The 121183-nt window shown below is 33.3% G+C and overlaps 16 protein-coding genes and 1 long non-coding RNA gene across 22 annotated transcripts; 8 read left to right on the top strand and 9 right to left on the bottom strand.

Annotated features, from left to right (window-relative positions):
- Positions 1 to 22115: 22115 nt before the first annotated feature.
- LOC123701836 (BSD domain-containing protein 1-B-like) lies at positions 22116 to 28592 on the top strand. Of its 2 annotated transcripts, none has more exons than XM_045649414.1 (9): positions 22116 to 22271; positions 23317 to 23413; positions 23775 to 23891; positions 24210 to 24267; positions 24407 to 24504; positions 24905 to 25110; positions 25412 to 25534; positions 26767 to 26840; positions 27227 to 28592. In XM_045649414.1, exons 1-9 carry the CDS (start codon positions 22261 to 22263, stop codon positions 27559 to 27561), a joined length of 1119 nt encoding a protein of 372 aa, XP_045505370.1. In that variant the 5' UTR covers positions 22116 to 22260; the 3' UTR covers positions 27562 to 28592. The 2 variants fall into 2 exon arrangements, with proteins under 2 accessions (XP_045505370.1, XP_045505371.1); XM_045649415.1 differs by having other exon boundaries at positions 27230 to 28592.
- A 1073-nt stretch (positions 28593 to 29665) lies between these two features.
- On the bottom strand, positions 29666 to 37724 carry LOC123701957. The gene is made up of 10 exons (XM_045649592.1): positions 37657 to 37724; positions 33806 to 33976; positions 33343 to 33420; positions 32980 to 33121; positions 32482 to 32713; positions 31293 to 31482; positions 30971 to 31070; positions 30622 to 30750; positions 30339 to 30463; positions 29666 to 29821 (listed from the first exon to the last, which is right to left on the bottom strand). Exons 1-10 carry the CDS (start codon positions 37657 to 37659, stop codon positions 29666 to 29668), a joined length of 1326 nt encoding a protein of 441 aa, XP_045505548.1. The 5' UTR covers positions 37660 to 37724.
- Positions 37725 to 37883: 159 nt separating this feature from the next.
- LOC123701958 (vesicular inhibitory amino acid transporter) lies at positions 37884 to 38819 on the top strand. Its single transcript, XM_045649593.1, has one exon. It carries the CDS (start codon positions 37884 to 37886, stop codon positions 38817 to 38819), a length of 936 nt encoding a protein of 311 aa, XP_045505549.1.
- A 3841-nt stretch (positions 38820 to 42660) lies between these two features.
- On the top strand, positions 42661 to 47273 carry LOC123701840. Its single transcript, XM_045649422.1, has 10 exons — positions 42661 to 42723; positions 43038 to 43208; positions 43765 to 43842; positions 44081 to 44213; positions 44636 to 44867; positions 45124 to 45313; positions 45576 to 45675; positions 46050 to 46160; positions 46487 to 46611; positions 47107 to 47273. The coding sequence occupies exons 1-10, from the start codon at positions 42661 to 42663 to the stop codon at positions 47251 to 47253; spliced, it is 1350 nt and encodes a 449-aa protein (XP_045505378.1). The 3' UTR covers positions 47254 to 47273.
- A 5889-nt stretch (positions 47274 to 53162) lies between these two features.
- On the top strand, positions 53163 to 60056 carry LOC123701827 (piggyBac transposable element-derived protein 4-like). The gene is made up of 3 exons (XM_045649406.1): positions 53163 to 53377; positions 58106 to 58278; positions 58362 to 60056. The coding sequence occupies exons 2-3, from the start codon at positions 58158 to 58160 to the stop codon at positions 60002 to 60004; spliced, it is 1764 nt and encodes a 587-aa protein (XP_045505362.1). The 5' UTR covers positions 53163 to 53377; positions 58106 to 58157; the 3' UTR covers positions 60005 to 60056.
- A 29-nt stretch (positions 60057 to 60085) lies between these two features.
- Positions 60086 to 62009, bottom strand: LOC123701835 (DNA polymerase interacting tetratricopeptide repeat-containing, protein of 47 kDa). The gene is made up of 3 exons (XM_045649413.1): positions 61750 to 62009; positions 61251 to 61441; positions 60086 to 61050 (listed from the first exon to the last, which is right to left on the bottom strand). Exons 1-3 carry the CDS (start codon positions 61897 to 61899, stop codon positions 60240 to 60242), a joined length of 1152 nt encoding a protein of 383 aa, XP_045505369.1. The 5' UTR covers positions 61900 to 62009; the 3' UTR covers positions 60086 to 60239.
- A 389-nt stretch (positions 62010 to 62398) lies between these two features.
- Positions 62399 to 63414, bottom strand: LOC123701845 (NADH dehydrogenase [ubiquinone] 1 beta subcomplex subunit 9-like). The gene is made up of 3 exons (XM_045649427.1): positions 63261 to 63414; positions 62795 to 62940; positions 62399 to 62685 (listed from the first exon to the last, which is right to left on the bottom strand). Exons 1-3 carry the CDS (start codon positions 63353 to 63355, stop codon positions 62507 to 62509), a joined length of 420 nt encoding a protein of 139 aa, XP_045505383.1. The 5' UTR covers positions 63356 to 63414; the 3' UTR covers positions 62399 to 62506.
- A 292-nt stretch (positions 63415 to 63706) lies between these two features.
- On the top strand, positions 63707 to 71170 carry LOC123701828 (N6-adenosine-methyltransferase MT-A70-like protein). The gene is made up of 13 exons (XM_045649407.1): positions 63707 to 64058; positions 64276 to 64459; positions 65284 to 65408; positions 65714 to 65805; positions 66111 to 66237; positions 66805 to 67012; positions 67431 to 67519; positions 67939 to 68040; positions 68515 to 68659; positions 69282 to 69429; positions 69901 to 70012; positions 70211 to 70277; positions 70857 to 71170. Exons 1-13 carry the CDS (start codon positions 63875 to 63877, stop codon positions 70981 to 70983), a joined length of 1710 nt encoding a protein of 569 aa, XP_045505363.1. The 5' UTR covers positions 63707 to 63874; the 3' UTR covers positions 70984 to 71170.
- A 155-nt stretch (positions 71171 to 71325) lies between these two features.
- Positions 71326 to 79377, bottom strand: LOC123701826 (dual specificity protein phosphatase CDC14B-like). Of its 3 annotated transcripts, none has more exons than XM_045649403.1 (16): positions 78969 to 79377; positions 78715 to 78890; positions 78574 to 78637; positions 78287 to 78407; positions 78018 to 78143; positions 77893 to 77945; positions 77618 to 77808; positions 76802 to 76874; positions 76504 to 76615; positions 74998 to 75087; positions 74762 to 74918; positions 74447 to 74632; positions 72283 to 72422; positions 71965 to 72026; positions 71785 to 71880; positions 71326 to 71487 (listed from the first exon to the last, which is right to left on the bottom strand). In XM_045649403.1, exons 1-16 carry the CDS (start codon positions 79343 to 79345, stop codon positions 71385 to 71387), a joined length of 2127 nt encoding a protein of 708 aa, XP_045505359.1. In that variant the 5' UTR covers positions 79346 to 79377; the 3' UTR covers positions 71326 to 71384. The 3 variants fall into 3 exon arrangements, with proteins under 3 accessions (XP_045505359.1, XP_045505358.1, XP_045505361.1); XM_045649402.1 differs by having other exon boundaries at positions 78287 to 78416; positions 78499 to 78637; XM_045649405.1 differs by lacking the exon at positions 71785 to 71880 and having other exon boundaries at positions 78287 to 78416; positions 78499 to 78637.
- On the bottom strand, positions 73272 to 74263 carry LOC123701841 (protein NDUFAF4 homolog). Its single transcript, XM_045649423.1, has one exon. It carries the CDS (start codon positions 74146 to 74148, stop codon positions 73483 to 73485), a length of 666 nt encoding a protein of 221 aa, XP_045505379.1. The 5' UTR covers positions 74149 to 74263; the 3' UTR covers positions 73272 to 73482.
- Positions 79378 to 79705: 328 nt separating the features above from the next.
- LOC123701844 (40S ribosomal protein S12) lies at positions 79706 to 82631 on the top strand. The gene is made up of 5 exons (XM_045649426.1): positions 79706 to 79857; positions 80067 to 80201; positions 80918 to 81020; positions 81651 to 81752; positions 82509 to 82631. The coding sequence occupies exons 1-5, from the start codon at positions 79841 to 79843 to the stop codon at positions 82569 to 82571; spliced, it is 420 nt and encodes a 139-aa protein (XP_045505382.1). The 5' UTR covers positions 79706 to 79840; the 3' UTR covers positions 82572 to 82631.
- On the bottom strand, positions 82541 to 85621 carry LOC123701832 (zinc finger MYND domain-containing protein 10). The gene is made up of 10 exons (XM_045649411.1): positions 85508 to 85621; positions 85314 to 85422; positions 84991 to 85104; positions 84783 to 84922; positions 84580 to 84702; positions 84337 to 84491; positions 84118 to 84269; positions 83864 to 84025; positions 83535 to 83773; positions 82541 to 82704 (listed from the first exon to the last, which is right to left on the bottom strand). The coding sequence occupies exons 1-10, from the start codon at positions 85609 to 85611 to the stop codon at positions 82635 to 82637; spliced, it is 1368 nt and encodes a 455-aa protein (XP_045505367.1). The 5' UTR covers positions 85612 to 85621; the 3' UTR covers positions 82541 to 82634.
- A 332-nt stretch (positions 85622 to 85953) lies between these two features.
- On the top strand, positions 85954 to 90415 carry LOC123701839 (60S ribosomal protein L7). Its single transcript, XM_045649421.1, has 7 exons — positions 85954 to 86032; positions 87072 to 87216; positions 87989 to 88108; positions 88574 to 88663; positions 89178 to 89321; positions 89735 to 89884; positions 90254 to 90415. The coding sequence occupies exons 2-7, from the start codon at positions 87076 to 87078 to the stop codon at positions 90392 to 90394; spliced, it is 786 nt and encodes a 261-aa protein (XP_045505377.1). The 5' UTR covers positions 85954 to 86032; positions 87072 to 87075; the 3' UTR covers positions 90395 to 90415.
- A 1380-nt stretch (positions 90416 to 91795) lies between these two features.
- Positions 91796 to 92594, bottom strand: LOC123701853. Of its 2 annotated transcripts, none has more exons than XR_006752790.1 (2): positions 92278 to 92594; positions 91796 to 91892 (listed from the first exon to the last, which is right to left on the bottom strand). It is a non-coding gene; the product is annotated as an uncharacterized LOC123701853 (long non-coding RNA). The 2 variants fall into 2 exon arrangements; XR_006752791.1 differs by having other exon boundaries at positions 92209 to 92594.
- Positions 92595 to 94644: 2050 nt separating this feature from the next.
- Positions 94645 to 110649, top strand: LOC123701834 (kinesin-like protein KIF20B). The gene is made up of 9 exons (XM_045649412.1): positions 94645 to 94735; positions 102520 to 102592; positions 102680 to 102834; positions 103906 to 104169; positions 104680 to 104772; positions 105160 to 105542; positions 106969 to 107148; positions 108016 to 108178; positions 110474 to 110649. The coding sequence occupies exons 2-9, from the start codon at positions 102583 to 102585 to the stop codon at positions 110564 to 110566; spliced, it is 1341 nt and encodes a 446-aa protein (XP_045505368.1). The 5' UTR covers positions 94645 to 94735; positions 102520 to 102582; the 3' UTR covers positions 110567 to 110649.
- LOC123701847 lies at positions 96065 to 102517 on the bottom strand. 2 transcript variants are annotated; one of them, XM_045649431.1, is made up of 4 exons: positions 101718 to 102517; positions 100989 to 101201; positions 100546 to 100564; positions 96065 to 96469 (listed from the first exon to the last, which is right to left on the bottom strand). In XM_045649431.1, the coding sequence occupies exons 1-4, from the start codon at positions 101761 to 101763 to the stop codon at positions 96445 to 96447; spliced, it is 303 nt and encodes a 100-aa protein (XP_045505387.1). In that variant the 5' UTR covers positions 101764 to 102517; the 3' UTR covers positions 96065 to 96444. The 2 variants fall into 2 exon arrangements, with proteins under 2 accessions (XP_045505387.1, XP_045505386.1); XM_045649430.1 differs by lacking the exon at positions 96065 to 96469 and having other exon boundaries at positions 100142 to 100564.
- Positions 110650 to 112375: 1726 nt separating the features above from the next.
- Positions 112376 to 117623, bottom strand: LOC123701959. Its single transcript, XM_045649594.1, has 4 exons — positions 116959 to 117623; positions 115284 to 115291; positions 112886 to 113928; positions 112376 to 112576 (listed from the first exon to the last, which is right to left on the bottom strand). The coding sequence occupies exons 1-4, from the start codon at positions 117615 to 117617 to the stop codon at positions 112376 to 112378; spliced, it is 1911 nt and encodes a 636-aa protein (XP_045505550.1). The 5' UTR covers positions 117618 to 117623.
- Between the last annotated feature and the right edge of the window lie 3560 nt (positions 117624 to 121183).

The raw sequence follows: 121183 nt of genomic DNA on the forward strand, positions 1-121183 counted from the left end.
TTTCTCTATGTCTTGAACAAAATAAAAGTACATAAATCGTTTCAATATCGCTAGCGGCTTGGCTATATCTTCCAAACTTTGTCGCGGGACTATCCACCTAACTACTCCAATCATAGTCACTCTACACGTAGTTACGTAAAGAGGCTTTTAGCTGAAAACCCCAAGTAAGCGCTCAAAGCATCCCTCCTATGTTAATGGCCTCGAATGCCGTCCTAGCTCTAATATAAACTGTATACTGAATTGTACAGTCAGCTGATGGTGTGCAAATAGTTTTAACGAGATAATTGAATAAATTGTAATAATTTACTGTAAAGTTTGGAATATTATCTGACTCAATTTGTTTACTACGGATTAGATTAACAAATATATAATTTCGATGAGGAAGAAAAATAAAAATTCATAAGTGACATTTGAAACGTTATCTAACTTTATCATGGCAGCATAAGGCATTATCAAAATTACCTACTTATCCAAAAGAAAACAGAAATATTTATTATTATGCTATATTTATTTCAGAAGCCTTTATAAAGGAAGCTTATTCCAGTCAGTCTAAAATAAATTAAAATAAAATTCCCCACATTACGTAAATGTTAAAGCAAAGAAATTGACTGAAGACCTAAGTCCCTAAGATCTTTAATGAACTGCATGTAGATAATTGGATAATATATTAATGTGTAAATTTTACTTACCTATTTGTAAATTTTCCTTACATATGCTTGGAACAAAAAAAAATCGTAGCGTAAAATTGCTACTTAACTACATGTCCTAAAACATAAACCATAAACGTAGGGGTTGCTTTCACAACACATAAACAAATTAACAAACAGTTAAGGATATATCAACAATTACGATACAGATAATACAATAATTTATTAACAAAATATAACGTGAACTTATCACAAATTCCTTGCCAACAGCTAAAAACTCTTCATTCATACATTATTCGAAGTGTAATACAAAAAAGTAAAAAACTCCAAGTAAGTCATAATTTAAAAAAAATAACACAATTTAGCCCGCGGGTGTACGTCGTCATTATTTTATTTATCGTTGGCCGTTATCAGAGATATCTGGGCCTCGATAGCCGAGACGCAGGTAAATGAGGGTTGCACTCATTTATTAATAGTTTTTTAGACTAGAGTCTAGACCAACGTTGTAAATACTAACTAATACTAAAGTTGCTGTTGTAGTATTTGCGCATGAAAATGTGTACAAAATTGGAGGATATATTTATTGTTGAAATTCTGGATAACAACTGGTTTTTAGAGATTAATGTAGAGATGGAAGTTGGAACTGAATATCATCCTCACTTATATTATAGATGCGAAAATGCGTCTGATTGTTTTAATGTAATTCCAGAAGAAAAGTTCCCATTCCTAGATAGAAGTTTTTAATGAAAGGTAAATTTTTTGATTGACCCATTTTTTGATTTGCATTAAATGCAAATTGAAAAAATCTATACCCGCGCCACTTGCCTCACCTTATATACATACATATGTATACACCTTTACGACTACTATAATATTTGCAGTATATACTTTTATATCAAAAAAAATTTTTTTCATTCTCTTTAGTCCAAGATATTATTTTTGTGTAAAGATCATCTCATCAACCAGCAATAGACCATGACAAAACATTATTCAACCTTTAACGTCGAAATAAAAGGATTAAGTAGATTCTCACGATACCCTAACATTTCCTCACCTACTTATAAACAACCATTACCTTATTAATTCCACAAAATTATTTCACCAATATATTATTTAGCTATATAAATCGCCATACTACCTCGGCACTGCAGTAGCATGTCACCTGTCGAGTTGACAGCACTTTGTGGGCACCCGCTGCGCGTGCGCATATTATGCCCATATACATACGCCGTACATTTTGTTTTTATTTATTTACCTTCCTTTAAGGTGTGTTTTACTAACGATTTGTGGTTATGAGTTCGTGTAGAAAAATTACGTTTTACAGCGTCGTAAAATGCCTAGGAAAAGCAGATGGCTAATCGGTGTGCTAAATAAGGTATAGGACACTTAGTAGACTCGAGAACACGCATGGCATTATCAAATCCTGCTCATTTTGATGTTATACATATGTGCATATATGAAGGTATATATGAAATTGTGTTTGATCCATCAAATAAAAAATAGAAAAGCCGATTTATTTATGCCTTTTGTTTGTTCACGAATATCTAAAAGGCCCTTCAATCAATGATACATAGATATTGTGAGATATTGTATGCTATGTCAATATAGCAATCTGCATATAAATCATTTATTAAAATAACACGATTATTTAAAGCCCTCGGTAGTGTGAACTTAATAACAAAGCAACAGTTGAAATTAAGATGGATAACCAAAATCATTTTAGGTACATATCTAAAATGTCTCGTCATTTTTTCCCACACATAACATTTGAAAAACCCGAATTTTCTGTCCTGATATTAAAACTGAACAAAACACCATGGTTAGGGAGCCAGGTGCAAATTTGGTTAATTATTTCCTCTCAAGAGATAATTCGTCAGACGCATCAGAGTATAGTATTATAAAGCCTCGTGAACGTCAGCTGGCGCTCGGTTGGGGGGGTGAGCGGTTGTAGCCTCCCACGCACGTAGGAAAAAAAAATACATTCATTCATTTCCTCTCAGCTAAAAATTTGTCAAATTGTAGCTAACCCAATATCTCAACGAAAAAAAATAATCAGCTGGTTACAACATGGTGTATTATACGTCAGCTGGTGTCTCGAACATGAAAAAAATAAAATTATTTTCCGTGATTTCCTCTCAAACAAAAATTTACCTGATGATAGCTTATATGTAACTGTGGATATATATATAGGTCAGCTGGCGGTATCTTGGTGGAAAAACCGTCAGCTGATACTTTGAAAGTTATTACATAGGAGTTAGACAGAAGCATCTATTGCCAATTTATATGCATCAACTGACTAGGTTTTCCTCGAATTATTGCTAGCTGATTTTTTTTATTTATCGCATCAGTATATTAACAATCAGCTCACAAATTTTCATATGAGATGAAATGACGTATCTTTAATTATTATCGTTATTTTTAAAAATTCAAGCAACACACGCTAGCATAATAATATTATAGATAGTAATAAGGTACTTGGAGGTGGTTAGTTGTGCGCATGATCGGGGTACTACGTACATTCAGCCACATCGGTAAACATGTTAAATTACAAATATTATAAACTGCATTTAAAAATAACTATCATATCATCAAATTCACATAACTACCTAAAAGTGTAACAAATATGAAATAACCCACTAAAAACATTAGTTAACTATAATTATTAAAAAAATAATAGTATAATATATAATTAATAAAGTTATTACTTATCTTTTACGGGGACTTATGTTGATGGAATTCCACGTATCTCGATGATTTTGTTAATGTCTCATTATATTCGAGACACCAGCTGACGTATAATACACCATGCTGTAACCAGCTGATTATTATTTTTCGTTGAGATATTGGGTTAGCTACAATTTGACAAATTTTTAGCTGAGAGGAAATGAATGAATATACTTTTTTTTCTTACGTGCGTGGGAGGCTACAACCGCTCATCCCCCCAACCGAGCTCCAGCTGACGTTCACGAGGCTTCATAATACTATACTTTGATGCATTTTACTAATTATCGCTTGAGAGGAACTTGGTCATAAAATCTGCTTCTGGCTCCCGGACCACCAGCAAATAAAACTCCCGCCCCGATACATCAGCCTTATTCAACTTATCAAGGCTGACATCTACAGCACATCTCCAATTTGATCTAATTAATTGAATCCAGATTGAAGAGGTATCGAAAGGATTGTCTTGTGTGATCCGATTTGAGATGTTATCCCACCCGCGAATAAATTTACTGTCTCTTGTGTTACTGGATTGTTTACATCTTTTCTACTTGATTCGGATATCTTACTTGGCATGTTTTACATGAAAATCTTTAGGCGGATGGATACAAATTACAAAATTTTCATATGGATCTTTCAACTCCCTTAATCGGGAGTTATTCTCTATAATTAAATATTAGAATCGTAGCAGCTCAAATAGCATTTCTCTTTCAGTATTATTTCTAACAAGGAAATAGTAAAAAGAAAAAAAAGTAGTAGCACGTTTCCTTCTAAACCAGTCTACTCCTAAGTCAGTCTTAACCCATTCAGCCCCGAGCGGCCCGATCGGTCCACGACACAATAGATTTTCTACCTATTGTGTCTGTGATTCCGGGGCCTGAGTTATTACATAATATAAAAATACATATTATTAAAGGATTGATTACTTATTTAATTGAATCATTTAAGTTTTCACCGTAAAGGAATGCTTCGTAATTTTTTTACTTTTGATAGCATCTTTTAAATTTATGATCACCAGGATATTCACCTGCGTCCATTGCATGCATTGCTATCAAATTCAAACATAATCTACACTAATATTATAAACTTTGTTTGTTTGTTTGTATGATTGTTACGAATAGGCTCATAAAGTACTGGACCGATTTTGATGAAATTTGGCACAGACAATCTTTAGACCCTGAGAAAGAACATAGGCTACTATATATTTTTTATTGCGGAATATGTACCACGGGCGAAGCCGGGGCGGACCGCTAGTATTAGGTATATTTAATAAATATGCATGTTAATGCGAAAGCAGAAAGCTAGGAAACAAAATCATGTATAATCTCAACACGTGGAGAACATTCATATAATGTAGCTGGCCACTACTTTAATAATTCAGGCCCCGTAATCACAGACACAATAGAAAATCTATTGTGTCGTGGACCGATCGGGCCGCTTAGGGCTCAATGGGTAAATAAGTTGATAAAACAAAGGTCAATGAAGTTCCCGCTTTATAACACTAGAATGCTCACTTCTGGAACGCTTCAGTGTCCAGGATCGAATTAACGAGACATAACTATATCATTAAGTGATATGAAACGGCGGTGCAATAGCTATCGGCTAATCAGGGGCTTTTGCGAGTATCTCCGCTATCAGATACAAGGGCATAAAGATGCTGCGGATAGCCGTATCTCAGATGATAGCGATAAATGGCGCGCAGCCGAAATACGAAGGAATTGTACAAAAAGGTGCGCGAGCGCAGGATGGGGTCATGCAAGAGTGTTTTATTTATGAAGTCTTTTAAATTATTGTACTGTTATGTTGTAGTTTTTGGGGAACGTTAAATTATGATAGTGTCTTTTTGGGACAGTATTATGGTAACTATAATAATTATTAGTGATGGTAATGTTTGTACTATTAAATCTAAATTTTTGTAATTAATTCTGTATGCAACTACCTATAACAGTAAATTTATGAACGTAAACAACATATTGATTTCTATGAATTCTATCAACTTTTATACTTACCACTTGATATATTTTTTTTTTTACTCAGTAGCTACTAGCAGAATCTATCCATGGTACATAACATAGTCAACCACTTTACATTCCCTATAAAATAAATTGCTAAGAACTTCACCCTCTTGCATAACACATCCCGGCGGTGTTCGCAAAGGCTAGTGTGACACTGTTATTTAGTATCGTCGCCGGTAGCACACGGCAGTCGACCAACACGCTTCCATATACTTAAAGTTTAATACCATATTAGTGTAACTTTATCTATAACTTAAGGTATCTATAATCTACTGTAGATGAAAGTTTTTAACGGTTCGAGACGAGATTGGGAGCAATTTGGTTTGTGATGGTCAAGTGTGTAACTGTGGTTATGAAGTGAAATAATTTGTAAACTGAATAAAAATATACTCTTTTTTTATTTAACATACATATTTTGAACTTAATTTATATTTTATTTCGGAATATGAAGTCGATTAAAAATTGGGATTTGCTGAAACACCAAAAAATATTTGACATGCTCAAATGTCCACAAAAATAGAGTCTCTGGGATATAATTTTTTAATCTCTTCAAAAAATGTATCCTTACATCATTTTCTGTGTTCTAGCAAAAACAATAATCCTTTCTTAGATATCTAACTATGTGATAACAAAATCCATCCTGAGTCACTAATACCATGAACTCAAATCGCATTTATCGTACTGATAATTTGACTTCCAAAGTCCTAACAAAGTAAATATCGACAAACAAATAAAGTTGACTTATCTGCTGTCGTTCCGTTCGCTTTACCGAACTAATTACAAATATCTGATCGGATCGGTTTTGCCTTTCCGTAACGATATGTGTACCGATAGCATAATAGGGATATGACAGAAACTTAAAATTTTATTAAATTTGATTATAAGTACCCCTTTATCGCACGATTCTGCAAGTGGACATCGCGAAGGGTATTTGAGATTGAATTTTTGATGTGAAACTTCTTTAGGAGCGTTGAGAGTAAAATTTAAAGGTGGCGTCTTGGCAATACCGTCACGTCATGGAATAATTTGACGATTTTGGTATCTTTAAATCTTTAAGTTTCATTTCTGAAACTTATGCGTGCCGAGCAACACGATATTTTTTGTGTTTTGTTATCTACCGCACGTCGATGCAATCATCAGTACCTATATGCATGAAAAAATATACTTTGAAATTTACTTTAAAACTAATCGCGCATAAATTTATCTTAATACGTTTCATTACATGTGGTCCGTATTAATGTATTTTATTTAGTTCGTAGACCATTGAGAATAATCACAGCAAATTTATGTCACGTCTGACAACTTATTTTTGCCGCAGTTACTATTAACACACATTTAATTATTTTCTTTTTTACTTAGATACAACCCACGGAATACTCACCCACTCAACTCAATCGACAGAAATTCTGTCACAGAATGAGTTTCCATTTTCGCACGAACCTCATATAGGTACCTACCATTGGAAAACCATACCTCAGTAATTGCCAGGATAGCTACGCTCCCCGGGGGTATATATGCAAGATTTTCCCACTTAAACAAAAGGATACCTTCACGTTGTAAGTATTTACTACACTAATTCATCCAATTCCATCCCATTTATAATCTCAAATAAACTTTTTTCATATTCAAACCGGTGTGGCGTATCCATATAAGTATAACGTGGATCAATTAAGTAAGTACAACTTTTTTTCCTGCGACTTCCCTCGAACTGTTTTTTTTTTTTTCATTTTTTTCTTAATCAGACTTGCTGACTGATTAATTCTGAAATTAAAGGAAACACAAATAAATGTCAAAATATATATAGTTATCATCTTATATCATCTACTAAACACTCACTCTGCACAAGGACATTTAATAAAATCCGAATACCTAGGTACCCACGTGACTGATATAAACAAAATTTAAAGACAATCCATTCACTCTTATCTACATGAAACTCGATTCCACCAATTGAAATTCAAATCCAAATAATCTTTAAAAACATTTCCTGTGAAAAAACAATAAACATATGAAACACAGCTAAAATCACGATGCAAAAGCGTACTCCTCCAAATACGGACATTTCATGGTTTAGTAAGATTCCATTATAAATCAAGCATGGAGGTCGATGCCGTGAGCGACCGCGTAAATAATTAGATAGCACTAATTAAACGCAACTACTTAGCTGTGGATCGGTGGTGCAAATCGTTAAACTGTGGTTAATCCTAGGAATGGTTAGTACTAAATCGTCAGTTTAACGGTTTTGTCCTACGTAGCTTTCGTAACTTGGTTGGTATATAATATAATAATTAATATAATAACAGAGTTGATCATAAGGCTGTATGTATCAACTAATTGTTTTGTAATGTGACCCTCACATTACATAGAGTGAAATAATTATAATAATCAATTGGATGATATAAACACTAAAATACAGCCTACAGCTAATACAGCTACATGTACAGGGATTTAATATGTAAATGATGTAATAATCATTACCAAAGAAGAAAATAGGTAGCTATTTTCTCCTAGGCAAAATAATTAACAATTATATCAACGGCGAAGGTGACACGGTACTTCAGTGTCCAGCAGAACTGTGTAAACTTCATTATGCTGTATAATTTTATCACTTTCTTCGTTTAATCACCGTTTATAATTTATTGTGTAACTGACCATTGCTCAAATGCGGCGGTAATGTAGTCTCCGTCGCGCTTATACCTATCTACCTTTATTATTATACTTACGTTAAATGCAAACTTGAATTCTATTTCATTAATAAAAATAAATCTTTGCATAAAATAACATTAACATTAGCACTGGCGTGTGATAGTAAATTCGAATGAAACACTGAAACGAACACAAGAAAGCACTTATTTATTGACTAAATTCACATTGATATTAATTATTTGTGTAACAAGTTACGTTTGAATAAATGAATGAATGAATGTTTGATTGTTAAAAAAAAGACGTAAGTAGGTATGGCACTCGGGGACTGCCGCGTAGAGCTATTGCATAGCATGCCTTCAAGCCACACCTCCGAGCCCGTTGGAGTGGGGAGCGTGAGGTTTTTTCGTTACGGAATTTCTCGATTCGGTCCCCGCGCTCAAGGCCCGCAATAGAAGCTAGCTAATACCTACGAATAAAATTGTAAAATGAAAGAGATACCACTAGGAAGGAATGCATCCAATTTATGTTATGAAGACTATATGGGTTTATTTATCGTAAATTATTTACTAACCTATTACAAATATTATAGCATCGTTAAACAAATGCTTCCGATACGCTTGTAGGTACTTGTTATATGATGATTGAAAAGATCAACAGATATTCGTTAGGTACTGTTGAAGAATTTCTACAAAATAATGAAATCAATACATTATGATAAGATAAATGATGCAACCAAACAATACTAATCTATTTATACCACTTTGATGTTTTAATTGAAGCTGTATGTCTTACAGAAATAATAATAATCATTTGAACAGGATAAACTTCAAAGTTGAACGGAATTCCGAAGAAATACTTATTATCCACACCACTTCAGTTTATAATAGAACAACGACGAAAAAGTTAATTTATTACCTTAATTTCTCCGCCATTGCCCACCGGCTACCAAGATGGAGCTCTGAAACACAAATCTAATATTCTATATTCTAATATGTATCTTATATCTACACTAATATTATAAAGAGGAAAACTTTGTTTGTTTGTTTGATTGTAATGAATAGGCTCATAAACTACTAGACCGATTTTAAAAATTCTTTCACTATTCGAAAGCTACATTATTCACGAGTAACATAGGCTAGGTTTTATCCCGGAAATCCCACGGGAACGGGAACTATGCGGGTTTTTCTTTGAAAAACGCGGGCGAAGCCGCAGGCGGAAAGCTAGTATATTATAAAGGCGAAAGTTTGTATGGATGTATGGATGTTTGTTACTCTTTCAAAAACTACTGAACCGATTACAATGAAATTTAGCACACATATAGGTACTATAGAGGGTAACTTGGATTAACACATAGGATAGTTTTTATCCCGGAAATCTCACGGGAACGGGAACTATGCGGGTTTTCCTTTGCAAACGCGGGCGAAGCCGCGGGCGGAAATCTAGTCTATCATAAACAAATAAAATTCATATAGATATTAAACCATAAAAAAAAATATAATCAGATTATGTCACCTTGAGTCCACAATTTTATTAACACTTCAAAGTTCAAAGTTTTTACAACCAAATTAAATTTGGACGTAAAGAGTGATAAATAGCCGACGTTAGCTGGCTGACTCGTCAAAATGAACTTATTTGTCAAAACCGAGATGCGACCCCATTGATAACAGAGCAGGAAATTGAAATTTGTATCGCCCGTCAAAAATCAGGCGCGAACCGCCATGTTGGGATGCTAATCGTTGATGGCTCCGATTTGAATATGAGTGTTTTTATTCTATTTTTTTTATTAGTTAGCAGTTAATAAAAAAACAAACGAGCATTATATTATTATACTAGCTTCCACCCGCGACTCCGTCCGCGCGGATGTCGGTCTTCGCGTGGATGGTTTATATTTTCTCCATTTTGAGTAACTCTGAAAATGATATCTTATAAATATCTATTGGACCCAAATACGGCTAGGCCTATAATAATACGCAACGTGTGTTCGCGGTTCTACGGAACAACGTCTATGGATAAAACTGAAAAATTAAGATTTTTTTTTCTACGTATTTTTCCAGGATAAAAAGTATCCTATTTTACGCCCAGGATAATAAGGTATAACTATACCAAGTTTCATCGAAATCGAACCGGTAGTTTTCACGTGATGTCTTCACATACAGACAGACAGACAGACAGACAGACAAATTTTTTTTAATCACATATTTGGGTTTGGTATCAATCCAGTAACACCCCCTGCTACTTATTTTTTTAATATTTTCAATGTACAGAATTGACCCTTCTACAGATTTATTATATGACACTTTACTGTTAACTACTAAAGTTAAAATGCCTTCAGCCTTTTTCATTCATTTCATTTCTCTGTAGCTACTTGAAAATGTATTTTTAATTTGTTTGTTCATGCAGTAAACATGACCGGGTAAAAAAAGCTGCCAAAATTAAATTTGAATAAGACTTTTTTTTATCAACTCGCGTCATTTTCAGTTCTATACGTAATTATAAAAAAAGAAGAACCTATAACCTTCTGTAGGTAGTAAGATATGCATACTTTTTTTTGGTCCAAGCCTACCTTATTTAACGTTTTATTTTGTGTTAGGGCCTACTTAAGTATGTACAATAATTGTCTTAGAAACAGTATTAATTTCAGAGTATGCAAATACAAAGTTCTCGGCGCAGTAAAGGCTATCAAATGGATAATACGGCGGCAATAATTACGACATACCCGTTTGAATCAGGAAAATTTATTGCACTACCGTTTAACATGAATTTTATGAATAGGCCGGGCATCATCAGTATAATAATTATTGATAAGTAGATATTATAGATTATCAGCTGTTCTTTGTCTTAAGGTACCGGGTCTACAGAACAATATGACGTTTTTTCCTACCAGAAAAATAATTAAGATTATTCTATGACAAATAATAATTGGAAAAGAATAGCGAAATACCCTTTCTTGTTCAACACCAATACTTACATTATTATTTTGAGCTATAATCTATTTGAAATGGTGGAACGATGGAAGAATAAATTGGACAAGATTTATACGGGTACCTAAATAATGCAGTCATGTTAGAGGCAGAATAAAGATGCAAAATATCTATAGCAATTTGAACTCTATCTTCATAGTAGAATATAATGCATTAGAGAAAACTTTCGTACACAGGGGAATGTTATGGAAACTTCTAATTATTATTATGAATTGGCTTATCAAAGAAACCACGACAATTCATAAAAACTTATTTGTGAATGAGGAGAAATAAAATTTCAAGTCAAACCAGCCAGAGTCAAGATTCCAGATACCAAAGTACCAGGCGAGCATACGCGTAGAGTGGTGGCCGCTCGACCGCTGTCGACATGTCATCGAAGTCGCGCGCTCGCATAAATCCACCGGCGACATTCTTTGCGACCGCCGCCGCGTCTTTGCGCTCCTGGTACTTTAGACTGGCTTTTATATAAATACTCTGCATATAATGAATAAAATGTCTTCCGCGTGTTTTTATTAACGTCACCTTAAAATTATTGCTTCATGATTTCGAATATGCAAATGTTTGTCCGCATGTTGTGAGATATTCATTTTAGGTGCTGCTAAGAGCCTAGGTACCTTTTGCGATGAATTGTGATATGGACGGATGGAAACTTCCAAGGAATATGCTGTGGAACAGTGAAGGCTACTTTTATCAAGTACCTACTACGCAATTTGATCAAAAGCGAAATAAGGGCTGGCATGACAATCTGCTTAAGATTTTATTTATTTTTCTAACGTTTCTCTCAAGAAATGATAATACCTCTCAATTCGCAGTTTTTTTATATATCTTCAAGATTTACATTTTTCATATAATTATCTATTAATTTTAAGACGTTATATTTTCATTAACTGCCTTAAATCCATCAGATTATCCATCATTAAATTACTGACTTTAAAATTTTAACCTATGTAGTTTTCATTGCCCTACAATTAGATATTCATTTATAATCACGATTAGACCGTATAAATAACAAAATTAAACAGTAATAAATGTATTAGGTCGCGGGTTGCAGCGATCAAATTTTAATACGAATCATAGATGCGCACGAGTACCCACGCTTCGCCCACTTGTAGGGTGTCTATGGATACCTAAAAACATGGATAGTACCGAAATATCCTTATTCTGCAATAGAAATAAATATGACTTATGATAATGGTTTTCTTTTTCTTAATCGACACTATTTTTTAGCTAATAGGTAATATAATTAAAAAAAACTCTGTCAAAGTAGGCTATTGACCTGTACGATTTATCAACGTCAATTAAATTATATGCGATGAAGAATTATGTTTTTGTAGAGAATTTTCGTGGGTCCACGGAAATATTTTTTTTATATTAAAATATTTTTTTTTCCAAAGGATTTTTATTTAAGGATTAAGCTACCGAATGAATCAATGTTATCAAACATTATCTTCAATATTTGGGCAACCGATTGATAATTACAATTGAACAGTTTTAAAAGATTTATTTTTGAGACTCAAGCTTGATTTTTAAAAAGTTATTATTTGCTTTTTTTCATAGAGGATGGGCTTCTAAATGATGGTCACCCTCACTAACGAGGCACGATTTTCTACCAATCAATAAAACAATCGCCAAGCGCTTGAAACAATCATTCCGTCTTGCACCGAATCGATAAAACATTTGCTATTTTATTGCCATAAAAATATTATGCAATCAGCAATGCTAACAGATACCTACTTCAATAATAAATAAATTCTTTTATTTTATTTTATTTTTTTAGATTTAATGAAATGTTTAGTTAAGCTAACCACGGACTGGCTTTAATACCGATTACCGCACAAATCAAACGAACAGAAAAATTATTTCAACTCCCTATACAAAATAATTATCCGCATAATCCAAAAATTAATTAGTAATACTAAGGCCAAATAAAATAAAGCAATTTTTTACAAATTAAATACAACGATTAGAATATTTCCCACACACATTGCTCAAGTTTCATCCACAGATTGCATAATATGAAAATCACAAAAAGTTCCCATTAACTACTTAGCATTAGACACACCAACAATGGAACAATTTACCTACATTTCACATATTAAGTCATATTGTCTAATACGATGTGAGTATTGAGAAGGTGTATGGCTTGTAGATGAACCAACTCAAAGCACTTTTGAGGCGTGGTGACTCACGACCATGACGCTCTGATTGAGAGATGAGCCCGTGTCGATCACGCTACGTTATTATTAAAGGTTATAAGGATTATCCGTTGCTTATACAGGATGTTAGACATTGATGAGTTCATTTTGCGCAATTTAAAAACTACTTTCATCCTTATAAAATACGAATTTTCACTAATTAAAGAGAGCTCATAAATCCTAAATTCTAGAATTCTCTAAAAATTTAAAGCGGGTAGACTACGGTTTTTTACAATTATTATTATTATAGCAAATGTTTTCATTCTTTACGAATTCAACCTAACCGTTAACCAATAACAACCTCAAAACATTTAATTTATGGTAACATTATCTCTATATAGTAATGTTAGCGTTTGCTACTATAATATTATACTATAGTAATAGTAATGTCAAAACAATTTTGAAGCACTCTATATATCCTTGGGCCGTTAAGATATGTTTCGCAAGCATTTATTAATAACATGAAGAAAGCTGAGCCGAATCTGATCGAAAACTAACAGTGGGAGTGCTCGGATGCAAGTACGGTGACGCACATAAGTTGTAGTGTATAAATAATAAATAAATAAATATTTCAGGACAATTTCCACACACGGCACGATCTGATCCCATACTAAGCTTTCGCTTGTGTTATGGAAACCAGATGGCTGATAAACATACATACCTATATCATTTTAAATAAATACTTTTATAGATAATTCACACCCAGACACAGAGCAAACATCTATGTTCATCACACAAATATTTGCCCCGGGTGGGATTCGAACCCACGACCTCTGGCTTGGAAGGCAAGGCCACTACCAACTTACCAAGCCAATCGGTCAGTCAATATGAGAGAATAATAAAACTAAATGTGCCCTACAGATTAGATAGGTAGGTACTTGCTTTATCTGTACCGCGAAAGGCTTTAAATTCTAGATAATCTATTCGGTATAGGTATATGGCTGTGGTATATGGTATATCCACGTAAATATGTGCTTACAAACGCAAATCTGAAAAATTTATAAGTGCATTATTTAACAAATTACCTTACTTTTCCACACATTTAAATAAATTTTGAGTCTTTTTATCACGCTTACATAATACAAGATATTTATATGAAATTCTGAGTAAATTAATAAAACAAACTCACCAATTACGATAATTTTGAGACTTTTATGTAGGTACATGCCTTACATACTTCTGTCTGTCTCTTCAGGATAAACTGAAAAACTACAGCACCGATTTTTATTCTTCTTTTCTGTTTCCGCATAAGGTTTTTGTATATTTTTCATTAGTTAATTTTTGTACAACGTGCGCCTAGCTCGTAGCTACTGGCTAGAATTAAATAAGACAAAATCTTTAATAAACTAAATACAGGTTCACACAAACGTCAAACACACTCATAAAATATGATTGTACGTCTAATGTGGGCTCCGGATAAATTATGTAACTACCCAGTGCCGGATTAGCCACGTAGCAAGAGTAGCAAATGCTACGGGCCCCGCGACTCGGGGGGCCCCGCGGTCTAATACCTGTCTGACCGTAAAAAATTATCAATTTATAATACAAGTACCGTAAAAAAAATACACGTACCTACCACGAGAAACGTTGGTATCAAAATCTACAACAATAATTTAAAATTTTACCACGTTTCTACAATTGAGCGCTGGCTACACCAAAAGTTGTGTTGTACTGCTTGCACTGCGCTACACGCAAGTTGGTAGCACGGCAAAACTAACGGGGGAATCCCCTGATATTGTCATCGAACGAGCTAGTCGTAACAACCCGATCAAATAAAATAGGATTCTATCGACTATAAAACCTTAGATTACAAAATAAAAGGCAGATGGAGCATGACAATCATCCATCGCCCTTGTCAAAGAAAATACGTAAACAAAAACTGTGACAAAAACGAATACGAACCTCCGCCAGTGCTATAGCGATTATAGTGTCAAAGGAGTTTGCTATTTTAGTAAAAAAATGCTGTCTTGTGATATTAAAACGCTGTAAAATTTGTTTCCGAAAACAAACAAAAAGATAAAACATACCAATAATAATTATACATATACGAATAACGAAGGAATACAAAACTTCAACGTATGCTGCCAGTATTTTGAAAATGAATTTGCCATTTAATGGGTAAAACGGTAAAATCGTTAAAAGATCTTCGAGGTAGTGCTGTTGGATTTTTCGATCGTGAATGTGATTATTTGTATAGTGCAATAAAGGTTCATGATCATTATAAGATAATTTTAATAAGCATAATACTTTTTTTTGTTACTTTTATATAGCTTAAAAACGTCAGAGTCGTTTTCTCCCGCGATTTAATTCATTTGAACTCCGTGATGGATATGACAAAATTATTATTATTCAGGAATTATATTTATTTATTATCCAGTAAAGCAGCTGACAATGTGGATGTCGTAAGGTGTCACTTAAAATCAGTGTTAAGGTATTATGCCTCAGGTATCCTGAGTGGCTTCCTTTTTAAGCGCAAGCAACCATACATACATTTATGTTTTCTATTACCTATTATTCATAATTTACAATGCTATTGTTGTATGTTTGTGTGTATTGGAATAAATGGTTTCTTCCTTCTTTCTTTCTAAAAATAAAATGTCCCGTGTTCTAGACTAAAAACTACCGCTATCCGCATTCATATATTTTGAAAATAAAAAATAATATAGGTAATCATTGTAATTTTGAAACATTTTTTATGTAATTTATTTATCGTTTATGTAACAAAAGAATTTTTACAATATTATAAAAAATTATCATATACAAATTAAAATAATTAAACCCTGACAGCTAATTTATGTAGAACGTCACTAACACCACTACCATAATAATTCAGATGATTGCAATGTCACCTCATAAATCAAAATCGGTTCAGCGGTTTATACTGCAGGGCGTGCCAAAGAAATATTATACATAGATACACTCGAAAAACATAACCCTCTTTCTTCCGTAGTCGGGGAAAAATTTGGGAAAATTTTCAATATCTGGTAACATAACACCCACACAGAAGCACCGTGTACGTACAGTTTTATTTAATACCCTATAACTTGAGAAACTATAGCAAACGAAGGGCCCCTTGACAGAATTTGCTACAGGCCCCGCGCTGGCTTAATCCGGCACTGTAACTACCCTACGTCAATTAAATATTGATTCACCAAGCCATGTGATGGTGTTTACAAAATGCACATTATAATCTATACATATAATAAATCTGTAGAAGGGTCAATTCTGTACATTGAAAATATTGAAAAAATAACTAGCATGGGGTGTTACTGGATCGATACCAAACCCAAATATGTGATTAAAAAAATTTTTGTCTGTCTGTCTGTCTGTCTGTCTGTCTGTCTGTCTGTATGTGAAGACATCACGTGAAAACTACCGGTTCGATTTCGATGAAACTTGGTATAATTATACCTTATTATCCTGGGCGTAAAATAGGATACTTTTTATCCTGGAAAAATACGTAGAAAAAAAATTAATCTCAATTTTTCAGTTATCCATAGACGTTGTTCTGTAGTAGGTACCGCGAACACACGTTGCGTATTATTATAGACCGAGCCGTATTTTGGTCCAATAGATATTTATAAGATGTCATTGTCCGAGTTACTCAAAATGGAGAAATAAACCATCCACGCAAAGACCGACATCCGCGCGGACGGAGTCGCGGGCGGAAGCTAGTTTATAATATGTTTATACGAATGTATAGGTAATTTAATACTTCTAATTATTAAGAAAAATTCGGAAGGCCAACATTAAAATAAAAAACGACGTGTGGCACTCGGGTACTGCCGCGGTAAAGCTATTGCATGCTATGCCTTCAAGCCACACCTCCGCCGCGCCCGTCGGAGTGGGGAGCGTGAGGTTTTTTCGTAACGGAATTTCTCGATTCAGTCCCCGCGCTCAAGGCCCGCAATAGAAGCTATGCAATAGCTTAAAAATAATCATCAGAATCGGTCTACACAAACAAAACACTTGAGTCACAGTCTTTCCTTTTATTTGTCAGTTGAAAACATGCAAAGCATAAGTATTTTCACCTAAAAAAATTTTCGATCTTATTGTATAATCATAAATAATAATATCTAATATATCGCACACTGTGTGCCCTAGGGTACCAATAAACAAACATTGCTCTCCTATATCATAATGCCGACATCTTTCAAGCATGGCAGAAATAAAAATTAAGTGCTCAGTACTTATTGAATTATATATTGTATCGTAGCATGCTAATTGTTAGTTTGATAATTGTTTTAATAATTCATTTTAATTATTAGTTAGGATTATTAAGACATGTTTTAAATGTTGCTTAATTGCAGGATTGTGTACAGTATGAATATGAAATTATATTTATAAATTGTATTTCTGACATTTCAAGAGTTATTTCAAAGAAACTTCTAAAAAACATAATCTCGAGTAAGCTCGAGTAATACTTTAATAAAAATAATTAGGAATGGAATGTGTGTTCGTAGTGAATTAACTTAAAATCTACATGTTACCGGTTTGGAAAATTATTTAATCATACGATTGTTTTATTAGCTGCCTGCTACGGTATTCCTGTGTACTTATAAGTTGATCTTTACTTTATAAGTAGGTACTTAGTGGTAAACTTGTAAATTGTAACGTGTTTTGTCATCACCGTATTAAAAGTATAAGGCCCCGTTTCCACCTGCAAGAAAACTTCCGCGAGAAATGTCCGACAGTCTGTCTGACAGCAACTTGCAAGTCTAATTCCGCGTTTCCACCTGCAAGTAGACGTGCAAGTTGCTGTCAGACAGACTGTCGGACAGTTCTCGCAGAAGTTTACTTGCAGGTGGAAACGGGGCCTTACAAAATAAGTTTAAACATGTACATAACTAAAATTTTCAAATTTTCAAACGAATTTAAAAATTTACGAGCACGCACTCACGAATCGTACGCGTCAAATTTTGTCTCCAGCTAGGTATTCTACACATCCGAAGCTTTAAGCACAGAATACTCAATAGTAGCTAACCACTAGCTAACACTACCTACTTGCCTGCCATCTAGGAATAACTATCTACTCTAAATTTTTGCAGAGTTGCGGTTGCAGAGCTTGACCGACCTTCAGTGCGTACCGTCGGTCCTGACGATACGCATCAACAATTGTATGACTATGACACTAATGCGCATGACAATACGCGTGCGTATGGTCGGTCTCGTCGGTCTAGCTAGAAAGAAAAAAAAATAGAAAAAACAGAAAAAATAGAAAAAACTTTCTATGAACGGTTTTATGAATTTCCATACGTCATATGACAAGCGCGACTGACGTACGCACTGATGGTCGGTCAAGCTCTGCAACCAGCCAGTTTATGCCCATAGTGTATTATTACAATATCTATATTATAATGTAATACTGTGGTATTATCTATGTTTATGCCATTGCTGGCCAGAAATAAATTTTGAATCATTATATTTAAAGATAGGAGGAATAATGTATACGCATTTATAAGTTGTAAATGACGAATCAGAGTAAATTGTACCTTTTTTCTATATAAAATAAAGTTAAATCAGAAAACTAATATTAAGGAGGATAGAGTTCATACATAAAGTTAAATTTTAAATGTGCCGAAAGTTCCATTTTGATGTGAGTTGAATACGTAAATGTTCATGTTAATAATATTATATACCCACTAGCGACTCGAGCGCCATTGTGGAAGATTTTTGAACTGTTTAGATTTACATTGATAAACAAAACCAAACGCTCAAAGGGATAGAAATTAGGATAAAGCATTGGCTCTTATGTTTATAGATAGTATTGAAATAATTAATTCCTAGCTTGCTATATAATCGTATTTTTATTAGCAAATTTTAACTCACCTGAATAAGTTGTATTATTCTGATTTGAATGTAGCCGAACAAGAAGCTTATATCTAATACACTGGAGATTGCACTATGACCATTGACTTGTCACAAGAAAATATAACCTTGAATGACGTCAGTGTTGTTTTTTGTCTCTTTCTGTGGGTGACCACACTGGTTTGTATATTCAGGATTTTTCGAAATAGAAAAAACTAAAAATCATGGTCTATAAATAATAACGACATGTATTTTTAACAGTATTAATTATATTATAATATTACTGGCCATACTTTATAGGTACATACAATTTTAATTGGTATAGAATGATAGTTTTAAATAACTCTTGGCTACAAAGCCTGGATATGAACCGATATATAGCATTAACATCCTTTGTAAATAGAGGAAAGTTGTGTTTTGCATCAGATGCTGTTTACCAAATTGTAAGCTACTCAGATCTTCTTTTTAAACGCGTTGCTTCGACGGGTCAATTTCAAGCCAAAATCATCAAAGAAAAACTGTTTATAATAAACGCCTTGCACAAATTTCAGCTAACTTTACAAAGTTTATTTTTCAAAAGGTATTTTTTTCTGGGTCGTAATCCTCAGTAATTTTACCCTTGATGGGCACATATTATATTTCTTTTTATTTTACTTTTTGGAAAGCTGAAATACCTAAAACAAAAAATATGAGGTAAGTTAAAAAAGTATAAATTTCAATGTAAAAACGAACAATCTTATAACTACATGTGAGTGCAATACCGATGTCGAGTGTTGTTTCATTACTAGTAAAAATCTTGAAAATGGTGTTCTAAATTTCATCATAATATTGTTATTACAATATATTCTCTTCACTATCCATAAAAACTCGTCATCATGGTTACCTTACTTGTTTTTTGTTTATTGAAAACTTGTTGAAAAATTATAAAGTATTAGGAAAATAACAAATTTAACATGACTGCTTTCTAAAATGATGCAAAATTTTACAATTTTTGCCATTGAAATGATTCTAAACAGGTAAATGCAGGAGTATTGAGGAATATTGTAAATAACGTAAATATACACTTGCCTGTGAAATTCTATGCCAGAATTTGGTGTCCAAACACTTCTGCAATTTTTCACAATGCAATACATTATTTATATTCGGAAAATATTTATTAAATACGCAACAATATTAACTTAAATATTCGAAGCGACGCAATTTTTTTGACACTTATGCCATATTGTCAAAGTGAGAGTTGCTACAATATAATTATGGTAACTACCCATAATCAGGGAGTATCGCTTTTTAATAATTGGTCCAGATACTTATTTTATTTAGCATAAATAATAATTGTCTCATCCAACAATGCTTCTGAATGACGTTGTTGGCAATTTATCAACAAACTCATGTACAAAAACTAACCTTTTGCACAGAATATTACGGCATACATAGTAGTAGCCTTGGGAAAACTTCGTATTAACAGTGGCAATACCAAGTTAGGTGTGAAAGTGATAAAACACAACAATTTTCTTGTTACACGTCAAATGTTCATACCGAAATCTCCAGTGTATAATATTCTAGGAGGTAGCAACGTTGACAAGTGAGCATTTTAGTATAGTTGGTTCTTTGATATGCTGTTCCTCTTGCTATTTCGGTTACAGTCCGGGCTGTCTGGCTGGCCGCAGTGGTTGCGTTTATTAGTGCGCATCTTATCTGCACAGGAAAATATCCTTAATTTAAAGTCATTTTTTAACGCGTAATTTTTAATCTTTTGCCTTTAGATAGATCCATTAGACATACATTTTTTATTGCAAGACGTTTTTTTCGTTGTTAAATAGGTGCCAGACGCAATTTTTATTTCAATATAATTAAAATATCATCGAAATAAGTGAAATTCCATCAACATGAGTCCCAGTGAAGGATAAGTAATCACTGTGTTACTTATACTATATATAATATTCATTTTACTATTTACAGTTTTTTTGCAACAATCTACCATATCGCCTCCTTTTTCCCAACGAACCTCAAATAGGACGTTAATGTAAACTTGATAAAAACCAAATTTCATCAAGAAATTAAAGACTTTTTAACGGATTTTAAACGCGATTTATTCATTGTATTATTTTCCCAAGTCTTTAATTTCAAAATGTATAATACTCGCGTAAAATCAAACACTAGAAAATACAAATATCATCAAATTCATATTTATACCCAAAAGTGTAATAAATATGAAACCATCTATTAAAAATATTAGTTTACTAATTATTCAATATAAGTATTAAAAAAGGATAATATAATATAAATAATAAAGTTATTACTTACCTTTTAAGCGGACTCATGTTGATGTAATTTCACTTATTTCGATGACATTTTAGTTACTATTGAAATAAAAATTGCGTATGGCACCTATTTTACAACGAAAAAAACGTCTTGCAATAAAAAAATTATGTCTGATGGATCTATCTAAAGGCAAAAGATTAAAAATTAGGCGTTAAAAAATGACTTTAAATTAAGGATATTTTCCTGTGCAGATAAGATGCGCACTAATAAACGCAACCACTGCGGCCAGCCAGACAGCCCGGACTCTAACCGAAATAGCAAGAGAAACAGTATATCAAAAACCCAACTATACTAAAATGACTTTTTTTTAAACGTTGCTAGCTCCCGTACTATAAGATATAAGCTTCTTGTAGCCGAATGATTAACCGACCGGCAGGCAATAGTAGAGTATCGACTGCGTAGATACTAGATACCAGCATATCTTTTAACAGTTTTGATGAATGCGTATTGAAATGCACATTACTACATAATATTATTTTATTACACACAATTTGTAATTATGTAGGTATTCAAAATTCATATAACGCTGATTCCAAAATACCATTTGTGGCCAATGTTGCTAGTTGTAATTAATATCGTGTGCCGTGTGCACTTCACTGTCAACAATATTTAGATCCTTATGTGGATCCATAATAACCAATTCAGAATAATCTGGATATTTATCGCATCATTATATAAAACAAAATAAATTAAAAAACAGTGCTCATAGAGTAAAATAAACATTATCTGTGTCACGACCTTTCCATCGAATATTTTACGTTATCTGTAGTTGATAAAGCAAAATAGAACCTTCTGTCAACGCAAACAAAATTAAGTCAAAAATATTTCTAAATTCTCTGTAACAACAAAAACAAATCCGTCTGATAAATTATTTTACTAAAATCCATGTTCTCTAATTATTTTTCCATTAATTGAAAAAGTTGGCGAGATGGCTGAAAAGTAAGTACAAGTTCTGCCTTTGTTTATCAACACGCTTCTAAAAATATTACATAAATAAATAATCTCTGTTTTCAATTAATGCGAATCGAATCTTTATCACGTTGTAATACAAATGCGTGTTTTGATAGATTTGAGGTCATTTCGAATAACAATTACCTTACTTCAAATTCGTGTTATGAAGTCAATATATTAGCAATGCTGAACCTACTTAAACCAGTCTTTATTGGATAAATTAGCCTACCTATGCACTTGTTCCATTTAATACTTTGATATTGAATTGTATTAAGTACTTTGCTCCTAAATTAGTAACTAGATGGCAGATGCAAACTATTTTTATTTTCTTTCTAAAAACAAATAATCTGACAGGAATGTACTATGCAAACTGGTTTCATTTTCTAACATTTTCAATGGTACTCAATATTTAAATAATAATGTATTCAATGAAGTAGATTTAGTATGTTCATTTAAGATGAACAAACAAAGTCTTGAATCTTCAAAAGGTCAAATAGAATGTTTATTGTCTAATTAATTTATAATACTACTTTAAAATTCATGATGCAATGAATAAGAAAACAATAAAGATCTTCAATCAAGTCTAGAGTTAAACATTCAAAATATTCTTAAAATATTCTATCTCTAATTGTAATGATGCAAATTTATATTCCAAATTATATATTGGAATTGAGGAAGTATATAGTTTTTATAATAAATGCAGCTTTTGTGACAACATAATTAAACTGTTGGAAGCAGGATAACTACCCATCACTACATAGTATAAAACAAGTTGCTTTCTCTGTCCCTATGTCCCTTTGTATGCTAAAATCTTTAAAAGTACGCAACGGATTTTGATGAGATTTTTTTTAATAGATAGAGTGGTTCAAGAGAAGGTTTTAGTATATAATTTATTAGGTTTTAGACAAAGCAAGCGAAGCCGCGGGCGGTAAGCTAGTTTTATATAAACCGGTTTTAAATCCTCACATTGAACAAATAATGAACACACAGAGTTTATTATAGAATATTAAACTAAATTTATCATCATATTTAGGAGTGATCAAAGTCCTACTGATGCTGTCACTACTCCAAAGGAAGAAAAGTCCTCTGGGAATTGGTGGGACTCCTGGCTGACATCAGCTAAGAGCAAGGTATCTATAATTTTCTATAGTACATATTGCGAGACTTTGTATTAAGTAAAGAAGTACAGTAACTATCTCTTTTTAATCATTTGGTTATTTTTAAGTTTAACATTAACTAAAGATGAATAGCGTTACTTCAACATAAAGTATTTGTGTTTCTTATAAGACTATTCTTCCTATTTGCAATTATGATTCACTTGTCAATTTTAAAGTTTATTAATAATTGCACTTTCCCTTTGATTCTTTAAAACTTATTTCTTTGTTTTTCTGATAATTGGCTCAAAATTTAATTCCTGTTTCATTAGCTCATAGGCATAGCTATTGATTTATACATATATCTTTTAAAAATGTATTTAACTTTGATTTACAGTCAGTTGAAGTATATTCAATGGTGAAGAAGGATTTGGATGAGATTGGCACAGCTGTTAAGAGTGAAGCGAGCCACGTCTTCAATTCTACGTCCACTGTAATTGGAAACACTTTTAAGGTATGGTATTAGAACTAGAAATATGTGTATGTGTGTGAAATAAGGAAATTGTGTTTGTATAATATGTGTATCTTGGTGTGCTATTCTTCGAAAGACTGTAAAGGTATTAAAGTTTAGAGCTGTATATACTTGTATGTGTGTGCGTGTGAACTTTTGTGTGTGGGTGTGAAATAGAAAGTTTATATGTGTGTGTATATGTTGGTCTTTGATAGACAAATGATATTGAAGAGAATAATATAGGTGTGTGTGTGTGTGTGTTTTATGCATTGGGCAACAGAAAATAAAGATTTTAATGTAATAAATTGTTTTTATTTGTAGCTTGATGATGCAGAATCGCCGGCTAATGCAATGAAGAAAAGTTTTAGCAGTTTCATTGGTAAGAGCTATTTTTGATATTTCTAACACAATATTGACAATTTTTTTTTTTTGTTACAATAACACCTGTCATAGTGACATTTCATCATTATGAGTTGCCATATACATTATAAATCACATACTTTTTTTTTCTAATCAAGGTCAAGTGAGTACAGTTCTGAACCCTGAGCCTGACGATGAAGACGACACCGAAGTTATCCTATCATCTGGTGACACGACAATGCTCTCCACTTACAAGGTAAATAGTAAAAATATTTCTAAGAGTCTAAATTGTACACTTTAATTACTGTTATGGTGTTATAATTATAAAATTTATAATTGAATTTTATAAAAAAAATATCTGGAATAAAATAGTATAAAAAAAAATTTCTTAATCCAGGATTATTAACTTACATGGCGAATTTTTTTATATTGTCATATTTTGATCTGCTATCTATCACAAGTGTATGATACTAGTTGTATGACATAGACATGTTGATTTATATGTTACTAGGTGTTGCTCCTGACTTCGCCCGTGTGGCAAGGAATATTAACACTTGTCATGCATGTTATAAATATAGCGCTATCTATTGGAATTTATAAACTTTGGAGTGCTTCAAATGAAAATAATTCTTATATTTTTTCCTTTATCCCTACAGAAAGAACTCGAATCCCTCCAACGGGTAGACGCAACGTACATAGTGCCAGCGGACAGCGCACAATTCGACGCTTGGAAAGCGAGTCTCGACGGTGATGTCATCTCACCGCTAGCGGCCCGCAAACGTATGCAGAGCAGTCCATTGCTGAAGACGCAGTACGACAAGCTGGTGCCGGACGCTGTGTCGCACGAGGACTTCTGGGAGAGGTGAGTGCGGTGACGTCACCATGCTCGTGACGTCATCCCGCCCCTAACAAACACGGAAGTTTAAGATGAAATTCTACTCCTTCATTTTACACCGATAGTTTTTACCAAGTTTAAATTGAACTGCCGTATATTTCACAATTGAATTTATTTGATTGTCTGAAAAATTCTGAGTACCTTATTTTTCCATTCATACCACAGAACAAGATGAACACAGATTTTTGTCCTATGACAAAAACAGCATTTAATACTGTGGTATTTTTTACACAAAACAACATATTAGTTCAGTTACACATTCTTTCAGGTATCTCTTCCGAGTGGCTCTCTTACAAGATAGACTAGCGGCGTCATCCCGTAAACAACCGTTAGTGGAGGAACAAACGGACCCGGTGCTCGCTCACTTGCCACCCACCGAGCCTATACAGACGTAAGAATATAATAGGGTAAAAGATTTGGTGGAAGAGTACAGTCAGCAAAAAAAAAAATTTTTTCGTTTAATTTTTTAAACCAATCAGAGTAAGATTTATAGGTGAGTTTTAACAGTCAGCAAAAAAATATATTTGAACTGTGTATATAAATTTCTTTAAGAGACGAAAATACCTTCACATTTTTTTTTCGCAATACTTGTATAAAGTTTATGGCTTATAAAAAATGCATAGTCAACAAAAAAAATACATTTATACTCTGTGGAGTATCTTCAGAGATAAATAAGGTTTGAAAATTGTATTGCTTTATCAGATATAACTCGACTAACTTAACATCAGGTGCCTCGTCTGTCATTTTCCTGCTTTAAAAAAAATTGTAAGAAATAACATATCGAAATCTCGAAAAATAACATCCATTTACTAATTCAAGCTAAAAAAAATATGAATTTAATGTCAACAAAACTTTTTATTCTAGTGAGGCCGGCAGCTCCAAAGGGGAATAATCGCAATTGAATCAAATTTATTATGAAATTAAATTTTGAATGATTATTATTGTTTTTTTTTTTAATTATTATTTTGCCTGACAGGCATTCAGTCATTTAGTATTAGTTGTAGTAATTTATTATTTAATGTAAAAACTTAATAACTTTTTATAATATTTGAAACATAATACTGCTTTCCAGAAATATGGTTATGTTTTAAATTATTTTTTTGCAATGACTAGTATTAATTCACAAACTACAATGCTCTTTTCTATTAAAAAAAAAGACGGGTTGCACTCCGGGAGTGCCGGCAGAAGTGAAAACATGATTATTAACGTTCAGCATGTTTGATATTTTGGAATGGTATCCGTCTTACGCATGGAATATAAGGGCTAAAAAAAAATCCGTCTTACGCTTTTTCGATCTGGCCACGTGTCCTGACGCCAGTTTAAGATTTTATACCCAACGCCGCTAAAGAAGTTTTCACTTCAAAAATGTATATTTTCATAATAAAACAATACCAGCATTACTGTTAAATGATTCCATACACTAGAAATATAATGACGTAACTTTTAAGTCCACTTTTGTGCTAACAACATTTCGGACTACAGCTTACAACTGTAAATACATTTTATAAAAACTCTTGCCACCACCGATACATACAGATTTTACTAAATACAGAATATTTAGTAAAATACACTTAAATTGGAAAAAATAAATCGGTGTACAGTCTATGAATGTTTCCCTTACAGAAGTCCCAAAAAAGTTCTCTCCGGAATAATAGCAGAGACGCCAGAAATCGACAACGTCGTCGCGTGGGAGGATGGTAAGTTATGATTGTGTTGTGGCTTTTTTGCTTTAATATGAGAAAAAATATATAAATAATGATAAATCCAATTATATAAACATATATAAAAAGTACCGAGTTTTACGTATGTTCCTTAATGATGATGTATCTATTAGAGAGTTACTTAAAATAATAATTTTAAATAATAATCGGACAAATTGATTTTATGTACACATTATGTAATTTTTACTCAAATAAATATTTGTTTGGAGGATTAGGTAATCCTAATAATATATAAAAATGCATGGTTTCATTGCATGAATGCGATATTTTTATATGAACACAGAAAAGCAATGCTTGCTTACTAAGCTTCTAGTGTAGTTTTATCTATCAAGAGAATAAAATCACATTTCTCAACTCGACAGAAGATTTCGCAGATGACCTAGAACTAACAGAGGAACAACAAACCCTACTTTTAGAAGAATATGAAAAGGAAATAACATCGAAAAAGTTAAAAACGCCCAAAGACATAACTAACAACAACGCAGACTCGCCAAAAAAGAGCATAGACAACAAAAAAATTGCCATGGACAAAAATAAAAATAAATCACCGAGAAAAACTAAATCCGACGAATGTGGCAACTTAGTTGAGGATTATTTTGGTGATAAGGAAGTCAAGGATGACGCTAGTGCAAATTCTGATGAAAGTTGGGAAAAAGAATTTGAAATTGATGAAAAAGAGACCGTTCAAAAGGCCTGACTCTGGGCCCACTTTCTTAGACCATAGATAAGAAATTAGTCTAGAAAACCATAGACTTGGAAACAGTACTGTGTATTCAAATAACAGCTTATATAAAACTGTATAAGGGAAATATAAATGCTATTTTTACATATTACATACATATATGGTCATAGCTTAGTCATAATGCTAGTGTCACACAATAAAAAATGCCGGCAAATTGGCATGACATGGGGCTTGTTCATAATTAAAAAAAAAACAGGTAATAACTAGTTATTATTTAAAAGAAAATTTAGTAAAGAGAGTCATAATACCTTATTTAGAGGACATTTTTACAGCCATAGATAAAAATGTTGCGCCATGATACGTTTTGGCGCGAAATATATTCAGTATAGGTTATAAACGCACCTTTATTTTACGCTTCCATTTTGAATTAAAATAATTTAGAGATAATTTTGTCGACGTTTTCTTTTGTTATTGTTAGGTTAAATTCTTGTTTTTATCAAAAAGTCTTTATTTTATATTGTAACTGTCTATTTAATTTTAAATTTAAATACTTTTTATACATATATTGCCTTTAAGACTTTGAGACAAAGCTGTCTCACTACCTCCCTTGTTGAATATTTTTAAAAATTTGATCACATTTTTGTACAATGTAAGTTTTACATTATTTCTTTTTCATTCCTCGATGAATTTTATGATTTTATATTTTATTTACTTGTACTTTTTATTATTTGTGTATTTCCAACCAGAGACGTATGTGTTTTATTACAATAAATGTTTATAGTATATACAGGGTGGGCTTAAATAACCGATGGATTTTAACTGATTTTTAACCTATAGACCCGTATAATTTATATCAAATTAGGTTAAATTTGAACATTCAGTAAAACAGATAATATAAGATCGATATCTATGGTAGTAATTATGACAATTTTAATCCATCAGTTGTTTATGACACCCTGTATATACAACCCGTTATTGAGTAAGCTAAATAATAAGTATTAGAATGAAACAATTGTAATTTTAATATACATTAAATTTTTAAGTTATGCATCGTTTTAATATAGGTGGTGTTCGGCAAAAAGTATTAAAGTACTATTATGGGTGTCTCTGTTTATACTGAATATGTAAAAATCTGTATAAAAGATGACAGTAGGGTGTCCATGAATATCCATATTTTTTTTTCTTACCTAGATGTCTTTTATAACACAGCCCTAAAGATAATTTAAGTATAAGAATTTTGTTTGACTATTGTTTGTTTAAATACCTGTTAAACTTATCCTAGCACTCGCCAAATTCATGGACACCGTGGATGTACGAAATTTTCAGCATTATATTGACAATACAAAAATATTTGGCTTCAGTGCAATATGACATTGTGTGCATGTGGTGTGGAATTTAACGTACATAAAATTTGTAAAACATAACAGTTGTCTAAACCTTTTAAATTACTATAATATAACGAAACCATTCTGCTGAAGCATAAAATAAAAACAAATCTATTGAAACTTCATTACAAAGATATCTTACATCGCTACATTGTTTGCTATCTTCGATGTGTAAATTAATATAATTTAAAAAATGTTGAAGAGAAGAGATAGTAATGCGAAATAATGAAATTGAACCAAACATAATAATATTATGATACGCCATCTTGCTCACACAAAGTTGATTCGTATTTCGTGTGCGATTCATAAAAAAAATTGCAAATGTTACAAAAAAATAAAAATTGCAATAAAATTGATATTTATTCTGATTAAATATAATGTTTTAATCTACGTTAAATTTTACACCACCATTAAAATTTATTATAGTGCTATAAGTGTAACTCACATTTGAGTTAAAATTAGACTTCGTTATGTTTGTGTAAATTATGATTATGATATTAATAAAAGTTATTAAAAATCGTAACTGTCGTTTTATTTTACTTCAGCCAGTATTTATTGTCAGCTACAGACTAACTCGATAATAATTTAACTTTCTAGTGTCTTCAAATTGCAAATACAAAAATATTTCTCTCCGGGTGCTCCGGGCCCATTATCAGTATAAGTGGATTGCTGGTATCCTATACTAAAGTTTGTTGTTATAAGGTAAATGAAACAAAATGTTCGCTGTGACAAGTTTATTTCTGTCCGGGCGCGTTAACACTAAGCGGTGGGTTGGCCAGGTGCGGGTAGTAGGCGGCGGATAACGATCCGGGCGCGGGGGGCGAATCGCCGGCCTGCGGGCGCGGGTGGTGGGGGGGCGCGCCCATCCATTGCGGGTACCAGTAGAGACCCTGTTTGTTTTGAATATTACAGTTTATCTTATGGAAATGTTTTTGCGGGAATTAAATGTAGATAGTGTTCATATTTTTAAGCTATTGCATAGCTTCTATCGCAGGCCTTGAGCACGGGGACCGAATCTAGAAATTCCGTAACGTAAAAACCTCACGCTCCTCACGCTCCCCACTCCGACGGGCGGAGGTGTGGCTTGAAGGCATAGCTATGCAATAGCTTTACCGCGGCAGTCCCCGAGTGCCACACGTATTTTTGTTTCTTTATATAAAGCATACTACATGGTAACAATATCGCAAAATGCTTGCATCTTGCGTAGAAAATTATAATATCAGTCAAAACCGTGTCTACGGAGCGGCAACGTCGCGTCAGTCGCCCGTCATGCGTTTGTCGTGCAGCCGTGGACAAAACACCCATTTTAGATTATTTCTACGTATCGTCAATAGCAAAGGAGTACGTAAGCCTTCTATATTGAACTTAAGTTCACACTGCCTTCTTTCCATATTTATACAACATTACCTTATTATTATTAGCTCCAGAACAAGTGTATCTATACTCGTTAACAGTGAGTGGATCTAAGTAGCTGATTCCAGCAATCGACCCATAGTTCGGCGGGAACATGAACCAGCAGCCGTCGAGGGAATCTGTATTATATTAAAAATAACTACGTTAAAAAAAACCGACTTCAAAATGGGAAAAATAAAAAAATAAAAAGATTTGATATTATTAATTACTACATATTATTTAGATGTGCTATTTATTAAATAGGTTTGATTTCGGCGCCGCACATAAGTATACTTACAGGTAATATTAGCGAACTCATGGCCCGGTGGTTCCGTAGAGTGTATGTTGTAGGGCTCAGTCGTTTGTTCGATGAAAGGCGGTATTGGAGTCAGACCCGTGCCCGGATCACCGGGGATTATAAATGGACCTATTTATAAATAAAAAATAAGAAAAGCTCTTAAAAAAAATGTTTATCCTTATTTTAGGTTTCCAACAATTGGTTTAACTAGGTGTGTTTTTTAGCATCGTCGATTAGTGCTTAAAGGATCTTAAAGATGAGACACGTAACTTCGAAAGTATTTCACGTAATAGGATACTTTGTTTCAAAAAGTGGGTAGTTGTTAATATGATATTGATTGAATACATACCTCCGTAGAAATTAGTATTATTCCATTCACATACATGGTGATCGCAAGCCAAAGGAGAGGATTTTTCTTTCGTGTAATATGAGTGACCATTTGGCAGAAACTGCAAATAAGTTTTCAAATTTATCTTTAGTAATTTGAGACCATGTTGATAAAATAAAATTTGTCTCTTTTGATCATAGCTGATAGATACCTACGTTGACATAACGTAAATGGCAACTTTATAAGAAGGTCGAATTTCAACTCCGGGATTCGAGCAAATCCAATTTATTTAGTTCATAGAATGTTATGGATATAAAACATAATATAGCTGTGAATAACTTACCAGCATATAATCAAAATGGCGGAACCGTATCCCCTGAATGTTAAAGTCCAAAATAAAAGAGCCAGAAGTGATAATACATGATGCAGCAGTAAGTGGTGGCAGCTTATACACCTCTGTACCGCATTTGACGATCGCCTTAGGAAGGGTGGAGACGTCACGGATGTGTTGTAGGTTCTTTTTGAAGGGGAACCTATGATATGAGTTTTGTTTATTGATCACTAAGAAACAATAGCATAGTAATGCCTCCCTAGCCGATTTCGGCTTAGATGACTCGTATTTCCTATCTACAGTACTGCCAGTGAAGAATTATGCAATTTGAATCGCTCATGGCATTTTTTCTAAGCAAGACATTCGTTACCTTTGGTCAAACCTGGCCAAAGATAACATAATATCTGTTCTTGGTTGGATTTGTATTTATTCTTTAATTTAATAATATTTACCCTGTATTAACAGATGTCGCATAAGTTTGTAACAGCAATACATTTTACTTGACATCGTGGCAAATATCCAACACAATATTCTGTTATGTGTTTTGTAGCCTGTCGACCTATATTCCGTTATATGAAATGTTTTCCTTCATTTTTATTGGTAGGTACTCTTTCAACACTACCTGTTATTGCTTCAATATTTCCATTCTTAAATGCGTCTTTTTTTTATTTACAAAGATATACTTGTGTGTTCATCTATGAAGTCGTATAAAAATATTGGTAGGTCATTTCATTTTCATTTTCATTTTCATTACAATATACTTGAAGTTACAATAAAATTTCAGCCAGTTGTGAGATGTGACTTATCCTACTAATATTATAAATGCGAAAGTTTGTATGGATGTATGGATGTATAAATGAATGGATGTTTGTTACTCTTTCACGTAAAAACTACTGAACCGATTACAATGAAATTTAGCACACATATAGAGGGTAACTTGGATTAACACATAGGATAGTTTTTATCCCGGAAATCCCACAGGAACGGGAACTATGCGGGTTTTCCTTTGCAAACGCGGGCGAAGCCGCGAGCGGAAATCTAGTTGTCTATAATGTATTCCACCTGACCTGGTTCAGCTTTTAGTTGACTAAGTAGATTTTTATATACATATTTTGTTCTTGATACCTACCTAAATGGCTACATGTACATGGTTAATAATTCAATTTTCTCCTTACTAGGAAACATCACAGATTAGACCTACCTATAAATACATAAACCCACATGGCACTCCAAACCATGTATATAATTGTCCATCTGGAACACAATATTCGGGTCCTCTTCCAGGAAGTATTTGTTGTCATCCATAAAATGTACGAAGCCAAGGAAATGGAAGCCACGATCCTTGCAATATGGGGAGGTGCCGCGACCCATCTCGTAGATATCGCTATAGAGTTCAGACACGAAGAGATAGACGTTCTTACCGCAATAGTATTCTGGAATATGGAATAGAAGCATTTTCACAGGCAGAAGAATGTTCAGTTTTTATTACTACTAGGTGAAGAAAAATATCAAGCTAGGAAATGAATGTAACTGAAACAGAACTATTACTTTAGAAAGATTAAAATATCCTTAAAAATTATTTTCGACTTTCAATAGATGAGATTCGAGAGGCTCTCAAGAAAACTTCTTTTGGTCTATAATATTGTTCAGCTTAAATACTATTGGTCCATTAATGGTAGATAAGGTTCTTTTGTCTTACCTTGGCTCAAATAAAACTCCATAGGAACAGCACCACCCGCCCCTGCGTTATAAGTTGCCACTCTTTCTGTTTTTATCGCGTTATGATTATCATACATGGTCAACATGTTGTCTATAACATCGTCTAGAGCTATTAGCAGTATCTACAAAGATGAATGAATGAATGAATGAAAATACTTTATTTGCACCAACACAAGGAGACAATATGAAAAAACACATGCAAACAAACACGTACAAAAAGGCGGCCTTATCGCTAAAGCAGCGATCTCTTCCAGGCAAAGATCAGGTTTTCAAAAGTACTGTTATGGGCTTTTTAAATGAACGAAGCATTTACAATCGATATAATATGTATTTTATTAGGTACCTTTAGTTCTTTGATATGCATGTTTATAAATCTTCCTAGGTGATCGGTAGCTATGTGAACATGTTCATTTATGATATACTGAAACAACAAATGCCTTCTATACTACTTTTATATAAACAGAACAAATCACTTATGCGTTTCAAAATTCCAACTTGTGAAAAAATAGCTTCTAACGCTTAGAGCATTCTATGTTCTAACGCGTCGTGGTCATCGTAAAAAGTCTACATTGCGTTATGGATCTTGAAAATGCTAACGCCGCGTTGTGATAATCCTAGGAAGACACAGCAAAATCGTGTCACGGCTGCGGCTGACATGCCATTTGGCCACGACGCGTCGCTATGAAGAAAGGACATGACGTGTTTTGAAAATGAATTGGTTTATCTCTTTACGGACAGGCTTTTATTACGTAAAACTCGTATTTAATATTTAGCATCACCAATCTCTGTATTGTACTGCCCATTACCTGATCTGGAGCTCGTTTAATCTTCATCATTTCTATCTGAAAGTGCGCCAGATGGTCCAGTTTGTCTGTCGGGTCGTGGCCATATATCTCATACGCATCTATTATCATGGCCAGGGTAATGTTGTCACTAGGCTCTTGGCAGCAGGGGTGGTTGCGTATGTCATAAGCATTCTGGAAGATTATTGGTATTAGTGTGGTATGGCGTTCTGTCTTTAATAATTGATTGCCAGAATAATAAGATGTTCTGTATCACGCAATAATTGTTGTTTGTTACAGTAGTTATGTAACTCAATCATATTAAAATTGTTTTCTTAAACTATGGATAACTAAACTTAAACTATATTAGAGCCGGAAATTTCATGTGTACAGAGTTTATTATAACAAATTAAATTTATTCGGAATCGAAAGTACTTACTATGATAGTAAAATAACATATTAAAATAAACTCTAGCCACCTCCTGCTCAATAAAACCATATCGGAGTCAGTATTGTTGCGAAATACCTACAAAACATAAGTTATTAAATAATTGCCAATTATATTTGATTTCTTTTCAACAACGAAATAATAATTGCTTACAAAATAACAGCCAATAAAACTCACTTGTTCACGCAAAAAGGTACATAAAATGTTATGCAAATGTCTTAAATTCTTAATTCCTTGGCTTATAGTATTTCTCCTTCTAGACTGCTGGTCATAAACAATGCTACCATCTCATTAGAATATGTTAAAATAGGAACACTTTTGGGCAACCATTGTTTAGAAAAATAAGCAAACTGAAACCAAAACTACTCATTTTATCCTAGATTCCGTTCTTACAAATATTGCCCCCGAATCTACTACAAATAGGTACCTGAGTTAACGTAGTAACAGTTTAGAAAACTGTGCCTATGTTGCAGTTCTACTCGAAACTAACTATTGCCTATTGCTTAATTAACTGAAATTAAAAAAATATTAAATATAAATGGATTATGTTTATGGAAATGAAATGAAATGAAATGAATTTATTCGCAAGAAAAGTGGTAATACATTGGTGTTATGAGAGAACATGTTCTACACAATTCGCCAGTCTCAGCTGGCATGCGAATAGTTACATTAACTAAATTTTACAGTGCTTGTTAAATTTTAAATTTTAATATAAATTATAAACATTTTATTAGCGATGATGACAGAGATTCAAATCAAATTATAATAAATTATTACATATTTGCATCAAAAAATTCATTTAAATTATAATAGCATTTGTCAATTATCCAGTTTTTAAGCTTAAACTTAAATCTATTTAACGGTAGCTCTCTTATATTTTTAGGTAAGGCGTTAAATATATTTATGGCCATGATATATGCATTTTTTTTACATAAAGTTGTTCTGTGCTTTGGTATTATCAACCTGGTCGGGTCTCTCTGTCCAAGTTGACAGTTCTCCCCTGCACTATTGAAGATCTTGTAATGTTTTTTCACGAAGGAAGGGTTAATAGAAATATAAAGAAGAATAAATCAGGATAAAATTCTGATGAGCTAGAACTCTCATAAAGGCCGTTTTTACCAATTTATGTTCTTACATAGCCTGGCGCTAGTATAGTAGTGTTTGATACTTGATAGATTTTTTTTTACGTATCTCGTTCGTTCGTATCTTTATAATTAATTATTCGAAATTAATATTGATCTAGTTACGAATGAAACAATATTTCTAAGCTCGATATATATTTTAGATTATGTTTCAACTGGAATAAAAGTTGTACTAACAAAACGCACTCGTAAGAAAAGACACCGAAGTTCGAATGTATTTTCAATAGGTAGGTAGGTAGAGCTTATATTAGATAAATCGTATTATTTATATGTACGTATTTGTACATCCATTAGTAAAAATAATACTTATAAGAAAAATCTTATTAAGTAGTATTATTTTTTAATTAAAAAATATAGATAGGTAGATATGTAAAAGTTATGCAAAGCAGTAGTTTACACTATTTCAAATAAATTTCAGCTTCGTAAATATGCCTTTTTGAAAAGATACTAATTAAAATTTAAATTTTTATCAATAGAGTCTATTGTGTATAAAAATAATTCTAAAATAATAAAAACAATGCTTAAAAAATTACAATTCTATTGTATTTATAGCTTATTAATACATGTACTAATTCCCACTATTAAAGAAACATCAGCCACTTATCATTCTGACCCCACATTGCCTGACAAAGTTATACGTTTAATATCGCATGTAATATCTAACTGGTGGTATCGATCGCGTTACTGCGCACAGCATCCGCGTCGCTCTGTTACACCTACAGAGTCCCACCATCTCAACATTATACTCACAATTACCGGATAAAATGTTACAATAAACGCCTCAAACGGTTCAAATCAAACCTAAAATGAACGCGACTCAAATGTTCTAATAGAACACAGTTTCAAATTCGAAAATCGAAGTGTTTAAAAAACGGGCCACAATGGCGATTCCAAAAATTAAAAATGTAATGTGAGTGAAAAAAACTAGTGTAACGAAGTCTTCCAATAGATTAATTAAATTAAATTAAAGTAGATGATAAATTAAATATATTTATTACATAAATCGATGTCTTCCTGTTACGTCAATTTTGGATTATATAATTATTGAAAGGTATACATAATATAGATATAAAGGGTAGAAAAAATTCAAGATGAATCTAGGGCGTTTTAAGTTACCGCCTATCAAGAATGTGCTGGATGTGGCAATGCAGACAGTAAGGCAGCAAGTTCCAGACAAACCTGGGACTTCACCGCGCCCACCGCAAAATGTCCGATTTGCTAATGCAGGTAAGAAAAAAAAACTATATCTATATTCTTAACCAATTTATTTTAAATAAAAAATAGTAGTTCGTAATAATAGATCTAAACCTATGCGTGGAGACTATCATCAATGGATCATGAAATTTTCAAATGAAAAGAATAATAGTCCACTTTGGTATTTCAATAAAAAGAAAAGAATTAACATAATCAATTAATTCATAGGAGAACATAACGAAGTAATTACTAATTATCGTCAAAGTCATAGCATACTGTCTAATAACTAAAAAATATGACTAAAAACGAAGACGTGTTTTTTTTTTGACGTGTAACATTTTTAAAATGATAAAATGGTAACAACAGAATAAAACTGGAGCATTATTTTTGAACAGACAGGGGCGAAAGCTGTGAGCTATCCACCATGAATGAAACGACATCCCCATCGTACCAATCGACGAATCCTACGAACCCATTTCTGAGCGGTCAACTCCAAGCTGAAGATTCCTTTACCAGCTACCAAAATACGTACCCACAGCAAGATGGAGCGGCTCCAAGGTACCAGTTAATAATTAATAATTGGGTTTTTAAAATACGAAAGCTATTGGGAAATAATTTGATTTATCTGTATGGAACATAATGTTTTATTTGTGTTGAAGATCATTGTTTCTAATAAGTTGGATAGTGTCAATACTCAAAATATTAACATCCGTAAAATAAAATACAAGACATAAGTATTTGACATTAAAATTCATGCGAATTGTTGGTCTTAATTTTTGTCTCTTATATAGGGATGTATATCGTTGTTATTCAAGACGACACTGGTGAGGTTAAGTAAAAAGTATTTTTTTTTAACAGAACTCAAAGCATGCAGAGCGTTGATTTCTATGCCTCATCAGAAGAAGGTGGATTTGAAGAAGGTGGTGGTAATCCAGGCCACAAAATCAATGAATTTCAAGCTGCTTGGAACGTTACTAATGCTATTCAGGTAAGTCGAGAAGTAAATAATATGAAGCAGATAATATTATTATGTTTTTATGATTAAAATGTTAATTTATTACTTCAATAGGGAATGTTCGTGGTTTCCTTACCATTCGCTGTACTTCAAGGAGGATATTGGTCCATAGCGGCCATGATTGGCATCGCTCACATCTGCTGTTATACAGGAAAAATACTCGTGGAGTGCCTCTATGAAGACGATCCCGTATCAGGACAACGTGTCCGCGTTCGGGATTCATACGTCAGTATCGCGAAGGAGTGCTTCGGTAGAAAATATGGTGCCAAAATAGTCAATATTGCTCAGATAATAGAGCTCCTTATGACTTGTATTCTGTACGTTGTTGTGTGCGGTGATCTTATGATTGGCACTTTCCCTGATGGCTCCATCGACACCCGATCTTGGATGATGCTTACCGGCATTTTCCTTTTGCCGTTGGCATTTCTGAAGTCTCTCAAAAGTGTGAGCATGTTGTCGTTCTGGTGCACAATGAGCCATTTAATAATCAACGCTATTGTCATTGGCTATTGCATTCTTTACATTGGCGAGTGGGGATGGTCGAAAGTGAAGTGGAATCTCGATTTTGAAAATTTCCCCATCAGCTTGGGCGTCATTGTGTTCTCCTATACTTCGCAAATATTCTTGCCCACGCTCGAGGGAAATATGGAGGACAGATCTAAATTCGAATGGATGTTGAATTGGTCCCACATCGCAGCGGCTGCATTCAAATCGATATTTGGATACATTTGTTTCTTAACGTTCCAAAACGATACGCAGCAAGTTATCACAAACAATCTAAGGTCTGCTGGATTCAAAGGTCTCGTCAATTTCTTCCTCGTGGTCAAAGCAGTGCTCAGCTATCCTCTTCCTTACTATGCGGCGTGCGATTTGCTGGAACGCGTTCTCTTTAGAGGAAAACCTAAAACACCGTTCCCACCAATATATGCTTTAGACGGTGAACTAAAAGTTTGGGGTCTCGCTTGGCGGCTCGGAGTGATAATGTTTACCATTTTGATGGCAGTGTTCATACCCCATTTCCTGATTCTCATGGGTTTTATCGGCAGTTTCACAGGAACCATGTTGAGTTTCATCTGGCCAGCTTACTTCCATTTGAAGCTGAAGGCCAATCAGCTGGACAGTAGCACCGTCGCATACGATTATTTCATCATGGGTTTGGGTGTCCTGTTTGGAATTATTGGCATGTACGACTCCGGTTCGGCTCTAGTCAAAGCTTTCAAAATCGGGCTGCCGTTTTAATTTTCCGTAGCGTTTTAGATCATTGTTGAACTATTTTTAGAGTATTGCATATAATTAAATGTCTTATATTTATGAACCTGCAAGTTTTTGCGGTATATCTAAAGTGTTATGCCAACATTATCTAGTCTGATGTGATTTTGTAACTTAGATTGGTTAGATGTTAAGAATTTGAAATACTCATTGTTGCGTTGAAGTGATATATCCAATGTCTTCCACAAAAATTTTTAGACTTAAGCATATGATATTTATTATAATAATTATATTAGTATTGACTGTATGTCTATATGTACAACATTTATTTAGAAATTTAAGCGGCAATCCATTGTCTTCCAATAAGATATTTGAATCTCTTCAACAACGAAGTCTTCCATGAAATTTAAAAAGCTTAATACTTATTGTATATTGAGCCTGAACTACTGATTTATCTTCAGCGATGTATGACAATAAATTAACATATTGAGCATTTACTTAGAATATGATTTGTAAGAATATGATATTCCAAGTCATATGGTGCAATATTGACAGATTGAATGATGTTAAACTTCTTTCTTTCTTTCTTTGAAACGTCGAGATTAAAGTTGTTTAAATTCAACTTTAAATAAAGAGAAAAATAATGCTTTCTTTAAGCCTGACTTCACTACGAATAACAATATCACTGTTTACCAGTAGGTATGTCAACGTTGGTTAATATTATGCTCAGAATCTGGTCTACAACATTTTTGAAGGTAGATATTAAATAATAGTCAATTAAGAAATTGCTTAGAAGTTAGATCCATAAATTATATTGGAAAATGTCGCTTTTGATAAATCCGTGGGAAATGCTCGAAATAATTTTGAAATATATATTATATATTCGATATACATTTTTTAAAGAATTATACAAAGAAATTGATTTGAAATTTAAGAAATAATTAATTACATGAAAATTTTTCTTTTTACTCAGAAAAATAATTTATTTTAAATGAAATACTTAACTGAACAAATATGTTATTTTAAAAATAGATTGTATTGCAATCATTGCAATGTTGTGAAATTTTATAAGTACTTACCTAATTTTTGTAATTATTTTTCCCAACTATGTTAAAATGGGGGAAGAAGTATTTAAGAACGACTATAATTTTTTATAAACAAAAAAATTGGTTGCCTGTAAAGTCGGTATACGGGCGAAAGTTTTACGTGACAACGACTTTTTATGTCTGTCTCTCTCGCTCTTAGGCGGGCTAACCATGCCCGAGTGGAAGGGACGCGTGCCTCTCACTCGCTCTCATTGTGAGCGCATAACGTGAGCGGAGCGTAACGCAGTTTCTTGAAGTGTCACCCGGCAAACCAACTTATAAGACGTTGTCACGTCAAAAACTTAACCGAGACAATAAATACCCCAATTTTTTTTTAAATTTATTGAATTATTTAATATGTATAATGTATATCTACTAATATTCCCGTATGAATGTTGTGGACATATCTTCTGGTTGAATTTAAAATACATCCATATTATTTAAAATCCTTATCTGTTGTTAATTGTAAAGCATAATAGAATAGACAATAATATATGCTATGTAGTTAAATGAGTGTGGTTGTTTGTCATATAACTTATTAATTAATATTATATTAAAAACGTTTTTTTTTATTAATTTATAGTGAATTATTTTCAAAGCACAGATATGCACAAAATAATATATCTTACAAATTGACTATAATATATGCTGGGTAAGGATACGAGGGTTTTTTCCCAAAAAAAATACGTTTCAATTACCTAGTTTAAAAAATCTATATGTCAATGTAAATCCAGGGCTTCCATTTTCAAATTTGACATTTGTTACAAAATTATATGTAGCTCAATGTTATAGTCCTTTCCACCTAAGATGATTCCTGTGACACATCGATTTTTGACACGTGTAGAGATGTCTTTACTGAAATCATATCAATTGTTTCCGATAATCGATAATATTTTATAAGTAAATGAAATCGATTTGAATAAAGCACCAAAATTAGTTTTTTCGGCATTTCGCCAACAATTAACTAAGGAAACTTAGTAAACAACAGCAACAAAAAGTCAGCAATAACAATTAGTAACAATAATAGAATACCACGTAAAGTATCAATATAAAAATGCAACTTGTATGCAAGGCTGACGCACTCGTACGGACGATTGACTCGATTGACAAACGAGCACAAGATGGGCGCCGATTATATGATTTTCCAACTCTATGATTTTTGAACGATCCATTTCATGTACACGAATTGCGTAGGTATTATATTTTTGTGTTATTTTAATTTATTTTTCATTATATTAAACTAAACAATACTGTTTTTAATTTATAAGCTTTAGATGTTTCATTTTTATATTTTTGGTAATAATGCCGCCATAAAATAAAAATATTATGCACTAAAATTATTTTGGCGTTTTAAACATAAAATACGTAATTCGGAACACGATGAAGTGTCACAGGAATCATCCTAAGTGAAAAGGACTCTAAGATGATTTCTGTGACACATCGATTTTTGACACGTGTAGAGATGTCTATACTGAAATCGTATCAATTGTTTCCGATAATCGATAATATTTTATATGGAAATGAAATCGATTTGAATAAAGTACCAAAATTAGTTTTTTCGGCATTTCGCCAACAATTAACTAAGGAAACTTAGCAAACAACAGCAAAAAAAAGTCAACAATAACAATTAGTAACAATAACAGAATACCATGTAAAGTATCAATATAAAAATACAACTTGTATAGAAGGCTGAGGCACTCGTACAGACGATTGACTCGATTGACAAACGATCACAAGATGGGCGCCGATTTTATGTTTTCCAACTCTATGATTTTTCAACGATCCATTTCATGTACACGAATTGCGTAGGTATTATATTTTTGTGTTATTTTATTTTATTTTTCATTATATTAAAATAAACAATACTGTTTTTGATTTATAAGCTTAAGATGTTTCATTTTTATATTTTTGGTAATAATGCCGCCATAAAATAAAAATATTATGCACTAAAATTATTTTTGCGTTTTAAACACAAAATACGTAATTCGGAACACGACGAAGTGTCACAGGAATCATCCTACGTGAAAAGGACTATAATAATTGTAATTATTGTTTTAAAAAAATATCCTAATAAGATGCAATAATGTTTTGAATTATATCTAAGCATGTATATTGTGATGAAATGCAAATTTAGGTGTGTATTAATGAATATGAAATGTTATTCGAATATTGTTGTTTCATTTTAACTCTCCTTTGTTATGGCAATACCTGTATAAAAATAAGTTTTCCTTTTGATAAAAGGTGCTTGCTTACCCTTAATCCATAGAATCTTTTATGATTTTAAGGTGCTGTTGAACAATAATAATAATTTAAAACATCGTTAATGGATAATTTTTTGGAAAAAATATTGCTTGAATATTTTTTCCAAACTAAAATGAAGGAATTTCAAATCTTGGTAACTTTCTTGCATGTTAATTTCCTAATTTCCATGAGATACCATAAAAATATATTACGACTAGCTTACCGTCCGCGGCTTCGCCCGCTTTCTCTTAGACGATTTGAGATTTAAACTATCCTATCTCTCAAGTTGAATCGAACTGCACATGGTGTGCGAATTTTATTATAATCGGTTTAGTGGTTTAGGAGTCCATTGAGGACAAACATTGTGACACGAGATTTATATATAATAGATATTGTATAATTGAATTCACATATTTTTCTTGAAAATTCATAATTGTTAACATTTAATAACTTTTTAATAAATTTAACAATAATTGGCAATTACTAAAAAGAACATACGCAGTAATTGGCGCGAAGGCGTTCTTTTCGGCCGCCATGTTGCAAAAATGTCTGTCTTCATTCGCGCATGCGTGCTGTTCGCACTATGTGTTATTGGACTTCAGATTGCTGTATGTATTTCAGACTGTTATTTATAATAATTACAAAATGCAAAAAAAAAATATGTAATATTTTTAAGGTAGAGACGATGTTTACTCTACAGCTATAAAATAGACACGATTTTTAATTATTATTAATAATTTTATCTTAAGCCTATAAACCCACCCTTGAATAATTTTACAAGCATGGGCATTATGCATCGTAAGAATTTTTAGCAGAGCTGAAACAATCCAAAAGCTTACCTACTCTTTTTTTTTATTTACCAACACCTCGCCGATAAAACGACTTCATGATATCCAATACTAGTAAAACAACTATTTCCCAGTACCCATACAACATACGGAACCACCCATGTTGCTTGGAACCGAACGAGAATCTGACACTGGCTATGATCATAGACGCTTTCGAGATATATGGCCACGACCCCACGGATAAGTTGGACAATCTCTGGTTGTACCAGAACGAGATGATGAGGGTCAAGACTGCGGAAGACCAGGTTAGAAATAATTAAAAAAAAAATACTTTTTGATAGACAAGTGTTCATAGGCATATTTTTTCATAAATATTTGCTAAAATATACGTCTCCTCGTTATCAGATTAGTGGAGGCGATCTCCCACCGGCTCTAAGAGCTAGCGCCCAAGAGCAACTTTTGTCTCCGCAACTATTTTGTATCTCCCATCAAGTCTATGGGGAGTTGCGTCGCTACGTGCGCTAGCTCTAAGATCAAAAACAAGATTTGGCGACATTTTAGTTTGCTTTTTTGTTTTTAACGATTCCGAGATATAGAATTAAAACTCATATTTATACTTACATGAATACTTATTCAACTAGGTAATGGATAAATTACATGAGCATTGGCAGGAAATTTAAACATACCCTCAAAATATGAACAAATCGAAATGAAGTATCCTATAAAATTTTTATGATTCATTAAATGTATTTATCTTTCAAACATGATTAATAACTATTAATATTTTCATATTTAGATTAGGAAACTATTTCATTAGAATTAGATACCTGAAAAATATATTGTTTGTCGTGCTAATTTCAGTATCTTATAAACGAGCGTGTTCATATAGCTACTGACCACTTGGGGAGATTTATAAAACTGCACATACAAGAACTGAAGGTAATAAAGCATTATTTAACCTCTACGTATTTAAGTTTGATAATATCTATGCATCATGCTCATAATACTGTTGAAAAACTTATGAAACGCAATCAGTTACAATTCAAAAATTCTTCTGTCTACCTTTTTTAAGTCAATAACTAAACTGCAGTGTTTTTAGTGATTGAGCTTCAGATTTTTTTTTTTACTTATAAATCACAAATGCTTTGTCAATATTTTTCTAAACTGTTAAACTCAGGTTCTATTAATCACGTTGGATGATGTGCTAGACAACATGATGACAATGTATGAGAACCACAACTCGATAGCAGCAGAAAGAAAAGCCACGTATACTGGCGGACCAGTCCCAACGGAGTTTTATTTGAGCCAAGGTACTACATAAGGAAGAAATTTTACAAGGCAATTTAAAGATTGTAAGAATAGTAGACTTGAAGAATCTAACGTAGCGCCACCATAGAAATCTAAATAACAAGAAGCGCCACCTACTTGCAAATTCCTTGTTAGCAAGTTCCTTTAAAAATAATAGCTTTGTATAGTTTATTAGGTACATAACATCCATTTGAATCACATATCTTTATATGTTTCTCATAAAAAGTATTTTTATTTAGGAATGCACAAACATTCATACTTCCTTAAAATAAGAATCTCCTTGCACAAATGACTCAATACAAAGACGAAACGACAGTTTTGTAGGTAAATAGTACATACTAGGTACATACCTACGTTAGAACGTTCGAGGTTCACGATTCGTAGCGCATATTCATTCTTTGTTTATAAATTATATTTCTTCTAGAATATTACTGCGGTAAAAACGTCTACATATTCTCCTCCGAACTGTACAGTGACATATACAACATAGGCAAAGGGATCGCACCCTATTGCAAGGACAGGTCCTTCGTATTTCTTGGTTTCCTGCACTATCACGATGAGCAAAAATACTACCTTTTAGACGACCCGAGTATTTCGTTCCCAACTGATAACTATATGCATGGGTTGGAGTGTCATGTCGGAATATGCATTTTTAGGTAAGACGTTTTGAAATACGAAGAATATAAGAAAACTTACAAGAGAATGCTTTTATAGATAAGAAGTTTTGAGTTACAAAACTACTTAACGAAAACTTACTGAAAATTGAACTATAAGTTTAGTACCTACACCCGCGCCTTATATAAAATTTATAACTTACTGTTTAACTTTACTGTTCCTATATTAATTAGCCAACAAATTATTTTTCAATAAACATAAATCACTACTTACCTAAATAAACACCCAACTCTTTAGGTTCCCTTTCAAAAAGCTCTTGCAACGCGAGCGAGACGTCTCAACGCTACCGAAGGCGATCGTGAAATGCGGCCTCGTGATGTACAAACTACCGCCACTTTCCGCCGCCGCGTGTATCATAGCTTCCGGCTCCTTTATTTTGGACTTTAACATTCAGGGGCTGCGGTATAGGCACTATGATTATTTATTGGTAAGCTTATTAACTATTAATCCGTCTCCTTTCCTAAAAGAATCCACTTATGTATTTACAAAGTATAAAACAAAGTCGCTTCCCGGTGTCTGTCCCTATTTACATCTCAACGGATTTTGATGCGGGTTCAAAGGGAAGTTTTTACTATATAATTTGTTAAGTTTTAGACAACGCGAGCGAGCCGCGGGCGGAAAGCTAGTAAGGTAAAAAATAAAAAATGAATAATGACGATAAATAGCCATTTAATTGTTTTATTTATCAGACAATACCGAACGGCCAAACATATTACACGAAAGAAGCTAACACGCCACTGGTGTGCGACCATCACGTGTGCGAATGGAATTATACCAACCATTATGGTGGTAAGTAAGCTTGAACAATCTGTTCTAAATTAAATGTATGGTTGACGACGTAATGATTTTTAAGGTACCCGCAAAGAATATATAAACATCTAAACAATATCTAGGTATGTATCCTTTTTTATTTTGAATCCGAAATATATTGGGAAAACGCTATTTATTTTTATGTACCCGCATGGATCAATATTTTTTTAGTATTTTATAAGTACCCTCTTTTTAGTGTAAAGCAGGAATTAAAAATGAAAATTAATTGACTCAATAACTTGTAAGTTAATGATGTATCCTTTCACTAAAATGAACTACCACCAGTTTTAACTGATTGTTTGATTCTGTATTACTTGCTCTGTGGTTTGATTCATTGAAGAAAATATTTTTAGGTCCATTCCTAATACCAGGAGACCCTGGCACAGGAATCGATCCAGTTCCTCCGTACATTGAACCTACACCGAAACCAGACGGCTTCGACGAAGAAAATATCACTGTACCATGTAAGCTATTTAGAATGTGAAACAGCAGTAAACAATTTTAAAAGAATTTTCGAAAAAATAAAAATTGTAGCTAACTACCTACTACGTATCTACGACGTAGACAGCTACGTCGGCAATAATGCAAAAATTTCTACATCGTAGATACCTACGTCGTAGATTCGTAGGTAGGACGTGTTATTATTAATTTTTTATAACGAACGATACAAAAATATTTTTAAAACATTTTTACCAAATTTTAAATGGGCCATACATTTGACTTTTTTGTTGACGCGGTCTATACAAAATACCTAGCGACATAACACATGATTTAAATTATTTGTTCTCAGACATTCTAGAAGGTTGCCTATTTATGTACCCGCCAAACTACGGGTCCATAGCTGGCAAAAGTTACTTAGATCCTGTGGAACTTCATGACGACAGGTTCACGTGCAATGCTGCAGGCGGAGCTAAGGTAGATAGTAAATCCACACTAATATTATAAATGCGAAAGTAACTCTGTCTGTCTGTCTGTTACTCAATCACGCCTAAACTACTGAACCAATTTGCATTAAATTTGGTATGGAGATATTTTGATACCCGAGAAAGGACATAGGCTACTTTTTATCCCGGTAAAATGACCCAATCCCGGAAATCCCACGGGGACGGGAACTATGCGGGTTTTTCTTTGAATGCGCGGGCGAACCCGCGGGCGGAAACCTAGTTCAAAATAATGAAAAATATATTATGTTCACTAAATTTCCATCAAATATAATTTGGTAGAAAAAATTTCTTAGAGAAAACAGTAGTCGAAAGAAAAATAATGCCTATAACTTTAAGCAACTTCTGTACGTATGTTTGTTACTTAATGCTGAACCGATTTTAATGCAATTTTTGTGTGTCAATGTTTCGATAGTTTTTCACTTAAAATTTCGTATGCTGGCAAAAGCATGTATATTTCTATTCTCAGGGTCTCTACTGGTACCCTCAATGGATGGGAGCCATGCCGCACCACCCCTACTCGCCAATGGTTGACGATAAAGGCAACTTCGAGTCACCCGGCGCTTTCTACCCGCATCAAAATTATGATATGGAAGACGCGGACACAGATAGTTGAGAATAAATTATTTTGAATAAGTGTTTTATTTTTCTATTCCAAAAAACGAAGTATGGAAGCAAATCAAGCAAAAATAAAATGTTGTGACCTAATGATTTGAACTTCAAAGAAAATAGGTTTTTACACGGTAAAATAAAATAAGTAAAATTATTAATAAATCAAACAATAAAAAAACAATTCATAAAAATATTTAATGAAACTTATGATACTATTTTTTTAATCAGATAAATGTGTACATTTGTAAAACTTGCAAAAAAATCGATTACATCGTAATTTTCACTTTGACAGCTAAGTATTTTATCTATTTCCAACTTGATCTTCTTCTTCTTCTCTTAAATAATGGCTTCACCCAATAAAAAGGGACTTCGCCAATGTCCAGTGTATATGGGAGAGACAGGACTCAAATTTCAGTCAGTTAGACTTATACGGCTGTGACATTTAACATTTGGAACTGAGTGGGAAAATGCAGAAATTTTGATCAACTTGGAGCGGCTAGAACAAACACATAAGACAATACAGGTTCTATTATATTACAAACTACAGGATACACTAATATGATTTATAAATATAATAAGGGGTTAATACTTTAGTTTATTATAGGAAATAAATTTAGATAGTATTTCAACAAATTTGGAAGGCACTAAGGACAACAGACATTTAAAATTTGTGGGACGAGGGATTTCAGGAGGGAGGACATCCAGTAATGAAGAACGGAGCTTGGTACATTCAAAGAACAGGTGGTCAGTAGTACCTTCATCTAATCCACACTCACAAATAGAATGGTCACGTACTCTGATTTTCGCCAGATGGACAGGAGTACACGCATGGCCGAAGCGCAGCCGACAGATAGTGGATGTTACTGGTTTGTCGAATTTGCGAAAGCGGAAAAACCACGGTTTGTGTGGAATAGTAGGCTGAATGTCCCAATAAAATTTACCTTTCGTGCGGCTGGACTCTTGCCAAAGATTCAACCACTTCCTATCTAGACGTGATTTTGATAGTGGGACAAGGTCTTGACTGTAATTACTAAAGTGAGTATTGCAACCCACTTGCGTAGCAGACTTAGCCAAAGAGTCAGCCATCTCGTTACCCCCTATACCAATATGACCTGGTATGTAAGTTATTTGAACGTGGAGACCCTTATTGAGGCAATTTAAAAGAACCACACGTATTCTTAAGATCAAGGGGTGACATGATCTGGATCGAAAGGGATTAGATAGGAGAGCCTGGAGGCAGCTTAATGAGTCAGAAAATATAACAGCTTTATCAAGGTTGTGAGAGCTAATGAAAGTGAGGGCTTCGAGAATGCCTGTAGCTTCACCAGTGTAAACAGTAGATAAAGGGGGGCACTTTAACTGAAGAATAATGCTGGATTGAGGGTACCAAACAGCGACTCCCACACATGAAATATCGGACATTTTCGAGGCATCGGTAAAAAAGAGGTGCCAATTGGGCCATTTATTGGCTACAATTTCATTAAATGTAGCATTTGCATTAATTGTATGTTTAGTTATGCCACAATTTAAAAGTATAGGTGGATTGTACGTAAGGGACTGGAAGTTAACGGAGAAGAGAGGGTATAGTTCAAACTGAACAGTAGGATCAGGCAGACGGGAGAATCTTATGAAGCTTTTCAGTAAACAAGAAAAATTAACAGAGGGACGGAGATTTTGACTAGTGGAGATTTGAAGGAGATTATGGAGCTTGGGCCAAAGGATATGGGAAGAGTTATAGATAGATTTAAAAAAATATTTATCACAAAGATACTGCCTGCGAAGGGCCAGGGGAGGGTCAACACACTCAACCTGCAGGGCGTTAATCGGGGTAGATTTCATTGCTCCGGTAATCAAGCGCAGACAACGAGATTGCACTTTGTCTAGTTTATTTAGTGCCGTCTTATTACATGGATCGAGTATGAAAGACGCATAGTCTAAGTGACTACGCACCACGGCATTATAAATAAGTTTCTGACAGTATGGGTGGGCCCCCCACCACACTCCTGCCAGAGAACGTAATATATTAATCCCTTTTTCGCATTTTTGACTGATGTAGTTAACATGAGGGGAACCCGATAACCTAGAATCTAATATAACGCCTAAATACTTAACTTTATTGGTGACTGGAATTGGTTCATCGCCAAGTACTAGGGTTGGTGCGGGAATGTGACGCTTTTTAGTGAAAACTACAACGCAACATTTTGGTACAGACACAGACATACCATGCTCTGATAGCCAATCACCAAGATACGACAAAGCTGAATTAAGGCGCGAGGTGATTTCATCCATGTCATGGGAATGAGCAAATAGGGTGATGTCGTCTGCATATTGAAGTATGTCACAGAAAGATGTGACTGTCGTATCCAAGTTGAAAGTGTAGATCGCATATAGGAGAGGACTTAATACCGATCCTTGAGGGAGCCCCTTCCAGGTAAGCCTAGTGGAAGAAATATGAGAGTTATGGCGCACTTGAATGGATCTTGACATTAAAAGATTGCAGATAAATCGTATCATCCTCACTGGGATACTCAGCTGTAACAATTTGTTTCTGAGTAACGGAAGAAGTACGCTATCGTAGGCGGACGCTATATCTAAAAAGACGCCTACCAAATACTGTTTTCTTTCAAAGGCCGATCGAATGTCTGTGGATAAAATGCCCAAACAATCCAGTACACTCATACCCTTTCTAAATCCAAATTGAGACCTGGATAACAGTCCCCTATTTTCAACAAGCCACTCAAGTCTATTTTTAACCATGTGTTCGGCTATCTTAGACAGACACGAAGAAAGAGCGATTGGTCGATAGGAGTCGGCACTAGAGGCTTGTTTGCCTGGTTTTAGTAAAGGAATTATGAGATGTGATTTCCAAGAGTCAGGGATGTAACCGAATTCATAAAAGAAATTTACTAAGTTTAAAAAGTACTGTTTGGTTATGGGACCGGATTGGCGTATGAAAGAATAAGGAATGCCATCTAATCCGGGAGAAGAGTCTAAGAGGCCGCTGAGGGTTACATTTAGCTCTTCCAGGGAGAATATGGCTTCCATGTTGTTATCATGAGACGAGACGAGCGGACCAGTGGCCATAGGGAAAGAATCTAAAGAAGGAACAAAGGGAGGGGAGAACTTATCAGCGAACTCCTCAAGCCACACTGAGGAGTCATTGGAGTCTATGTCGTTACAAGAAAGAGAGCCACGAAATTTGCGTATGTTCTTCCAAATAACTGTTGCAGGTGTTCTAGGCGACAGACTCTCGCAAAATGTTTGCCAGCCTGCTTTCTTTTTATTTTTAAGAAAAAGTTTGGTACGCGCGGCTATTCTTTTATAATATATAAAATTGTCAACGGACATGGAAGCATTATACTGAATTTCGGCCTCTCTCCTTGAGTTGACAGAAGCTGAGCATTCATCGTCCCACCATGGCGGAGAGATTTTGCGAGAACCAGAGTTAGAAACAGACTTAAGAGGGATGTTATTCGCAGCTGCGTTTTTAATACAATCCACAAAGTCAGAATAAGTACATAGATTATTATCAAGAGAAACAGAAGGAAGGGACTCAACCAGATTGTCAAGACCAGTAGCATAATCCTGCCAGTTTGCTTTACAAAGTCTATACATGAGAAGGGGTGGAAAAGGGGAAGTCAATGGGATAACAGACTGGGAAAGAGAAGAAAGAAGAGGAAAATGGTCGCTACCGTGAGTACTAGAAAGAGTTAAATTGGTGAGGGATGGAGCCAAGGAGGAAGAACAGATACATAGATCGACTACAGAGGAGAGACTCTGGTTAGGAAAGACTCTCCTAGTGGGAGATCCATCGTTAATTACACAGAGGTCAAGGTCATCAAGCAGATCCATTAGCAGGTGCCCAAATGTATTGCAAACAGAAGATCCCCAAGAAGTGTGCTGAGCATTAAAATCGCCCAATACTAAAAGAGGAGACGGTACGGAGGAAAGTATAAGTGAAAGATCAGGTATAATAGAAGGATGAGGATGAGAAATGTAGACAGAAATAATAGAGACATTATTGCATCTCGCAGCAACAGCGTTAATACGCTGATCATGCATAGGTAATAGAATACGAGAGAAATTTAAACAATGTTTAAGTAAAAGTGCTGTTCCAGCATACCCATCGGCTCTGTCATCTCGGAGACAGAAAAAGCCAGGAATCCGAAAGTGACTTCCGGGAACTAACCATGTCTCCGAGATGGCAAAAGCTATAGGGTTGTGGGTTGAAATAAGGTCAAGTACTTCATGACATTTCGGACGAATGCTTTGAGCATTCCACTGAAGGATGGTGAGGGCCATTGTTAAATAGAGATAGAAGATTTATTAATCTATGGGCAACGTTGGTCGGTAATGTATCTGTTTTTTTTAGAAAAGTTTCTAATGCTGAAACATAAAGCTCAACATTAGAGCTCAGTACAACAGGGGGATCTGGGTTCTGATATAAGGCACAACCATTCGGTTGGGTAGAAGGTAACTCCTGAGTTATTTGGCGGTGTGCAGCTACATCATACGTTTTACCTAGTGGTGCATGAGTGCGAGGGGGTATAGAATAGGTCTTTTTGTATGAAGTTTTATTAAGAGGACGAGTTTGACGAACACTATTGGATTGTTTCATAGAAGGGGTGGGAAAAACAGGTGATTGTTGTGATCTGGGCGCAAAAACGAAACTGGCTGTTTCCGAAAACGGTCTGTACACTGGAGGGGTAAGCTTAGAGGCTTCCTCGAATGAGATACCTTCTGTGGCCATTAAAAGTTTAATTGACTTTTGCCGGCTGTGTTCCGGGCAATTTTTGTCAATGGCAAAGTGAGTGCCATTGCAGTGGACACATAGTGCTTGAGATTCTTGAATGGGACAGGAGTCACCCGAGTGGTTTTGTGTACATTTGTAGCACCTCTCTTTTGAGCGGCACTGGTCTCGGATGTGCCCAAAGCGACAGCACTTGTGGCACTGGATGGTTGGGTAGTGATAAATTTCTACGGGGAGAGAAGTGTACCTACAGTAGATTTTTGATGGCATTACTTGGCCCAAGAAAGTAAGTACCACTGTTTGGGACGGGACCCAAGTTGTAATCCCATCAAGGCTAGATTTTTTATTAAGTCTACGTGCTTTAAGTATGCGACCGTGTCTGTTAGGGAATTCTGCACACTCCACCAAATCATCCATGGTCCATTCTACAGGTATTCCTTTTACAATACCCATGCGGGTGATGTGATAGGTAGGAATGAATGCCTTAAATTTAGCTTCGGCCAAAGCAGGTAAAGATAAAAAATTATTAGCATCCTCAGCCGATACAAACTCAACTGATATTCGATTGCGGCCAACCGATTTTACTCCGTCTCTTAAAATATTAGGTACTTTTTGTCTATACAAGAAAGATCCAAATTTGATAGGACGGATGGACAGGCCAGCAGAAGGATCGTTTTCTACGCGAGATACGTGGACAATGTATGGTCCAACTTCATCACCACTATATCTTATAGGATTATTTAAAATAGGATCAACAAATATAGACGGATTAACAGAAGGTAAAATGGGATCTGATGGAACAAAGCGTTTAATTGGGGATTCATCTGTAGACTCAGGTGACGGACACCTTTGCCTCTTATTCTGAGAGATGTCCAATTCCATGCTTCTTTCCTGGACGTCAGGGGGCTTAGGGGGATCGGGTGGATCAGGGCCCATATTAGTGAATTGTTAGTACACTTACCACTATAACCACTAACTAAACACTTAAATACGAACACAATACAGCTCAAAGTGAATATATTATTGTTAAAATAGCCAAAACACTAAATTAAAAACCCAAACACGTGTGACAGAAATCACGCCAAATGTCAAAGTCCTTTCCAACTTGATTTCCAATCTATTTCCAATCTCTGACAGCCGATCACGTCCCCGTCCGTGACAGTTTTTTTTTTTTGTTAGAGACGCTGATCACGTACTGCGTACGTGTGTGAATTTCAATACTGTTTACTTTAAAACAACGGCCTGTAACCGTGAACCGCGTCATGTCAAAGCTTAGATGAATGTTTTGGCTACACACACAAACGCACTTCAAATACTTGCGGTGTGTGGGGTGCGGGAAACAAAGGATCGCCCGAGCCGGGTCGACTCTCGCGCGCCAGACGCCAGTCATAGAGGAAGGATGTATAACTGAGATAGAGTGGCTACTCTGTGGTAATAAGTGCATGTATGGAACGTGCTGCCATCTGCAACTTTGTAGGATAACTAATGCTTTAAAGGGGTATATAATATATATATATATACAGGGTGGAAGGTTAAGATGGGGCATGAAGGGCAGGTACCTTAACCGTTGTAGCTACATGAAAACGTTCTTAGGAGACTATCCTTAAATTCTTGAGAAATTTTAATCTGCATTCACAGATTTTTGAAAAAATGTACGGTCAGCAAGGAAATCTGTAGTTTTCAAAAAAAAAATTTTTGATGCCAATCGATCCAGTTTCTCATGGGGATCAAAACACTCTAAAAGACCAACTGAGGTATGAGTACTAGAAAAGTCAGAAATCGCGAAAAACTATTTTCATTCATGAACAAGTAAAAAGACAAAGGCACAGCAGCATAACATGGCAGCGACGCAAAGGTAAGGTAAGGTCCAATCAAGTGGTATTGGTACAGATTTACGAAGGCACCCTGAACTCCGAAATCTACAACAACACCATTTTGAAAAATCTTGAGGATGTATTAGACGATTTACCACTGTCAGAATTGCGAAAAATTTATCTTCAACAAGATGGTGCTCCACCTCACAACAGTCGTCAAACGCGCTCATACCTAAATGAACAATTTGGGGCACAATGGATTGGCACACATGGTCCCATCCGGCCACTCTGGCCGCCCCGTAGCCCCAACTTTCTAGATTTTTTCATCTGGGGTTATGTAAAGAATGAAATTTATAAAAGATCATACAACAAAGCTCAAGAACTAAAAGATTCACTTTCTGCAATACTTTACGGAATTCACCCAAATAAGTTGTCGGCTGCTACGTGCTCAGTAGTAAAACGAACAAACCTATGTTTACGTCAAAACGGTGACCACTTTGAGCATCTCATATCATAAATTTTATGTAAATTATTTCAGAAATTCTGGAATTATCACCACTTTAAATGTTGTTTTTTGGTATTATTTTGTTATTTCTTATTTTCTTTGACACCGTTTAATTAAATTAATGTTTCTTATTATCAGTATGTGTTTTAATAATCAGAAACAAAAAATATTGAAGCCTGAAAATCTCTTTGGAGTTTTCTATTAGCGCATCTTTGTTGAATCACTTATTTTCTTAGTGAATGTGTGGAAATAGTTTTTCGCGATTTCTGACTTTTCTAGTACTCATACCTCAGTTGGTCTTTTAGAGTGTTTTGATCCCCATGAGAAACTGGATCGATTGGCATCAAAAATTTTTTTTTAAAAACTGCCGATTTCCTTGCTGACCGTACATTTTTTCAAAAATCTGTGAATGCAGATTAAAATTTCTCAAGAATTTAAGGATAGTCTCCTAAGAACGTTTTCATGTAGCTACAACGGTTAAGGTACCTGCCCTTCATGCCCCATCTTAACCTTCCACCCTGTATATAGCTATGCAGTATGCATATCGACATTTAGCACCAGATATGGAGCGAAAGTATATTTACAAAAATATTACTAACACCAAGAAAAGCGTCGTTTTCGTGACAACACTCTTTTTGTGGCGTTAGTAATATTTTTGTAAACATACTCTCACTCCATAAGTTGCCTTGTAAGTTGAGTAAATAATAAATAAGTAATGAGGGCAACCAGGGGTGAGAATAAAAAACAATTTCTTTAGCGGTATTCACGTTTATTAAATTGAAATTGAGATTTATATACTATACAATTGCTAAAACCTCTAAAATCTGCTAAAACCAAAAGCTTTAGTTATTTCAGTGCAGTCACTGAAATAACTAAAGCTTTTGTTCTAAATAAATAAATAAATAAATCATTTATTGCATAAAAACATGGTACATAGAAAGATATTAAGATCAGAATTAAGGAACATTCATGTTTTTACTATAACTACATAGCATACAATAATAATTATTAATTGACATAATGAATGAAAATGATTAGATATTTATAGTAAAAATACGAGTCAGGAGTATTGTCACTTAAAATTAGGTTATACATAAATCATTAGTCATACAGTCAATCAATTAATATCAATATGATTATTTTATATTATTTAGACATTTTTCATATCATACAGAAATTCATTTAGGTTGTAAAAACAATTCTCTAATAAGTATTTATTTAATTTATTTTTAAATCCTGGAAGAGGAACCCCTTGCAAGTCTTTTGGGATTTTATTAAATATCTGAATACCAATATATGGAACATTTTTTTTGTACAAAGTTAATTTAGGCCTCGGTAAAAACAAATTGTTTGGATATCTTGTTAATTTTCCAATTTCTTTATTAGTTTTAAAATATTGAGGATGTTTTTTTATGAAAATACAAATTTTTTTGATATAAATACATGCAAGAGGCAGGATTCTCAAGTTTTTAAAAAGTTCTAAGCTTCTAGCGTGTTTTCTCCTCCGTTGAAAACTCATGATCACAACGTTCACCACAGTTAACAACAATAAAACAAGTAACAAAATAACAAAACAAAACTTAACCAAAACAAAAACTTAAAAGATAACCAGATATTATATTTAACAAAAACAAATGAGATAACCTCGAAATCGCATCAACCGTCCGTCCGGCGTCCGAAAGTTGAAAACCTAAGAGCAATAAACCTATAGAGTACTTGTATCGAGCGTATACAATTTACATATATTTGTTTCTCTCTATCTAAAGAAAACGTCGTATGAAAGAATGAGACAGCTATAGACAACAAGCTACGTTTCAACATAGTCATGGCACCTAAGAGCAATAAACCTATAGAGTTCTTATATTGAGACAGAACAAAATACATATTTTCTAATCTACTTACTCTTAGTCAATAACAGCATAAGCCAGATTGAGATAGCGATAGAGTATCTGCACTGTCTTCAAACGTAGCGCGCCGGCAGTCAGTTTGTTTTCCAACCAGCTGGTGGGCTCAGTGCGTCAAGTGTTTATAACGAAATATTTAGAAAATATAAAGTGTACAGTGTTTCTTTTTATTTGTCAGTGTGCTAAAATAACTATTGTATGTTTAGCAACCGGCTATCACTAGTCGAATGGGAGTTTTGGATAAAAACAATGTAAAAATATCTTTCCATCGGTAAGTGATTTTCAGCAAATTGATAAATATTTATGTTTTAAACCTATTTGAAGGTTTTATCAAGCGCTTTTTTTGTAATTTTATGTTGTAACTGTAACATTTACCCACTTTAAGGGGTTGTGGAATATAAAATAATGAAATAATTTTTAAAAAATGTCACAATAATATCACGTTTGACATTTTGTTTACCACCGTAGTGTTGTAACACATCTAGCGTATATTGTCGATTTATGACAAAAAATCTATTTCATATTAACGTTGATTTATTTATTTTGTTTCTTATATCAGATTTATATGTAGTTGTTGTTGCAAATAATAGATGTAAATTTTTTACCGCAGGAAAATAAAACATACCACGTGGTTGTTTTATTTGCCTTATGTGTTTTAGTTTTCGTTTGTTGTTTATTAATTTCTCTTTCAGATTATTAATAAATTCATTTTGTTTTAGATTTCCAGAGCTAAATAAAAAATGGGTATAAAACATGAGACATGAGTTGATTGGACGCCGCCACAATTTGCTATATTGTGTTCACTGCATTTCGAGCCTGCGTATTATCAAGATGGATACTCTAGAAGAATTGTGCAATCTTACGCTTACGTTTTTTTTTTGTTCCTGTAGATAATAAATACATTTGATTAAAGAGAGTGAATTTTTATTTTGAAATTTTTTACACATAAGTTACTTTAAATGTGTAACTATGTGAAAATTAAACGGTTGATTAAATGACAGTTCTCATAGATGAGAAACTACTATTGAAATACATACTTAATATACATGCGTTTTCAAAGAAAAACCCGCATAGTTCCCATTCCTGTTGGATTTACGGGATCAAAAGTAATTTTTCCAAATTTCATTGTAATCGGTTTAGTAGTATTCGCGTGAAAGAGTAACAAACATCCATCCTCACAAACTTTCGCTTTATTAGTAGGATGTTAGGAAAATGTTTTCATTAAGACTGTCCTTTTATTAACTTATTAAAATGCTGCATGATTCCTTCATGCTGACTGTGCCTTTCTCCTCACTCCTTTAACTTTATCATCATTTCCTTCTTTATTTTAAATTACATTTCAAGTTTTAAAATTTCTTTTATAATGTACTAACTTTTCGCCCGCGTTTTTAAAGAAAATCCTGCACAGTTCCCGTTCACGTGGGATTTCCGGGATAAAACCTAACCTTTGTGTGTATGTACAAAATTTCATTGTAATCGGTTCCGCAGTGAAAGAGTAACATCCATTCTCGCATAATTTCGCATTTATTATATACGTAGGATTAAACAAATAATGTATTCAACTGAAATTAATTATAAGTTTTGTTTTTTTTTTTATTTATTATTTCACGAAACCGTAAATGCAAAATACATTCACGATTTTATCGATTGAAGCACATCCATCACTATCACCTTCTATCTATCTAAATACGTACCTATAGTAAAAATGGTGCCATGACTATGTTGAAACGTAGCTTGTTGTCTATAGCTGTCTCATTCTTTCATACGACGTTTTCATTAGATAGAGAGAAACAAATATATGTAAATTGTATACGCTCGATACAAGTACTCTATAGGTTTATTGCTCTGAGCATGGCACCATTTTTACTAATACTTAATCTGTGGTTGCCCCAGCGTAGCTAAGCGATCGAGACGTGTGACAATTTTTGGCGCGAAATGACTTCGCGACGACGATTTCGTCTGGATTCGGAAAGAGAAACTAGACATATTATTGACATTTTGCAAAATGATGAGGATTCGGATATTGAGGAGAACACCACGATAATAGAAACTGAACGTAAGCTATTGATTTACTTGTATTTTTGTAAGATCGTAATTGCTTTTGGTTTTGAATAAGTACCTACATGTTTTGTTTTTCAGAGGCAATAGACGAGTTTAGAGGTCGCAGTCGTGTTCGTTCGTCAGTGCGTTCGCGTTCAAGCCGCGGCAGAGGTACAGTACAAAATATCCAACAAATTGATGAAGCCAATGGATGGTCATATAAACCAGTAGAAAATCTACCTGAAAATCCTGCCTTTCAGGATCTATGTATGGTTATGCCTCCATTTGATGAACATTCAACGGAATTTGACTGTTTTTCAGTCTTTTTCCCAGACTCTTTTTGGAAACTTCTCAAAGAAGAAACCAATCGCTATGCAAGTCAAATGAAGGCAACGCAAGCTAGACAGGGTGTGTTAAAGCCAGGATCCATGTTGCATAATTGGAAACCTGTTACATTGCGTGAAATAAAGAACTTTTTGGCCATCGTAATCCATATGACGCTTGTTGAGAAAGAAAGTTTCTATTCATATTGGTCCACTAGAGAGATTATACAAACTCCATTCCCAAAAAAAATCATGACTAGATCTCGTTTTAGAGCCATATACAGTTGTCTTCATTTGAATGACAACTCAAAATATATACCACGAGGCCAGGAAGGATATGACGCTTTTTTTAAACTGCGACCATATTTTGAGAAGCTTTCGAATTTGTGTCAGATGACCTTTTCTCCCGATGAAGAACTAACTATCGATGAAGGAACATGTAAAGGACATTTTCGGGTGTATAACAAAGATAAGCCCGACAAATACGGCATGAAAATCTATATGCTTTGCGATGCTAAAACCGGCTATATATTGAAGATGGTTCCATTCGTTGGCGACTCAAAGACTACACAGAGCATAATTATGGAATTGTGCGAACCATACATTGGAAAATGGCACACCATTTACATGGACCGTTTTTTTACCAGCCCAACTACTATTGACTTGCTTTGGCAAAAACAAACCCGTGCTGTTGGAACAGTTATGGCCAATCGGCGTGGTTTGCCTAGAACATGGCTTCAACAGTCTTTAGAGGTCAATGAAATGGTCTTCTGTCATCGTGGTAATCTGACCGCTTGTAAGTGGAAGGATAAGCGGGACGTGCTGATGCTCACAACAAAACACGCCGCTACTTGGACGGAGGTAACAGCTAAACGCAAAGGAGTTGGAGTCGTCAAAAAACAGAAGCCTGATTGCATCATCGATTACAATCACAACAAAATTGGCGTGGATCTCAACGATCAGTATGTTTCATACTATTCTTTAAATAGAAAAACAATGAAATGGTGGAAGAAGATGTTTTTTAATCTGGTTGCGAGGGCTTTAGTCAATGCTTACGTAATCTATAACAAAAGTAGCAACAACACGGGTCGTAAATTGCGATTTTCGCAGTTTTTGATGACTTGTGGTGAAGAACTGGTGCAGCATGCATCCTTAGATGATGCAGGCCCATCTCGTGGTCCACATCATACTGGTATGACCTCCAGATTAACAGGCAGACACTTCATGGAAAGGATACCGGCGACAGGATCGAAAACGAAAGTAGCAAGAGTTTGCAAAGTCTGCGCTGACACTACAAAGAAGGAAACGGGTAAGCGAGGTCGCAAGGAAACAGTTTTTTACTGCCCAGATTGCAACGTGCCCTTGTGTTATGACCCGTGCTTCAAAAAATACCACACCAAGAAAGACTACACGTCATAAAATTCGAAAAATGTTGATGTTAGAGTTTTTTTTTTTTTGAAAACGTGCCTCATTCTAAGTTGATTTTATAATAAAAAAAAATACAATAACACATGTTTTTATTATTTTATATAATAATATAAAATATCTTCAATACAATGTAAAAAAAATCATGGCCGCAACAATTAGCATAAAATAAGCGCCACGTACGTCGGACGTGATCCGCTGTCAAAGTGTTAATGCTTGTTGTAACTTATTAAATATAACTTTCCAAGAACCTCCTCTCGACAACGCTACCACGCGGTAAAACGAAAAACGCCGGCGTTCCAGCCTTCAACAAGAAATATTTAGATACTAATAAATCACCAAGGTTCTTCCTTGCATCAACTACATGCGGCATTTTATCGGAACCCTCGAAATAAACATTAACGCTACTAATTTTATATTTATTATCTTCGTCCCATGGCGCTGGGAATAGCTGTTCTAGTTGACTTGCTAATGGTACATTTTCCGGACAACCTTTGATAAAATCAGTCATCTGATATTCAGGGTATAATAACAATACTGGCCACTTTAATATCCCATCTTCGATATGAACTATAGCATCATGAGCTCCAGGCAAAGTAGGTTCTAGTTTAGACAAGTCAATATCATCTTCGTCTTCACAGTTAGATAATTTAATTCCTCTTTCAATAATCGCTTTGATAATAGCATCTTTTTGCTCTTTATTCTTCTTACTTGTTCTCTCTTTTTTCCTTTCATCTCTTTCCTTTAACATTTTCTTCTTTTTAGCCATATTCAAAAGGTTTAACGCATCTATATCGGACGATTTTTCTAATAATTTCTCACAATGTTCAATGCATTTTTCATACATTCCTATTTCCATGGCTGATTTAGCAGCCCTCAATCTAGCTTTATCATGATTACTGTTAAATGTAAGAGCTTTTTCACTGTCAAATAAAGCAGATCTGTAGTTTTTTAAATGCCAATGTGATGCTGCCCTATTGTTATATAGACTTGCATTTATTTCTGGGTCGTCACTTCTTATTTTTATACCTTCTGTGTATCTATGAACAAAACATACACATTATAGTCACATGTACTGAATTAATAACAATAATTTAAATCTTAAGAAATATAGGCTTATAATTGATATTTTAGTAAATATTATTTCAATATAACTTATAATAGCGATAACCTCTACCAGTGCAAGTCTTTAAATAAAAAGCTAAGGTCTTTTAAACTTGTATAGGTATTAGATACTTACCCTAATATAGCCAGCCTGTAGTTCTTATGTTTGAAATTAAAATTGCCATCTTCCTTATAATTAGTGGCCAGCTCCAAGGGTGTATTTTCATCAGGATCATATTTGAGCTTTGCCAGACCTTCAGCTAATGGTGACAATTCATCACCACTCGGCGCTGTCTTCATGAAGAAGGGATGTTTGTCCATCTCTTCCTATAACATTTATTCAAAAATATAAAATATAACAAACATTAATTCTAAATCAATGAAACAATAAACATTGATTTGACTAGTTCTTATAACTGTAGCTCTTTTAGCTTGTTAAGTAACAGACAAGAACTTATATTTTGTAAAGAATAACATAATATTTACTGAAGGAAACATTTCCTCACAAAAAACTGGACCGATTTGAAATAGGTATTCGTTGACAAGCAAACAGCTATTCCTGAGTAACATGATTAATTATTGTTTTACCCCGGGATAATCCGGGCGAAGGGTTAAGCGACAATTTTATATATTACCTCCCACCGATCTTCGGGCCATCCTTCTGTGTATCTTTTCTTCTCTAAACTATCAATAAATTCGTCCAACTCCCTGTCTAATTTCTGACACAAAGCCACTCTCTCCTCTTCCGTCATGGGTTTCTTATTAGCACTATCTTGTTCGGCCATTGTAATATTTTATAAAACTATTCAATAATGTATAATTAAATGACCAATATTTTCATAAATTTTATTCTATTGCAGCAGACCTGCAGCAGCATGTTTTTAAATCTTTGACATTGACATTTAGAGATCTGACACTATTCAACGTCAAAAACATTATGGTGGCTTGTGGTTATACACGCTATCGGTTGCATGATGGAAGCTTAGATCATTACTTAATGATCTAAGGATGGAAGGATGGAACGACCTTACAAGCATTAGTTTATATTTTCAACTAAATCTAAAAGTCTTAAAACACCGATGCTTTTCCACCTATCTTATCTTATGAAAAAGATCAACAAACTCAATTTTTCTATTAATCCTGTATAATATAAAATTCGCAGATGGTCACAAGGTACATATCAAGAGAAATTAAAATTGGAAAGTGAAAATACATTTAACACAATCATAATAAATTTAATAGTACCATTTAACAAATACATTTGTTATATTAAATTTAACAGCATTTTAATGCTATCAACAGACGAAAATAAGGTAGAATAAAGAACTGAAACATTCCTTCATAGTTTATCCTGACTAACATAAAATAAAATTATATTCTGTCGTCGTTTAACTAATATAAAGTACCATCGTTCCACTTCTTAATATATTCAGCCTTTCTGCACTCCCGTCTGGCAAAATAATCTGGATACTGTGCTTTTTCTAGCGGATGCCAATAATCCAAAATCCAGTCTGGAGGTGTAACAACACGACTATAAGCAACGCCACCAGCTAGCCCAATCGATCTTGGAACTAAAAGAAAAAAAGAAGAGATAAAATCAAGCGTCTCACAACTTAACTATTTAACGGAGGTACATAATGGCATTAGTCACACTACAAATGCTAAATTTAAAATCCTTACATTTTTGCGGTGGAAAAGGATATTTCTTTGCAAAAACTTCATTCTGTCCAACACGCAGCAGGAGTCGTTGTTCTTTAGGATCAGTGACGCATTTATTATCGTCAAATTGTTTTCTTAGCAAAACTTGGTGATATCGTATTATGAACCTGAAATGGTATTCTTAGACTTTTACTATGAAATCATACTTTATAATCATTCGTAAATATAATCCATTACACAAAAAATGTCAAATTAATCATAAAATTACAGTTATGATAAAAAAATTGTGCCAAGCGACGGTAGTTTGAATGCTCTTAGTTTGAATGGAAGATGTCTAGAGAAAAATATAATATGAAAGCTTGGAAAGGAATAAGAATTTTTCATTGAACTGTAGTAGATAATATTATAACAAATAACCTAAGCAAATATTCAGAGTCGATTGAAATTTAAAAAGAATGTAGTGTATTAATATACTTAAATTGGTAACCTTGCAACGTAATAAGATTCAATGAGCCTGCAAGCAGTCTTATAGAGGGTGCAAACTTTTTGTGAGTGAGTTCTTAGTTCTGGAGCAAAAATCATTTTCAACGATTTTTTACCATGATTCGAATATAATAATCAATAATAATTATGATAATACGAAATGGGTCTGATGACATTAATGAAGTTTGTTTGTTTTTATTTAAAACCTATAAAGAGCCAGGTTAAAATATTTTTACTAAAATTTACATATTACGAGATTTAGAACTAGGAAATATATTATATTAATATAATATCTTAAAATATGCTTTTCATGCAACACACAGCAACAAGATTAATTTTAATAAAAACGCATTCTCCAATAACCTTGCTTCCTTAATCCGTATTTTAAAAGTCAAGCTATTATCAATGTCATTTTGGTTAAAAAAAAAATGTCAAATAAATGTCAATGCGTTGTGTTTACGGAATACAAAACTTGTGCTTTTTAAAATCAATATTGTTTATTTTTAAATAGGTAGATACTTTATGTTAATTGTACTATTTTAAAGAAAAACGTCGAAGTTTAAAATGTTATAATTTATGCAATAAATTTTAATAAATAATCAGCGAACTAACACAATCATGTCGGACGCTTGGGAAGAAATTCAAGCGGTAAAAAGTAAACGAAATAGTCTGAGAGAAAAACTGGAAAAACGTAAGAAAGAACGGCAAAGTATACTAGGTACAACGTTAATAAATGACAAAAGCGAAGGATCTCCCAGTAATAAAGAAAAGAGTGTCTCTAGCCCGGCATCTAAATCGGAAGGTAAGTGTTTACGGATTATTATGTATTTATTTCTTCATGAAAATGTCAAGTAATCACTTAATGGATTTCATTACTTGTTGTAGTAATAGTAAACAAACGATAAGTCCTTAAAAATAACATTAACATTAAAAGTATCGATACAGTACTTATACATTTTTCGCTATTAAATCGTATAAAATACATACGTAAAATCTTGTCTTCTTTTTAACACTTCCAGCACAAGAGAAGCCGAAACTGCCGATACCACCTGCGTCTCTAGAAGTGCAGTTGTTACAAGTACTATCAGACATGCAGTTACAATTGCCAGCTACGGCAAGTGCTTTACTGCCAGGACTCGGAGATGTGGATACGGGTATTGTTGCCAGTTTGCTGCAGAAGTTCGCCACACAGAAGTTAATTACGTAAGTAGAACATAATTGGCAAGAAAATATGTATTTTTCATTTTTCATATGCACTAAATTTGTTCAGAAGTTTTGATTGAGAAGCTAAGATTGTATGTCATGTACAGTTGATATATATTTGTTGCTAGAGATTATAAATGGATTAATACTTCTGAATTTGTGCACAGAAAGATTGTAATCTAAAGAGAATAACACAGCCAGAGGGGTTAGACAAGTGGCTTTCTATTAGCGTAACGTTTGATAGAATAGATTATGAATGTATGAGATTGACATAAGCTGTAGATAAATTATCTACAGCTTATGTCAATCTCATACATTCAAATTATCTACAGCTTATGTCAATCTCATACATTCATAATCTATTCTATCAAATATCTACAGCTTATGTCAATCTCATACATTCATAATCTATTCTATCAAATATCTACAGCTTATGTCAATCTCATACATTCATAATCTATTCTATCAAATATCTACAGCTTATGTCAATCTCATACATTCATAATCTATTCTATCAAATATCTACAGCTTATGTCAATCTCATACATTCATAATCTATTCTATCAAATGTACGCTAATAGAAAGCCATTTGTCTAGGGGGGCAGTTTATTTTATAAGAAGCCCAATATTGAAGATCTTTCAAGGGTTAATTCTAGCCAATGCATTATTATTACATTTGTAACTATTCAAAGTATTAAAAAAATTGTATCCTACTTCATTCAAATTCACACATACACAACACATTTATATCTCTAAATTTATTTGAATACTATCAAATATATTTGTGTATCTTTTAATAACACATAGTAACTTTATTTTACCAGGATAAAAGAAAGGACCGAGAGCACAACAGATGCAAGTATAGAAGTGGTCAGCGCAGAGTCAGTAAGACTTGCTGCAGTTTTGGCAGCATTAATGGAAGAACAGAATAATACTAATAAAAGGAAAGGTAAGATGTTGAAGTTTTCAAAATTATGTACATTATTTTGCCTTAAAAGTTTTCGAAATTACAATACATATTATCATAGGATATCGTGTTTTAGATCTTGAACAGAATATATGCCAGAGCCAACTGGATAATCAGCTATTTAATTAAAAGCCTAGGCTCTTTATTAACCCATTGAGCCCCAAGCGGCCCGATCGGTCCCAGACACAATAGATTTTCTATTGTGTCTGTGGTTCCGGGGCCTGAGTTATTAAACAATTATTCAATTAAGTGTCTGCAATACATTTTAAAGTTTTGATTATTTTCAGGTGATGGCACGGCAGAGGAAGGACCTAAGGTTAAAGTTTCCAAATCAAACACTGATGAGAAAAAAGCTGGAAAAGGAGATACTGATATAATGGTAAACGCAACATATTTTTCTTTTGCTTCAAAACTCCAACTTGGTCCAAAAAAAATGTGTATTTAAGAAAATATAATTTTCCATTTCTAATAAAATTACTTTTTATAACAAACATATTATTTTCTTACTGTGTAGAACAACATTTTCATCAATTAACTGCATGAAAATAAAGGCAATATGTATTTTTTTTTTATATATTATGTAGTTATGTAAAAATTGTTTAAAAATAACATTGCATTTACATATATTACACCAAAAAATATAATTCATCCAATTCTTATTTGAATTATATAAATCACTTTCAGTCGCTCCTAGCGATGCCTTCAAGTAGAGAAAAAGCAGTGAAAAGAGTGGGGGAAGAGATAATGGACCTGTTGAGTAAGCCCACTGCTAAAGAGAAGTCATTGGCTGATAAGTTTAAGAGCCAAGGAGGTATTTTATTGTTTTCTATTGTTAATATTGTTTTGTAATTTATATGTAACTAACTTCGTGCCGCGATTTTACCCGCATTGCTTCACTCCTGTTGGTCTTAGCATGATAAAATATAGCAGCCTTCCTCAATAAATGGGCTATCTAACACCCAAAGAATTTCTCAAATCGGACCAGTAGTTCCTGAGATTAACGCATTCAAACAAACAAACTCTTCAGATTTATAATATTAGTATAGATTATTTAGTTTATATGCAAATTCAGTTTTTTAACATATGCTTTACTTGATGCATAACCTACTGAACTGTAGTGAATGAAATTGTTTGTATAAATAAATTGATACACATATTATAATTTATGCACTAAACAACTTACAAATGGATATATGCACTATACAATATAAGGAATTTCTTTTTTTTATTTTAAACTTAAGATCTTATAGACTGGTATCTTTTTTATTGTACTCCTTGTTGCATTGATTGAATATTTTTCCTTCTTTCTTTTTTAAAGTACGAAATAGTCAATTTAGAAATTAAAATTTCCCAGCATAAAAAATATATTCATTTTCAGGTGCGCAAGTAATGGAGTTCTGTCCGCACGGCACGCGAGCGGAATGCGTGCGTGCGTACAAAGCACAAGAGAGTGAGGGACAAATAGACAGACAGACGGACTATGGATGCAAGAAACTGCACTTCAAAAAGATCATACAAAGTCATACCGATGAAACGCTGGGCGATTGCTCGTTTTTGAACACCTGCTTTCATATGGACACTTGCAAGTAATTTTGTTGCTTTTTTTTGTAATTTGTAAGTAAATGTGTATTTTGAAGTGAAACTTCTTGACCGGGGTTGGAAAAAAATTTAGTGTAACATTTTTTCGTTACGCGTGACATTGTTTCGTTACGCGCCATCTTTTTCTTATCCCTACCACGCGTGATTCGACGTATTTCTGTAAAATTGCATATAGTAAATTATTTTTTGAAAATAAGGTCATAAAGAAGTTTCACTTCTTACGTGTATACACTAGTACATGCACACATTTTTACTTTTTATAAAGGTTGTTTCGCCTACTTTGTTCACTTTTGTTTTGTATGGTGTTGTTGTATGGTATGGTTTTGTAAATAGGTAAATTTATAATTAATATTATATGCTGCTCTAAACTCTGAAGAAGAACTGAAATAATATTGTTTTTCATAGGTATGTGCATTACGAAGTGGACAATGCAGACCCGAATGTGGCAGCAAGTAAAACTGCAGTGGAACAGCCCATGAAATCTGGACAAAATGGTTACTATTTATAAATATACTAGCTAACCGCCCGCGGCTTCGCCCGCTTTGTCTAATACCTAATAAATTATATACTAAAACCTTCCTCTTGAATCACTCTATCTATAAAAAAAACCACATCAAAATCCGTTGCGTAGTTTCAAAGATTTAAGCATACAAAGGGACATAGGGACAGAGAAAGCGACTTTGTTTTATACTATGTAGTGATTCTATTTCATTATATTCTATGTTATCTATCGTTAACGTTATGAATTAGCAACATTTCCTTGCTACCTCATGAATTTTATTAATTAAATATAGTTGTTTTTGTTTTTGCTGATAAAAACTGAAAAAAGTAATGAACAGGTTTATTATATATTTCACCTGATTATGTTAAATTTCACAGTTTATTTTTATTATATTCATAAAATAATTTTTAGGCACAAATGTAGTATCAGCTGTAAAGCCAGATGGAGTTTTAACATTAACCCCTCCGCAGTGGATTCAGTGCGACTTGAGATATCTCGACATGACGTTTTTGGGTAAGTTGTCTTTTCTCTATCTCTCTCTAATTATCAACATATGTAATCTCTAATTATTTATTAACATATGTAATAAAAAAAGACGTGTGGCCACACCTCCGAGCCCGTCGGAGTGGGGAGCGTGAGGTTTTTTCGTTACGGAATTTCTCGATTCGGTCCCCGCGCTCAAGGCCCGCGATAGAAGCTATGCAATAGCTTAAAAATTAAAAGGTACAATAAGGCTAAACCTTTGATTAAAAAAATAGAACTGGAATCAATTTTTAGTGGACAATATTTATAATGTGGCTTTTATTAATATGGCAATCTCTTCAGTTTCTTTGTATCTTTTTACTTAAAAATAGTTTTTTCTATCTTATTTGCCATAATTATATCTGAAAAATTAAAAATTATTTTCAATTGTACGTATGTATAAATGTAAAATCACGAACACGCATATTTTTACCCTCAAATAAATGAAATTATATGAAAAACCAGGTAAATTCGCGGTAATAATGGCGGATCCGCCTTGGGACATTCACATGGAGCTGCCGTACGGTACGATGTCTGATGATGAGATGAGATGCCTTGGTGTACCGCAGCTGCAGGATAGTGGCCTTATCTTCTTATGGGTTACTGGCAGGTACGTACCATAGACAATAATTACAATAGAAATAGCATAGACAATAGAGCTAGAACATCACAAAAAATAGAAAAAACACATACTTACATACTTAGTAACTAAAACATACTGAAGAGACAAGATGAGATGCTTTGATGTAACGCAGTTGCAGGATAGTGGCCTTATCTTCTTGTGGGTTACTGGCAGGTAAATATAGACGACGTGATAATAGATGTAGAATACCATAGACACAAAGGTGAAGGAGTTAGTAGCTAAAATATAACAATAACATTTCAGACTAAAGAGCTATTGTAGGTAGTTATCTATCTAAGACAAATAGTTAAAACATCAAAGACAATACGGTAATTTAGATAACAAAGCCAAAACATAATAGATTATAGAGTCAAGACATCATAGACTATAGCTAAATATACCAAACCGATAAGATGCCTTAGAAATTTTCTGAAGCAAAACTCTGCCTATGCATCTCTTATACAGTTTTCAAATACGTGTATAAGGTGTAATGTGGATAATTTGAATGAACGTTTTATATAACGCTGGTCGGACGTTTAAGACGACCTAACGACGAAAAGACGCTGGAGACTATTTATTTATTATAATAATTAAATTATTATTTTAACAGGGCGATGGAGCTAGGCAGGGAATGTCTCAAGTTATGGGGCTACGAGCGGGTAGATGAGCTTATATGGGTGAAGACAAATCAGCTGCAAAGAATCATTAGAACTGGCAGAACTGGGCATTGGCTCAACCATGGGAAAGAGCATTGTTTGGTTAGTATTTATTTATTTAACACTTTATTGCACACATAGAAGAAATAGAGATGCAGAAAGAACATAAAATAATAGGAAAACATGTTCAATCTGGGGCCAATCGCAAAAATGTATGGGATTGATATAGATAGACCACGTGATCTAACGCGGCGTATGTCAATCCCATACATTTTTGCGATTTCTAATTTCGTTATCGTTTTGTAATTGTTACTTTGTCTAAGGCCCCTTAGAACTTCGAACTTCTATAATTTCTTTCAGTCAAATTGAGTATTGCCATTCAGCAATTTTTTCTTTATTATTAATCTTTTTGTTTAGGGATAATGTAGTTTCTTATGTTTAAATGTATTTTATATCTCCGGGTTAGAAATTTATAGACAAAAAAATGGCATGAGTTTAAAAAGTAAATAAGACGAATACAATATTGTGAAGATCTTTTTTTAATACTAGGTATAATTTTGTTGATCGTTCTAGGTGGGAATGAAAGGTAACCCCGAAAATTTAAATAGGGGTCTGGATTGTGACGTCATAGTAGCTGAAGTACGAGCGACGTCGCACAAACCGGACGAAATATATGGTATTATAGGTAAGTTTTGTATAACTCATTTAAAAAATGAGGGTAATTTGATAAATTTTCTTTGTACGTAAATAAAATAAGTTTATCAACTATTTAGCACTCAAAGACTTCAGTTTTTTTTTTATTCAAACGGTCTGCGAAATGGCAGGAATATTTGTTTAACTTTTTCTTTTTTAAGTTATTTATTTATTTATGTATCATTTTCAGAGAGGCTCAGTCCAGGCACAAGGAAAATAGAATTATTCGGTCGGCCGCACAATGTACAGCCTAACTGGTAAGATTTTCGATTTTATTAGAAACTGTATGTCTTAAAAAAATAAAACACTTTCCTGTCACTATACTTCCAATTTGATAAGTGTTCCTGTTAAAGGTAAATATAAATTTGTGTCTAGTGGTTTCATTGTTTCGTTATTACGTTTTTAATACACAAGTTTTTTAAAACAGTTCGAGGAGTAGTTTTTCTTGAAAATCTTTAACTAATATTAATTATTATGGCTAATTATGAAAATTATGTTACAATTTGAGCTACTGTTGATACGTCTTTAAATGAATAAATGGCTACATTTAAATGTAACGCCTTTAGTACACCGACGCATTTTCGTAACGAATTATCTGCGTAAAGTTAGTAAACAGCAATGTTTTCGCAACTTTTTCGCAATGCGTCTGTGTAATGGCCATTTCGCAGTTCCTTGCGAAACAATACTGACAAGGACGCAACTATTTCATCTATCTATGTGCTAGAGTGAGACATATTATCATATGCGAAAACCTGCCATACTACTGACAGATTTTTCGTTGTTTCGCTGCCGCACGCGAATGCGTCGGTGTAGTAACGGCGTAAATACAATAACAGGATAACCCTCGGTAACCAAGTGGATGGTGTTCGTCTAGTGGACCCAGAATTAATAGCAGCGTTCAAGAAACGATACCCTGATGGGAACTGCATGGCTCCTCCACCACCAGACCCTGGCTTAGCGTAACGAATCTAGTCTTTAGTTATATGTATCGTAATTTTAAACAAAATGTATTAATTTTAAGATATTAAAATTTTTTGGAAATAAATGCGAAATATTTTTAATGATTTGTGTTAATTAAGTCAATTTAAATTTTTATTACGGTCTATCAAAACAATTTTTTGTTCTTTAATTAAACTCCGAATGATAAACAGAGAGTATCTTATGATAACAACCTTCTATTTTTTTTAACTACAGTTAAAAAATGTTTTTACCACATTATTATTTTTATTTTAAACATTATTGCATACCTAGTACCTATGTATACAATATAAATAAAATACGCATTGTAAATAAAACGTATTTTTACCGAATACTTTTTTTATTTTCCCACCAAAATTTACAAAAGTTCAACATGACATTGACATTTACATTCTATGGTCGAAGAATGACATTTGCGTCCGTCGACCCTTTGGTGAACTTGGTCGTTGATTGAAGAAATTCCTCGATGGACTGCCGCGTTCCTTGGCGCTGTTTTATGAGAAAAAAAACAGTTATTACATTTTTCATAAGCTTTTATAATACAATATTTAAAAAAAAATATTTACCGATTTTGAAGAAACTACTGATGAACTAAATTGTCGTTACAGTAAAGTCTCACAAATTAAACATCAAATATTATTAAAAAATAGCTTCGTAAATTACTATTTTATTGATTTCGTTGCTATTAAAACAATTGACGAAATTGTGTACTGCTTGTTATCGCTTTTACATTATAAATTTACAACTAACGATAATTTTTCTCTAACACAAAAGATCAGAGCATACCCATATTCTTGATTGAGAGCTGATCCAGACTTGATAGCCGTACTACTCGTTTTTGAGTGAATATTACGTATACTCGACTTCTCCTTCGGAGTAATACTAAAGAAGCGTAAAAAATGAAAATAAATTCAATAATTTCGAAATCCTACAGAAAATCTTGGACATAAAAATATAACTACCCACCTCGTTTTACCATGGAAGTTATTTTTCTCCGTGTTCAGTGTTTCCCGAAATCTTCTTTGGAACTAAAAAGACAAATTTATTTAGGATCATACGCACCAATCTGTTTAGTTTAAATAAAGCGAAAAGCTACATATATGGCTCGTATTGCACATTTTTGGAGTAGTTGCGGATTAAAGCTAACTGAGGTTTCGCACAGGGACACCCCCTGGGCTCTGTCAACCACGTACGTTTCTGACACAATAAAATCAAATATACTGAGTTTATATCATAATTAAAGTATTTTTTTTATAATAATTATTAAGAGATACTTCATTATACCTTGATACTATTCAACATGTCTCCTTGCGTAGCTAGCGGTCGCTCGTCCGACCGCACAGAGGGCGCCTGTCTCGCGGCCGGAGCGTCGCGTCTCGCTCCTAACGACGCAGCACCGATCGAACTATCTCTCGGGCCCGATACTTTGATAAACAAGTAAATAAATAAAATTGAGACTTGGGACAACCGGATGGAACGAAGTTCTTTTCGATGAATTATTTAGTTACTAGATAGAAACATACGCACGCGGCGCGGCCTACAACTATAGGAAAAAGTGTCGTTACAACTTTTCGACCTAATTTTTAGCCCACTTTTGCAACGCGCGATAAGGAACTTCGTTCGAAAATCCTTCAAATTCTAGTATCATAATTTTTGATTGATTCAAGTACCTATTACTTTTTTTAATTTTGGGATATCTGCCATGACTTGGCTTCTGGGAGTTGTCATATAATTTTCAAATTATGTCCCGTTCCAAAAATGTTTTGATAGTTCTAAACATAATGAGTAACTATTTTATTACCTATAGTAAACAAGAAAAAGCAGAATAAGACACATGAGTTAACATATTCATTTATTTATTCTATAACTACATCACATTTTATAGACTTAACCTGTATAATAAATATGTATAAGATTGTACCAGCACTTATAATAATTTATAATTTGATCTCTTTAAAATTGCAAAAAAAATATTTTTTCAAGAATAAACAAGCTGGTATAATTATTTCCCACTAAACAACAAATTCCAAGGCTTGAATAGTAAAAATAAAAAATACATACTTCCATAAGTTAGTACTTTGATAAATGAATCTATTAAAACATTTGTAATGCAAATACACAAAAGAAAATATGTATGTATAAGTTTGATACAACACCAACGTCAAATAACTTGGTTTTATTATTAAAAATAAGCCTTAGAATTTAATATTCTTTATCTAGTTCAATTAAGATGAAGTATACAAGTTATTTTTTAATGACCAATGCATTATCCGGAGTCAAGCTAGAATAATTTAATGAGGTATACATAAATTCAACTAAAAGACAACTAATAAATTAACTAATTCTTCTATATTGGTACAGCTTGTGCCTTCTTTATAGATTTCAGTTATTATTTCAGACTCTTCAATTATCGTTGCTTTCAGACCATTGAATTCCCAAAAACAAATATTCCATCTATCTCATAAGAAACTTTGATAAGGAAATTTATGAAGCACTTTTCATTTTGGCCTTTTCCTTATCAACATTACTATCTTCAGGTGTATCTTTCTTTCCTTCAATCTTTCCAACCGATTGTTCCATCAAATGTTTTCTCATTGTCGTCGGTCCAGCGAATGTTGCTTTGTTTGTTTTAGTTTCCGGTACATAAATCTCAAATGTTCTATAGTACTTTAGTATATTTTCTACATCGGATTCCTTTAGTTTGTATTCATATGCTATTTTAGCTGCGGTCACCTCTTCAGGATTCAATTGGTGAGAAGAAATATATTCTATCGCTTGTCGTAACGTCGTTCGTCCGTATGGGATCGTCTCTGGCTCTTTGAGGCCAAAATCGAAGTTTTCTACAATATTCCTGTCTTTAGGTAGAGGTCGATCTGGATTCTGTTGTCTTTTCAACCGTGTAATGTCATCCTCCGGTGTCCCCTGCGATGTTACATAAACATCCTTTAATCTCTCGTCGAGTCCGAGATCTTTCTTAACAATCTTTTCATCAATATCGGGGATGGCTTCTTGCACTCTATGCAAATCTTCTACGTTGGAAGGATACCTTGGCGCTACTTGAGGTTTTTCTTTTGAAATCTCCCGGTGGGCTCTATTTTCGATATTAAACGATTTTACGGGCCGCAACGCCCTTGACACTAAAGCACCCATCTCAGGTGGCGATAGTTACTTTTATATAGATTCTTATTTCAGAGAACTTTCGTCATCTTTTTTTAAACGCTGACTTTCTTCAAAACACTTTTGAGGTTATTTACAATATTATTAACTGTCATGAGTATGAACTATGAGTATGACATTAATTGACAAATGACAATTCTGACAAGTTCTTATTTTAAAAAAATATTGCCAGTAACCATTATCCATAGAGAATGGGTTTAAGATAGGAGGTATTTAAGTATCTAACTTATAAATTGGTAAAATATGTTTTAAAATAATTACAAAAACTTACATTTAAGCCTTGACAGTGCTTCTTTTAAAGCAGATTTCGAATCTCGTGCTAAAAACTTTTCAGTTGTGGACGAAGGAGGCAAAGTATTCGTTGCACGACTCTGTTCAGTTGCGTATCTCATCGGCGATGGACTAGGACTTCGACCAAGTCGTCGTCTACCCTGAGCTTGTGACGGATATTTAGATGCTGTTGAAATTATTCCATCAATTACAATAATATCCCTTCGTTAATTCATTAAATTATATACTGACAACTATCTACCTACTTGAAAATGTTTTTATAAAATTACACGACTTCCTTAACATTTCTATGTACCTGTAGCGGATGGTGTTAATTTTGTAACATCACTGGAACCCAAACGGTCGCTGTATAAATTCGAGAGCCTAAATGAATATTGTGGTGTAACCGTTATAGCAGAATTTAAATGTTTGTGCTTCTGCTCACTATAAATGCTACTTCGCATTAAAAAGTTCTGCAAAAAAACTGTATGATGTAGTTAGTCATTTAAAAGATTTTCAAATGAAATAACCTAAATCATGAGTTGTATTCACCTTGGCATCGGTTACATTCTTCATCACTGGTCCTTCAGATGTACGAAACGTGGGCACTGGGTTATAAGCAGATGTATTTTTGCTTGAATCCTACATAATAAACATTATTTATCGTAATAACTCAGCCCCCGGAATCACAGACACAATAGAAAATCTATTGTGTCGTGGACCGATCGAGCCGATCGGGGCTCAATGGGTTAAATCAAACTCTTTCACTTCTACTTGTTTATAACCAGAGGCGGCTCGCCCTAAGGAGCGCTGGTGCAGTGAACTCCCATAAATAATTATAATAAAATCATACTCCTTAATTTCATTATTAATATTAATTATTACTATTTAAAATCAATCGTAATCGTAAAAAACTATTGGCAATACCAATGAATATATCCATCATTCCATCATCCCATACACCTGTAGGTATAATACTGTATTATAAAACGCGCGTAGCGGAGCGCTCACGATTGCGCTCCAATGAAAAAATATTTAGTACATTTTCTAATACGAAATCCAATAGGAGTGAAAGAGATAGTTTTGTCAGAGTCCTGCGCGTGAAACAGAAGATTTTCTATGAAAAAATAGCAAAATTCGGAGCGCCGCTCTCGCAAACGTTGCCGGTTCGTTTTTACCGCGCGCCCGTACACAAGACAGCGATGGCGCGCGACGTTGCCTATATAAACAAACACTCTAGTCAACTTGAATGCACGCGCGCGAATGTATATTCGGGAATTTTCTAATTAAAATAATAAGATACGTGTTGACTGTTTAAATAGCCTGTAGTTATCAGTATTACTTGTGAGTGTTAAAATGGACAATTATAATGTGGCGTTCATTAAAAAGTGTGTTAAAACGTTACAAATTCGGCTTGAATTGAAAGCTAAGGGACCACCACGGCCTGAACTTGACCTTACGCAAAAATGTACGACAAAAACGAAAACATAATATACGCGTGTGTTTAAATCCGAACAATATGTGAAAACAACGTGGTTGTGTGGTTGTGATGAACATGAAAGCAACAAACTATTTTGTTTTCCGTGTCTTTGATTTGAAGCGGGCGCGGCCGGCAGAGGTGAGAGTGCTTGGACTGAAACGGGCGTTGACGACCTAGCTCATCTTTCAATCAAGATGAAAAAACATTCACAATCTCGGTAGGTACCTACCATTTGTCGAATGAACTGCAATTGGCGTCTATCGGACGACAAGACATTCGTAAAGCACTAGATTCCGCGTACCGAAAGTTAATACGCGAGTTCAATGACCGTGTCGATGAAAACATACATATTTTAGGAAAGTTAATAGATTGTGTCAAGTTATAGATATTTTTGCATACCAAAAAGAAAGACGTATGCGTTTCCTTTATAAGTATTTTTTTAAAATTAAATTGTACTGCTTTACACCATGTATTTTCAGTGTTTTATTTCAAGTGAACACCCATAAAATTTTGTCACGAGCCGCCTCTGTTTATAACTAAACTGTTTAACTACTATGAACTAAAGCTTTAGTGCGTACATTTGTTTTAGCACTATATCGTCCTTGTGATCGAACATTATTACTACGGGATGGGGTTCTAGAGCCACGTGGCTCACCAGCTCCACTTCCACGTCTCGATCCTGGCTGATCTCTAAAACACATAATTTATTATAAACATTTTAATATCATGTTTTTATCCTTAGAGCATTATTTAATGCTCTAAGAATTTATTTCATTAAGCATTATGAACATTTAATAAACTCTCTACATAATAATGAGTGCTATAAATTATCGTTGTTATAAAACAAAAACAGGCAATTTGTGCCATGTTACTAACCCTTTTTGAGATACTTTGGGCGTGTTAATTTTCACGTTCCAGTCGAACTTCTTCTCGGGCGTTTTATGAGAAGCTGTTTTTCAAAAGTAAATTAGTTTGCAAACTTAAAACATATGTTGTGCTTAAACTATTAAATGTTATTAAAATTCTTTAGTTAATGTTACATTAAGATTAAAAAAAAATTATAACCAACTACAAAACTGATACAAAAATAAGAAAAAATAAATCGTACTAACCGTATCTAATAAGCTACAGAATCTATAAGAGTTACACCAATTTGGTGTAATTTTTGCGCAACGAACTGCCAATAAGAATAGATTATCATTCAAAGTTCGCATACACGACTGAAAACAAAAATATCTCCTTCTTAGCGACCTATTTTCCACGCATTGCAAATCTCTGTCTTCGTCTTCTGTTAGTGTATTGTTTTTAATCACACATCCCTTTAATTGTGTTTGTGGTTTTGTAGGCTGAACAGTTAAATCACAAGATGTTATGAATATTTCCTCATCCTCATTTTCAGATTTGTCTAAATAAAAGTGGAAAAATTATCATTCTACCTATATTTTTCGTAGATTAATTCGTTAAACTCTTAAAAACAACACTGTTTTTATTCGCGGACATTAAAATTGGCAGTTCGTTACCTCGAAAACTAAGTTTTGCAATTTATATACAAACAGTGCTATCTTTAATAGTTTGAACACTATCTAATTCAATTGAAATTGACTGACTATCTCCTGTACAAACTGAAAATATATTCATACACATGTACATTAAAATAACACTGTCTGTATTTTAGAATAAATGTTTACAAACCTTCTTTATTTTTGGATGCTTGTGGTCGCAATGGTGGTGAAACATCAGAACGAGGCTGCCTCTGTATTGGTGGAGGTGGTGACGGAGATTTACTGAACACCACCGGTTTTTGTCGATGCGTCCTCTCAGCGATAGAATAAACCCCAAATTCGTGCGTTGGAATTCTATTGATATCATCGTACATTCGCTTTCTGGTGATAATTTGTATAAATTTAATATAGAGATCGTCTAATAAAACGTAGTATCATGTGTTAATAATGTCTTCACCTGTTTACCTATATAAATTTCCCTGTTTCAATAACCATGCTTCGATATCTTCTAGCCATTCCTGTATGGGACATAATACAATTTTAAATATGTACAATAGGTAGTCCTAAATCGGTTTAAAGGATGTACTTACTTGTTGCTGACCAATAACAGAGCCAGGGCGGCAAATTCTCATCCAAGCTATTGCTTCATGAGCGGACATGCGATAGTGTTTGATAAGGTAGCACCCAATCAAAGATCCAGTGCGACCTAAACCTGCCTGAACGATTTTAACATTCAGAATATAATTATTTAATTGTATCTGACTCACTTATCGAAAAACTAGCTTGAAAATTGAAAAAGCTTTCTTTGTATTTGAAATTTAATCTACTACACACATAATAAAAATTATAAATGCACAACCTTACAATGAACAGCAATAGCGGTGTCAGCCTCTTCGCTGATTTGTAAAAATTTCATCAATATGTGACGTGGAGGACAAGTTCCGTCAGGAAAAAACAAATCGTAGTGTGTAATTCCTACACTACTGAAACTGTGGAAAAACAATTAGTTATGAAACGACCCTCTTGAATCTTGATCAAAGAAAAATATTAAATATTTTATATTATACTAACACATTTCCATCGTAAAGCTTCTTATTCAATCGTATTACAATTCTCACGTTATTTTCTAAGAAATAGCTTACATACATCTCTGGTGGATGATACAATGATACGCTATAATCCACGGGGCCGATAAAAGCTAAAAATTTACCTGAAAATATTTATTATTAGTCATTAGAAGAGCAACAAATGTAATTCGTTATATTATTACATACGAAGTCTAAATACCCGGTACAATCCAATTAAGGTCACCTCCCTGTATTTTATCCAATCTATCATACTCTTCGTAGTTAAAATCTTGAAAATTGAAGAAGCCCAAATCCCGAGCTTTTACAATAGCTTGCAGACAATCTAATAAAGATATAGTGTAACGTGATTCACCCTGGGTTGCGTCTTGAAATGGCCTTAAAAAAAATAAACGGTACTTGATTTTCTTTTATATATGTACTTAAATAAATAAACTGCATAAAAAATGCAATTACCTGTAATTCTGCCCATGAACAAGTAATGGTTTGAGCGCATCTTTTGGTGGAAGACTCAAATACAAAACACCGTAACATCCTAAAAGAAATGCAGAGTTCGCTTTCTTCGTAGGATTAATTGATGTATAATGCACTATAATCTGTTTATTTAGGTATTCTTTTAGTTTATCGTTCAGTATTTTGCAATATTTATACACACACCCTAAGTTTAATGGTCCAAAGTCTGAATAATAATTTTCATAAATTAATTGACTATCTATGCAAAAATAATGAGTTTCGTTTGTGCTTTTAAGCACTCTTCCTTGTCTAACAGTAGCGAAATAAAGCACATTTTTAATATATTCAGTAATAAAAAGTATATCGGGGTTTCGTGTCATCGTTTAACCGATTTACAAGATTGTATATTATGAAAAATAAACATTATTTAGTCGCGTTTATAACAATAATCACAAAACTTAAATCATCCATTTATCACAAATTGTAAATAAATTCAAAATAATAAAATGAAATACAGTGCATATACTCAAAATTAGCAGAAATTTATTGACACATGTCTAATATAATTATATTTTTTTAAATAAACCGCGGCAAGAAGTCATAATTACCGCTAAAGTGTGCCAGCTTTTCACCATAGACAAAACATTTTCTTTAAACGTCAAGTGTCAATTTCTAGTGTTTACAAAAAATGGCAACCCCAGTCTTTTTCCGGTACGCAAGGTAAAGTGTCAAAGTGATCATTGTGAATTATTCTGAATCTAAGAATATTTATTCAATCTTTTTGTAATTAGTGTTTTCTATACGTGAATTATTATGTTTCAAGCTCATACTATGTGTTTCATTTTATATTTCAGGCAAAATAAGTGCATAAAACCATGGCTGATGTCGAAGTGTAAGTGTTGTTTTTATTGGCTCTTATCTTATAAAACATGTATTAAAATAATTAAATAACGTCATTTGTCTATACATTAATTAATATTCTCGTTGTATTCTCGATTTTTTAACGCTAAATCAGTCAAAAAAGTTTGATAAACAAATCAACATAACCTCAACTTTCGCATGTTTCCTTCGACTCAATGTGTGATTTTGTTCAATTTGCAGTGAAGTACCAAGCAACCCCGTCCTAAGCGGTGGTGCTATGGATGTTAACACAGCCCTGCAAGAAGTATTAAAGACAGCCCTCATCCACGGTGGTCTCGTACATGGTCTTCACGAAGCCGCCAAAGCTCTCGACAAGTAAGTTTTAGTTTCTACATGTAACCTTCAATATTTCAAAAAATTATAAAAGCTACTACACTTACAACTTCCTTCAACTCGTGAATATGATTCATTAATATTTAATAATTTTTGTTTTTAATTATTAAGATTAGAGGCTAACAATATCTACATTTCTAACATTTTAGCTTTCATATCAATTTATCATAAATATAAATAAAGCATAAAGTAGTTTTAAGTAAGCAGTTAGTAAAAAATTGTGAAGGCTATGGAGCTCAAACCAATATTCGCTAGATTCGCATCTGTTTTAGGTGGGAATCTAGAGGAAATGTCAGCTATGTGTTTCATGGTTGTCTCGATCCATAGCCAATATAAACGCACACACATAGTACCACATTTCTATAATGTGTAGGTTGTGGCCTCCCAAGTGTGCTACAAATGTATTAAAATATTGTGTCAAATAAATAGCAGAAAGCATGCTGGTAAACAATAATTATATTAATTACAATGTTGTTTCTTGTCTCAAAACTAACAAGCAGAAAGCATGCTGTTGAACAATAAACATATTTCTTGCTACTTTGCTTGTGAATTTACATTTTACTTTTTGAAATTTACACCAAAAAGGCCTATTATTTTAATAAAACACTTGTAAATCATGTTGACCTTGTTAACTTCCTGTCACAATATATCTTCTAATAGAAATTGGATTAAACTAACTCGCTATCTTATTTGTGTAGGAGACAGGCTGTGCTCTGCGTACTAGCTGAGAACTGCGACGAGGATGCATACAAGAAACTAGTACAGGCCCTCTGCAACGAACACCAGATCCCACTCGTAAAGGTAAATTATATCTGATTTTACTTATTTAAAACTAAGATATTTGTAACATGACAAAAAGTACGAATAATAGTTTGCATGAAATGATGTATGTCTGGAGAACCGATGAAAGGTATTTTTGTGAAACAACATTAGCATAAGTTATCTTGAATTCATTGTTAGTTTTATAGTTCAAAAATGAAACATTTAAAATAAGGTTTGAATTTAATATAATATTTAGGTTTTCATATTTATTATATTATGTTGATTTTGCTCTACACGAGTCACTCTAGGCCCTGTGGCTAGAGAGATTTATAAGAGCATATATTAAACTGTGTGCCCCTATGGTGGCTCGCACCATGCTGAGTCAACTTTCCTAGCATCCATACATATCATTAACTAATACTTGTATTTATTATTACTTTATAAATAAATTATTTACTAGCAAAAATGTTGATTTATTTTTATTTTTGTTTTTAATAAAATAAAATCATACTGAATATTACATGGCTACTTATTTTAGAATAATTATAATTACAGTTTTTTCTCTTTTAACTATAATACTGAAGGAATACTTAACCTTTTTAAGGAAAAAAAATCATCATTTTATAGTTTTCTAATTGAAATAATATGAGTGTTCATATTTGTCACCAGGTGGACAACAACAAGAAGCTTGGTGAATGGGCGGGATTATGCAAAATCGACAAAGACGGCAAAGCGAGAAAAATTGTCGGCTGCTCTTGTGTAGTAATCAAAGTAAGTTCTTCAATACTATCTATTAATTTATAATGGTTTATTGTACAAATTGTAAGTAAACCTTTACAAATAATTTTGATACAAATATTTTCCACAAAGGCGGCCATAGTGCTGCACAGTTATCCACAACCATTTTATTTGGTAATTTGTTGGTTCCATTCTTTGGATTTAATTGACCTGAAAACATGATTCTCAACATTGTGTTGCAATAGTAGTCTTTGTAACTCATAATTTTAAGAATTTAAATATTTGGAAAATCTGCATATTTCATTTCTAACGTGCATTACTCGTAAAACTTTTTGAAATTTAATTATATTTTGCGCTATGCACGAACACTGGTTGTTCTCCATGGGCGATCAGTGCAAAATAGCGGCGCTAAAGCAACGGGGCGCCCCTATGGTGTCCATTGTTATACACACGGACTACCTTCTTATCGCTCCTACATTTCAATTAAAATTAATTTGTGTATCTTTTTTATATAAATTTTCGAACTTTGGTTGGCATAAAACATAATAAAAATTCCAAAGACATCTTTTGAAGTTAAGCTACTGCTAAACTGAAAGAGCGTGTGCCGAACACACGTGTCAGAAGTGAAACTTCTTTGGCAAGTTTCAAAGATGATGTGACGGTATTGCCATGACGCGATCTTAAAATTTTATTCTCAACGCGGCTAAAGATGTTACAATAATATTCATCTTGGTATTATGATAATTTAAAAGTTTATGATTAACTTATTTAAAAATTATTCTTTTTCAGGACTTCGGTGAAGAAACTCCCGCGTTAGATGTGCTGAAGGACTACCTTAAGTCTTCAAGCTAATCTCTAGGTGTAATGATATAAATAAAAAACCCAAAAAAAATTTATTTGTTTTATTTTACTAAGTTACATGCATAGTTTAGCGAATTGATCGCACAGCTCTTTATGCTTCGGCCACTGTTGGACTTGGCATTCCCTGAAATTAAAATAAATCTAAATTATGAAATAGCTATAAATTTATTATCCTACTAGAAAATATAAACGCAAAAGTTGTAAGAATGTATGTGCTTCTCTTTCACCTGAAAACCACTGAACGGATTTTGATGATACTTGGTAGTCTGTAGCTTTTGTGTTTTTGTAGGTACCGAGTACAGAAATACTTCGTTTAGTTCGTCCGTCCGTATGTGAAATCATGCGGCACAGCTAGTATTCAATAAATATGGTTGATTTATTGCGTGGCGTAGTTTTTTTAACTAAAATTAAACGAAACCATAGAAACCTCAATTATGCAAAGTTCTCCTAAAGCAAAGTTTATTTTAAATGATTTCTGTTTTGATGACTTCTTTTTATTTTGATGAAAGCACTAAACAATTAACATGACCCGAAATATATTTTAGACCATCACCCGTCAATGCAAAGAACGTGTATCCGCATCATTATTTTAATGTTGCCAGTTCATCATCAGCCCATATACGTTCCCACTGCTGGGACACGGGCCTCCTATGAGGGTACAGGCCATAATCCACCACGCTGGCCAAGTGCGGGTTGGCGGATGACACATGTCGTCGAACTTTTTAATTCTTCGACATGTCGGTTTCCTCACGATGTTTTCCTTCACCGTTCGAGCAGTGGTGATGTTACAACATGCGCAGATAAATTGAAAAATCAATTTATTTCCTGCGCGCTCGCCTGGTCTCGAACCACGGACTTATCGATTCGAAGTCCGAGGTCTCACCACTGAGCCACCACTGCAATGTTGCCAGTTATAGATTATGAATTTACCCATCGTGTTAAAACATTTTATACCTGCCGCAATACCATTCAGTCTTGCATCGAGAACATTTCTTGTTCGCTTTATCACCGCATTTAGCACACTTCGCTCCACCACTATCAAGAGCGAGAGCTGCATCACTTGTGTACGATTCTAGGAGCTTCTTAGCCATATTTTTCGTCTCCTCGGATCCATCCATTCGGAAATGATCCAGTTGAGATTTGGCAATGGACTTCGTGCGTTTATGCACTTGTTTCATGTACGCATCTTTAATCTATCAGACAGAAAAAAATCATATAATTGATGAAAAATATAATGGAATGGATTTAAAAAATGGTCTTTGAAATTAACAAAAATATCTAACCTGTGGAACCACTTCAATCAAAGTACAACCAGGATTCTTAACACCGTTAGAACGATTGTGAAGACTGGAATAATCTCCTACAGCCAGTCTACACAAAAACATCTTGAGCTCGCCTAGCGGTGGCACTTGGTCCAACATAGTGTCGGATATCTTTGCTTGTAGCTAAAATTATATAATAAAAATAAACTTCGTCCTTACTAATATTCATGTTTAAGTAAACTTTAAAAGAAAATATGGTTTAAAAGTTAAATTACGGAACAGAAAGCAGCCCGCCGACACTCATCGATAGTATAATAATGCTGAAGACGAGGTTCCAAAAGCAGTTGTCGCAGACACAACCAAAGTTGAGCCTCACTACGATGCATTTGCAATAAATCCTCCGCAGATGGTTTCGTCCAACGACCAACTAAAAATAAATAGATTTAAACAATTTTGCCTTCTAGTCGTGAACTTTTTCGTAAAGCTATACTTACAGTTGAATATTTGAATGTCCCCAAAATCACCAACCTTCTTCCAAGGTTGCAAATTTATCAAATGGCAGAGTATAGATGGGACATCGTAAGTTTTATACAAGTTAGTCGATATAGATGCACCTACTCCTGCTACTTCCATGTGTTCCGCTAAATAACTAAACGAAAGAATAAGGACAATGTTAAAATTATATAGTCGTACCTATCGTAATAAGCAATGTTTCTTTTTTTTTAATTCAACATTACCGAACTATGGAAATGCATCTCATGCTGATATCGAATTCTAGATCGCGTTGTTGTCTCTCCAACTCGTCAGCTGCTGTTTCAGTCTCCATTTCTTTTGCCGTTTGTGGTTTCAAGTAACCATTGCTATGTTAACATAAATACCGATTATTTATCTACAGTATTACCTCGTAATAGGTATATAGAATATGTATTACATAACATACTTTACAAGGGCAATAAGCGCAGTGAGTTGATCGACAACGTAATGTAACAAGTCAATTACGACTTCAGAAACACATTGTGCCCCATCTTCGTGGAAAAGTACAGTTTCTAGCAACCCTACGGCTGCTGCTTCATGATATAACTGAAAATAAATTTAAATTTAAAAATATTATTAATTCTTTAATTGATAAATCACATCAAAATACATACCACCATATAAATACCAAAGGTGTTTTCAGGAGCTGGTTCCAATTTAATTATTTGTGGATATATTTTAGTTCGCCACACTTGAATACAGATTGCCTCCTGTACTAAAACAGGTAGCTAGAAAATTTATACATATTTAATAAGAGAAGCATACAGTAAAGTGTAGTAAAATAGTAAAGGGAATATAAATATAGCTGAAATGAAATTCAAAATAACGCGCCGAAAATTTTTAAGGGGTTTCCCTTCAATGACACAACAACTTCCCTATATAAAGTTCGTATATACGGTATAAACGAACTCTATATAGCACAGCTATTTAAGTATACCTTTCCATGAGAAATTAACGTCTCTTTGGTCAATTCCTCTTGCATAGATGAAGCTTCTAGGACAGCTTGTTGGTTTAATTTCTGCAATCGGATATGCCAATCTAGCCATCTGAAATAAATGTTATTACATTATGAACCACTTATTATTAATTTATACAATCGATTACATATTTATTTTTTAATAATGTACATACGATTGATTGCCAATACTTTCTATACGCCATGGTTCCATACTTTGAACAAATAAGTCCAATTCACCAACTTCAAGAGCGCTTAGTTGTGGATCCTTCTCAACCATTTTAATATTAGAAGTAAGATTAGAAGTAAAGTAACGACTAACAATAATTATTAAAAGGCTTAAATAAATGTTCTAGGGTGGTTCTAGGCTTAGGTTCTAGGATTCACAAACTTCTTCTCTACTTGTTATCTCTATGGAAACGATTATTCAATAATTATTTTTGTTTTCAACCAAAAGCCAGAAATATTTTAAACTGAAAAATATTTGATCTTATTTTTTTTGTCTTTTTTCACGAAATTTCAGTATGAATGTCTTAAAAATTTTGTTTTGAAATATTGATATTATCAAAAATATTTTTCATCTGTGATATTAACAAACTTTGCCATACGCAAAAATAAAAATGGCGAATACCGGAAATCTTTGTTCTCTGTCGTTCTTTTTAGAATTTGACACACGTGCCGCGTGGAGTTTTGCCCCGCAGGTGCTTAAATTTTATTTAAAATACTATAAAAATAGTGTTAATTTGTTGATTTATTATTGCTGAATAAGATAGTTATAATATTGTTTCATGAAATATATTATTTTTGTGGGAAGTGTTAGTTTTAATAGTGGTTACAATAGTGGTGGTACCAATGGATGCGTGATCAACTCTGCTTTATTCACATTTTTATTTGTTATTTTTGTTTTCATATTCAGTAAATATAAGTATTTTCTCGCTTTCTTAGTATCTATATTCTTTTTATTCATTTTTCTTTATATTTACACCACTTATAACCTAAAAACATGCGGGTCGATGTTGCTGATTTTGTTTACTTATATCTTCCCTTATTTATCCCTTAAATTTAGTGCAAACAAGCGTTTAAACGCGTCTTTACCTTATAAAGTTTATACTTACATAAACTTCTACAAAAAGATTTTACAAATATTTTGACAACAACATAACCTCTTCTTTTCCGATTCACAGCGCTTGACTGATACATTCGAGCTTCTTATAAATCTATGAGATGTAAAACTATCCACAACGTGACATTGGCAAAATTGTGGCAACGCAGCACTGCCATTCATAAAATAAAATTGAATTGAAGGAGCTATAAAGTAATAATATAATAATAATAAGCTGGTGTCCCACAACACAGTAAAAGTCTCGAAAGGGCCTCTGCGTGTTGGATCCGTGTCCCCATGTAAGCCTTCCAAAGGTCCGGGTACCGTCCTTCTGGTGGTACCCGAGTATTATGGAACCGAGAAACAAAATAATAATAATAAATTCTTTATTGCACACCAAGTAAAATAACAGAGTAAAAAACAGCACATAGAAACAATGTACAAAAGGCGGTCTTATCACTTACAAGTGATTTCTACCAGACTTTCTACAGACAAGTATCATCTATTTAATGTGATTGGTGCCTTTAAGAAATATATACGACAAAGATTCTAAGATACTTTAATACCATTATAAATCCCCAATAATCATGCGTACGCCCACAAACCCATATTAACCTATACCTATAAAATAATTTCAGCACAATGGTCGCGACTACAGACAAGAAGCCCGCTGAGAAGAAGGTGGTGAAGGGTAAAGAGGACAGCAAGAAGCTGCCCGCAGTCCCTGAGTCAGTCCTTAAGCACCGCAAGCGCAGGGAAGCACTCAAAACCCGCAGACTACAGGTAGAATGCTAACAAATATCTTATTTCTAATGTATAAGGATTGATCTAATGTGTTGTTTTTCTTGTGTGAATAATATATCTTATTTTGGTGATTAGATTTGTCTGAATTTTAGATTTGTTTGGTAAAAAAGTTAAAGTGATACAATATCGGCAATGAATTGCTTGGCTACCTACTTTACTTTATTTTTGATATTGTGACTTGGTTGGTCTTTTGTTTACATTAAAAAAATATATGATTTAACTAGTATAGTTTTTAATTTTTATAGTTTATTTTATTTAATAAACTAGCGGTCTGCCTCGGCTTCGCCAGTGGTACATATTCACGTTTTCTCTACATAAGAACCATCCTCGAACTTCAAGGAATATTATAAAAAAAGAATTAACGAAATTGGTTAAGCCGTTCTCAAGTAATGCGCTTACCAACACATTTTGCGATTCATTTTTATATTATAGATTACCAACCTATTTCACAAATTACTGTTAACTTTCAAATTAAGCATAAAATTGATTTTTTATTAAATTTAATTAAAAAAAGATTCAAAACTTAATGGTTATACACATCTTGACACCAATCACAAATAATAAGAATAACTAGAAAATTCAAAGATAATCAAAATTAAGTACAAATAAGGGTTAAAATGATGATTCCACATTTAAAGGCATAGTTCATCTGACTAAAGATGCTGTTAATTTAATTTGCTGATTACAATTAAATATAGTTTACAATTAAACGTCTCTGTACCAATTTGTCAAATAGTATAATTATTTCTAGGTGACCCTTAAAAGACGTTCAGCCGCCGTCAAGAAAAGGAAAGAAATCTTCAAGAGGGCAGAGCAGTATGTCAAAGAATACAGAATCAAGGAGCGCGATGAGATCAGGCTAGCTAGACAAGTAAGTTTTTTTTAAATATATCATTTATTTCAAGATTTATACAATTTTGTAGGACATGGTTATCAAAATAAAGGAAACTGCACATTTGAAATGGTATGCCAATGATATGGAAAACTGATTATTATTAAATAACCGTGTTTTAATATAAATAATTTCTGTACAAAGCTTAATTAATTAGAAACCGTCCATGCTCGCAGCAAAGTGTGTGAAACGACGGGAAAATAATATAATGAATGAATAGCGTTTAAAATCCGTTTCACTCATAGATTTTAAATTTAGAGACATGTTGGTAATCAGCCTTTTTTGTCCTGTCAGACTGATACATTAATTTTCTTTGTCTCCACTGGGAATAGAACCCCAGACCCCTAAGTTCTCCGTTCTTCTGTTCAATACCAATGTTAGCCACAGCACCAAGGAAATGGTCAAATACATGTGAACGTTTAACTAATTTCCTGTGTTTCGTAGGCACGCAACCGCGGCAACTACTATGTTCCCGGTGAGGCTAAACTCGCGTTCGTCATCCGTATCCGTGGTATCAACCAGGTTTCACCCAAGGTATGTATCTAAAGTACAAAAAAAGTGTTAATAACTTTAATTATTTAGTATTAATATAATATGTATTCAATTAATTTGCTTTCTTTTCTATGAGAAGCAGATACAATTTCTTTAAAAACAACTTTTGTTTTTGCCAGGAAAAGCAGATTTCGTATTTTAATAAATGTATACAAAACACTTTCAGATTTCTATGCAGCAATACAATAGACTAGTATTTTTTATCAAAAATTCGTTTAGAAGTGAAATAAGAGATAAATATTTATATGGAAAAGGGTTTTAACTTTTAACATAGTAGTAAACAATATTTCAAGCTCCTATCATTAAGAGGCATGTGTTCCTACAACAAAATGAAGTATCTTGCGAGTTCTTCTCCATAGAAACCGCTTTCTGAACCTGTGATAAATGGTAAAACTATGTTATGACAATTCAAAAGTGATTCTTTATAATCCAATAAATAAATATTAGTATATCATAATAATTCTTCCATTATAAACCTCTTAATTTCAACCATCAGGTACGCAAAGTCCTGCAGCTATTCAGACTGCGTCAGATCAACAATGGTGTCTTTGTTAAACTGAACAAGGCCACCGTCAACATGCTCAGGATCGCGGAGCCCTACATCACGTGGGGTTACCCCAACTTGAAGAGTGTGCGCGAGGTGAGACTTTATTCATATAATTGTAATTATAAATATTGAATTATGTGTTTTGAAGATTCAAAAGTGCTTGTGAATTATTTTTTATCTGCTTTGTAAGGTTAATAACTTTTTGCAAGTTATTTAAAAATGTTACAAAACACTCCATTCTTATTAATAAATTGAATTATGTCTCTTAATTTTTTTTTTCAATCTGGGCTCTCTTTTTAAGTAAAAAGTAAAAACTTTTACTAAAATATAAAACAAGAATTCGTATAATTATTGAATTATATAAATATTAATGTGTGCAAATAGATATCCTTATTCCATTATTTACAAACTACATAATTTACACACATTCAACTACACTAGTTACACATTTGACTTCTTTTCACTAGTTTATTTATTTAATAAACATGTACAATGTACATTTCCAGTTGATCTACAAGCGCGGTTTCGCCAAAGTGAAGGGCCAGCGAGTGGCCATCACGTCCAACAAGATTGTTGAGGCCAAGCTCGGCAAGAGCAACATTATCTGTGTGGAGGATCTCATCCACGAGATCTTCACTGTCGGTGATAAGTTCAAGGTGAGATGGTTTTTTTTTTAAATTTAAAGTAATGTAATAAAAGTGAAAAGTTTTTTTGGTGATTGTGCAAAAATTTGCTACTTTTCTCAAGCCAGGTTCTTTTGTTGCAATAATTGCTTACTCTTGCACTAGCACTAGCATCCAAATAATTAAATAAATTTCATTAAAAACGATTTTATTCATGTTGGTTTTGCAAACACTGACCCAAGATAGAAAATATTCTGACTCCTAAATAGCATAGCTTTTTGTTGGTGAAATTGATTTTTATATTCCGCTTAGCACTTGAAGATTATCCCCTACAAAATTACAAAGTTTATTGTATATCCTCTTTATAATAATCTAATATTCTAATTGTTTATTTAATTACAGTACGCCAGCAACTTCCTGTGGCCCTTCAAGTTAAACAACCCAACCGGAGGCTGGCGCAAGAAGACCATCCATTATGTGGACGGAGGTGACTTTGGTAACCGCGAGGACAAGATCAACGAGTTGTTGAGGAGGATGGTTTAAATATATATAGATATACATTTACTGGCTGTTTTATTTTTATATCTCCTTAGTTATTAGTACACTACATGATACTCCTAGATAAATTAGATATTTAACACATTATTTTTCAATTTGAACCAATAGTTCCTGATTTACACATCTTAATAGTTCTTGAATGTGCACACAAAAGCACGAAAAACAAAGGCTTTAAAAAAGCGTGTGTGTCGAGCACGTGTCAGAAGTGAAACTTCTTTGGTAAGATTCAAAGATACCAAAATCGTGGCCTTCATGACGGGACCTTGAAATTTACTCTCATCGCGCCTATAGATGTTTTGCTTCAATAGTTAAAATAGTCATATAATATAGCGAAACATATATACAGGTGACTGGAAATTCGACGTGATCCTTCAAAGGGGTTATACTAGAGGTTATTTGCAACAAATTAAGTCCAGTTAACCAGGGGTCAAAAATGGATGGTTATTGAGCTATGACTGATATAAATTTCTGCCTTTTTACCAAAAACAATTAATTATGAAAAAAAACTACTACACTGTTAACATTCAATTGATATATTTTTGAAAGCCACAGAATGAGCGATCACTTTAAAAAAAAAAGCTTGCCCAAAACTTGCATCACCTCAAAAAGAAAAGGGTCATAGCTCAATAACCATCCATTTTTGAACCCTGGTTAACTGGACTTAATTTGTTGCAAATGACCTCTAGTAGTATAACCCCTTTGAAGGATCACGTCGAATTTCCAGTCACCCTGTATATATAAAAACATGTATAGTAAAAATACTAAACGTGTATAAACTGAGGTAGAAGCGGTATATGCGAACAAACTATCAGCTAATGCCGTTTCACGTCAAACAAGGATACATTTAAACCATTAGCCGAAAATAATTAGCAACTTAACCGACTAAACGCAACCCGGCTAAATTCAAACGGAACGTGGTTTTACGCGTATCCCGCTTCTACCTCAGTTTATGTATTCTAAAAAATAAATAAATACTTAGTAAAAGGGACCAATGAAAACTTACAGTGCGACACAAAAGAGATGAAAAAAAATGAGGGCGCCACCGTCGCTCATATAGCAACACTGATACTGCGACGCAAGCGATCTTGATACTATAGAATAAAAATCAAAATATTAAAAGTAATAAATACCGCGATTTAAAGTTGTTTCATTGATCATCGTGTAAATTTAAGACAAAAATACATTAGTATTTTAAATAACCTACCTAGGTCAAATTTTACTTAAATGTATTTGGAATTATTTTATAGAAATCGGTCAAGCCATTTAGACTGCAGAGGCGCACATAGAATCAAACATACGAACAAACAAACATACATACATACAGCTCAAACCTTAGGCTCAAACCCAGATGGTAAACCCGTCAGGTAAAAAAAAAAAACAAGGTGATTTGAAAACTACATATTTTTATTTATTTTTTGTAGATATTCTCCTTCATTTTTACTCCATTGCTCCACTATCCTGCGTACTGTGCTTTCAGAAACCCCTATAACAAACGAATTAAGATGAATAAAATCAAATACATAGTGCATTGAACATATTTATTTAGTAGCTTAAAAATATTTTTTTTATGTCGGAGGCCAAGAGTCACTTTGGGTCCCTGCGCCACTCTAGAGTAGTAAGTAAGGATTCATAGGTAGTTGTATGAAAATAGTTATCACTATACTATTTAAGGCTGGTTGGATTGGATATAACTTCTTGACTCAAATTGTGCTGGTCGCACTATAAAAACTAGTTTTTGTTTACATACAAATAACCTCAAATTAAATTTCAAAAACGTAATAATCGCCCTAGATACGTACATTAAACACTCGTCACTAATAGAATATTCTATTTTACGTAGTACTGAGCAAAAACAAATGGAATCTCACCGGTATAATCTGCTGTACGTTTTAAAACGTTTTCCAAATATTTTTCTCGTTTTTCAGCTTGAAATTATGAGAAACACCGAATTAAAACTTTATACATGGCATCACGGACACCGCTACGTTTAACCTTTTTCATGATTTCTCCTTTTTTGAGTAAATTTCTTGTTCAAAATTACAATTTTATCTTAAGAATTCTCAACTTCACCAAAAAAACAACAAATTTTTATTCAACTTGACAGCTGCATTGAAAATTTAGGGTTGCCAGATAATGAAAAAAAAATTAGTTCCAAATTAATTAATTTCATCTCTTTTATGTCGCACTGTAGCACCCCATCAATGGAATTTTGGGTCGAAAATGACCTTGATCGATAGGTCTCCGTTAGGTCCTTTAATGTCCCACAATTTTTTCTTTAGGTCCCCTTTAGTTTTTTTTAATAATTTTTTAAATTTTGGGTATAAAAAAAATACACTTTAGCACCCCATCCATAGCAAAATTGGCGAATTTTATCAAAATCGTATTCTTTACCATAAGGTCCATCATTGAAATTGTAAAATTATTTATTTTATTAAAATTATAAAATAATTAAAACCTACGCATGCACCTTAGAGCATTAAGGCATGCGCACATCATACATAAACAGCGCGAAATTTAAATTAGTTTCGTTTCATTTATTAAATATATCAATTGTTCTGAGAGTGCTTATTTATTAAAAACCTACTTTTCAACCTTAGATCATTAAGTAATGGATGGAGTACGCTGGCAAATTTTCTAACTAAACTTTCTGCCGATTTTAGTGCGGGGAGGGTAACTCACACTATGAAACACAATCACACATTCACAAAAATAATTTGTGTCTTTACAAACTCAAACTAGGTATTACAAAATTGACACACTAGCATATTTCGATCACACAGATAAATCTCTGTATATATACGTAATAATATAATCGCTCGAAAGGGATGTAACCATATCGATAAGTATTACAAAAATAATAATTTTGTTGTCATTAGAAATAACATTAATATTATATTCATTAAAACTACTACACAGGTCATTTGTAACGTTTTCAATTTTCATCATTATTAAAACAATAAAAAGCCATTTTATTTGTATTTGAATATGTATTCATTTATCACAGCACATTTCAATAAAATAAATATGTCTCTAAGAACATTATCAAAAGTAGTACTAAAAGTTTATGACAGTCTGAACGAAATGACATAAATATATAATCTGAAACATACGCAATACTAATACATACATAGAAACAAATAACATAATAGAAAGGTTACAAGATTAACATTACAAAAAAACGGCTAAATGCGAGTCGGACTCGCGCACGAAGGGTTCCGTACCATTAAAATGTTCTGCCAGTTAAAAGTAACCGAGCATAAATTTTAATAAATATTAAATACTAGATTTCCGCCCGCGGCTTCGCCCGCGTTTGCAAAGGAAAACCCGCATAATTCCCGTTCCCGTGGGATTTCCGGGATAAAAACTATCCTATGTGTTAATCCAAGTTACCCTCTATATGTGTGCTAAATTTCATTGTAATCGGTTCAGTAGTTTTTACGTGAAAGAGTAACAAACATCCATACATCCATACATCCATACAAACTTTCGCATTTATAATATTAGTAGGATATACTTACAAAATAAACATAATACTCCTTTTTGTGCAGTTGTGTAAACTTTTAATATAGGTAATAAAGATTATTTCTCATCTCATTTCAAATTATACTTATAAAAATATTTATATATAAAAAAACTAAAGGGGACCTAACAAAGAAATTGTAGGACCTTATAGGACCTTTTTTTTTTTTTTTTTTTTTTGAGTGGGGAAATCTTGCATAGATACCCACGGCCTCCGGGGGAAAGGGCCGCGGGTTATGTCGGATTCTTACCGACCAAAACCCCACTGTGTTCCGTCAAGCCACATAAACGACGGGGCCACGGGTATAGGACCTTATAGGACCTAACGGAGACCTATCGATTAAGGTCATTTTTGACTCAAAATTCTATGGATGGGGTGCTAAAGTGTATTTTTTTATACCCAAAATTTAAAAAATATTTAAAAAAAAACTAAGGGCGACCTAACGAAAAAATTGTGGGACCTTAAAGGACCTAACGGAGACCTATCGATCAAGGTCATTTTCGACCCAAAATTCCATTGATGGGGTGCTAAGTTTGCATTGGTAATTGATATTCTTAAGTCGTTTGTAAGATAATTTTGGTATTTTAAATAATGTAACTTATCTCAATTACTATATACAATGCTACTCCAAAAATCAAATAGATCTGTATCCAATTCATTAATTTTGAGCAAAAAATAAAAATTAAATGTCAATTTCAAAACAATCGTTACAAAAGTTCAACAAAAGTTGAATTCGAAATTAGGTATTTTAAAAACAACCGCCGCATAAAATATACTCTAACTCGAAAGAAATTTACAAAAAAGCGGTCATAGCACAGAGTACTTTTATATATAGGTATAGAGGCTTTACTCGGCGGGTTCAGGAGGAAAGTGATTGACAGCGCCATCTGTATCTACAAACTTGCAACTTTCCTGCGATGTATATAACTATAGATCTACTATCATTCCTGCTTTGAGCCTTGTTTGTACTAAGTTTTGTTAATTTATTTATTAATCCCGTAATTTACTCATAGTCAATGGAGAATACGTTTACTAAATTGACTGAGTAAATTACCTAACGGATTAATAAATAAATTAACAAAACTCAACTGTATTCAAATTAGGATGCAGAAAATAAAACCATATATTATGATAATCAAAATAGTTTATTTCTCACCACAAACAGTTACATGATTAAAACTAATTAAAAATTTTGGATACAATTTTGGTCATACATTAATCTTATGTTTTATCTTGCCAACTTAACTTAGAATGATAAGTTGACATGGGACGAATACTAGCGTCCTATGTCAACTCATCATAGAATATTATTTAAGACTCCGAAAAATTCTCCCACCTTTGAAATTTAGCATTTATGATGAAATTAGGTGCAGATTACAAGAAGTTAGTAGTAAAAAAAGATCACACTGAAACACGTTCTGTTTAAATTATGTACGAATGTATCATTTCGAAAGGAATCTCACAATTTTTCGATTTCAGAGAAACTTCCAAATTTCATTTATGCGTTATTACTTTTACTGAACAATAAGGTCTGCTAATTATTGTTATTAATTGTATTTTAATATCCTGATTACATAGCTTTGTTTATTATTAATGCATTCTTGATAATTCTCTTTTATATAAAATAAGACTGATAGTTCAGTAGAAGTTACAGCGTGAAAGTGAAATTAGAATTTCATTGTCTACAATTTAAAAGAGTTGGATTCATATAAATAACTATACTAAGTAGGTAGTACATTCGTATATAATTATACAGAAAGTATAATTATATACGAATCACTGTGAGGATTTTTCAACAATCAGTAACAAACAACTTAAAAAATAACTAACAACTAATAAAGAAATGGTAATAATATCCCCTAATTTTATCAATGCCAAATTACATAGGCGGGAGGGTTTTGGTAACTTAAGCCCCGTTGATTGGACTATTTAGGCTGGTTTTAGAGTCATGCTGATGGTCCACAGTGACAAGCCAGTACGCTCAGCGCTGGCGACCGATCGATGTCATTCTCAAATATTCAAAGCCATAGCTCTATACATGTATGTCGGAGAGGCCACCGGATGGCGAGTGGTTATCTCGACCATGGAGATGATCTAGTACAAATCCCCCTCATATCAACTGAATTAACTAACTCCAAGTGGACTTTGTCGATGATACGGAAATTGAAGCAACTCATGGGATGCGAACAGATGGTAATGCGTTTGCTTGAAAGGTACCTTAATTATGTTTTTTATTACATATACTGGCCGTTTACACACTAGCGAAGGAAAACAAAGAGTTGTGTTCAAAATTGGTAAGTTCACTTGAGGTTGATACGAGGGAGATCCGTACCATTACAAAATCTACATTACTACTCGCCAACCTGTTCAAGTGTTCATGTGCCATAGCTTTAACTAAAGCGCTTCATAAGCTACCATACATATTGACTTGTCAACGCAGACCGTCAGCACACTGTAAAACCAGCCATAAAATTAGATTTTCTAATACATAACCAGAAAGGAGAATGCTCACGCATCATTGAAAAAAAAACCCAGCTTCGGCAGAAAGGAGTTGTATTTCAAATTAACAATAATGTAGTGTGATAAAATAATAACCGGTTACGATCGTGATCCTTACTGGCAAACATAAAAAAATGCAATTTTGTTGTCTATTTTAAAAGTAGTATGTTCCCCGATTTCTCAAAGACGCCTGGACTGATGAGGAAAATTCGTTTTGTCTGAAAGGGTATACTTTCCAGGTGGTCTCATTATTAAAAAATATCCTTTTTTTTTGGAGGCATTGGGTCATTTCTCAAATACGCCTGGACCGATGTTGAATTTCTTTTTTCTGACCTGTTTATTAAGAAAAGTATACCCCTTCAAAATAAAAAAAAGGAATTAGGAAAGTTCTTTGAATAATAGGGGAACATACTACTACTACGAAATACTTTTTTTATGGACAACTGGATAACAAAATTGGAAATTTTTATATGTTTGCCAGGAATCACGATCATACCCGGTTATTATTTTATTACACAATATTATTATTAATCTATAGTACAATTCGTTTCTGCCAAAGTTGATTTTTTTTTGAGCACCCTCCTTTGACATTATTCTAATAATTGCATTACATTGTTGGTACAATGCATTATTATAATAATGTCAAATTTTCCTCTTAAAACATCTTTTAAAATATTTTTGTGCTTTGCACTGCATTGCATCCTCATCGCTGTCTATATTTTTTTTGCCCGTTAAAATTTTATTTATATTTTTACAATATGTAAATAAAAAAAATCGACTAACTAAATTAATTAAAAAGTCTATTAATTTTTCTTTGTGTTCAGAGCATGTCATAAAATTAAAGTCTAAAAATAAAAGAATTATCGTTTTTATATTTTCCCTTAGAAATTTTTGTTTTAAATTAGTAGATATTATTGTATTTATTATATCTTGCATGTTGGATATTGATTCCAAAAATGCTGGGCTTGGGGTGGAAAGCCAACGACGATTGGCAAATTCTTTTCTTTGTATAAAATCATTTTCAATTTCACTATAGAGATTACCCTTACAAACCTCACAAGACCTAAATATTTTATTTTTCGTCTTTTTTAAAAAATATCCCGATACATACTGTAGAGGCCCCATTATTTGGGGCTGACTTTTTTCCTCTAAAGGTGTAAGGGTAATCTCGTTAACAATGTCTAAAGACATATCACCAGTAGTCGTAGGTTCCTTATTTTTAGTAACGATGAGGGCATGTAGTGCATTGCATTGATCTTCTTCACAATTTGCTCCAGGGGCATGGACACTGGATAGGTTATTGACTAATAACGTTGTTAATGCTGATTGAAATCTTTCAGGTGTTGGATTTGTGTTACGGCACCCATGGCTTCTTATAGCCCCAAAGAAATTTTCGATTGGGTCTTGGTTTAGGTGCCGCATCCATATAGATGTAACATTGTAGTCAATGGCTAACATTTTAACTAATGTTTCTATGCCTTCCAGTGTCCATACCCAATTATTAATGGTAGGTACATTAGCAATTTTGTTTTCATCTGTGATAAATTTCATGGATTTTAAAACTTTTTTTGCTTCTCTCCAAAATTCGTGATGTTTGGAATTGGGTGTTACAGGTCCTAGGAGTGGTTTTGCATACCTATTTTTGACAAAGCTGCCATTCACAGAGTCAAAAAGATTATCAAAAAAAAGTAGTACATCTGCAGTCTCCTTACATTCGTCTGGAAGGATTCCGTTATCTGTAAAACAATAACAATTCAATATTAGAATTTAGATCATTTATGCTTTAAAATGTCTGTGCACCTAATGTACATGTTATGTGTATGCTTTGGGATATGTGTTTGCATAGTGGTGTACCATTAAACCTACATTTTAATTTAAAGAGTAACTGAACCCAGGTAATTGCAATAACCAATATTTTGAAATATAATGGAAATATTTAAATTCCGGCAGATATTTAATCTAATATTGTTGCACTAAGTTTAGTTGGCCATTACAAAAAAAACATCTCTTGATCTTACCTGCAAGGTATCCCATAGTAGAAGAGACAGATCTACTGAACACTTGACTGGCGTATTTCACTTTCATCTTCGTCCTAGTCGGATCAACGTGGCTATCAGTTAACTTAGGCACTAATCGTATTCCTTTATATGCAGGATTTTCTTGATGTAGTTTTATAATGTGATCCCACTTAGCCGTCTTTTCTTTATCTGTTTTATACCTTAAATTTTTCTGTAATAGGTTGTTCCTTATTCCTTTTAATAAATGCGGGGGATCATACAGTGGAACAATTTTTTTATCATTAATTATAATTATTTTTGTTTCTTCTCTGACTTCTTTTCCACTTCTCAGCATATGTACCCTGCTTTCATGTAAAAGAAGATTTAAGGCATGTCTATTATTAGTGCCTTGGTCACACACTGTAGCCACTACGTTGAACCCAGTTTCTTGTAGATTTTGTATGATCGTTTTGATTTGTAAAGCCAGCTCTGGGCCTTTAGTGGCCGCCTGTGCAAATGTATAAGCAACAGGTTGCTTATACTTTCTTATCAGACCCCTGATCATAAAAACCTGTGCATGGTCTGCGAATTCTTGTTTTGTCTCGCGTCCATTGTTCACAAAACCTATCACCAAATCTTTTCTCTCATTATAAGTTAAATTAGGCTTCAGAGACATTTCATCGAACATTAGTATGCAGAGTCTGTCTGCTGGTTTCATTTTATTTGCTCTTTTTTTCAGCTGTTCAAATATATTATTATTGATACCAGGCTTTATATTGGCTTGGTTCAAAAATGTATTTAGTATTTGCTGTGAAGGCAAAACCAACATTCTTCGCAGAAATCGATAGCCTTTGGGGCTTTGCTTCAGCATTGCCAAAGCCAATATTTTTTCTTCAGTAGAAAATCTTCTGCCTTTTTCTTTCTTTTTAGACTCTCTAAACTGCAACATGGTTAAAAGTTTAGCAGCACTTGGCATATTGTTAATAGTAGCTATAAAGTTGCTATTCTTCATAAAATTTTTGGCTGCTTTTAATTGCAGGGATTGTTTCTGTGCTCTGTTCCGACACTTCGATAACTTAATCCTAATGTTTACCAATTTTTGGTATAAGGATCGCTCATTTTTGGTCATTTTCTTATGAGTCACTACTTTTTTAGCAGTGTTTGGACCTGCAAATAAAATTAAGCTTTTAAAAACATGCTACCTTAGCTATTATTATATTAAAGAAATTATTTAAACAGAAGTACTGTCCAGCAGATCAAATGTATAAACACTGCTGTGCCCCATGGCTTCAACCATTAAGAGTTGTAGAGTGAAAGATAAAGGCAGTGGAAATGAACATAGTACTCTATCTTTAGGTTTCTATTTCTTTTTTCTTTAAAATTTAAGTAAGGGCCACTCACCATATTTATCCTCCAATTTGTATTCTTGTATTTCAAGATTCTCAACAACTGTATCAGGTTCAACAGTAGCTGGAAAACGAAAGTTATAATTAAGTAAGTTTATAGTTTTAAAACTATATAATTATGTACTTTTATAATATTTTTGCATAATGTGTTTTTGCTGCTGAACTGTTATATGTATAGTAAAACCTAAAATTTGCAATTAGCTTTTGCTTGGCTAACTAGGTAGCCAGGAACTGATAGCATGGGCTTAAACCAAGTTATTACCAGCTGGGTTAAAAGTTGTAGAGGTTATAGTAAAACAAAACATGCAAAAATAATATATGCACTTACGAATACATAGTATTACTTTGGCTGAGCATTATTTCAGTCACTGTAGCAGTTCTGGTCAAATTACAAGTGTAAAATAGACATGCTAAGTAACATTATCTCCTTAAATCTTCTTGAAGTGTTGACACATCAGTTATAATGTTATAAAACATTGTGTAACATGACAATATTTTGTTACAATTTACATACTTTTGAAGATTTTCTCACAAAACAACTTGAAACTTTCAGACAACAAGTGTTATGAAACATTCTATAAGATTATAGAATGTTTCATTTTCATTACACAACTGCTGTGTTAGCACCTTTATGTGAAGTTTAGGTGTAGGTACTGACCTTTTGAAGTAGAAGGTAAATTTTCAACTTCCCTCAATGGTTTTCTATCAGTGCAGATAAATTTTGATAAAGGTCCTGCAAAAATAATATAGACAATTTTAATAAGTTCAAAATCTCGTTTTGTTTCTACCAAAGTGTAGAAACGAAAGAAACAACCTCTCTGTTGTAAAAAATAATGTTGAATAACACATTGAATTAATTCAAGAACAAACTGAATAATATCTCTAAATCCTAAGGGTAATAAATATTATCTTCCATTCCAAATTCTAATTCAAATTTCCTGAAATGAACAGGTTAATTCTGATGAAACTTTCTAAATTATAGTAATGTTTTACTAGATACAATACATGCAACATTTATTTTCAATTTAATGTTATATTATGACAATAACATAAGGTGCCATAATTATTATGACACATTAAAAGCCTATAGCTACTAAAATATATACTTAGCTACTATAGATTTAATAGACAATTATATAGCTACATAGTTTACCAACCTGGCATATGTAATGTTGGAACAGCTATGTTAGAAATTTTGTTGTAACGGCAACAATATTTCTCTTCGAAATGAGCATGACAAACTCGACGAAGTTTATAAATATTTTCATTGCTCAGACTCAAAATTTCTCCTCCAATAGCATGAACCCATGTTCGGAAACGAGCAATGTCCTTATCAGGGTTTGGAAACCAATGAAGAACTCTGTAAGAGCCTGCAAAAAAGGAGTTTAAGCATTACATTTATAGAAAAAAAACTTGTGACAGACCTATGATATAGAATTACTTCAATTATTATTTTTAAGAGCATCTTCTCCATTATATTTATCTTTAAGACAGTTTAAATGCATAGAGACTATTTGTGTACTTTTCATTATATTATGTTGCAGGCATATTTCTATGTACATACCCCACTTTCTTAATAAACCCCCTTTCTTAATAAAAAATAATGACGTCCAGAGAAGTTTCAAGCTCATGTAATGCAAAAATAATAATACATGAGCTTGAAACAAATATTTATAAGAGCCCTTGGTCAGTGGGTTGTTATGCTCGTCAGGGCCACACCTCATGTTCACATTGTGGAATGCAATAAATGTATTGAGTATTGAAATAAGCCTGTCTGTACGCGCATTACTTTCAAAAGGCCATGTTTTACTTTCAAATTGCACCAGTGCAAAGACAGGGCGTATGAACTGGTTTGGTATCAGGTTTGAAACAGTCTGGTTACGTACCTTCGACTTCCACACACTGAGGAACACAACAACGTTTACTAGACATGGTAATGTCACTTAGAAGCACTATAGTCTCAGAGTCTCTATCTCGAAAAATACTAGAACAAACACTCGACGCTAATCGTGAGGAGCAAGGGCTCAACTCAACGAATTCACGGAGAAGCACTAGTTTGATGAAAACACTCGACGTAAACCCAAGGAGCAGTGGCTCAACTTGAAGAATTACGGAGATTCGGAGAAGCACTAGGTTATAAATTGATGAATTTATCAACAAAAACAACCGGCACTAACGACAGACAGACCGCCATTGATTGTTGACAGCTTGTTTCATTACTGCAAGTAAAAAGTACAAAATAACTACTACGACGCGAATTTTGTTAATTATTTAGATCAAGTTTTTACTGTTTTAAATTAAATTAAAATTATGGCAGTTTTTATAATTTATTTGTTTAAACTATATCTCAAAATATATACAATGATGATAACATAAAACTACTAAAATTTTTTTTTTTTTTGAATGGTAACATTTAGCATCCACCATACGGATTATAATGATTCAAGAATAAAATGGTCACTTCGTCACTACAGCTGTAATGAACTAAAACCGTACTTTCAACTTAGTCGGCTAACAGCAACAAGCGCCATCTGTATCTACAAACCGGAAATACATGGTTTTATAATACAACAAAATTAAAAAGGCATTCACTGTAGGACTTGTCACTAGATGACGGTGCTCTTTCAATTTGGTATCATTACTTTCGCCCAGTTGCACGGTAAAATGTTCTAAGATTGCACAGCCTGGGTCATAGTGATTATTTGATGTTATAATTTTCTGTTTTATGTGTTTATTTAAAATTAATCCAAAATGGATAAGAGTAAGTGATGTTTGTAAACATTTTTGTTTTTAATTTCAGTGAATTATAGTACCTAGTGGTTGACTACAATGCCTATTTCATTTTCAGCACCAGCATCGATCGTGGAGACCTTTATCGGGAATTGGAATGACGCTTTTCCCAATCATCCACTCACGGCCGCAGATTTAAAGGTTCCCCATTCTGTTATGGGCGCACTGTTTGAAGTGTTCGCGAGACTAGGAATTGACCGAGATGCTGTTCTGGTATTTATATTCATAATGTTTTCCTAGTTCTAATAGTAATATTTTAGTGTGTTCTAAGAATCCACAGTCACAGGTTTATTTAAGTTGTATGTTGTAGAATCTATACGAAGTAAGGTGGATAAGTATTGTATCTATTGAAAAGTCTGTTTTGATTCAGTGAAAGCTAAGCTTATTTACTCTTTCGGGGTTTCTTTAGTTAACTGCCGCACGTATTATAGGTTTTTTGTGGGAGGGGAGGGGGGAGGAGGAGGGGGGGACCCTCCCCCCAAAAGGGGAAAGTTAGGAAACCAATAGTTTTGGAGAAAAATCAATTTTCCTATTCTAACCTCAAAATGTATGGAATTGGTGTTAAATCATTTTAACTAAGCATTAGACGATAATAACAAAAAATTTACGATACATAAATAAAATACAAACAAGTTGTGTAAGCCTACGCAGTTTTTTTATTTGAGTGGGAATCGCCCTAAAGTCGCTTCTGGCACTCGCCGGCCGCTGCCGCGGCACGCTCGCTTCGCTCGCTCGGCTCGTGCGGCAGTTCAAGAGTTAACCTAACACGCTCGTCGCTTCGCTCCTCGCTACCTATTTGGATATTAAAAATAAAAGTTTAATAGTTTTTTAACCTACTTACGTAGATTTTTTTTTTGTTTGAGTGGGAATCGCCCTAAAGTCGCTTTTGGCACTCGCCGGCCGCTGAGTAAAGTCACAGTACAGTGAAATGGAACGTCTTGGTCCGCTTTTTTTGCACAACAAAACGGATGAATGCGCTTTTTTCGCACAAAAAATTATTAACTTTAAAAATTAATAACTAAAAAACTACAAGTTTCCTAACGATAATATTTTGGAATTACAATCTTACATTACCTGGCTAACTAACAATATAAATATTTCCAACAAATTCGTGCGGCAGTTAACTAAAGCCAACCCACTCTTTCTTACATGGAAAGCCTTTGATGATGTTAAAAATATAAGAGTATACTGCCATAATCATGATGATTTATAATGTTATTATTTATAGCCATTATTATAAAAAAGACTGGATAACACGAACATAAAATCAATTCTAATTTCCAGTCACCGCCAGACGAAGAGCATAACGAAAACACAGTCTACTACTGGGACTTAATACCCGTTATAAACATGACTCGAGTCATCAACCACTTGGTGTCCATCATGCCGCAAGTAGACGCTAAGATAAGCATCTCTCACTTCCTGCAACCTACAGTAACAACATCACAATCTATATTATTGTTATTGTTCAATTTGATGCTCTTCAATGAAGAACGGTTGTGTGATATCAAGCCTCAGGAGGAAGAGCTGTTTTCTAAGTCTAAAGAGGTTTGTTGGACATTTAATTTTATATTGAACTAGCTTTCCACCCGCGGCATCGCCCGCGCAGTCAAAGAAAAACCCACATAGTTCCCGTTCCCGTGGGATTTCCGGGATAAAACCTATGTCCTTTCTCGGGTATCAAAATATCTCTATACCAAATTTCATGCAAATTGGTTCAGTAGTTAAGGCGTGATTGAGTAACAGACAGACAGAGTTACTTTCGCATTTATAATATTAGTATGGATAAATTAAAGAAGTATGTAAGTTGCTATAAAATTTCTATTCAGTGTAAATGATAAGGCTTATTTAGGTAATGACTAGCCTACTGCCTTCAGACCTTCTCCTAATATTTAATTTAAAATTAATTAGTATTTATTTCTGGTACTGTTTCTATTTATCTTACTATTTATTTATCCAGTAACCTTGGTTTTGAATTGGTTACTCCATGAATGTATGCACACAAATGATTATTTGAATCCTTCAAATTTCAATTTAAATAGTTTAATTCATTTTCAGGTAAACAAGTTGGAGCAGAGGAAAAATAAATTACTAGAACTGCTCAATGTACAAGCTGAGGAGAAGGGCAAAAGGACTGAGAGAATAGAAGAGGTAATATTATTATATATTTTTATGTTTAACTAGCGGTCCGCCCCGGCTTCGCCCGTGGTACATGTTTACGTTTTCTCTACATAACATCCATCCTTTTACTTCAAGAGATATAATAAAAAAAGAATTATCGAAATCGGTTCAGCCGTTCTCGAGTTATGCGCTTACCAACACATTTTGCGATTCATTTTTATATATAAGAAAGATATTGTAGCACAATAATATAATTCACTAATGTGTGAGTGCCATATTAATTGAATAATTGTTAACAATATTCATAACACTAAAAATAACATGGTTTTATTACTAGTATTAATTTCATAAACTCAAATGTAATTTTGGCTAGACATTCAAGTTTGTAGTAAATTATTTCACTTCCCTAAATTTCAGTTACATGAACAAATAAAACTGTTTGAAGAAGAGTTGAAACAAGAAAATGAAGCGCTCAAGGTTGAGAAGTCAGAATTAGACGTAGTTTTGAAAGAGAATCATCAATTAGAACTCATAATAGACCAAAAGAAAACACAGAAAGAAGCAGTGACAGATGAAATTGAGAAGAAAAAAGCTTTAATAGTATACGATGCTGATGATATCAAAGCTCAGGCGGCTAAAGCAGCTCAAGATGTACAAGATGCGGATGAAAAGTTAAACGCACTTATGGCCACTTTGACGTTAAAAGAGAATAATTTGAAGAACTTGCAGGCGATCAAGCCTAACTTTGATGTGGCCAACCATTACTTGAATGAGATTATGAAGATTGTGGATAGCTTGAAGTGAGTCATTAAGATTATTTATTATTATATGATAGTTTGAAATAAAAAAAAAGTATAAACAAATAAACTTAAAACTATTTGAGTCGATACATATCAAACTCCGGTAAGTCCATTCTAACAGAAATGTGGGAATCGAGGTATTTTTAATAACTTAAAAAAACAATATGTTTGGACCTTTATAATTTATGACGGATATAATATAATACATTAGAGTTATTTTTACGAAGAAAAAGAAACGTATTACTTGATGATTATGCCACAAAATTAGATTTAAATCTGGACATACAGGCGTTTGATATGTACCAGCAAGACTTACCGGGTTTTGAAAAACATCGTCTTGGACTTACAGGATTTTGAAAAATCTCTAATGGACTTACAGGGCTTTGATAGAACTTAGTTTTGGGACGTACTGAGGTGGTGGAAATAGGTAGATAGTTCGGCGCGTTGTAAGTATTGGACATTAAAATAAAATATGTAAATTAAAAGATACAAATTATTATTATTACTAACCTTTATCATCCCACTGCTGGGCAAAGAGAGGGCTCAATAAATCAAAACGGTTGAAAAATCTCAGTACGGCCCTGGGCTTTATGGCTGGGAATAACTACTGTGCGTGTGCTGTGCGTCTAGTTTCATTTATCTTTTAGCTGTTTTCGGAGCCTTGTCTGTTTTAGCTTTTGATATTGTTTTTTTCCTTGCTTTGTCTAGAACCACCACCTCTATAGTAAAACTGTTTTCTTCCATCATTTATCAATTAAAACGATTTAAAAGCATTGGTCACACGTGTTAGCTTCAACAAAATTGAGAGAAATGGCAGCCATTTTAGTGCCATACTGCGCTGTGATTGGTCGAAATGGACTTACCTGAGTTTGATAAACCACTGTCGACGGACATACCGGAGTTTGAAAAAAAACATTTACTTTAGACCTTATTTTAATATAGATACGATTGACTTACCTAACTTTGAAAAGTACAGACTGGTTTAGTTTTACAATTCAAAATTGGCGCCATTGTTATCTCAATTTTGGCGGGGAGTGGACTTACCGGAGTTTGATATGTATCGACTCATTTTATAGTGACACTAATAATAAAAAAAAATGTGTGCGTGTACTAGTGTACACACGTAAGAAGTGAAACTTCTTTATAACCTTATTTTTCAAAAAATTATTTACTATATGCAACTTTACAAAAATACGTCGAATCACGAGTGGTAGGGATAAGAAAAAGACGGCGCGTAACGGAAAATTGTCACGCGTAACGAAAAAATGTTACACTAAATTTTATTCCAACCCCGATAAAGAAGTTTCACTTCAAAAATAAAACGATGTACGAAATATTACGATTTTATTGATTTTTTGTATTAAAATGACAACATAAAATTTTTCACTACATAATTGCTAATATTTGTCAATAATTTTATTTGCAGAGACTATGAAAACGGTGATCTAGATTCAGACAGTGTTGAGGGTGAACTTAATGTACTAAACACAGAGATTAGCGAACTAGAATCTCAATATGCAGAATTAAAGGTAGCGAGAGAAGAAGCATCGAAAAAACACCAGGAAAATCAAGCCAAGAGGCAACGAGAAAAGGCATTGGCTGAAAGGTAAATATAAATCATACTACAAGTATAGTGATATTGATATTTTGTTACGATATTTATGTTTGTTTGGAAGATTTTTATAAAATAGTTTAATTTAACAGAAAAATTCTTAAATAAATATAAAATTGCATGTTATCTTATACTCTAATTTTGTCTACATGGTTAAAATTGAGATGAATAATTAGTGTCAGAATAATTATGTTTCTTTGAAATTACTCCAACTTGATTAATTGTTTTTGAAGTTAAACTTCTATAGGCGCGTTGAGAGTAAAATTTTAAGGTCGCGTCACAGAATACATAATAGTAGCTAAGCGCTACAGAACGGATACTCTCTGCCTCCCGCCAAAATTAAACACTTACCTCACCCCGCACGATCTTGCTATAAATGGCCCGCATTTTTCTGCAAGGACGATACGCAACGAAGATTGACAACATTAATCAAATTGACTTTACTGAAAGTAATTTTATTATTTTGGATTTGCGATTATCGTTTTTCGTAGAAAATGGTTAGATATTGTGCTGTTATGGTATGAAATACATCCGTAGTATTTCATCAGAAAAACGCGTTTTTTTTTACGCTAGTCACAAATGTGCCAACCATAAAGCGTTAACACACACATTTGCAGTCTCTATAGAGTGACTGTCAAAACGATAATTTTGTATGGAGTGTCCGGGGTGTGGTCGCGTCATGGCAATACCGTCACGTCATGAAGATTGCCAGAAAATTTTCACTTCTGACACGTGTGCTTGGCATACACGCTCTTTTTTATATAAATGAATTTAAATATTATTTGTTACAGAAACAAAATTAAGCACTTGATTGATTATTGAACACCCAACAAACTTATTTTAAATATTATTATTTTACAGAAACATAAATGAAGCAGAGAAAAGAGATAAGAAATGCCAGGAGCAGTTAAAGAAATCAACTCAAGCAATAAACAGTATTAAGGAAAGGACTCGTAAATATGACGAAGAAAAAAATAGCTGTCTGGAACAGCTTAGTGATATTAAGGAAGACTTTCAGAATAAGGTAATGTAATATTTTTATCTTTTATTTTTTTGAATCTTTTTGACAAAGCTAGAATGATATTATTAATGATAAAAGTAAAGATAAATATATAATACTAGCTTTTCGCCCGCGTTTTCAAAGGAAAACCCGCATAGTTCCCGTGGGATTTCCAGGACCTATCCTACCTAACCTATCCTTTGTGTTAATCCAAGTTACCCTCTATATGTGTGCTAAATTTCATTATAATCGGTTCAGTAGTTTATGCGTGAAAACCATACATATATACAAACCTTTCCTCTTTATAATATTATATTATACAGGGTGTCCCAAAAAGTAGTGATGAACGGAAGTTGGGAGGTAGAGGACCTAGAGGGCTATCCGAATCACCCCCATGTATGTTATGCGATTTTTCGTATTTTCGGAGCTATGACATTTTTTTCAATTTTTCATCTATCGCTGAGTACGATGATATTTTCACTCATGGTGACGTCAATTATTGCGCTAGATGCTTGATTTTTTTTTTGTGTGCTAAGCTGAAAGATAGGCCAATTTAGTATGGTAATATTTACTATCTATAGATCTTTGAATGGAATAAAAAAAGAATTAAATGCCAAGAAAGATAAAATGACCCAGTATGTTCGCCACTTCAGGGGCCCGTAAAAAAATAAAATCACATAAAAAAAGTTTTCCGTTTGGCTTTTAAAAACTTGCTCCATCTATCAGGTAGCTACCCTGAAAATTTTATTTTATTATTCAGAAGACTTCAATCGAAAAATTGAAATCTAAATGTGGTAAGTGCAAAAATTGAAGTAACATGATGATAAATAAAAACAAATTAAAACCAATAAAAAGGTGTTTAATTACCAGAAATTTTTAAAATAACCCCGCTATTGCTCAGTGCAAGTGCGACATCACCGTAAAAAGTTGTCTTTAAAATGTCTGAATGCCCTTTTATCATTTTTAAAGGTTTCTTTTGCAACTATGTATTTCCAGGTTATGTCGTCCAAATTGTGGCAGTCTCTCGTCTTTGTAGTATCCCCACGGAAAAAAATCAATAGGGTTTATGTCCGGGGACCGTGGACGCCAGGCTAAAGGGCAAACATACCCTGAAAGATGGATTGGTCGTTGCAGCCTGCGCATGCGCCGGTGACGCTTGCCTTAAAGCCTGACCTCCACGGTCCCACGACCTAAGCCCCATTGATTTGTTTCAATGGGGATACTAAAAAGACCTTGGTTACTTGAGAGAATGCCACAATTTGGACGAAATAACCCGGAAATTCATAGTAGCAGAAAAAAACCATTAAAAATGATAAAAGGGCATTCAGACATTTAAAAGACAACTTTTTACGGTGATGTCGCACTAACATTGAGCAACAGCGGGGTTATTTTAAAAATTCCTGGTAATTAAACACCTTGTTATTGGTTTTAATTTGTTTTTATTAATCATCATGTTAATTCAATTTTTGCACTTACCACATTTAGATTTCAATTTTTCGATTGAAGCCTTCTGAATAATAAAATGAAATTTTTAGGGTAGCTACCTGATAGATAGAGCAAGTTTTTAAAAGCCAAATGGAAAACTTTTTTTATGTGATTTTATTTTTTTATGGGCCCTTGAAGTTGTGAACATACTGGGTAATTTTATCTTTCTTGGCATTTAACTCTTTTTTTTATTCCATTCGAAGATCTAACGATAGTAAATGTTACCATTCTGAATCGGCCTATCTTTCAGCTTAGCACCCAAAAAAAATCAAGCATCTAGCGCAATAACTGACGTCACCATGAGTGAAAATATCATCGTACTCAGCGTTAAATGAAAAATTGAAAAAAATGTCATAACTCCGAAAATACGAAAAATCGCATAACATACATGGGGGTGATTCGGATAGCCCTCTAGGTCCTCTACCTCCCAGCTTCCGTTCATCACTACTTTTTGGGACACCCTGTATCCTAATATTCCTAGTAGTAGTAGTTCCTAATATTGGTACCTAGTGTATGTTTTAAATGTTTTCTAGAATTGAACCCAAGTTCTCTCGATTATAATCAGTGTGCCCATCTAATACTAATGTGGTAAAACTGTCAATATAATTAATAAAAAGGACATCAACTTTCCTACCACAAATATTATAGTTTTAACATACAGTGTGAAGGTTCTGTTCAATGTTTTTTTTTTCTCACTAACGTGGACCTTCTATTAACAATATGCTATGAATTGAAAACTTTGCTTACGTCGTTATAAAAGAAAATGTAATATTTTAGGCTGCTTTGAAAAAAAAATGTTTTTTTAAATCTTGATTTTTTTATCTATATTTTCAGGTCAAACATGCTCAAGACTCGCTCTTGACGATTTTATCAAATGCAGAGAAGGCAATAGCGCAGAAATGTTTAAAACTTAACAAAAATATTTAAATGCTCCTTATGTCTTTATTGTTTAACAGATAACTTGTATTTAAATTAAATTAAATATTTATTAATAAAGTAATTGAGGATAATTTTCTGTGTTTTCATTTTTTCATAACTGCAAAAAAAGTATAACGCATCAGTGTAAGGAAATGGGTAATGTAAAACATCTAAAATGCGTAATGAAATAAGTATGTCTAGGAATTGTAGAAAAATGTTGATGTTTAGAATTAAATAGCAGTCATGTTGCAGTGGAAGCTTTAAATTGTAGTAAATATTTGCGCAGTTATTAACTAATTTTCTCAGATAAGATACCAATAGAATTAAACTCCTAGGGATCGAGATAATTGTAGAATGACGATTTCTGTCCTTTTAAAGCTTTTACCTCTCACAATCTGAACCACATCTGTAGATCCATCCTACGATACAAGATTTAGGATGTCAATAATATAAGATTTCGGGTCCTCTAATACAACAAATACGTCCCTCGTTTATCGATGGTAAAAAATACGGAATTTACTAATGATAATCTCTTGCGAGTTTACCAGCTAGCGCTATGAGGTAAACATCTTTTCCACATATCATAAATACTTGACCACATATTTAATTCATTGGCATATATTATTTTTTTAACTAAGCAAAAGATAGATAGATACCTAGATTATTTGTTGATTTAATAAATGAAACGATACCAATTTAAATTTCGCGCTGTTTATATATTATGATGTGCGCATGCGCAGGTTTTAATTATTTTATAATTAATAATAAAATAAATAATTTAACAATTTCAATGATGGACCTATACGGACCTAACGATACAGAATACGATTTTGATAAAATTCGCCAATTTTGCTATGGATGAGGTGCTAAACCTAAAGTGTACTTTTTTATACCCAAAATTAAAAAAAAAATACTTATAAAAAAACTAAAGGGGACCTAACAAAAAAATCTTGTGTGGTTTTATGAAACCACGGTAAAAGTGAAACTTTTTTTCGCACTATAGACATTAAACTAAAAATTATCGTATTTGTACGATAATTATCGTACGTATCGTGCGTCACGCGACATGCGCTACACAGACCAAAAAGTTTGAGACGATGTAATAAAAGTTTCACTTTAAAAATTGTGGGACCAGGACCTAACGGAGACCTATCGATTAAGGTCATTTTTGACCCAAAATTCTATTAATGGGGTGCTAAATTTGCATTGGTGTAAAAGGGTAAAATGCAAGGCAAGTAATGTATTGTGGTGCAGCTAATTGTATCCATCTTGTATCTTATTTTGAAAATTGAAATACAATCATTTTTTAATTATTCAACTAGACTCCGTTTATAACGCGCTTTAAAATGCATTGTATGACGATTACTGTTTATTTTAAGCAAAGTCGCAGGCTGAAGAGTTTGTTTGTTTGAACGCGCTAATCTCGGGAACTACTGGTCCGATTTGAAAAATTCTTTCGGTGTTAGATAGCCCATTTATCGAGGAAGGCTTTATGTCATCACGCTAAGATCAACAGGAGCGGAGCAATGCGGGTGAAACCGCGGGGATGAGCTAGTGTTATATAAATATTGTATGAATGTATGACCTACATCAAGTACCTAAATCTAAACTTATGCAATAGCGCCCCGCGATTTTTACCAGCGAATAACAATATTAATATAGGATAAAAAATAGCCCGCTATATATGTTACTCCTTATAACAACAGCTATCTGTCAGTGAATGTCCCGTTAAAATCGGTCCAGCCGTTCCTGAGAGTAGCCCGAACAAACAGACAGACTACATACCTACATCCATATGCATTTATTAAAAATCGGTTATTAAAATATTAAAAACAGACACACCAATCTTATTATTGGTATACCAAATTTGTATTTTGTAGGATAGGCAAGAGTTAAATAAAACACATAAGAAATTGGTAAACTTGCTATAATATTTCTTTGAAAGGTATGATGTAAATCGAAAAATTCTTCAGCAGCGTTCCCTTTGACTAGACAATCCTTAACAGCTCTTTGTAGTGTCTGAAAAAAATACAAAAATATTTAGAACCTAAGATTTATATTCTTGAAGAAAAATTAGGCAAGTGTGAATAAAAATTGATTCATTATAAATTTGTTTAAAAATATTACAGTCAGTTGCAGGACAGTCCTAAATATTCGTATTATTTCACGCGAGCATAAAGCTGTTAAGGTCTAACTGATGGGTCAATAATTCTTCGAATGGCGAAATCTGGAAATATTTTGTTCAATATTTGTAATATTATGGGAAATATGAAACGCTAACTACATTAAATAGTCTTATATCGAAAAAAAATCAGTGAATAAACCAACCTCAACTACTGAGTATAATGACCAGTTCACAACCATCTCTTGTGGTGATCCCAAAAAGCCATTCCCGACCAAGTTTGCCATAAAATTACGAATATCAAGCGCTACTTTCGCATTTGTACTCGTTACTTTTAATACAGGTCGAGAAAAACCATCATTTAATATTTCTATATCAGCTTTTTCGTTGTTGACATAAAATTGGAGGGTAGTTTGAGATTTCAAAAAATCTTCACTTGATATGAGTTCTTTCATATATTCACATTTTCTTTTATCAAAAATATTTCCTATATTATATTCTTTAAATATCTGCTTGTAATCATTTGGTAATTTGGCATAAAACACCCACTCATTAACATTAGTTTTCATAGGATTTTTTACAATACTAAATAAAGTACCAAATTGATTATTGACTGTTTTAAAAATTAAGTCTTCTAGTTCACTTCCATTCTCCTTCAAATAAATATGTTTTGGAGATTTTCTAGTTTTTATAAAATATTCAGATGTTAGTGGAATATATTTTTCATGCAAACATGTCCATAGGTTTTGTTTTTTATCTAAAACACCTGGTATCCTTGTAACAAGTTGCAAGTTAATAAAAAAATTCTTCCTCAGGTCCAAATATTTAGTTTTTAATGTTACAACAATATCTATTTTTTTAAGTTCTTCCAGAATTTTCACTGTAGTTGTTTTCAAAATATTTTCATTTGTTAATAATGTAATATGTATCCTCAGATCGCCAAATATATTTGAGAGGATTTCTTTGAAGTTTTGTTGGAGGTGTGAAGTTGTAATATTTATCAAAAAGTAGTAAGAATCTTTATGAAATATATCTTTAGGGTCATCGGCAAATATTATTACATTATCTAAGTTTAAAATATCTTCATAATCATCGAAAACAGTAACCTTATAGTGGATAATAGTATCCATCAGATCTTGTTTATTTGACAATGCTAGAGTGGTTATATGCTTCTTTTCTTCATTAATTTCCTTAAAAAGTTCTTGCATTTTATTAACTTCATTTACTATCCTTTCTAAGTAGTGTGTATCTATTACATATAATAAAATCGTAGGAAAGTCAAAACTGTACATTGAATATTTTTTTAAAAGAATACATAATCCATGATCTATAATCGATATAGAAGCCAAAAACATAGTTTTTAGAATTTTTGTCTGTTTGTCTGTTTGTCGGTTTGTCTGTTTGTCTGTTTGTCTGTATGTTTGTCCGAGCTAATCTCGAAAAGTACCGCATAGATTGACTTCAAATTTTGCATGAATATTACTAACAGGTCGGGTGAGGCTTTTATATACACATTATCATGCTATCACCTCCGGGGGAGGAGCTGTGAACCTTTATTTTTCTAACGTATTCCGTGTATTACACAGCGTACAATCTAAAGACTCATGTTTAAATGTTGTTTTTGGGTAAGCCACGCTATTATCTAGCTTTACACTATAAAAACTACGTCATTTACGTAATTTTGGCAGAGAAACAGTTTAATGAATCTTAGTAGTATAAAGACAAATATGAAACAGCGCCATCTATGAGACTTCATTAAAATCAAATCAATTTACATATTTAACGCTTCTTGCAAATTTATAATTGAGAATTAAATAATATGATGTTGGTGGGGTTTTTAATTGTACTTATTTATTTAACTTTTTAACCCATGTCTTCCCAGAGTCCTCTTCAGGTGCTTATATTTTATGTGAATATACTAAATAAAATTTTACAAGTGAGGGTAGATGTTTATTATTTGATGTCAAACAAGACACCATTAACAGTTAATTGTGACATTTTAAAAAATCCTTCTTGCGTTCCCACAAAAGGTAAGTTGTGGCTTTTATATTTATTCTTTATACATAATTAATTATATAGTTAGACTCATGTTTTTAATTAGAATTGAAGTTACGACAAAATAAGAAAATGATGAAATTTTATTTTTATGTATAACTTTTACAAGACTATATTATACGCCCAAAGAAGGTCACTTAAGTTCTTGATAGAATTTTATTTGTTAGTAGCTTTTTAATAAAATAAGGTAAAGTAATCTTTTCATTTTTTTTATTTACAGATTCAATGTTCATAAAAAATTAACGATTTGCGTGAGGATGTAGTAGAAATAAGTATCCTGGCGCGTGGTCAATTGTTGACTAAAGTTAATTTCCAACGTATGGTACAATCATTGGAAGAATCTTGGGTAATTTTAGAGGATATTTTTCGGGAATGAGAAAAGGGGCAGCCAACCACGTATCAGCGTGCGTGCGTGAGAATCTACCTACGTTTTAGTACCAAAAAAAATGTTATTTTGAAACGTAAATATTGCACTCACAACTACTGTACAAGTATGATTTTTATTCCTTCTTTACTGTTGTTTTATTATCGTTATGGCTTTCGCGGTACAGATAGTACTGGGATCAGAGTACATATTATTTATCAATTTAATATACGTAAAATATTTACAATCATACCAAATGGATTAACACGGTATGTACATAAGGCGGTCTTATCGCTTACTAGCGATCTCTTCCAGACTGCCCAAGGTAAGAGATAAAGAATTATACTCATGATCCAGCAATTTTCAACCGAAAAAGAAGTTTTTCTGTAATTGGTAGTTGTTTCATTTATTTATTTTAAATACCTAATTTTACTTTTATATTTGCCCATTTGCATTACATTCAGCTTCCATAAAACTTATAAAAATTTTATGTTTATTTCTGTCTAATATAACTACTCTTTTTTAGATATAAATAACAAAAACAACTTTTTTATTAAAATTTAGTACCTTGGGAAGATATTATTATCCATGTGTTAATAGAACAATACATAAAGGAAGTTATGTTACGATTTTATACAATGAAAATATGTAAAAAAATATTAGCAGGTGTAAATTATTAAATTGATCCCGAACCCAAAACTGTAGTTAATTTTTTTTGTCATTTAGTGTTTAATTCATGTCAATTGGTTCATTAATAAAAAAATTATGATCATTTAAATAATCACGGCGAACATTTGCTAAGGCATTCATGTACAAGGTGTAATCGTTCAGTGTGCACAGGCGATTTTTTTTTTGTAAGTATTACAGATAACAAAAAACTTTAAACTGATATCGAAAGTACTTAACCTAATAATGGCCGTAATCATTTTTTTTTAAATAAATCGAGAAATATCAAAAAAAATATCTTTAAACCCTTACATTAAGTACATATCAAATATGAATATCCCATATACATTTAATATGAAAGATTTTAGCTTTCTTTTTCTTTTTTTGGTTGTCTGCTTTAATTACTTCGCAAATTTGAAGTGGCATTTTCCACGATTTTTCCGGACATTTTCACGCATTTTCCGGATATTTTCCGGGCATTTTCCGGATATTTTCACGCATTTTCCGAAGATTTTCCAGGCATTTTCCAGGCATTTTCCACGCTTTTTCCGGATATTTTCCAGACATTTCCCAGACATTTGCCGGAGATTTTCCAGGCACTTTCCACGCTTTTCCCGGACATTTTTACGCATTTTCCGGATATTTTCCATATATTTCTCAGGCATTTCCCAGTCATTTTCCAGACATTTCCCTGACATTTTCCGGGAATTTTCCAGGCATTTTCCACGCCTTTTCCGGACATTTTCACGCATTTTTTGAATATTTTCCGGGCATTTTCTGGGCATCTCTCAGGCATTTTCCGGGGATTTTCCAGGCATTTTCCACGCTTTTTCCGGATATTTTCCAGACATTTCCCTGGCATTTTCCGAAGATTTTTCAGGCATTTTCCACGCTTTTCCCGAACATTTTCACGCATTTTCCGGATATTTTCCGGATATTTTCTGGGTATTTCCCGGACATTTTCACACATTTTCCGGGGGATTTCCCAGATATTTTACAGGCATTTTCCGGATATCCCCGAAAAATGCCCCAGATTTCCGGAAAGTACGTAAGTTTTTTAGCTTAGATTAGTAATAAATTCTATTAACAATTCTATGAATTGTTTATGGTAGTACGTGTTTACTACATAATTGTATGTAAAGTAGTAACTACTATGCAGTCGCTATTCCACGCGGACGACGTCGCGGGCACAGCTAGTTGTTTAATAAAATTTCTGCGGAACAATATTCTTCATTGGATATAGGTTTCAAGTATGAAGATTCATCATCAATTGAAAATATATAAATAAAGTTTGTATAAGTAGTGCAAACTATTTGGTCATTGCATTTAACAAAATCCTTAACTTGTTTTACAAATAATTGTTTAAAAGAAATACTGTTTTCATATACATTATCTGCTTTCCACATAGAAGAACCATCGGAATATAAGATACAATCATTTGTTTCAAGAAATTTATCTATACAACTGTTCATATGTACTATGTTATGTGATTTTTCTTTATTTAAGTCTAATTTTATAAATGTACCAGATGAAAGAGCGATTAATACTTGAGAATGGTTCCGATTCAAGACTTTTACATCACTTATTTCATTGGGACATACAAAAAGTTTGATTAAAGTGATTTCATTATAGTTGTGGTAAGTAAATAAGCAACCAAACAATGTTCTTTTGTCAAAAGAAATTATGATTAAATAGTGGTCCTTCCAAACACTATCTTGGCAATCAAACATTTCCTTTATAGTATCAAATTCTTGTAAAGACAGCGCATGTAGGTAAAGTAGACACTTTGTGCTGTCTAATGTATTTTGTAAAGGAATTTCTTGTTTTCTAATTAGTTGAAAGTCTACATTCATTTTATATAAACATATGTAACAAATTTCATTTTCCTTCTTAATACATATTACATCATCACATGGTAAGTGCAAAAATTGAAGTAACATGATGATAAATAAAAACAAATTAAAACCAATAAAAAGGTGTTTAATTACCAGAAATTTTTAAAATAACCCCGCTATTGCTCAGTGCAAGTGCGACATCACCGTAAAAAGTTGTCTTTAAAATGTCTGAATGCCCTTTTATCATTTTTAAAGGTTTCTTTTGCAACTATGTATTTCCAGGTTATGTCGTCCAAATTGTGGCAGTCTCTCGTCTTTGTAGTATCCCCACGGAAAAAAATCAATAGGGTTTATGTCCGGGGACCGTGGACGCCAGGCTAAAGGGCAAACATACCCTGAAAGATGGATTGGTCGTTGCAGCCTGCGCATGCGCCGGTGACGCTTGCCTTAAAGCCTGACCTCCACGGTCCCACGACCTAAGCCCCATTGATTTGTTTCAATGGGGATACTAAAAAGACCTTGGTTACTTGAGAGAATGCCACAATTTGGACGAAATAACCCGGAAATTCATAGTAGCAGAAAAAAACCATTAAAAATGATAAAAGGGCATTCAGACATTTAAAAGACAACTTTTTACGGTGATGTCGCACTAACATTGAGCAACAGCGGGGTTATTTTAAAAATTCCTGGTAATTAAACACCTTGTTATTGGTTTTAATTTGTTTTTATTAATCATCATGTTAATTCAATTTTTGCACTTACCACATTTAGATTTCAATTTTTCGATTGAAGCCTTCTGAATAATAAAATGAAATTTTTAGGGTAGCTACCTGATAGATAGAGCAAGTTTTTAAAAGCCAAATGGAAAACTTTTTTTATGTGATTTTATTTTTTTATGGGCCCTTGAAGTTGTGAACATACTGGGTAATTTTATCTTTCTTGGCATTTAACTCTTTTTTTTATTCCATTCGAAGATCTAACGATAGTAAATGTTACCATTCTGAATCGGCCTATCTTTCAGCTTAGCACCCAAAAAAAATCAAGCATCTAGCGCAATAACTGACGTCACCATGAGTGAAAATATCATCGTACTCAGCGTTAAATGAAAAATTGAAAAAAATGTCATAACTCCGAAAATACGAAAAATCGCATAACATACATGGGGGTGATTCGGATAGCCCTCTAGGTCCTCTACCTCCCAGCTTCCGTTCATCACTACTTTTTGGGACACCCTGTATATTATATCCTAATATTCCTAGTAGTAGTAGTTCCTAATATTGGTACCTAGTGTATGTTTTAAATGTTTTCTAGAATTGAACCCAAGTTCTCTCGATTATAATCAGTGTGCCCATCTAATACTAATGTGGTAAAACTGTCAATATAATTAATAAAAAGGACATCAACTTTCCTACCACAAATATTATAGTTTTAACATACAGTGTGAAGGTTCTGTTCAATGTTTTTTTTTCTCACTAACGTGGACCTTCTATTAACAATATGCTATGAATTGAAAACTTTGCTTACGTCGTTATAAAAGAAAATGTAATATTTTAGGCTGCTTTGAAAAAAAAATGTTTTTTTAAATCTTGATTTTTTTATCTATATTTTCAGGTCAAACATGCTCAAGACTCGCTCTTGACGATTTTATCAAATGCAGAGAAGGCAATAGCGCAGAAATGTTTAAAACTTAACAAAAATATTTAAATGCTCCTTATGTCTTTATTGTTTAACAGATAACTTGTATTTAAATTAAATTAAATATTTATTAATAAAGTAATTGAGGATAATTTTCTGTGTTTTCATTTTTTCATAACTGCAAAAAAAGTATAACGCATCAGTGTAAGGAAATGGGTAATGTAAAACATCTAAAATGCGTAATGAAATAAGTATGTCTAGGAATTGTAGAAAAATGTTGATGTTTAGAATTAAATAGCAGTCATGTTGCAGTTGGAAGCTTTAAATTGTAGTAAATATTTGCGCAGTTATTAACTAATTTTCTCAGATAAGATACCAATAGAATGAAACTCCTAGGGATCGAGATAATTGTAGAATGACGATTTCTGTCCTTTTAAAGCTTTTAACTCTCACAATCTGGACCACATCTGTAGATCCATCCTACGATACAAGATTTAGGATGTCAATAATATAAGATTTCGGGTCCTCTAATACAACAAATACGTCCCTCGTTTATCGATGGTAAAAAATACGGAATTTACTAATGATAATCTCTTGCGAGTTTACCAGCTAACGCTATGAGGTAAACATCTTTTCCACATATCATAAATACTTGACCACATATTTAATTCATTGGCATATATATTCTTTTTTTAACTAAGCAAAAGATAGATAGATAGATTATTTGTTGATTTAATAAATGAAACGATACCAATTTAAATTTCGCGCTGTTTATATATTATGATGTGCGCATGCGCAGGTTTTAATTATTTTATAATTAATAATAAAATAAATAATTTAACAATTTCAATGATGGACCTATACGGACCTAACGATACAGAATACGATTTTGATAAAATTCGCCAATTTTGCTATGGATGAGGTGCTAAAGTGTACTTTTTTTATACCCAAAATTATATATACCCAAAAAAAAATTATTTATAAAAAAACTAAAGGGGACCTAACAAAAAAATCTTGTGTGGTTTTATGAAACCACGGTAAAAGTGAAACTTTTTTCGCACTATAGACATTAAACTAAAAATTATCGTATTTGTACGATAATTATCGTACGTATCGTGCGTCACGCGACATGCGCTACACAGACCAAAAAGTTTGAGACGATGTAATAAAAGTTTCACTTTAAAAATTGTGGGACCAGGACCTAACGGAGACCTATCGATTAAGGTCATTTTTGACCCAAAATTCTATTAATGGGGTGCTAAATTTGCATTGGTGTAAAAGGGTAAAATGCAAGGCAAGTAATGTATTGTGGTGCAGCTAATTGTATCCATCTTGTATCTTATTTTGAAAATTGAAATACAATCATTTTTTAATTATTCAACTAGACTCCGTTTATAACGCGCTTTAAAATGCATTGTATGACGATTACTGTTTATTTTAAGCAAAGTCGCAGGCTGAAGAGTTTGTTTGTTTGAACGCGCTAATCTCGGGAACTACTGGTCCGATTTGAAAAATTCTTTCGGTGTTAGATAGCCCATTTAACAAGGAAGGCTATAGGCTATATGTCAACACGCTAAGATCAACAGGAGCGGAGCAATGCGGGTGAAACCGCGGGGAACAGCTAGTGTTATATAAATATTGTATGAATGTATGACCTAGGGGAGAGGGGGGCACATTTGAACACTTTTTCAATAAAATTTTTTTTATCCCGTATGGTATGACCAATCAAGATTTATTTTATTTTAATATAAGATATGGGGCTTATACTACATAAAAAAAATATATTTAGTTATTTTGACTTGCTATAGTTACACAGTATCAATTTAAAAAAACTCGATTTTGTTCAAATGTGCCCCGCGAATGGGGTACATTTGAAACCCCTAGGGGCAGTTTTGAAAAACTGGAATAAAATGGAAACCATGTAACTTAGAACATAATCAACAATATAT

The sequence above is a fragment of the Colias croceus genome, chromosome 22 (genome assembly GCF_905220415.1).
Source record: "Colias croceus chromosome 22, ilColCroc2.1".
Lineage (NCBI taxonomy): Eukaryota > Metazoa > Arthropoda > Insecta > Lepidoptera > Pieridae > Colias > Colias croceus.

Excerpts from the sequence above, each read along its gene's own strand:
- LOC123701834 (XM_045649412.1), top strand. Across the intron at positions 104,170-104,679 it reads TGTTTTCTAAGTCTAAAGAG|GTAAACAAGTTGGAGCAGAG; the intron begins GTTTGTTGGACA and ends ATTCATTTTCAG. Across the intron at positions 104,773-105,159 it reads GGACTGAGAGAATAGAAGAG|TTACATGAACAAATAAAACT; the intron begins GTAATATTATTA and ends CCTAAATTTCAG.
- LOC123701958 (XM_045649593.1), top strand. The coding sequence starts at position 37,884 with ATGACTTGTATTCTGTACGTTGTTGTGTGCGGTGATCTTATGATTGGC.
- LOC123701840 (XM_045649422.1), top strand. The coding sequence starts at position 42,661 with ATGTCTGTCTTCATTCGCGCATGCGTGCTGTTCGCACTATGTGTTATT. Across the intron at positions 42,724-43,037 it reads TTATTGGACTTCAGATTGCT|TACCCATACAACATACGGAA; the intron begins GTATGTATTTCA and ends ACTATTTCCCAG. Across the intron at positions 45,314-45,575 it reads GGCACTATGATTATTTATTG|ACAATACCGAACGGCCAAAC; the intron begins GTAAGCTTATTA and ends TTTATTTATCAG.
- LOC123701844 (XM_045649426.1), top strand. Across the intron at positions 81,021-81,650 it reads ACCAGATCCCACTCGTAAAG|GTGGACAACAACAAGAAGCT; the intron begins GTAAATTATATC and ends ATTTGTCACCAG. Across the intron at positions 81,753-82,508 it reads GCTCTTGTGTAGTAATCAAA|GACTTCGGTGAAGAAACTCC; the intron begins GTAAGTTCTTCA and ends ATTCTTTTTCAG.
- LOC123701841 (XM_045649423.1), bottom strand. The coding sequence starts at position 74,148 with ATGGGTGCTTTAGTGTCAAGGGCGTTGCGGCCCGTAAAATCGTTTAAT.
- LOC123701845 (XM_045649427.1), bottom strand. The coding sequence starts at position 63,355 with ATGATTTTTGCTCCAGAACTAAGAACTCACTCACAAAAAGTTTGCACC. Across the intron at positions 62,941-63,260 it reads GAATCTTATTACGTTGCAAG|GTTCATAATACGATATCACC; the intron begins GTTACCAATTTA and ends ATACCATTTCAG. Across the intron at positions 62,686-62,794 it reads TCCTTTTCCACCGCAAAAAT|TTCCAAGATCGATTGGGCTA; the intron begins GTAAGGATTTTA and ends TTTTTCTTTTAG.
- LOC123701839 (XM_045649421.1), top strand. The coding sequence starts at position 87,076 with ATGGTCGCGACTACAGACAAGAAGCCCGCTGAGAAGAAGGTGGTGAAG. Across the intron at positions 88,109-88,573 it reads AGATCAGGCTAGCTAGACAA|GCACGCAACCGCGGCAACTA; the intron begins GTAAGTTTTTTT and ends TGTGTTTCGTAG. Across the intron at positions 88,664-89,177 it reads TCAACCAGGTTTCACCCAAG|GTACGCAAAGTCCTGCAGCT; the intron begins GTATGTATCTAA and ends TTCAACCATCAG.
- LOC123701959 (XM_045649594.1), bottom strand. The coding sequence starts at position 117,617 with ATGAATGTAGACTTTCAACTAATTAGAAAACAAGAAATTCCTTTACAA. Across the intron at positions 112,577-112,885 it reads CATTATACTCAGTAGTTGAG|ACACTACAAAGAGCTGTTAA; the intron begins GTTGGTTTATTC and ends TATTTTTTTCAG.
- LOC123701957 (XM_045649592.1), bottom strand. Across the intron at positions 33,122-33,342 it reads TGCATATCAAAGAACTAAAG|ATACTGCTAATAGCTCTAGA; the intron begins GTACCTAATAAA and ends TCATCTTTGTAG. Across the intron at positions 31,483-32,481 it reads GTGGGTTTATGTATTTATAG|GTTCCCCTTCAAAAAGAACC; the intron begins GTAGGTCTAATC and ends CTCATATCATAG.
- LOC123701847 (XM_045649430.1), bottom strand. The coding sequence starts at position 101,763 with ATGTCTAGTAAACGTTGTTGTGTTCCTCAGTGTGTGGAAGTCGAAG. Across the intron at positions 101,202-101,717 it reads TCAGTGTGTGGAAGTCGAAG|GCTCTTACAGAGTTCTTCAT; the intron begins GTACGTAACCAG and ends CCTTTTTTGCAG. Across the intron at positions 100,565-100,988 it reads TCCAACATTACATATGCCAG|GACCTTTATCAAAATTTATC; the intron begins GTTGGTAAACTA and ends TTATTTTTGCAG.
- LOC123701832 (XM_045649411.1), bottom strand. The coding sequence starts at position 85,611 with ATGGTTGAGAAGGATCCACAACTAAGCGCTCTTGAAGTTGGTGAATTG. Across the intron at positions 84,923-84,990 it reads CCTTTGGTATTTATATGGTG|TTATATCATGAAGCAGCAGC; the intron begins GTATGTATTTTG and ends ATTTATTTTCAG. Across the intron at positions 84,270-84,336 it reads GGACATTCAAATATTCAACT|TTGGTCGTTGGACGAAACCA; the intron begins GTAAGTATAGCT and ends ATTTATTTTTAG.
- LOC123701835 (XM_045649413.1), bottom strand. The coding sequence starts at position 61,899 with ATGGCCGAACAAGATAGTGCTAATAAGAAACCCATGACGGAAGAGGAG. Across the intron at positions 61,442-61,749 it reads GGCCCGAAGATCGGTGGGAG|GAAGAGATGGACAAACATCC; the intron begins GTAATATATAAA and ends TAAATGTTATAG. Across the intron at positions 61,051-61,250 it reads TACAGGCTGGCTATATTAGG|ATACACAGAAGGTATAAAAA; the intron begins GTAAGTATCTAA and ends TTTTGTTCATAG.
- LOC123701828 (XM_045649407.1), top strand. The coding sequence starts at position 63,875 with ATGTCGGACGCTTGGGAAGAAATTCAAGCGGTAAAAAGTAAACGAAAT. Across the intron at positions 64,460-65,283 it reads GCCACACAGAAGTTAATTAC|GATAAAAGAAAGGACCGAGA; the intron begins GTAAGTAGAACA and ends TTATTTTACCAG. Across the intron at positions 68,660-69,281 it reads TTCTTATGGGTTACTGGCAG|GGCGATGGAGCTAGGCAGGG; the intron begins GTACGTACCATA and ends TTATTTTAACAG.
- LOC123701827 (XM_045649406.1), top strand. The coding sequence starts at position 58,158 with ATGACTTCGCGACGACGATTTCGTCTGGATTCGGAAAGAGAAACTAGA. Across the intron at positions 58,279-58,361 it reads CACGATAATAGAAACTGAAC|AGGCAATAGACGAGTTTAGA; the intron begins GTAAGCTATTGA and ends TTTGTTTTTCAG.
- LOC123701826 (XM_045649402.1), bottom strand. The coding sequence starts at position 79,345 with ATGACACGAAACCCCGATATACTTTTTATTACTGAATATATTAAAAAT. Across the intron at positions 77,809-77,892 it reads AAACAGGGAAATTTATATAG|AAAGCGAATGTACGATGATA; the intron begins GTAAACAGGTGA and ends AATTATCACCAG. Across the intron at positions 76,616-76,801 it reads CCCAAAGTATCTCAAAAAGG|AGATCAGCCAGGATCGAGAC; the intron begins GTTAGTAACATG and ends TATGTGTTTTAG.
- LOC123701836 (XM_045649414.1), top strand. Across the intron at positions 24,505-24,904 it reads CAATGCTCTCCACTTACAAG|AAAGAACTCGAATCCCTCCA; the intron begins GTAAATAGTAAA and ends TTATCCCTACAG. Across the intron at positions 25,111-25,411 it reads CACGAGGACTTCTGGGAGAG|GTATCTCTTCCGAGTGGCTC; the intron begins GTGAGTGCGGTG and ends ACATTCTTTCAG.